The sequence below is a fragment of the Triturus cristatus genome, chromosome 5_2 (assembly GCF_964204655.1).
Source record: "Triturus cristatus chromosome 5_2, aTriCri1.1, whole genome shotgun sequence".
NCBI lineage: Eukaryota > Metazoa > Chordata > Amphibia > Caudata > Salamandridae > Triturus > Triturus cristatus.
The window spans coordinates 1,050,237,633-1,050,381,811 of NC_140588.1; positions in this window are offsets into that span (position 1 = coordinate 1,050,237,633).

The window sequence follows — 144,179 nt, forward strand, 5'->3', positions numbered from 1 at the left end:
GAACTTTATTTCTTGTAGAAAATAGTTGGGAAACTATTTATTCTGTTAAATTAATTGATAGTGCGGCATATGTCACCTCCACTTCTCAGGGCCATGAAGCCTTAAGGTGCATGCCTGCACTTTATAAATAGATGCTCACTTACTCCCCCACATCACCATCGTCAAACAGGACTGTCACCCGTGAGGGCATCCGGGCGCTGAGGGTCTTGCCGTGGAGGCTCAGTCGAACAACCAGGTCTTGAGTCCTTTCCTGAACTCCAGCAGAGTGGAACAAATGTGTCTTTGAAAATGCTCCTAGCTGCTACCATATTTCATTTTGAATACACTGTGATAATGACATACGAATCACTGTCACTAGAATTCCTAATTTGTCATACTTGGTCAACTCAAGCCCAGCATCCCCACAAAGAGCCTGTCTTTCCTGTGACTGAGCCTGTTTCCTCGATAAAGACAATTGTCGGCACGTTTCATTTTTCTTGTCATTTTCTGATTCCTATCACGCCTAATGAAGCTCATTTGCTTTTCTTAATTAAGCTTCATTTACTGCAATTTAACATGTCACTTACAATGTTCCATTTGTGATGCTCCCGAAGGCGAGAAAGAACATTCTTCCTCTTCTAATGGCATTTGACATTGTTGGATTGTGGTACATTACATGAATTGAAAGCCACCAACTGTGCTCTAAAAATAGGCAGTGAGGAAAACTTCTGAAAAGTCATATCTTTTAAATAATTCATATTCAGATCTCAAAAGGTGAAAACAAAGATAATGGTAATTCTTTTCCTTAGGGGTGTCCAGGCTGTAAAGTCTCTACAGTGATTCCGTCCCTGAAGAAGTCCCCATCTTAAGATACATTCAGGTGGATTGTGGTTTGAAACAGTGTTGTTACTCATTCATTTTTTCTTTCTTTATTCGGTTACAAATATAATCAGAAAAGAAAAGTTAAAAACCATAACCAAACCAATGCTATACAGTGATATTAGTTATGTTAAATTCAAAGAAAACCATAAAAACTTACAAGCATACATTCAGTCAAGTGTTCAAAAGAGAGCTTCAGTGGGCACAAAATGTGAAGCCCATCCTGCATTTTAACCTTTACAACAGAAGTTGCAGTCCAGTTTTCAGCATAAAATGGGTCCTCAAATGTTCCAGGCAGTGCAAAACCCATGGAACAAGTAAATGACGTCTACTTAAGGACCAGAGTGTTGTCATTCTTGTGTTCCTGCAGAGGAAAGCAGCAGGAAGGCACGAGGAGTTACGGGAAGGAACAGGCGAGGCAGCCAGTGATGCTGGGAGCTGACTGTGAAGGGACATGGAGCGGAGATTGGTAGGGTCTCCCCTACGTCAGGGAGACACCTGGATGTAGCGCTATGGGTCTACGATATGTAGGGCGCACCCCGGGACTAGCCACCATGGCTTTTTATAAGCAGTCATGCCTGGGAATAAGCATTGGCAAAGCCAATATGTTTGGTTTTAATTTTATAGCTCATGCAAACTTATGCAAGTACTTATGTACATGCCAACACTTCACATGCAAAAGTATATTAAAAGCAGAAGTGGTGAAGTGATCTTTGAATCTTCAATATAGTAGTGCTTTTGTTTCTATTTGAAATAGAAATCGGGTGGTAAGACAGACTTTGGGGCAGTCATGCACTTGTTTCTCTGGCATAGAAGCATAAACAGGATTATAATGAAGGCTTTCTTGCCACCCACTTGCAAAAAAAACCACACAAAATACCAGGTAAACAATAAGAATCCAATAGGACCTTAAATGATAAAAAATAAAGCACTTTGCCCCAGTAACACTGAACAAATAGCTAATAGGAGATAAAAGTAAAAAAATGGTGGCCATAGAGACGCTGGTATAAGCTATAAAAAAACAGATCCACATTGCCATTGTTAATCTCAGCCTGATTCAATATGATCACCCGAGCTTAAAACCAGAACAAACAAAAAAAAAAAGTTTCCACGATAGTCTAGCCTCCTATTATCATTTCTAGAACACGCCAAAGACCTTGTCGGCAGGACACGCTGTAAATATCTGTTCCGTCACGGGAGATGACTATTGATGGGAAGTCTTGAAGATATATTTTGGATTTGGATATTTTTGAATAAAACAGAACTGATAATAGGAGGCTAGACTATTGTAGAAACTTTTTTGGGATCTTATGAAAGTGAATGGTGTGTATATTACATTCTTCGTCTAAGCCCTGAGGAAGTCGTTTGGCAATCTACCATTGACGAAACACGTGTTGGCTGTTTGGTTGTAGGAACTGAAAACAAGGCTGTTGGGTTGTATATACTGAATAAGGATAGTATATATGACTGTACAAATTTTAAAAGAATGGGTTCTATGATCTGACGGAACTGTGAATTAACAAGTCTTGGAAAGAAATTACGGAACTTGGAAATAAAGACTTTGTTTATTATTCTTCTGAAACGTCATCACAATGTCAATTTGGAATTGGACTTGTATTGTATTGCAAAGATATATAATTTGATATTGCTCAGGGAATAATTTGTTTGGCTTCAACACTTGCTTTGCAAGTGTATATTTCAGTTTGGGGTGGTAGCTGTTTCCCTTTGATGCAACTAATGTGATTTCAGTCAGACACAGCAACCAGTAGACGGTGCGCAATAGAGACCTCACCACCTTTCTATTTCTGATTTACTTCTAAGACTTACTCTAATGACACAAGTGTTTCTAGTAGCAAACAATTTTATTGCTATAGATGCGGGAATCCTGATCATATAGCCTCTTTCCCACACTGTCCTGCCATTAGTAAAGAATGCAGTAAATGTAGACGTTTTGGACATTTCTCTAAAATGTGCAAAAATGCCATGAGGTGTGGTGCTCCGAATTCCAAGAAGTTTGTACCATCTTCTTCAAAATTCTCCAAAGGGAACATTTCTTGTGTATCTTGTCATTCTCATTCATGTGACCATTCTCAAGGTGATCCTCATTCTTGTGATCGTCTGGCATTGTTGTTTCTATCCAAGATTCCTTTGATGTGTCTGAAGCTGAAAAGATTTGTTCTCCTAAGTGCATTGTATGCATCTTGGGAAGAGAGTATTGTCTCAAATCTTTTGGAGAACTAATTGACCTTGATTTGTTATGTGAACCTGACATTTTGGCGCAGAATTTTGTGGATCCTACATTGACTTTATGGGTTTCAAAGAGGTATCCATTGAGTTCAAGGGTAATTCTGCTAACATTAAATTATATGTAGCTTTCAAGGGTAATAATGTCTTAGGCTGGCGTGACCAAGCCAAACTGGGGATTGTTTGAACCCCAGTAACAAAGAACCTGTTTCGGTTCTTGCTTTGTCTTCGGCTAGTACCGATTTTGTTAATTTGTTTCCCAATGTATTTTCTGATGATCTTGGCAAACTTATGGTTTTCAGCCATAGGATCAAAGTCAAACAAGGTTCTGTTCCTGTGAAACTAAAACTAAGAGGAGTTCCTATCAGTATTAGGACTGAGTAAAAAAACTTGTTGGATGAGATGCTTGAGAGTGGCGGTATTGAAGAAACTGAATCTTCTGAGTGGGTTTCTCCCATTGTTTTAGCCCAAAAACTGGATAAAAGTATTAGATTATGCGTTGATTTGAGGGCTTTGAATTCTAATCTGGTTGCTGATTGCCACCCTCTTCCTAATATAAATGAGATGGTATGCATGTTGGATGGTGAATGCATTTTTTCCACCCTTGATCTCCGGTCGGCCTATTACCAGATTGAGTTCACTGAGGACTCCAAACACTACAGTGCTTTTATCACACCCCATGGCCTTTTTCAATACAAGAGGATGCCATTTGGCCTTGCTTCGGCCGCATCTATGTTTCAGAGGGCTATGTACCACATTTTTAAAGATGTCAGCAAATTCGTTAAATGTTTCCAGGATGATATCCTAATTTTCTCCAAAAATTAGGAAGACCACTTTCATCATGTAAAGGAAGTTTGCCTTAGGTTAGGTAAGTGTGGTTTGACACTCAAAGCTGGTAAATGTAATTTGTTTTGTAAATCGGTGAAGTATCTAGGTCATACACTCTCTGGTGATGGGGTTGTGCCCAAGAAATCTTTGGCTGATGCCATCATCAATGCAGCTGCTCCTGACAATAAAGAGAAACGCCTTTCTTTTGCGGGCCTGTGGGAATACTATACTAAATTCATACAGAATTTTGCAACCAAAATGGAGCCTCTTAGGGAGTTAACCAGGAAATCTATGGAGTTTTTCTGGTCGGATAAACAAGAGACAGCTTTCAGACAAATTAAGAGTGAAATTTTAATGCTCCTACCCTGAAGTCTTTCTCCCTGAATAAGAGGTGTGTTATCACAGTGGATGCCGGTTTGTATGGGCTTGGAGGAGTGCTTAGCCAGTGTGCGGGGAAGGAAGAGTGGTGTGTGGCTTTTGCTTCTAGGAATCTTTCTGTGACTGAGAGGAGATATTCCGTGATTGAGCGAGAATTGTTGGCTTGCATCTGGGCCATTGAACATTTTCGTAACTATGTGTGGGGTAATAGATTTACGCTCAGAACTGATCATAAACCCCTAGTTGGTATATTATCTCCAGGGGGTGGATGGAACTCCACTGCACGAATAGCCCGTCTCACATCAAGACTACAGGAATATGATTTTGAGGTTGTGTATGTTCCTGGCAGGAGCAATGTCACGGCTGATTTCCTTTCTAGATTGCTGTGTTCGGATGAGTCCCGAGTTGAACAAGAAATGGACATTGTTACCACTGTCAAGGATTTTGTATCTCAGGAGTTTTTGTGTTTGTCTGAGACTGAGTGGATTACTGAGATTAATAATGATGTTGTGTCTCAACGGATCATTGAATATGTAAAAAATGGATGGCCCAAAGAAAGGTCTGCTTCTAATGAAATTGCTCCTTTTTGTCGTGTTTCTAGTGAGAATGAAGACCTTGGTGGTTTGCTTTTTAAAGCAGGAAAGATCATTCCTCCTGCGTCTATGCAGAACAAGATCTTATTACCTGCCCACCAAGGACATTTAGGTATGTCCTCTCTGAAACGGCTCATCTGAGCAAATTTTTATTGGCCTGGGCTCTACAAAATGGTAGATAGGGTGGTTAGAGAATGTCCTAAGTGTATCTGTAGTGATAAAATGCTTAAAGTATCATCTGCCCCCCTTAAACAAGTCTCTTGGCCTGAGTGCCCGTGGCAAAAAGTAGTTTTTGACATATCAGGTCCTTTCAAACAGTTACCTTCTAATGCCCGTTTTGCTCTGGTTATGGTGGACTACCTCTCTAAGTAGCCGAAAGTCAAGTTTGTAGCTAATGCCACTAGTCAAGTTATCATTACCTTTTTCAAATAAGTTTTTGCGCGTGAGGGGTCCCCCGAGTTTCTTGTAACGGACAATGGGGTGCAACTCACATCACAAGAGATGGAAAGTTTTCTCCATATGTGTAATACCAAACATATGACCACTTCCCTGCATGAGCCAAGCGAAAATGGCCAGGTGGAGCGGTTTAACCGTGTTCTAAAAGATGGTATTCAATCAGCTGGTAGGTCAGCTGATTGGAGGGATGTTGTAATGTTGTAAGGAAAAAATTGTGAATGTATTGCATCACTCCCCATTCGGTGACTGGGGTAAGTCCCTTCAGACTTTTGAAGGGCAGAGAACCTATTTCGGATATTTGTCCTTGGTGAATTAAAAAAGTTATTAAGGTGGATGATAGTATTGACATTAACCATGTTGCCAAACGTGTGGAGAGCAGGCAGGACAAGATGAAACCTTTGTTTGACTCCAAAATGAATGTTAAAATTCCTGATTTTGCTGTTGGAGACTGGGTTAGAATAAAAAAACCTGGGTTTTTGGCGAAAGGCTTTTCCAAGTTCAGTCATCCTATTAAAGTTGTTAAGGTTTGTAAGAATACTGTTATTACCCAGGATGGTAGAGTATGGAATGTAAAGAGGGTTGCGAAATGCAAGTCCTTAAGGTGCTCTGTCAATAATGACGATGCATCATCGTTATGTGATGTTCCTAATCCAGATAATAACTCATCATTCCACTCAATCTGTGGCATCTAGAGTCAAGAGCAATGACCGTCCTAGAGTTTTACCTGCCAGGTTTGTGACTTGAATGGTTATTTTGTCTTTCCTTCCCTCTTTTCTTCTTATGTTAAGGGTGATATGTGTTGCATTCCCCTGGTGGCACTTCTTCTCTTTTTCCCTGTTTCCTGCCCTCTCCTTGCCTGGAACATGGAACACTGCACCTGCGTTGTACAATTTACGTTCCATGTTCCAGAGCTCTTTGAGTTCAGTTACTGCTTAGCGTTGTTCTGTATAGTTATGCTGTGCCTCATCTTCCATAAAACTTGGTTTTTGTACTCACCGTCTGAAGGCTCATCTTTACAACTCCACTCTACATCACATATGCCACTCCATGGCATGCCACGCCACGCTAGGTTACTCCAACCCACTCCACCAAAGTCAATTGCTTTTACACTGGCAAGACCTATTGTCCCTGCCAATTCTGTTTTCTTTTTGTTTAACCACTTTACAGGAGTTTCGCGCTGTCTTCCTCATGTACATCTCTCCCATCTTCCTCTTTCTAGCCGTCCCACATTGGCCATATTTGCTTCCTCCCTGCCCACCTTCCCATACCATTCTTGCTTTTCCACCACTTTCGTGTCGATTTGCTATACCGTCCATTGTCGATTTGCTTCTCCAACCCCTTCCACCTGCCCACCATTGTCCTTGGGTTTGCCCATCTCCTCTCACGCACCCTCCATTGTCGGTGGGCTTCCTAAACCCCTCCTGCCCACCATTGTTCATGTGCTTCCTCAGACCCTCCTGCTCACCTGTTGTTGTTAGCTTGCAGCCCCACCCCCTGCCCTCCCTCCATTGTCAGATTGCTGCCTCATTGACTCTCGCACTCAGTTGTCCACCCACCCTCTGTTTGTTGTCTTACAGCCCCAGCCCCTCCTGCTTGTCATCCATTCATTGTCAGTGTGTTTCCCCATCTCCTCCTGTCCACCCCCATTGTCAGTATACTACACTTTCCCCTTCCACCTACCCTCCACTGTCAGGCTGTTGCCCCATCTTCGCTTAGCCCCCCCAATACAAGTTTGCTGTCCCAGCTCTTCCCACCCGCCATACATTGTTAGCTTGCTGCCCCATCCCCTCCTGCCTGTCCTCCATTGTCAGCTTAGTATCCCAGCCCCTCCTTTCTCCTCTCTATTGTCAATTTGCTTACCCTAGCCCTTTTTGCCCACCCTCCATGTTCAGGTTGCTGTCACCAGCCCCTCCTGCCCGTTCTCTGCTATCAGCTTTCTTCTGCAGCCCCTTCTGCCCATTCTCCATTGTCAGCTTGCTATCTCAGCCCCTCCCGATTGTATTCTGTTGTCAGCTTCGTCCCCAGCATCTATTTCCAGCTTGATTCCCCAGGCCCCCCACCAGCTCTCAGTTGTCCGTGTGCTCCCCGTGCCCCTCCCGCCTGCCCTTTGTTGTCCATTTGCTTCCCCAGCCCCCACCCATCCTCCATTCTCCGTTTGCTTCCTGTCTTACCTCCATTGTCTGTGTGTCCTCTCCCCCACCCGTATTCTCCTACCTTTCCTCTCTCCGTATTGCCTCGTACACCAACCAACTCCTGTGTTTGTGCTTTTTCATTTTCAAAAAGCGCATTAGCATTGGCCGTGTGATAGCACTTTAAAAAAATTATTTTTAGCCCTGCTGCACAGCATGGTAAAAACCAATTGCCAAAGCCAATAGTTTTCAAAGGAGATAGCTATTGGAATTGCCAATGCTTGTTTGGATATAGTGGCATACTTAGCACCTTCCAATGACCTTTCAAACACCATGTCCTCTGTTGAATCACCTGATGTTATTAGTGGTGCTGGGGTAACGATTGTCTTAAAACTTTCTGCCAAGGCGGCAGCAAGTTTTGTAAAAATGTGATGCAAGCAGGTAGCCATGTTTCTTTTGACTAAGCATAAAACCGGTAAAGTAGGCCGGGCAGAGTTCACAAAGTAACTCCACGAAGTGACAAAAAACCCTCCGCCAAGCTACGTGAGCAATGGAGTGTTCCCTTGCGCTGTTCTTGCCGGGTGTTTGACCCATGCTGTAAAATCAGCACGAGCGGCATCGCGTGCAGCTCATGAGGGTGCCGCTTCTTTCTGGCACGCGAGTAGAAGTTCTACTCAAGAGGCAGCTTCCTCAATGTGAACGGAAGGTTTCTCAACTCGAGCGGTAGCGACCATCCGCATCCGCCTGAGTTGAGAAATCTCGAAGGGTAGCAGTGTAGCACTGGATTCTCTCCCTTGCGCTCGCCAACTTACCGTTGGTGGGCACAAGTGGGGAAATAACTCCGCTACGTGAAGTTGAGTTAGTCAGAACTCAGCGAGCTCCGTGGAGTACAAAAAACTCTGCAATCTCTGCAAACGGAGCGGAGTTCACCACCCAGGCCTAGTGTAAAGTTTTTTTTTTTTAAATTGGATTTTGGGGAGCAAAACTGAAAAACCTTAATTTTTGTGGAAGTTTCTGACAAGCAACGTCCTCTCTACGCAACACGTCCTGGTGAAATGATAATTTCACAGGCCCCCTCACTACCAATTTTATTTTACTGAACACCCATCTAATAGCCCATGCACAACCCAAACTCTGAAAATAAGTGTTATGTAAATCACACAACAAACCATGTAAAATATGATACAGTCTCTTCAAAGTTGAAAAAAAGTATAATTCTCTAACATGTGGAAGTAGAGCACTGAGTTATAGTTGTACAAAACCATCATTTTTAATAAGTACAGCACTGTACTTATTAAAAATGATAGTTTTGTACATCTGGTATTCTGAGCTGAGATATTAAAAAATGCTTTCACGCGCAATGAACAAAAAAATGTTTGTTAAATAAAATATTTGCCTAAGATCACATAATTCAAGAAGGGAAACTGTGATTTATGCATGTAAGTCCCGCAACACATGCAGGGATATATATGATATGAAATATTCTCAAAACCAGGGTTAAATATCAATAGATAAACATACCCTTACCAAGTGCCTTAAGAGGTGAATAGTCCATCTGTGGGATCGGAGCAAACACGTCTATTTGCAAAATAAGAAAAAATCTCCATTTCTGATCCCGACACCGTGCAAGCTGCTCATGGAATTCAGCTTAACATGAAAGACACCAGCAGTGGAGGATAATTCGATAGTTTCCGACGTAGGGAGAAACTGTGTAATGTCTTTGGGGTGCTGCGGTAATAATGAGCAGGCCCTGTAGCGCTTGATTAGGTGTGTGAGGATGTAGTGCGCGCGCTGTCAAGTGGACATCACAGAAACCGCGCGAACTTCACCCTTACCTCCCACCGGCGCGCGGACAAAGCGCCTCTTGTATCCGCAGCGCTAGCGCTTTCCGTAGATACAATACCGCTGTAGAATGGAGGTGTCAGACAGTACAGTAGTGCTCAGGAATGCTGTTGGAGTAAAATAAAAATGTAAAACGCATAAATTTAGCACCGAAAAGGAAATAGAATCTAGGAAGAAAAGATGTATCTTTTATAGGCTGTCTCCACTCCAGGAAAAATACATTTATCACACAATGCAGCAGAGGCCCTCTAAGTGCAGCGTTTATTATAAATCTGTTTAAGAGAGGGAATTAAGCAACTGCAGCCCAAAAATTCCGTCAAATGTCATGGTGTACGGCGTACGGTTATCGAACATGCACGAACCAAGGGGCATATCATCAACGAGGCGCTAAAAAATTATCTCCGCTTTTGCGTCCGATTTCGGACGAAAAGCAGCGATTATTTTATCGCCTAATCAGCAAGGTCACGCTATCACGTGAATCCTTGCATTAGCGCCCGTTTCCGAATGAATGCCCAGCTTTGTATCTCTAATAAGATGCAAAGTGGGCGTTCCTGCCCTGACATAACTGGAGAAATGTCGCTAAGCGACATTTCTCCAATTATCAATGGGCACGCTAACCTGCAGAGCGACAATTACGCCTGCTTCAAGACTGACTTAGCCATGATATCCTATGTAAGGTGGATATCATGGCTAAGTATGCCTTGCCCTATCATCAAGCTATCGCCAAACTTTGTGAGATTATCGCTGGATTTTCTGCGATAATCTCACATTTGGCAGTTAGCACTTGGAATTTTATCGCTTTTGAGATAAGCGTTGCTAATAGCACGCTATCTCAGCGATAAAAATCCACGTTACCCTGCGATAATTATCCTAGCGCTAAGTGCGCTTAGCGATAATTATCGCCGGTCCTTGATGATATGCCCCCAAGGGGCATATTATCAAGAAACGGTGTTAAAATTATCGCCGCTTTAGCGGCAGAAAACTGCTGCTAAAGCGGCGATAATGGGCTTGATAATATGCCGCAGAGACTTCCAATAGAAGCCCAGGTTGACACCAGAACATGGGCTCCTATGGGAATTCTCAAGGGCATATTATCAAGCCCATTATCGCCGCTTTACCAGCAGTTTTCTGCTGCTGAAGCGGCGATAATTTTACCCTGTTTCTTGATAAAATGCCCCTAATTATGTCTGCTTTATCACCCTCCACTTCAGTTTATTTCGAGTTGCAAACAGGAGGGTACAACATTTGCATAATTTCCTTTCACATAATTATGCAGTATGCGCAAATATGGAAAAATTATGTAAAAGGACCCGAAATACAAATCTTACATTTAGTGCTATATTTTAGGACTTTTTGGATGTGAAGCCGTATTTCACACTACAAAAATAGAGCAATAAACAAAAGTGGGGTGAACATCAGCACCTCGCGTTCTGATTAATCACATTGTTCCCTGCTCTCATCCTAGGATTTTTATCCGAATGGACTCGAAATTGTGCAATGTGGCAAAATGGCTTAATTTTAGGAATCTCATGTAACAAGCAAAACACGAAATGCCAGAAATTAAGCAAGAATATTCCAGCGTAATGAAAATGTAACCAGGGCCTAAAAAAAGTTCAGAAACAATCACATATTCATCAAATACATCACACATTCATCAAACACATCATAACTGAAAACAATTCCAAAATAATAGGGGTGGGAGGAACTCAAGACGTTACACAAAAACTGCGAGATTCCATAGTGTTCCGCAAATGGGTGGAATTAATCACGCTGCGCTGCTTGCACTGATTGTTAGTGCCGGGAACTCGTTCCATGCTGAAAAATCAGAGCAAACGGTACAACACGTCGCGTCAAAAGGCGCTGCTTCTCAAGAGGATTTTGTTGCTGCTCGAGTAGATTTTCTACTCGAGACGCAGTTTTCTGACTGTGAATGAATGCAACTGCCCACGTTGGGGAAATCTCTCCAGGTGCCCTCGTAGCCCGGAAATCACGCTAGGGGATGTCCGATCTCACTTGTGAAAGCTCCGGCTGTGGCAGATAGTGGAACTTGTCAGGATCTCCACGCTACATGTGTAACGCATTGGCTTTACATGCGTAACAAGGAGTGGCCAAAATTCCGCCACCTCCACTAGCCGAGCGGTATTTATTGCCCACCCGACTAAATAATCAACATATGAAGTATTCTATCCACAGAATGAAGTGGAGCTATGTTTGTTCATAGTCTGGACGCATCAGTGATCTTACTACAATAAAGTATTACAAGGGAGATCATCAGGGACAAATAGATGTATTTATTGAGTATATTCCAGATAGTTGTGTACAAAGATTAAGGTGACCACCTCACTGCAGGGAATTATGAGCACTGTCTCCAGTTCTGAACTTTTCACCTAAGAATTCTTGATTTCAGGTATGTTACTCTAATTATTTGAATGGTCTGCCCGACATCTGAGGCATCGGTCTGACCACCGTATTACGATACAAGCGGTCTGACCGATGCCTGCAGGGGGAATCCGCTCTGACTCGGACAGGCTAAAGGAGCCCAACGGGGAGGCGGGCGGATTGTAATTACCAAAATGGAGGTGGTAGCTGCTCAGGCACCACCGTGGGATTTCGCTGCACCTTTCTGGCAGCATTTTCATGTCGGTTCTGCCATTGTAAAGATATAGCGGGACCACCGACTCCTTGTTAGGCAGTCCCGTTTCCGCTATCAACCATCCAGTTACAAAGTGGAAATTAAAATTAAATGAAAAATGTTATTAAAAAAAACGCATTTTAGTTCTTCCAAGGAAATACTGGCCCTCATGAAGAAACTGTGGATAGGCACAACCAAAGGGAAATTACATTCTGTGAACTATTGTAAAGCCACAAATTGGGATCTACTTGAACCTATCCGTGTATGAGAAAAACTTTAAACCCCTACTTTTGACCTGTGAGCTAACATTACACCAAGCTCTCAGAGCCCTCAAAGAAACAAATCTACACTCACAGGTTAATGACATCTAGAATTGGGTGCAGTTTCCTAAGTCTCTGGAATTCACTAAGATTGTCAGGAATATGTATGTGAACCTGTGAGAATGTAAGGTTGCTAGAAGTGTTCATGGGAAACATTAAAGAATTTGTGATAATGCTAATGTGAAGTAGTTTGCCATGTGGCGGATTTACACCTTCAAAAAATGTCTCTCATATGAGCAGAGTTCCACATCAAAACATTTGAATGTATTTTTCTCACCACAGTAAATATTATTTCTGGTGTCAGCCTCAGAGGGACGAGGAGGCAGTGGGACTTCAGAAGCCTGGTTTGGGGATGGGTGTATCTAGCATGAGTGGGGAATTTAGATTCTAAAATAAACCACCTGAACCATTTTTGTAACCCTTATTATACTGGAGATATCATTTGTTGAAATCATGGTCACTATCTAAACCTAACAACCAGTCACCAGTTGAGACTGGTGTCAGTAATGACTGCATTGCATGTCCCCTTTCTATTGGCCACTCTTGCCACTAAAAAATCTTGATCATGACCTTTAGATGTTCAATGCAAAGGTCCCTAAACAAAAAGGCACTTTTGGTCTTTGTAGTGCAAACACACTCACTACTTTCATAAATCTACTTTAAAAAATCCTAGGAACCATTTGGGTCCTTAATTGGTTCAGACTGTAGTCAACTAGTGTTGTATCCCTGACTGAACAACATTGACTAGACGAGTGATCACTGTTTTTAGGGGTCACATCTTTTATTCCATTTCACTATGCCAGGGCGGTGTCTAAGGATTAGACTTAGAGCCAGGGTCCCTGCATATGAATCCTTGGTGACCTTTAAAACCTTTTTGCAATCGTATGGCTCAGCCGAACCACTAGAAACCACATGGCCTCATCTACAAAAGATTTTAGATTTTGCAAACCCTCTGATTCAGGAAATTAGAGGGTTTGTGAATGCTAAAGCTCTTTATTAAATGTACTCACCCCATTTAACGATTCAGGAAATGTTTCCCGAATAGATAAATTACTTTATGAAATCTTTAGGAATCACTATTTGGAAGGGGCGTGTCGAGGGCGTCCCTTCCAAATACCAACTTCCATATAGTATGTGTTAATGTTTTGCAACTGAAATTCGGCCGCAAATCATTCATAATTTTTTAGTAGTAGGCAAATCATTCATATTTTTCAATAGTAGGCAGTGTTCTAAGAGACCAGTAAGAATTGCTTACTGCTTCCAAATAAAAATGTTTGTAAAACCTTTCATTTTTTTAAAAAATGCATTCCGTTTTCCTTTTAAGAAAATGAGATACATTTGAAAACAATTGCTTTATTAAAAAGCAAACACAGATCTGGTGGTCTGCTGACAAAAGCAGGCCACAAATGCTGTGATCATATCAAACCGTAGTGGGTCACAATTTGTTACCTACCTCATGCAATTAATGATCTGTAATTACCCATACAAATTTTCCTTCCAGTTTCCTTTCCCTCACTTTTCTTTCCAAGAATTACCCCCTGCTTGCCCTCTGAATGAGCTCTGGCATGTGTAAGTAACTTTTCCATTCATATTTCATTTTATTTGCATGCTTGTAATTTTAGTCTTGTGCTTATACCTCAAAATTCAAAACTGCAAATACCATAATGCGCAAGCCAGGACTTTAGGAAGTGCTTACTCACTGAATCTCTCTTGTCCCCTCTCCATTTCTTTGAATGCACCCTTTTCCTTTCAATAACCGTCTTTGATTCTCCTTTTCTCCTTTCCTTACCTTTTCTTTCATCTCCTCTCTCCTCCCCGAGATGTCAGTTAGGGCACAGCGTCCATGGGGTGGAGGACTTCTGTTGATAATGTAGGGTACATGTTCCCCAGACTGACTTTCAGCCTACAATGTCCAGGGGGCTGACTACTTCTACTGTTAGTGTAGGGTACATCATCCTCTGGCCGACCCTCAACCTTCAGTGCCCAGGACACTGATGACGTCTGCTAATAATGTAATATACATCATCCATCAACCGACCCTCAACTTACAGTGTTCAGGATGTTGACGTCTTCTGCTGAGTATGTAAGGTACATCTTCCCTTCCATTGCTTTGTCAAAACTTTGAAATTGAAAATGTTTCCAAAGAGGCCTCACCAGACACAGTACATGGATCTTCCACATCTTTTACAATACGTGGACAACACCCGTAGATGAGACTCATGTCTACCACTTTACCGCACCTTCTGGAAGGACTGGCCCTGGTCAGTCCTATCAAGACCAAGATTGTTCCAAAAAACATACTGAGGTTGTGATTAGGTTGTGCAGGCGCTTGTGGTAGAGGAGTTGGAGGACTGAGATTGGTATGCCTACATACAGCCTAATTCTGATCAGGTAGTAACAAAGATTACACTAAATAAAGTGGCAGAGGGATAGACACACTTGTGGTGTTCTATCTGCCATATTCAGTGTTGACAAGAAGGAGAATGTCACACCTGCGGAGACTCTTCTACGCGTTCACTTGTACAAAGAGTGACCAATAACACAAACAGACACGGAGGCTCGTTAGATGCTCAGTATGGAGGGATTGTTCAGCCATCATGCCTGGAAGGCGTCATTCCATGCAAGACTGCCATGCAAATGATGTTTGTATCCAGAGCTTGTTATGGAGACTACTATGACCCAATTATATTTTCAGCACAGCCAAATTCCCATGTGCGATTCCACCTTGCTGAAACACGAGTTAGCTGTTACCAGGTGTGGAAACAACAGATCTGATTTTCTGGCTGGAAAATTCAGCCTGTAAGATTGCCATGTGAGTGGCCGGACTTCATTCCCTGGACCCACCTGAACCCCCTCCAAGGCACAGTGGAGGATGAAGTACTGTGCTGCTGGCAAGCCATGCCCTCTCTTTTATTCTCCCACCTTACCCATCCCTTGACCCTAATGCTCTAACCAGCCCCCCACCTCACGTTTTCCACCTGCTGATAGCAGTAGGTGGGAAATGCGATTGGGTTTGCAAGTTATTTCCCATCTCTTGGGGTTTACCTACTCATAATCGCCTGGCACTGGCATGATTTTATTACATATTACCAGTGTTTAAGGGTACTGGGTTACCAGGGTTGGAATGGGAATGAAAAAGCAGTCTAGGGAAAAAAATTGAACCAGCCCCTCTCTCTTCCTCCTCTCCTGTCTCTCTTTTTCTCTCGCTCGTCTTGCTCTCTTTCCTCTCTCGTGCCTACTATAAGGACCAGGGGGAGCTGGAGACAAATCAGCAGTGGCCCTGTGACTTCTTAAACCTGACTCCAGTGGCTCCAACCCACCAGGGGAATGCCGGATGGGATCGATGGACTGTCTGGCCCGGGAGTTACTGTCTCACAAGTTATTAGAAACTCGGAATTGGAGCCTGTGTGGGCAATGAGAATGTGCCCCTCTATTAGTGGATACTCCAAGGGTAGCATTTATTGTCAGAATGCCTGGATCACTAATGGATATCGAAGAAGTGTTCATCAAAATGTTTGTCCACCACAGTCACTCCTTATATCGAGCAACCTCTTTGCATGACAATCCTCTGCGCTCTCCTGGACAACCCTAAATGTGAAAGATGTTCAGCTGGTGCTTCGGTGGTGGTGGTAGGTCCACACACAAGTTTGTGCATGTTTTCCCGCTTTTGTAGGTGAGATGCGTTCTTGTGTCAGAAGAACAGTGAGACGTAAAAGAAGATCTGGAATTAGGCTACAAATCCGAAGAGCGGACTGGACAGACGTTCAAGAAGGCGCAGCATCGAAAGCGTCAGCCTTACGGGCTGTCACACACAGCTACTTCAATGCTATTGATGCTCAGTTTCAGAGATCCTCAGTGTGTTCTATAGCAACAGCTGCTAGTCACCACCTTCTAGTCTGCTGGTGTAATTGCTTCGACTACTGGTTTCAGAACAGGATTCCTCTCTCCAGTGTGACGAACGAACATGCTGATATCAACATTAGCCGGGTCTGGTGGCTTAGTGGGCCAATGCATCACCTTTAGGGGCATGTGTTCAACCTCATGGTTACAGGTTCAAATCCCAGTGGGTCCACGCAACCTTTCATCCTTCTTAGGTTGATAAAATGAGTACTATTGAGTTGGGTAACAAATAACATCTGTTATTCCGCACCAAGAAACCCCGGGGTGAACGTGTGTTTTACAAATTCGCATGTTTTCAATTCACATTGACGCCAACCCATGGTTAAACCAACAGATAATCAGAATATTTAGCCATGGCAATAGTCTGTTGGGGGAGGGGGGTCTTACACAGCCTAGTACTTGCATCAGAAAAGTTCTTGGGATGAGGTAGTGGGCATGCAAGGAATACTATTGGAAGACTAAGATACGCCCTAGATTTACTAAATTCTCATGCAACGCAGTGCAGCAGCCAAAAACACTGTGCTGCGCCGTGCTGCGTGAGCAGGAGAGCACCTTATCTACAGAGGTATGGCTCTCTCCACCTCTCTCCCTAGCACCTGTGGAGAAATGTGCTACTGAGTGCCACACACGCACCTTTTCTCACCTTGTATGTGTAATGTACAGTACAGCACACGTGCAAAGTCATGCAAAGTCGAAAGAGAAAGTCGAAAGAGAAAGCATTTCTCTGTGATAGCACCCATTTGAAATGGGCATTATTTTTTGATGCAGAACCCAGCCAACTTTTTTTTTAGTAAATAGAGTTTTGCGACAAAAACTATGGGTGGTTGCATGGGAACGCCCATGTACCACACATGGAAAGCATCCTTGGTGCTAAGTAATGCAGAACAGCGCTAGGAACTGCTTTGTGTTACTTTCAACTGATTTTCCAGCGGAAAACAAGTTTTGCGTTGGAAAGAAAATTGGAAAACAAAGATTTTGCGTCGATTTGCAGCATTTTTGTGAATCACACACGGAGCAATATCTTAGAAAATATACCCCTACATGCTTAAGTCAATCTTGTCAGACTTTACATTGGCAGAGCAGTGGCTTTGTATAGTTATACGTCAGGTGGTTCACAGGTTCCACCCAAATTGTCTTTATGAAATCATTTTCCACTTTTTAAATTTGTTTCAAAAGCATTTTTCCCATCACATTGCGTTTTCCTCTGAGATGTATTTCCACTTCCATTTGCCCTCTTTCAATCTCCTGACCTAGTGTGTTTCAAAATTCTTTGAGGATATGCAGCAGAAGTTAGACACCCCATCTCGAGTGAAGTGTTTTATAATGGCTTCCAAACACAACGTGCCAATTGTTTTGCAAGAAGCATATCCCTTCTCCCGGAGGCCAGCCCTGGCCTTCGTCTCTGTGCTCTGCATTGGCTGTTCCTGCGGTTTTTGGTCCTAGTCACTCAGCAGCGAAACCTTTCAAAGGCTCCACTCAGAAGCCCGTAACCCGGGCACATTCCCGACGCATGCGCAAGAGCACACGAACTAATTGAGGTATGGGAAAAATATGGAACTTGTTTGTGAAAGTGTCTCTGGAATCCGTAATAACTATGAAAAGTGCAAAAAAAAGAGCAAATTAAAATAATTATGTGACGGCTCACTTGGACGTAACGCGCTCCTGGAGACTAACCGTGCTGGACTGTGGCCTTTAGTCAGCGGCTAATGTCTGATCAAAGACCTCCACCCCGGAGTCCACCCTCCACCCCCCTTCACGACAGGTTAGCAGATTTGCAGCAGAACCAACACAACTGAGATCCCTGCAGATTCCAAGATCCACGCGCGATAAGGGACACGCGATAGGCGGCCAAGGCAGCAAGCGTGACGGCATCTGTGGCTGTTTTAGTTTCAGCGCCCGCTGGTAACGCATTCCAGTAGTCACCATAGCAAACAAGGCTGTAGACTGTGCAGAGGTCATGTCTAGGAGGTAAACACAACATACTCGATTTGGGTTTGTACCTTATTCACTAGAAGACTGTGAAAGAGAAAGTGTGTGTACGTAGGAATTAGCATTTAAAAAACCTTGCAAATTCACTTAAAAAACCATAGGTTTCACACATGTTATAGTTAGCTGGACATTTCACTCGTGAAAAACCAATGAAATTCCCCCGTTATAGTTAGTGCAGGCAACTATAACTCACGCGACCGCAATCCTCTGCTGATGACGTCAGATATTACATCACTGATGACATATGTGTTTTTCTGAAAAAAAAATATTTGTAATATATGTATAGCTAAAAATTAATGGAAGACGACATGGGTAAATAAGTGTCTAAATACAGTATTAGCATCAGCAGAGGATTGCGGTCGCGTGAGTTATAGTTGCCTGCACTAACTATAACGGGGGAATTTCATTGGTTTTTCACGAGTGAAATGCCCAGCTAACTATAACATGTGTGAAACCTATGGTTTTTTAAGTGAATTTGCAAGGTTTTTTAAATGCTAATTCCTAACTATAATGTGTGTGAAACCTATGGTTTTTTCAGTGAATAGATATATATATAGATATATATAGATGCATATATAATTTATGCATCTCTATTACGTTCACATTTTAATTCTGGGCACGGCTAGTTCAATTTCTCCATGACTGCAGCCCAGTCATAGTGGTAACATCTCATTAATTGTTTGCACATTGCTTACGTTGTTCATTCTGCAAAATGTTGTCCACTGACCATGCTCTCACCTGCCCTTTGGAAAGGGAATGTTTCAGCTGAAGTTTTTTTTGATCTATGATGAAATAATTACAGATTTTCTTCAATACGAATTATGCCTGTAAAAAGCTCAAATAAGCACCAATCTAGATATATTCTGGTCCTATTAGAAGTGGGCGAGCCAACAAATTAACAGGGAGAGCCGAGCCAAGGGTCTGGCTCATATCTTACAGCCTGTGCAAAAGCTGAACCCTGAAAATATGTATTATGTAAATCATACAACAAACCATGTAAAATATGAAACAGCCTCTTCATAGTTGAAAAAAAGTGTATTTGTTCAACATGTGGAAACCCTGCACTGAGAAGTATTTATTACAAATTAGTTTTGTACAACTGGTATTCTGAACTGATAGATTCAAAAGTGCTTTCATACGTGATAATGATCAAAAATGTTTGATGAAATATAATATTTGCATAAGATTATACAATTTAAGAAATGAAACTGTGAATTATCCAGGATTTCTGTTTAACTCTGTTACAAATCCGCAAGTAAATGTGTATCCATTTGTGCTTCCTCATGTTAAAGTTTTGCTTTTAACACTTTGTACATTTTTCTGTAGATTTTAAACTATAGCATTGTTCGGATTTGCCCTTTCTGCAAGGTAAACCCTAAAGTTTTTCCTTTACCCTCCACTTTTTGCTAAATTCATTTTTTGTTGGCTTTTAGGTCTCTGTACGCTTTACAGCTGATAACCAGTGCTAAAGTGCTTGTGCTCTTTAGTCTAAACAATGGTGAACTGGCTTACACTCAATTGGCTTATTTAATTGACCTGTATGTACCAAGTTAAGTGGTACTACATGTGCCAAGGGCATGAAAATCAAATGCTACAAGTGGCCTGCAGCATTGATTGTGCCATCCACTTAAGTAGCCTTTTAAACACGTCTCAGGCCTACCATTACAGCCTATGTGTGCAGTTTTAAACTGCAATTTCGACCAGGCAAAGAAACCTTTTCCAGGTTCAAGTCTTGCTTTTTAATATAAATAAGTCACCTATAGGGTAGACCCTGAACAGTCCAGAGGACAGGGGGCAGTGTGTTTGAAAATTGGACATGTACTTAATAAGTGATAACTCTCAATTGGGAGCAGGTAGACAGGTCGACTTTGGCCTCTATAGAATTGTCTTTAAAAAGGCCTCTTTAATGGTCAAGTCGGATTTCTCCTTGCTAAGACATTGCATGACCAAATGCAGCTCCTTGGAACTGCTGCTACCTGATTCATCTCCTTGCCCGGACCTCGCATCGCCTCTACCTTTTCCAATCAGGATAAAGGTACTGTGTTCAGAGGACATAAATGGGTCCCTGTAGATGGCTCGTGCTCCATCATGGTTGGCCTGAACTTCTGATTTTGTCCCGTTCCACAGCCACCTGATAACCACAGTGGGAACGTTCTGCTTTTTGGTGCCATAATGAAATCTATCGAACTGCATACCTCCGGTTCTGTGAATTGAATTTTTGATATTTTGGTGTCAAATTATTTAATAATATTTTCTCTATTTTTCTAAATTGATGTGTGATTTTTCTTGTGTGCTGTTTTCACTATATCACTATTTGCAGTGCTGCTTAAATACTTTACAGATTGCCTCTGAGTTAAGCCTGTCTGCTCTTCGCCAAGCTTCCAGAGGGTTGACCACATGTTAATTTGGGGGTTGCTTGTGACATCACCCTGACAAGGATTGTGGTTGCTGCTTGAGAAGGGTTTTGCACCTCGTCAACCAGTAACCCAATTTTTTACAAGTGTGTAATCAACCCGAAAGTATTTGAGTAATTTACATGAGCACCCGTTGCTTTACACAAGGTCACATTCGTTGTTCATAAATATGGGGATATTAATTGATTTTCCCAGAATCATGTTATTGTTGAGCAGACGCCGAGACTCAAACCTGGTTTTTGAGTTCCATAGTTGGCAACTCTGGCCATAACACCACATCCCCAGAAGAGAGAGGTGGGCAGAAGCCGCAGGAAATCCCAGCTTGTTGTGGGCCCGAGATTCCAATAGGACCTCGATCTGAGCCAGAACCAGGCTTCAGGCTCAAGCCTGGCTCGAGGTTCCAGGGGATCACCCACCTCTAGGTTCTGAGTTGCTCTTTTTCAGGTTGCCCTTCCTTTTACATAATTGGTGTCCTCATTTGTTTCTTTTTTCTAACATTTTAATTTACCATTTTTTCATGCCTGTCTGCCACATTTGTACAGTATATTAAGAAAGAAATCTCCTCCATGCCTCATGAAGTATGCCCATGTAAGCGTCACAATGCACAAGCACGCACACATAACGACACTAGTCATGATGCACACATGCGTGCATATTGGCAGCCATTAGTAGGTAATACATTCCAGTGTTGCCTGCATTGCCTGCACGTGTCTTGATGCATGCATCGATTTCAGTGCCCACAAGCATTGGCAAAGGAAATAGCTCATTCCTTTAAAGCTGAGACCTATCATGCTTTGCCAATGTTTTATTTTCCTAGGCATATCCATAATTGTAAAGTCAGCTGTTGGTAAATAACTTTGGCTAGGCTTGTTCCTCTGACACCCTTGCTCATGGCGTGCTAAGTGTGTGCAGGATGCAAGAAGAACTGCGAGTCCGCCCCACATCCTAAACCACAGAACAGCAGGATCTCTGCAAGGGTAGTAGGAGATTGACTGCTTGGAAAAAACCCAAAAGCTTATTCTTGTATGGACAGCTAATGAGGCAAAACAAGCGATGCAGCCATATTGTCATGTTGTTCCTGCAGCGGCATCAGATATCTGGCTGGCATGAACTGGCAAACCACGCTGTTCTGCTGCCAAAACATATGATTGCTCCATGCAAACCTCTGATTGTTTTTCTCAGGAACAAATCACCACTGTTGAGGGGAGCCAACATTATGATGCAGTAAACTAGTATTCCACAGTGTGTGTTACTGCTTGCAAATGGAATAACAGGAAATCGTGGCGAATCACGCCAGCGCCGTCTCTTTTTATGCTCAATGTTAAATCAGGCACTAATGAAGGCTTCCCAGGTGAAAGATTAGGGCTGATTTATTAGAGGTTTCCATGGAGCTAGTTCAAAACAGTGTGATGTTAAGTGGTGCAAACTAGTTCCAGGTGTGATTTCCTGATGCAGAATGGCCCAGGTAGGACATCCTTCAGCAAAGTAACTTGAGTGTGGAGGCTTGGCACTCGCTACCAAGAGGCGTGGGAGGGAGGGCTCTGAGCTGAGGCCAGCTTATTTTTATAAAACAAGAACACAAAAAGAACTTGATAAACTTTGCATTGCACAACATTTGCAATTTAGAAAATCCACACAGTTGTGAGTCTCCCTACTTTACAATTTTACATTCTTCTACTTTAAATCCCTTCTAATTGATAGGATTTAAAGTTGGATTGTGAAAACTTGATTGAGTGTGCTCTATTATGTAACGTCTAAAATCCACATATTCCTTCACATAGAATCCCACACTGTGCACCGTAATATCGAAACCAGAATATTGATAGCACAGAATATCAAGGAAAGTATATCGAATCCAAAATATTGACAGGTAATTAAGTATGGTATTTCTATACCTTACTCCACATATATGACACCTATATAATATCTATATATACCTTTAATGTATGTAGATGTGGAGTTAGGAGCAGTAAATCTAAGCTTCCCTTTATAAACTTAACTTTAAATATTCTGCCCTCGATATTCTTGTACCCCGATATTCTGGAGGTCGGTATTTAGTAGTGCAACCAGTATTTGAGAAAGAATGCACCTATAGAGCACAGCTTTAATGTTTGGTCATAGCTGGGGGACATGACCCCCTAAAAATATACTTCTGGCTATGGGCCTGCTCGCAAGGGTATTTACTTTGCAGAACAAAAGGTATTTTGCACTAAAAGTTCGCATTTCTTTCAAAGCAAATAGGGGCATATTATCAAGACAGGCGATAAAATTATCGCCGCTTTAGCGGCAGAAAACTGCCGCTAAAACGGCGATAATGGGCTTGATAATATGCTCTATGGAATTCCAATTGAAGCCCATGTAAGATGTGAAGGACATCTAACATGGGCTTCAATTGGAATTTCATAGAGCATATTATCAAGCCCATTATCGCAGTTTTAGCGGCAGTTTTCTGCCGCTAAAGCGGCGATAATTTTAACGCCTGTCTTGATAATATGCCCCTAAGTTTTTTGTGTTAAGTTGCACTCTTTTGTGTCAAGGACTTTGGTACTGCCATCTCAGTGTCCTCTTGTGCACTATCAGGCAATAAAAATAAGGAAGACAGTCAGTCTTTGCAATGCTTGTCAATACAATACAAGTTATCACCATCTTAACTATATTATGTAAATTGATAACATTAATGAAAAAGTAACAGGTGTTCCTCCAGGGCTCATGGGGAAAATTTGGAGCCAGTATGAGTCTGGGTAAAAAATGTATTAAATCATTGAAAAACCAAGAAACATGGCGACTGCTACAATTAGCCACAAGCACAATTTAATATGACAAGAACAATAGAACAGAGGGAACGTGGCTGCTATTCCCTGGTTGCGGGGGCCTCCTCCGCAGCAAAAACATGTAGCACTGCAGGTAAGGATTCAATAAATATTTATAATCAAAATGTGAGCCTTTGTAGCACATTATCAGTGAAGAAGCAACAAGAATCTAAAATCAAAACAAATAAGAAAAAACATATAATGCTAGTACAGAACTATGGAAACAGTCAGAAAATACCAAAATAAACTTTAAAAAATACCACTAACACAAACATTTCTCTGTAAGAAATATCCCAGCTAAAGACTTTTAGACGTTGTACAAATTTTACATTACCAACCATCGCACAAACAAAATGGTGGGAAATGATATAGACGTGAAGGTGGCTGAAAACAGAAGAAAATGCCTGGCTACATGAACCTGGACTCCTGGAGCCACACCCAACCCTAGCCACCAACTGGACTATGCAGACAAAAAATAACCTAGAATTGGCATGAATTAAAGGCCATACACAAGCCTATAAAATAATAAAATATGTCTCTAGTGCAGGAGCAATGTGAATGAGAATGTGAAAAAACATTAGAAATACACACAATGCCGACAGCAGATTAGACCCAAAACAGTAAAATACTACAGTAAAATGAAAAATCTGGACACATTTATGAACTATACAAGGAAAAGGAGGAATAAATATAACGCAAGGCCTCCACCAGCCCAAAATGCTTTTACAGTGTTTTCTTACACCTCACAGAATGAAGGCCATCCAGAAACAACAAACAAAATGAGAAAATAGCAAAAATAGTGATGTCTGCCTACAACAAATGTTTTTCCAAGTATTCACTGAACTTACTAGCCTTTCCTTAAAAGGAAAGATTCCAAGGGTAGATGATGCAGCAGAGATTATAGACAAAGGAAGTGTGATGCTTTCCTTCCAATATCTAAATCCATAATGATTTAGGGCTGAGAAAAGCACAGGGAGGAGTCTTCAGGAGAGAATGAGGAAGATGATGCTGTTAGTACAGTAGCTTCGCTCTTGATGGCAGTTCCCTGTAAATAAAAAATCTAAAAATTAAAACGCATTTGATGCTAAAGAAATTATTTAGCTGGTCCACTTTGTTAAAACATCAACTTGAATGAATTTTTGAGTTAGTTTTACGGAGGACGGTTTTTAGAAAAACATCCTACCAGAAAACATCCAAGGCTACTTGTTTGTTTATGTTTTTTAATTACAAGTTCATACTTTTCTGACTTTATTAATGAAAACCAAAATGAGTGTATGTATCAAAAGGTGTTTGGATAAAATATAGTTTAAAAAAAATCAGGAGACAGAAATAGCGGCAATTAAATATTGGGACACCCAAATATCGTAATGCACAAATATTGTTGAAAACAGTATCATTTTTGGAGGCAATTTATATTGTAAATCATATGGATGTTTTTAATATTGTTTTTACTAAGATAGTGTTTAAAAATATAATTTAACATTTTAAATGTGTTTTAGTTTAAATTTTAATTGTATGTGTTATTATTGTTTATTTAAATGTTATTAATTGTTTTTAAAAAGGAAAATTGAAATTTTAAGTGATTTTGAATTTTTTCGTAATTTTTAAAAGTAATTTATAGTGTTGTAGCAGGTTGTTGGGTCTGTATCTGTAAACGGTGGGAAGTTAATTAGGTAATTATTTAAAATATTTTAATATGTGATCATTTTTCATTATATGTTAGTTGCGGGCTGTTAAGGTTGTAGGAGTATAGGATGAGATGTAAATTAACAAATAATGAATTAACAATAAATTATTAATTGTTAATTAATTAATTATTTCCTTGATTTTTTAATTATGTAAGAAAGGGTATGCCAATTTCTTTTACTTATATTTTAGTTGCAGGATGCCAGGTTTGTGGAGGTATTGTGAAGAAAGTTAATTAAGTAATAACTAATTAACTATTATTTATTCATTATTTATTTAATTGAATTGTAAATATGTAAATTATTAAATACTTACATAACTTCATTTTATTTTAGTTGCAGGATGCTAGGTCCATATGGTCTAGGGTTGGGAGCTACTTAAGTAATAATTAACAACAATTAACTATTAATTGTTAATTCATTTTCTAATTTGTTTTAAATATGTAAGTTATTGGAATCGTTTTATTTTGGTTAGATTTTAGGAGTCAGCTTCTAGATTCGTAGGTGTACAGGGTGGGAAGTTAATTTACTAATAATTAAATACCAATTGTTTATTAACAGATAATTATTAATTGTAATGAATATATTGATCTTTGTTTTTTAATACATATATATGTATTTTATGTAAAATAAAATAATGAACAGTTTAATATTTTTGTACATTCATGGGGTTACTCATATATGTAATGGGTTTCAAGTGATACATTTTCCCTACTCTTGCTTTGACTGCAGTAGAAATAGTAAAACTACAAAATATACAACACTCAACCCCTTACCAAGTATTCACATCCTACATTAATTCATAGAAAATGTCCCACAGAGGAGCAGTTAATTTCTTAATTTTTAATTATCAAAAGGTAAAAATATTATCTCACTTGTTTCTTTAAGTTTTCAAAATAAATGTGTTATACATCACATATAATGAATTCAACATATACAATATTCTTTGGAATTCATCTCATAGAAAGGAGCCCCAATCTAGTAAGGAGAAAACCACAAACTTTCGGTACATGTCCCCACAAAGAACATCAGCAGACAAAAAAGGAAAAAACGAAAAAACATATACTCAAAACTAACAATATTACACATAATTACACTACACTCCAATTAAGGACACAATAACAAATCAAAAAGACATATTTTAAATATACAATACGCATCCAACACTATTGCGCCGACGCGCGTTTCGGAACTACCATGTACCAGCCTTCATCAGGGCGCTGACTTCGTACAATGCTTTAAAATCAGAAAAATTATTATTTATGGTTATATGTTGGTAAATTTGAAGGCTCCGTATGATATATACACACACGACTCTGTAGGAACAAACAAAGCATAATTAATAATTATCTACATAATTCACTCTTGTCACCATTACTTTGAAATCACAAAGGAGCAAATTAAATTACACTGTGTGTCCCACAGGACCAACAGAGTGTCAAGATACAAAATGGCACCATCACCACATAGAGACACACTTCCAAAGAAGTGTTATAGTAATCCAATGTGAAAAGGAAGGTACCATGTGACCAAAAAGGAATGCATATAACCAAGAAAAGATTATCTGTGAGAAGACTTAAAGAATAAAGCCTTGCAATTTCTCCACATACTTTTTTAGAGAAGATATTCAATATCCCAAATGATGAAAAGGGTCCGTAGGGCTCTTCAGATGTCTAGCACATTTCAGAAGACCCTATCGCATAACATAAAACCTGTAAAAATAGTCAGAGGCTTAGAAACTTATAGTAACCTCCACAATAAGATTTATATCAAGATAAATATTAGAAAATGGCATGCCTACTTATTCAGATCACTCCAGGAAAATATCCTGCGTTCCCCGGACCCGTGATGTGTTCCTCAGATTTAAAAAAGTTATGTAAACTGGAATACAACGGAAATAGGACACAGATCACTATTAAATACCCTCCTATTTTATTTAAAAAAATATATACATAGGGAAAATGGAGTCCAAATATGTACATTCTTATAGGTTCTAGAAAGTGCCTTCAATGGATATCCAAAAGAGTGTTTTTAAAGGAGCAAGATCAGGATCTCAAATGATAGCTAAGGGTGAACAAACAAGGAAAGCACAAATAAGTCACTCGGCCCAGTAATTTACCCGATGTTCCAAAAAGGTCCAAGAGTTCTTAAACACATTAGGACTTACATAATAGGAATCGTCAGTAATCACATCCTACAGGATAATTAGTAATCTGGGGGTACAGCAGTAGACCCACTTCCTTGGGGTTCAAACGTGCTGGAAAAAAGTAAATACATAAATGACCCCAAGAAACCCGTATTCAGTTCTAAAATAAAGCATCACATCACCGCGTTTAAACAGTATTACGCATGTGAACCTGAACTCGATTGTTTAAGATGCCTACAATTAAAGGAGCCTCGCTTAGATAGTTAAAGTGCCTATGATAGACCGAGCCTTACATAGCAGCATCTACACGACATGCTAATTATGGGCCCGGACTAAGTTGCTGGAAAGCCCACAATTATAAAAATGGAACAACCTTGTAAATTATTAGTAAATTAACTTCCCACCCTGTACACCTACGAATCTAGAAGCTGAATCCTAAAATCTAACCAAAAAAAAACTATTCCAATAACTTACATATTTAAAACAAATTAGAAAATGAATTAACAATTAATAGTTAATTGTTGTTAATTATTACTTAAGTAGCTCCCAACCCTAGACCATATGGACCTAGCATCCTGCAACTAAAATAAAATGAAGTTAAGTAAGTATTTAATAATTTACATATTTACAATTCAATTAAATAAATAATGAATAAATAATAGTTAATTAGTTATTACTTAACTAACTTTCTTCACAATACCTCCACAAACCTGGCATCCTGCAACTAAAATATAAGTAAAAGAAATTGGCATCCCCTTTCTTACATAATTAAAAAATCAAGGAAATAATTAATTAATTAACAATTAATAATTTATTGTTAATTCATTATTTCTTAATTTACATCTCAACCTATACTCTTTATAACAAAGGTGTTACAACATCATGGCTCTTTACCAAGCGTCGCTCAATGTTCTTCTTATGCGAGCGATATCTCCATAGTTTCAAAAAGGTACTATATACGGAGGCCCACTATCTATAGAAGTAAAATAATAACCACTAAAATACATAGGTTCCCAACCCCTATCGAGGTCTCACTACATTTATGCAGGCAATCTTCTATAAAACCAAGTCTGGGTTACAGGACACTTACAGAAATGGGGAAGCACTCCCTCTAAGATTACGAGACCACCATCAAACTCGTACGCGGGTACACCGGGAAAGCGTAAGTAGTGGACTGAGTGTCCGTTATATATCCTATGGTGGCAAACTCCCAAAGAAACGTGCTCATATGATTCACCTGAGGGTGAGAGACATAGCCCGATAACACTCACGCCAGAAGTGTTTATCGCCATATTGGGCCTCGCCTCCTCATCGCAATAAACCGACGCCAACAGGCTGTGAACGCAAGCATAGATGCCCTACATGGAAGCCATAATGGAATAGGCAGGAAGAGCCCAGAGGACGTAATCACATGTCTTAGCGATCAAAGTGGGAGCCATATCAGAATGGATATAGAAAAATAGAAAAAATAACCCAAGAATATGATAGAGACCTAGTGGAAGTCATAGGTCTCTGCGGGTCGCTCGTCAAACAGAATAATCAATACTGTCATAATATAGTAACCCAAAAAAACGGGAAAGGACTGCCATAATAGAGTGATCTTAATGTAAGTTCCCTAATGTCTGCTCAGATAGCACAGATCCAGCTGGTGACTCAAGATGAAAAAATGGATCTCACTGAGCCAGACTATTATTAATACTGACATATAGCTAAAATCACCCACGTTAAGCCACATCTAGAAAAAATAAATCTACGTTCAACAAATTCAGAAAAATCGAGATAATGATAGCTTCAAAAAATAAAAATAGATAGAATAGGCAACAACTAGATTCAATGAAACTAAATTCCGCCGCTTCTTCATAACAACTCAAAAGCATAATTATGAAAGTAAAAAAACAGATTTAGGTAATTGCATTCTCCCATGGGAGAAATGTATTGAGTCCAGTCTCAGCCGTCTGTAGAGTATACATCCAAAACACCTCCCTTTTCCGTCTCAAGGCATCGATGTTACCACTTTTGGGGGCATGGATACGTTCCAGTATGAGCCATTGGAGATCATTAAGGGAGTGTTGATTCTCTAACCAATGTCTAACTAACTTTTTCGCAGTTCAACACTTTCCCTACTGTTATGATGTTTGGAGTGAGACTATTAAATTTCACCCCTCGGAAGTCCAACTCTTTCCCTTCTGTTGCATTGACTGGTGTGGGAATAGTTAATTTCACCCCTCCAAATTCCCACGCTTTCCCTACTGTTGCACTGACTGGAGTGGGAATGGAATATTTAATATACTTAGACTTCAATAGTTTTCATAATATTGATTAAATAGATTTTATAGCAATAAATGTTTTTATTATATATGTGTATATATATATGTATAATTATAAGATATATATATCCATATATTATATATATATCTATATCTATTATCTACTGGCGGTCGCCAGTAGATAGTTATAGTTAGGACCACGTTTCCATAGGAAATCCGCAACATTCTATTTGGAATAACTTTGGCGCCGGTCGACGAATCCTCGCGCAATTCTCAAAATAGGTGGGGCGCTACGCTACGCTCCTACCCTGAAAGTCTCGGGGGGATTCGTCAAGCGGGGGCTGAGATAAAAGGGGGGTCCCAAAACGCGTTTTTCCCATGCATTTTTCCATAGGACCTTTAGACACAGCTACAGCCCGAACGGCTGAACAGAGTTCCTTGAAATTTGGCAGAGAGGTAGTCTACAGGTCAAGGAAGTGCCTTTTGTAGGTTTGGTGTAAATCTGTTCAGTAGATTCTGAGAAAATAGCCTTTAAATCAATATATATATCTGAGCCAGCTTACGGTGCGCTTACCGTGCGCTTACCGTACGCATACGGTGACGTGCGCGAGCGCGATTCTGATTGGCCGTTAGATCTTAGTAAACATTCGAATCGGTCCAAACCAGGAAGCGGCGGCCGCCATTTTCTCTCTCGCACTCTGACAGGGGGTTGAAAAACAAAGGGCAAAAACATGTAAAGGGGCTGTTTAGACAGCTCCCAAGCACCTAGCCATGTTTAGGGAGTCCCCAACGATCCCCCAAGGCAAAAAAGGCAATTTTAATTTTTTTGAAAATTTCGGCGATTACGCTTAACGTACGCGTAACGTCAAAAAAATCCCCCAAAAAAAAAATTTATCCACACTCTCCCCACCCCATGTGCAAATGGTGCCCGAAGAGCCCCATTTGTGCATGGCTTATCTCTTAAAAGAAAAACTAATATATTACCTGTCACAACGATGCTCATCATATGTCCTCCATGTGCGCGAAGCGCATCGTGCGTTCATGGCCCATCTAGCGTAACGTGGGCACGCGGTGCGCAAAGCACACCGCGTGCTCACTGTGCGCGCACGGTGCGCGAAGCGCACCGTGCGCGCACGGAACGAACTGCGTTAAGTGGGCGCGCACGCCACGAATGGCGTAAAGTAACTTAGCATTTAAAAAACCGTACAAATTCACTGAAAAAACCATAGGTTTCACACACGTTATAGTTAGGAATTAGCATTTAAAAAACCTTGCAAATTCACTGAAAAAACCATAGGTTTCACACATGTTATAGTTAGCTGGACATTTTACTGATAAAAAACCAATGAGATTCCCCCGTTATAGTTACTGTAGGCAACTATAACTCACGCGACCGTAATCCTCTGCTGATGACATATGTGTCTTTATGAAAAAAAAATATTTGTAATATATGTATAGCTAAAATTTAATGGAAGAAGACATGGGCAAATAAGTGTCTAAATACAGTATTAGCATCAGCAGAGGATTACGGTCGCGTGAGTTATAGTTGCCTACAGTAACTATAACGGGGGAATTTCATTGGTTTTTTATCAGTAAAATGTCCAGCTAACTATAACATGTGTGAAATCTATGGTTTTTTCAGTGAATATATATATATATATTTATTTTTTTTAGCCACAAACGATTCAGATTACTGAAGTTCGTGGCTCATTGACAGGTGGCGAGTCATGCCGAGCAGGTCTCCTGGCAAAATATAATCCACACAGAAATCTTCTTCAAAGAAGGACTCGTTCTCAGAAGATAAACCAGAGTTTATTTCAGGAAGGTTACGCGTTTTGACAGAAAAAGCTGTCTTGATCACACAAAGTAACACAGAATTAGGAAGGCAATACATAGGTGCTGACAAAAAGAAAGGACTCTTGACTGACAAGTGGTGGTAGAAACCACAGCGGCCATTTCTAAGTGTACATAATAACACGGAAATATGTTCTGCTAAATGCGCAAATGAATGATCTTATGATTAAGAGTAAAGCAATACACTATTTCATAAATCAAAAAGATATGCCCATGTGCGCACATTCTGCAAATCCATTTCGGTGTGATACCTTCATCAGTGCTGAAATCAGTCCTTCATTTCGCACAACTATACGTCCTTTTCAACATTTATTCACCTCATTGGCGGGGCTCACACCAATCAGGAAACGGCAGTAGTCATTCCGCGTTGGCATTGTTGATGATTAAGACGGGCCTCATTGTCCCACAATGCAACATCATAGTGAAAATCTTTCGCCACGGCCACCACTTCAATTTCATTTCGCCGTTTCCTTTTGTAGCCACTCTTTTCTCCAGTTGTACAGTTGTGCATCTCTCCCTATATATATATATCCCACAACAAAGATACAGCTGGTCCTGGGCATGAAAGAGCCCCGCTGTGAAAGGCAGTCCTCGTGTGTGCCAACCAGCATGCACGCTCCAGGGACAGGTGCTGGAGCTTGGAGGTGGTTATGTGCCGTATGATGGGACTGAAACAACACAGCAACAAACCCTGTGCATAGTTTGCGTAGAAGCGCTACACGTAGCTACGCAAAGTTTTCAGACTCCCTGTCCCTTTTCCAGCATCACTGTTCATGCCCCAGCACCATCTCAAGGTCTCAACTCAAGAGAAGAACATTCATGTGCAGTATCATGAAGATAAGATGCGCTGTGCAATTCAACTCATTCACACTCAGATCAATCCTAATTAGAGATGTCATAAAAGAAGTGGACACTTCCATGGGCGCTTGGCGCTTGTGCAGTATGTGCATTAATTGCCATTTGATTGCCACCTTCATACTTGTACAGCACCACAGTAAGCCCCTTTGTTGTTACACTGGGATCAGTGTGCCCAACTAGACATCAAAGCAATAATGAATCCCAATTTTTTATTAGACCAATTATAAAAGGACAAAAAAAGCGCATTTGCACATGCCTTAATGCATGAGTGATAACGGATTGTATAAAAGCTGGTGGGATGCCATTAGGCCTACAGGTCTGCAATGCATCAGTGATGTTTGTTAATGATCCTGAGATCAGACAAGGCTTCAGTTACATTCCATCAAATTTGCGCTGGACGCAGGACGCAGTGCAGCACTCATTTTGTTAGACCTCTTGGCGGCATTTGACACAATCTCACATGAGATCCTGTTACAACACCTTGCCCATATAAGGGTAGATGGTAAGGCACTGGCTTGGTTGGGGTCTTTCCTTGACCACAGGAATCAAACTGTATGGCTCAAGCCATTTTTCTCAGACCCCAATAACATCAAGTATGAGTACCTCAGGGATCGGCCTTAAGCCCTACGCTGTTTAACATATATATGACCCCACTGGCCTAGCTTATTGAATCTTTCGACATTCAGGTTGTCTCAGATGCAGATGACACCCAATTAGTGCTGACATGCAATAATAACAATGATGAGGCCAAAACTAAGTTTGCCATCTGTGTTGCAGCAGTGATGGGTTGGCTCAATTCCCACTCCCTACAATGCAACCCAAACAAAACGGAGATTTTGCCATTCAGAATCGACCCCCTCCCCGGCTGGTTAGGGGTCTGTCCATTGAGCTGTCCGACACTCCCCCCCCTCGCTCCCTCATCCCCCCCACCCCTGGAGTGGCCAGAAACCTTGAGGTGCTAGTGGACACCCGTCTTTTCCTCATACCTCAGAACACGGCAGTGGTCAAAAATACATTTTGAATTCAAAGGATGTTGAAGAAATGTCTTAACTTTCTCCCTTGGGATGCTCAGAAGACGGTGGTACATGCACTAAACCTGTCCAGGCTGGATTATGCGAATAGCCTTTACATTGGAATTCCGGACTATCTGACCCATAGACACCAAAGAGTCCAGAACTTGGCTGTCCAGATGCGTTTTAACCTCCCAAAACATACCTCAAACACACAATATCAGGAACAACTGCACTGGCTGCCTGTAAAGGAAAGGGCCATTTTTAAAGCACTAATAATAGCTCATTCAGCCTTCTATAGAACCGGTCCCTCCTACCTCCAAAATAAACTGTTCAGGTGCTGCCCTCGAAGGAGTCTTCACTCACAATCAGCACACCTTCTATCCACCCCTTTCGCAAACAGGAACAGGTGGGGAGGTTCAGCCTGCTCGGTGCTCGCGACTTAACACTGGAACAATCTTCCTCTTCCACTCAGATGCATTTCGGATAAAAAAACTATTTTGTAAACAAATAAAAACCCACTTATTCAAGAACTAGATTGTCATAACTTCTGCTGGTCTGCTGCCTTAGCGCCGGGACACTCTCGGAGTAGGTGCGTGCTATAGAAACTCTCTCATTCATTCATTCATTACATTGTCACAACGTGCCTGGATGGTGCTTGATATGGACATGGCCCTGGAACATAGCGAAGAAAGAACTACAGGAAATAGCCGAATTCGAGGGACAAATCCTGGAACCCAATGCAGTATGTTTTACAAAAACAACCATGCAAACAATTGCAGGAGATAGTATCTGACTTATTAGTATGTAGCAAAACAGAAAGCTCACTAAAGTCCATAAGAAGATACAAACAATTGTACTTATATATGTTATTGTGGTTGATTTTTATACACACAAAACACACAACCATCAAAATTACCAGAGCTCCTGGAAGCCAATGTTACTGGGGCAGATACAAACACAGAGGGGCACTTACTTGCCTGAGTCTTCAACAAGTTCAAATGCTGAAAGTAACCCTCAGGAAGGAGCCAGTGGTGGTACCTCTCGCGGTCACCCCACAAATCCTTTTTTAGACAGTCACCAGGAAAGTCGGCAAGGCAGAGTGAAAGACCAATACATCAATCAAACATCAGTGGAATGACAGACACAGTGAACATTTTACTGGTGGTGTCCATCACAGTAGGCAACATAGTGGACATGACCATCCTCGCCCACAGCACGCTCTGTTCTCTAATAGGATCTCTGAAGAAGGGGCCTTTATGCTGTACTGACTGAAAGGACAAGCTTTTGAATCTACACCTTGAAGTGGAGCAATGTTTTTTTTTTTAAGTTAGAATGAGATGTTTTTTACTGACGGGTCTTACAGTGGTCCAACTAACATTACCGGCCTATGACCTCCATCCACCTTTAATTTTCAAGGTCAGTAATGCCATAGAAGAGTCCAGCATTTAAAACGTTAGGGCCTGTAGGGCAGCGCTGCAAGTGTTTTTGCTGTGCTGCCCCACGTCAAGTCGAAAGGGCAGGAATGCATCATATTTATGAGATACGGTGCATTCCTGCCTTTCAGCCATTGCCAGTGCACAATATGGTGCCTAGCACCACCGCAGACACTGTTGCACCACAGTGCAAGGGTCTCTGCATTGTTGGCAGGATTGTTTTTGTGCAGGAAGGACACCTTCCTGCACAAAAACAATCCATGGAGGTGTTTTTATCTTTCTATATGTGCTTCACAATGATGCAAACATAGAGGAAAAATCTAGAAGAAATAAACATATTTCTCCTTGTTACACTTTGGACACATTCCCGGGTGCACATATCCTTTTAAATCTGGGAATGCGTCAAAACCCGCTGGTGTTGCATGGGAACACCCACTGCAATGCCCATGGAATGCCTCCCTGCCGCAGTGTAAGGCAAAGCAGCGGCCATATGACCATACCTATGAGGCCACGCAAAGTGGCTTTACGTGGCCCCATAGATATGGGGCTGCACTCTGCTCCACGTGACACACCAGCGGCACGGGGCTTGTTAATAAGCCCCTAATGCTAAAAGAAGTCTCCAAATCCGAAAACCACAAGAGAGAACGTTCCATACAATATCAGTAAAAGTAAACTTATGACATTGAATAATGGAAGAGAAAACTCCAGCATTAACACCAAACACCAAGGATGAACTAACCCTGCTGCTGCCCTGCGTGTCCTCTTCTCTTATATGGCCTACATTCAGAGGATGTGTCCTATCATTGCTGTTTGACTTACACCAGGCAACTGTTTCTAACCAATTGCAAGTCTGTAATGGAAGATATTTATACCGCCAAAACCCGAAACTGCAGATATACTTTTATTTGCCCTCTATTTTCTGATTGTAGGAACTGGACACGTAGCAGACATCTTTATTACTTACCACCCAAAAAAAACCCATGCTGTGGCTGATTGGGGAAGGATTTCTCTACATGAAAATGTATGTCTGCAATGTAAACAAGGTAAGGGAAGTTTGCATTTTTAACTACAGAATTTCATGAGGGCCGAAAAAATAACATTTTAGAGTAAAACTTTTCCACATACATTTCAGATGTTTGTAGATTTAGGGAATTAGGGAATTTTGTAAAACCTTAAAAAGTATTGTGATGGTGTGTAGACTCTTCATGCCCCCGGGTGGTCTTACAACTTGCGATGCCTCTGTTTGACAGATAAGACATTCTTGCATACTTGGACAGAACAGTCTGTACCAGACATTATACTCCAGTAACATAATGGAGCTCTCAACATCTCAGGATTTTTTTTTCTGGAGCCCAAATTTAAAGACATTAAAACATATTTGCTTTTTTATCTGTGCCTTTCAAGGATATACATAGATTCCTGCATGATAGCTGGGAAGCAGAGGCTAATTTGGCTCTCACTAGAAATGTACGCAATTTTTATATTTTTCCATAGGTAACGAAACAGATAAAGAGAGATTTTCCTTGTTAGATCACTCAGCTGTGAGCTGGTATCTAAACTTGCAAATTCCTTCCTTTCCATGCAGCAATTTGTCAAACGTGTAAATGCCTCCAGGAATGGAGATGAATGCGCATCTCAGCCTGTGATACTGAAATATTTGAACATTCAAATATATAGGTTATCAAGTGATACAAATATAATTTCTCTACTGTACTTGCAAACGCCTCTGCATACCTCAGAGACTGAGACAGCAAGGTATGCGAGTAGTCTATTCTGCTTAAAAAAGTTTATTGTTAGAAATGTGTGGGAGTCGCTTTCAAAAAATGACTTAATATGACACATTGAATGAGAATGCTTTTCGGCAGAAAAATTGCGTAAGTATTGGAAAAGTTAACATTTTCAAATGAAGCAAAGTAGTCTAATGCCCTCTTTGTGAGTAAGGGGGTAAAGAGTGAGTTATTGACGTCACCCGTAAATACTGATAACCAGGGTGAGGTATTTGCCATATTAAACAAGAAACCTCCCATTTCCTGTTTTGGCGCTAGAAATGAGGCATACCATGTGCCGGCCTTATTGCAACAGTTTTGCACTTTTGCCAGGCAGTTACCCATAACAAATGTCATTTAGTTTTTCAGAAAAAGTTTTGTCACAGGAATTCAGCAGAGGTGTGATAGCCATCACACAACTTGAAGTCCCTACACAACTTCCTCCTTGTGTGGGCATCAGAGTTCATTCCTCTTGTCTGCTCATTACAAGTGATGCATGTTTGTTCAGGGGCACCAGAAGGCCAGAACCCCTGACCCCAGACAGCCCTCTGGCTCTTAAATCCGGCCATTGCGTGACAGTGATCTTGGAATGGGGAATAACCTGCTCGGAGCAGGTGACACATGGGGATTCGTCAATCTCAGCAGCCCTGCACCGAGCAGCTCTTAGTCGGGCTTAGCAGAGATTCACTTTCAGTGCTTAATGTGCAAGAAAATGTTGGAATGATATATGTACTGTATTCAATAAAGTCATTCTGCAGCGTGGATTCTGCTAGTTAGGGACTGCAAGTCTGAGAAAATACAGACTCTCCCTAAAGGTATCGGATGGGGAGCACACTTGACAAGTGGAATAGCCGCTTCATCCTTCGTGAATGATAATTCTCTTGCACGGTAGTTTCCAAAATCCCATTATCTCGCTCCCCAAAGAGGCATATATCATCTTGGTCCTAGGCAGAGAGTCCATAGATATCTTCCAAAAAACAGAAGGGAATCATTTCCACTTATGTTGTAACTTAAATCTCAGTGGTGGCTAGTAAACGTTGAGAGTTGGTGAGGCCCAGCGCCCTGCATTTCCTTGGATAAGCAAGCTCATCTACCAGGGACACTTTCGGAAATTGTTCCCCTCCTCCTCGAGAACATTTTGCAAGTGTGGGTCGAATGTTACATTCTGCCGGCCACGGGTTCTGCTGCAGTAACGCAGGGCCACTCGTTAACAAGTTGAGGTATTCCAAGAGTCACAGAAAACAATGAAAACATGACAGGGGAGCTGCCCCTTTTCTGTTCAAAGCTAAGGTTCTGGATACAGCTCAAATCATTTTAACATGCTCTTCAATCTCGCCTCATGCCTTTTTTTCAGATCTCCACAGCATCTTTCTCTGTGTCTAATTCCTGCTTCCTTTTATGTCTTCATCCTGCTCATCTGAGCAGATTTTCAGTCACATGTTATGACTAAGTGCCTGTGTTAGGCCCAGTTTTTCAAAGGTTTTCCTCCAAGCTTGTGTTAGTTTTTTAAGCCAGACCTGATGCAGAGGGATCTGACCTCCGGTAGGAGCTCACTCTAATTTTAAATTGTATCCCACTCCTCCCTGAGTGTTTTGACCACTCGAACAGGAGTGTTTTATTTCCTTGTAGCACTTTTGTGTGTGGGGGGGGGGGGGAGGGGGGCTGGCTCCCTTGTTAAGATCTTTTTTCTGTTTTCCTGTAGCACTTAATGCTATCTAATTTCCTTGTAGCAATTCGGTGCAGGGAGATGCCTGGCTCCCCTTTTTACTCTTATCTGTAAAATCTGCTGTGTGTCAGGAAATTTCACATTAGGATCATACCTGAAGAGCAATCGAGTGCTTGGCGCAGCATGTGCATTCACTGCCCGTCCTGCTGACAGCGGATTGGCTTGGGATTAGCCACACCCCTTGAAGGCAGACGGTTGCTCGATGACCGTGGCGCAGACGTGCGCAGGGAGAACGCCGTGCGCAGGGAGAACGCCGCTGGGGTGCCAAAGGCAAGCCTGTCTGCGCCTGTCCATGTCCCGCCAGTGCCATGGGCCAGGACCCTGTCAGTTCCGCATCCCACCAACACATTTGTTATTTCTCCAATCAGCTTAGATGCTTAGCAGCTAAGACCGCTGAAGAGTGTCTGCATCTGCTAAAAAGTAGATTCTGCCCTGCTTAAATGCCCTTATTGCAGATTACATTTAGAGCAAAGGAAGATTCCCTTGACCTCTGACCATAAAATGAAGTTTCTTTTGATTAACTGCCGGTCGCTGGTCAAACAAAATAACTAATTTTTTTAGGTCCTTACGGAGAAGCAGCCTGTCGCTTTATTTTTGACAGAAACGTGGCTTAAGAAGTCTTCAGCACCGGATATTTTAGATGCTGGTCCGCAAGGCTATGGCATAGTAAAACCTGACAGTCCATTAACAAGCATTTACAATGCAATGGTCTCGGCATTGTTAAAGTTAGAGCTATTGGCATTGCTCACGACATTCTTTTTGTTTTTGTTTTTTACAATGTCAATAGCTTAATCTCTCTCAAATGCGAGACCTATTGAATTTGCACCCACACACAGAGCCACACACACACTTTCTGTGGTGCCGCTGCTTGCTTCCGGAACTCCCTCTGCGAGGAACTACAACAGCCCCAACTCTGCTGGTGTTCAGGAAAACAGAAAAACACGACTTTTCAGTAACACATCCACGTACCCTCTGACTCGAAGGCCACTCCCCGGAGGTGCAGTGTTATAAACGTATCTATCGCTTCTGTGTACTGCAGTACTGTTACCAGGTGTCTGTGTGACCTGTGCAGCGCATTGATGCCTCGGGCAACAGGGCGCTATATATACAATTAATAGTTCTAGAAATAGATTAGGAAGGGGGCAGGTGTTTCAGGCAGGAAGTAGGACGTTGATAAGGCTATACAGAATAAAAGACTGCCAGTAGATACTTAAGACAGCCTGTGCAGAGATTGCTTCCAGTTCCGGGTCAAGAAAGCTCTTCCTCGAGGCACTGATTGTCTCGGGATCTGATCTAGACAGGGTTATCGAGCTAGAAACAACCTTCAAATGTGCAGCTCGAGCCTACCCCGTCCTGTGAACTCCTGCGACTGTCAACACAATATAAAATAGAGTCAATTGTTGTTGAATGGCAACAGTGCAAGGCAATAAAACGGAGCCGGCTATTGGGAAGTTCTGATGAACAATGAGAGCCGTGCTTCCCTGGCCGGGATGCGAGAGGGAGGGGCCTCAGCCCCCACCGCTGCACTGGGAGCAGAGCATCTGGCTGTCTAGCAACACTGACATTCAGAAGTCAGTCAGTCCTGAATATAAAGAGCCGTAATGCCTCCGTTTCTGAGGAATACCCGCCATTATTTGGAGTAGGATAAGAATAACACCATCTCCATGAGAAATGCATCCTGGGAAGAACCCTTCTGGGGTCAGTGGGACGTGATTGTGTCCCTGTTTGCACTAGTGACACTCAAGAGCTGAATGGAAACTGTGTTTGCTCCGGTGTAGCGCCGGCACTTGCTTGGAAGCTGTCCGCTTAAATATAAAAAATGTACAAGGGAATCAAAATGAGCTTAAAGCATTCGCACAATCCTATTTTTGCACGCACAGGGCTAAATCGAGCACAAAGCATACTGCGCAAATATATGCCCTAATATGTTTGCACACGGAATCTGCACCGTGGTGAGGGTGATCCAATTTCTTAAATTCAGGTAATGGTCTATTTTCCATTTACCGCCTGCACCGGGCCAATCAGTGCACACCTTTCAAACCTCTCACACATTGAGCAATGAACAGGCTGGCTATGTTCTAATTGAGAACTGTACACTTGCACATTGTGTGATCCTGGAATCATTTCTCAGTGTCTGAGTTACCTTATCCGTCACAAAGGTATAGCTTAGAAACGGGCGAACCCCACGCTTTAGGACAATGTAAACATCGGGCCTTATAAGCGCCCACTATTCAGCTGTCTTTTCTGCGTCACCTCTCGGAGCTGAAGTGACAGATGAACTACTTGCATCCTGCCCGTGCCTGCGCCCTGCGGGTCCGTGGTTTCAGCCACAGGGTCCGGGGGTCAAGAATAGCAGTCCGGAGTCCGCGCGGCACATTTAAAGCAGCCACAGATGACTTCAAGCGGGACAGATGGGTTTCTGGAGATAATAATAATATTATTAATATTCATTAATAAGGTTGGTGGTGACAAACAATCTGTTTCCACAGCTCTTACTACGACTCGAGTGGAGCTTCGAAGTGCTGTGAGCAGCAGGTGCTCTTGAGGCTGTATTCCCCGGCTCCACACATTTGAGCTCCCCACCTTCTCTGACTTTTGGCTGTCTCGCGGACGGCGTGCGCTCCCTGTTATTCTGCGCCATTTTACCCTCAGGGAGGGGTCGTCTGCGCCGAAGTGCGCAGCTCCGAACCGCGGCAATGACCGGGAAACAGGGTCCGCTCTCCGGCCCCGGAGGTGACACTCCTGTTCCTACAGCGAGTGACGCAAAACTGGAGTGAGCGAGGCTGGGGGAACCAAGGGGGGCGCAGGCCGTGAGAGGGAGTAGAGAAACGCCGTCTGCGCGGCATGTGTAAGGAAGGAAGGGACGCAGGCATTACTGGAAGGGCAGAGAAGCGAAGCAACAGTATTCATAACACGACACCGATAACAAACTCAAAAATAATAATAATAATAAGAAGATTTTTCACAAACAGTCATTAGCACATGTACGTAGCAAATAATAATATACGTAAGCAGCCTGACGGTACATTACACGTCCACACAGGCGGACTCTGCCTTGGTACCCGGTTGCCGCGGGCATCGCAGCGACTCAGCTAATCCCAGGTGTTCTTGGCGTCAGCCTCACGCAGGGGGGCACGAACCAGCGGGGTGGGCACCACGCGAGTCTACAGCGTGTCTTGCTCATGCTGCCTGCACAAGGGGCCAGTAGGCTCTCTGATTGGTTGACAAGGTCCACCAATCACAGTGCTTATTTGGTAGTTGCCAACCAATCAGAGAGCCGACTGGCGCGTGTAGCCAGCGTGAGCAAGACATGCCGTAGACTCGCTGTCTGATGGGCGTGTTTTAAAAAAGAGAAATAATTGAAAAAACACGCCCCCGAATCCGAAAAGGACGGGGCTTGTTTGGAGAGACAAACCTCTTCTCCAATGGCTGACCAGTATTCAAGAGGCCAGCCAATGGAGAAGAGAGAAGAGAGGCGGGTTCAAGCCCCTCTTCTCCAAGTCATTAAATTCCGCGAGCGAGACTGCGCAAGCGCAGCCTTCGCCAGCCGAGACCTAAAAAGGAGAGGAGGGCGAGCAATAATTTATAAACTGACACTAAAATGCGCCATTAAGGCAGCTAACCTCGCCAACTGTGAGGCTATCTCACTCTAGCACTCATCTAGCTCTCTCTCACTATCTCTCTATCATCTATCTCTCTCACTCTAGCAGAAGACTGTGCCCTAACAGGTTTTTTAATTTACGGCCCTCCGGGGCCAACTGCACAGTTTATCTCCAGCCTTGCTGAGAATACTGTTCATCCAGATCTGTGTCACAACAACTTGATAGTACTAGGTGATCCCAATATGCACTTCGATAACTGCCTCAACTCGCAGGCACAATTCTTATGTCGGGAGCTCAAAACACTTAGTTCAAAACATGAGTGATCCTCCCATCAATCAGGCCACACTTTAGACCCGATATTTGCTAACTTTTCCACCATTAAGGTCGACACGCCGTTAATAGTTCCCTGGTCAGATCACTACCTGGTAGCTTTCACTATGCCCTTACGCGAGCTTACGCCCACCACCAAGTCTAATCATGTGATGACCACAAGAAAGTGGGCAAAGATCAATTCTGAGATATTTTCTAAAACTCACTTGGGAACTGATCTTAAGCTTGGGGAGGATGTTAACACCGCTAATATGGAGCTAGCAACATGGATATCAGGAGCCCTCGATAAGATAGCCCAGATGACTATTAAGAACAAGTCCAGGTCCCGGAACTCTGCCCCTTGGTTTACTGATGTTTTAATTGCAGCCAAAAATACTGTTTATGTTTAGAGCGCACCTGGAGGAAGAACTACTGTCGAAGCAGCAGAGTTAGGTATAAAAACAAACATAAACAGTACCAGGGGCTCATTAGAAAAACATACTGAGACTTTTACACCATTAAAATAGATAATGCTAATAATTCTCCCAAAGAACTATTCTCTATCCTCAATTCTCTGTCTTCCCAGAAAGCTGTAACAAGATCGCCTCCTTCTTCGCTTGTAAAGTAGCTATGATATATGACACCTTCCCGATAGAAGCTCACAATTCTTTAAATCTAGATATTTCTTTTGATGATTATCCTAAGGAGAACAGTCTTCATGAATTTAGGACCCGCACTCTGGAAGACCTAAAGAGCTTGGCTGCAAGCATGAAATTAGGATCCCCTCTAGACCCGGCTCCACCTAAAGTGTTGGTGCAGGGGATGGAGGTTATTCTCCCCTATGCACAACAGCTGATCTCTCTGTCCTTTCGTTCAGGCAAAATCCTGTGAAAATGGAAGCACGCAATATTACTCCCCCTGCAGAAAAATTCTTCTGCTGATCCCATGCAATTAGAGAATCTACGTCCCATCTCACTTCTGCCATTATTTGCTGAAATTACAGAGAAAACTGGATAATCAACTCACAAACTATATTAATTTGAATAATCTACTCAACCTTACTCAATTGGGTTTCAGGGCCTCCCACTCAACGGAGTCAGTCCTGCTCCTCACCACCGAAACGTTGAGACGCTGTGCTGATGAAGGACAAACAGCCGCTCTGGTGCTACTTGACCTAAGCGTGACTTTCGACACCATATCGTACAACCTACTCCTTCAGAGGTTAAGAAGGTGCGGCATCAGGTACACAGCATTACGATGGATGGTCTCCTTCCTTCCAACTCGGAGCTTTCAAGTCGCCCAGCATCCGCATATGTCAGACAGCATCCCTCTTACGCAAGGGGTTCCACAGGACTCAATATTGAGCCCAACCCTATTAAACGTATATATTGGTCCCTTAGCCGAAATCGTGGAAAAGCATAATGTAATAATTGTGTCATATGCGGATAGTACGCAGCTCATAGTAACTCTGTCACAGGACGTGGAGGCGGCTGCGGCACAATTCTCTTTATGCCTAGAAGAGCTAGCCTCCGGGATGACCAGTAACTGCCTAAAACTTAATGGTAATAAAACGGAGGTAAGGATATTTGGGAAAACACCTTCTATCTGGTCATCGGCCTGGTGGCCTGAGGCCCTGGGCCAAACCCCTGTCCTGAAAGCTAAAACCAAAAACTTGGGTGTGTGGTTTGATCCCAAACTATCATTTGAGAGTCAAATAAGGAGTGTAGTAGGCAAGTGTTTTGGTACCCTTAAAGTCCTAAGGAAGCCCCTGGACCTACTACCTATAACGGCCAGGAAAACAGTTGTGCTCGCCCTAGCTACGTCACAAATAGACTACTGCAACACCCTCTACCTGGGAGCCACCAAAGGGAGTCTGACTAATCTCCAACGCATTCAAAATGCTGCTGCCTCCTTAGTCCTAATTCTTCTGAGAGGGACATCTTCCTCTAAAGCTCTGACTACTCTACACTGACTGCCAGTGGAGAAGAGGATTATCTATAAAGCCATGTGTTACTGCCATAGGGTCATGATGGACAAAGGCCCTAGCTGCTTATGTTCCATGATAACACACCTACACACCTTCACATAATCTAAGATCCTTAGGGGCTCACCTTGTAAGGGTGCCTAGAGTGCAGAGGGCCTGGATGGGAGCCCGGTCCTTTAGCTATTTAGTAGCCAAAACGTGGAACGCCTTGCCACCTTTTTTGAGAGCAGAAACTTTGGAAATGACTTTCCGCAAGGGACTTCACACCTGACTTTTCTGTATTCAGACAGAGACTGCTTAGTCTGGCTTCTCTCTACCGTCTTGCTCACTTATGGCTTCAGGTTGTCTCCCTCTTTCCTCTCCCATTTCTCCCTACTTCTATGGGGTTAGAATCCTAGCACGGGGACACACCGGGAGGTGTAACTATGCGCTTTATAAATGGTAAAAATATAAATATAAGATCCTTTTGGATATTTACAAAGCAACGCAAATAATTGTTTGAGTTGCTTTGTAAAAAGTCACACAGTGCATAGCACTGCCCTGCGTTACTTTTCATCAGGGAGGCATTCCGTGAGTGGTGTACTTGTAAAGACAGATTTGCACCAAAATACTGCGCCTCTCTGAAACTGGTGTTAACGTGGAGAAATATCTTCATTTCGCCTCGTTATTTCTTCTTTTCATTTGTGCTGCATTCTGCATACAAAGAGGAATAGTCTCAAGGGAAAGTTTTTGTGCAGGAGGGTAGGCCTTCCTCCACAAAAGCTATTCTGACCACAACACACACACCATGCCACTATGGTGCCAGCGCATGCAGATGTGACTTCTTTCTGCTCTCGTCAGGGGATGCAACAGAGCACAGCAACTTTGCTTGCTGCGCTGTGATGCATCCATTGTTAGTTAATCTGGCCCTTAATGTTGGGTGGAGAGGGTATTTTGTTGCTAATACTATGGACTACCCTGTTTGCAAAACTCTTGACCCACCCACCACATTTAGAAACGGACGGACCTTAGGCTTTTAGTCGACAGAAAGCCTCCTAGGAAGCCTGAGAGAGAAGATACCATATGATAAATGGTATTGTAACCGCTTCCCGTTCATTTTTTTCATTTTTTGGAACCAAATTCTTGTTTTGGGACTTTGTTTCTGAAAAACCCCAAAAAGTTTATGAGCTTGGTAAATGGTCCTCAAATTTGGCAGCCACCAAAATGTTGTACCTTGAAGGCAACTGCTGCGATGGCTGCTTGGTTCAAGGTGCTGAGTGACTGCTGTGCCGTGAGTCATCCCTAAATCTGGCAGAGGGTAGTCCATCAGGGTAACAAAGTTATTGTGCTCCACCACCCTGAAAGATGGAGTGCAATCCACCAACACCTAAATCAGGCCATAAAATCTACTTTCAAGAGGAATGATGGGACAATGGAAAGTTCCAATGACCTTACACTCTCAATGATATCCATCGGGTTAGACAAGTGCAACAAGCATTGCCACTGGGATTACTTCTCGGATTACAGCAACGTTACAAATTCTGGAAGCGTACATATGTCTGATGTTGCACTAGACTAACAGCACAGATCCCAGACAACAGCAGAGATGTTAAAAACATCTATCCCAGCACAGAAGATGACATGTTTCACATAAGTTGTACAATAGCAACTACAGCAGCAGGTGCCCTCTGACACCAAAGAAACATGGTTAGCGATAACAGTCCCCAATTAGGCATGAATCATCAATCTGAATTGGGCTGTGGAAATGCAATCAATTCCATAAATAATCAGCTTGCAATCTCTTTAAAGTATATACACATTTTCACCTCATATACTATTTTTTGTGTGCATAATTAAACATTCTTTACTGTAAATCCTGCTTGGCATTTTCTATAAATGACTATGTTTTGCTCCTGAACATAAGTATATTATCAAGCACTGACTTCTACTACTGCCCATGCATTCGTATGTTCTGCCTCACATTTCCATGTATCATCATTGCATGCTAGGAATATCCAGCTCTGGACATGAGTGGCCACCATAGGTGTTACTATAAGCAAGACATGCCCACAACTTGCAGTTCCACCATTGATTCATGGGCAACTTCCATAATGGTGTACGGGTTATCAGCATATTCAATACACTATGCCATAGCACCACCATTCCAGGGGTAGCCACCATAAGAGCTACAATAATACCAAGGTTGTGTTGGCAAAATATGCCAATGATGCCACCTATAGGCTAGAGCTGCCATCATGCAAGTAGGGGGCCCCTTAAGGACCACAGTATGCCAAAGGTCCAAACAATTTTCCAGGGCCTCTCAATTCTCAGCCAATGCGAGGAAACGGTGATCTTAATGCTAGGCTCAGCCACTCTTAGAGCTCAGGGTGAGCAGTTTTCTTAACATGTGTTTTGGAAAAACATGGGAGACTGAGCCCCGTCCATACCTTCCAAAACATGATGTAGGTCGATCCATTTGTACAGTCATGCGGACAATAAGCTCACTCAATTCAAGTCCTGGATGGAGACCTATACAATCTAACTAGACTTAGTATAGTTAGTGAAAGCAGGGTGACAACAGTCATCCATCAGTTATGCTCCTGCCAGCCTCCACAGACTGATTTACACCTGGATCATGTGGATACCCTATGCTGCCGGTGTGATCTTGCAGGAATGCAGGTGAGTTTTACGTGGTAGGCCATTCACAAAGTCTGTGGGTTAAATCAATGGGAAATGCTTCCTTCTCCGCCTTTGGGAATTTCAATGGGAACTTTGCTGCTAAGTCTTGTCTTCCAGAAACCTGCTCAGATCATCACTAAAACCCTCTCATGGCTAGATAGGGGGCTGCTGTCTGAACCCCCATGATGGAGGAGGAGGCAATCAGTGATGACCCTGCGTGCTGAGCCACTTAATTGCTTACTCCCAAAATCATGGGCGACCTGTCAGCAGTCCAGGCTATTTTGCGTGAGAGTTAGAAGGAAATCTCCCCTAGGCATACTCCCAGCAGCTGCTCAGTGTGGGTTTCATGCCCACATGTTCCACTTTTGAGTGATCTAAGGATACAATCTGAATACTAAATTGGGTGCTCCACTGGCGTGCACGCCGATGGGCCCAGTGAAAATGCCTCCTTTGAGCCTTCCTTCACCTCCAATTGTCTCCTATAACTCTTTTCAGCTGGCTCATTCTTTAAAAGCACTGTTACCAAGCCAGACTGTAGGCCCCCCCATGCATTCACATGGTCAATTGCACCTTTACCCTGATCCAACTCATAATGTTCCCTCCACCTAGTCATGTCCTCCATGAGCTTTTCTCCCTGAGCCTGACATTCTGCTAGCAATCAATGGAGGTTCTGCACTATGTGCCCTGTATTTCCACCCCACACCCAAATCTAGTTGTAATCCCTCAGCCGCATGCTCTTAATTTTGCATCTTCTTGCCTCTTGCTAGACTTCTGTCTGCATCATGATGAGGAAGAGTGTGGAAATGTTGAGTTTTGCATCCTTCTCTGTCTTCAAATTCACCTCTCTCCTCTATTAGCTTGATCCACCGTCTCACAAACCCTTTCTCATTGAGATATGCTGCCTCTATTCTAATTCTCTTCTCTCTCTCAGCCCTGCAGATACAGCTAGGGTGTTTTGTCAACTTTGGGCCCGATTAGGATGTGGGCTGGAACGGCTAAGACCGTCAGTTGGAGCCCTCATGCCCGCATCGTAATTAGCTGGTTGGATTCCCTTCCAACCGACCCATTTTGATGGGGTTGGTTGGAAGGGAATCCAAATCGGATTTCCGAATGGCTTCCAACGGGCTCGGAGAACCCGTCCGCTATTCGGAAAGCCAAAAGCAATCCCTCGGCAGGATCTTTCTGGCCGAGAGATTACGATGGCAGCTTCCCACTGCCCTTCTGTGCCATCCTTTTCGACACAGAAAGACATTGGGAATCTGTCTTTGGGGACCCCAGCAGGTCCCCCATGGGTGAAAGGCCACCGAGTGGCAGCCTGAGGGGCTCCTATGTTGCCCCCCTGTTGATCCTTGCACCTAGTGGCAGGTACCTTGAGGTTTATGTCACCGGGTGCAGTGGTGAACTGCTCCTCAGCTCCTTACAATGAGAGCATGTATTCCGTTCAGAATGCATACTCCCATTGTAAAGAATAAACATACGACCGAACAGGTTTCGGTAGCATCCTACTTCCTGGGCTGGAACCGACGACAGGAGATCGTTCGGTTCCAGTTCCAAACCGATGTCGGCCGGACTCCAGTCCGTCTGACATCGGAATCAGGCCCTTTTTACGGGAGCGCCCATGCTCCTTCAACCTTCTATTCATGCATATCTGGGCATCTGCTTCTCCTTTGGTTAAACTCTTATTGTCACCGTCAGGCACCCTGATGTCCTTCAAGGTGGAGGCGGCAGCAGCTACACCAATGAGGGCCTGGGACTGGAGTTCCCCGCTCATAGGGATGGCAGTATTTAGATCCCTTTAAAGAGGCTTTTCACAGCCCTAAGGGCACCTCTTCTCATGCAGATGGTATGTAAGATAACCAGAGTAGAGCTTGCTCCTGGGTGACTTGTGGTGTGGCTCCATAAGCTGACACCGAGCATGAGAGTGGTGGTGCAGATAATTTCATGTCTCGTGCATCCTTGCGCATGCTGGGTCTTCCCATCAGTATTCAGTGAGGTCAATTGGTACTGCGATTAATGGGAACTCCAAGCCGGAAAAGACATCCCACTACCCTTGTAACAAACATGGTGCCTAAGTCTACATAAGCAGTGAGGCCCAGCTCATGACCTCACTCAAGCCACCATCCTGTCATAAAGGAAAATCTATAGGAACACTGCATGGTAGGTAGAAATGTCTACAGCTGGTTGTTACAGCTGCCCTGTCTTGCCGTTTTTGGGTTAGGTTCACCAACATTGCCCTGTGGCTTGATTTATGGTTGTATTCCAAAGGCACCAAATTTACTGAGACACTTAAATCCCTCTCTTTCTACCTTCATGTTTTTCTTGCATCTCTCCTTTTCTTTCTTTTTCCCTTTATCTCTTCCTTCTTTTATCTTCCCTTCCTTCATTCGTGCCTTCATCCCTTCCTTTCTTCCCTTTCTCCTGCTACCCTCTCTTCCTCCAACTCTTGCCCCTTTCATTCTTCCTTTGATCCTTCCATCCTTTTCACTCTATCCCTCTATTCTTCTACCCTTTGACCTTCTCTTCCTATATCACTCTCCCTCTATTTCCTCCCTACCAGCGTCCATCACTCCATTCCTCTTTCAGTCATGATTTCATACCTCCATTCATTTGTCTCTCCTTCCTTCCTTGCTTCCTCTATCCCACCATATATACCTTTCCCTTCCACTTGTCGCCTCGATATCTCTCTCCTTCCATCTCTGCTCCCCTTTCTTCCTCCATCTGGATGCCTCCCTCTCGCTTGTTTCTTCTTTTCCATCCTTTTATCCCCCTCCTCCCTAAAGAGGAGTCAACTAGATCATGAATTAATCACCTAGTGATTACGTAGTCTGTTGAATGGGGGTGGGCAGAGCTAGCGGAGTATCACTCTGCGGAATTCCGCAGATTTACCTGAAAACATACGGGAGGGAATCGGCACATTACGCTGCTCGCTGATTTTTGTGCTGATTTTCTACTCAAGCAGCAACTTTCTGATCCCGAGAGGTCACGACCGTCCATCGTGGAAAAATCTCACCAGGTGCCTTCCTAGTGCCCTAAAGTCACGCTAAGGGACGCCAATTCTCACTCACATTCGCCAGCTTACTGTTGGCAAGCCACGTTTGAGTAAAAACTCCGCCACACTGCAGTTGGCGGAATTTGGCCGGAACTCCATGTTACTAGTGTAACGTGGAGTGGCCAAAACTCCTCCAACTCTGGCGGCAGAGTGACATTTATTGCCAACCCCTACAGTTGACTCTATTGCTGTCATTGGTAAGTAGATATCTCATGGTGATGTTTCTCATCTGCAACACTGCTTCAAAAATAAACATTGGGATTCTGAAGACACTCCTTGGTCTAGTGATGACTCTATCACATTTATGACTCCATAACCATCTTCCGCTGAGTGCATACATCTGCCATATTGTCTCTGAAGGGAGACAGAACTCGAAGGATGAGTATGTCAACTTTTTTCAATGGAGTTTACTGTTTACAAACTATTGTTGTCTGGTCCTGTTTCTACTCTCTCTGTTGGGTGGACATTAGATGTCCCAAACCAAGTTTAGTTTACACAGAGTATCCAGAAGAGTCTGAGCAACCAGCCTTGTCCTGCTGGGAGCAGCAAGTTTGCTGAACTGTCCGCCTCTGCCTACAACCCTCATCTGGGATGCCTCCCTTCATAACTGAAAGGGGACAAATCTCTTGTGTTTAACCACTTTCGGGACAGACTTTTCAAAAACCACCATCAGGATTCCCCCCGGTGATGCTCGGGGCAGATTACTTACCTTACACAGATGTTACTATGATAGACATGCCTATTGGGCAAAGAGGGGTAAAAGCTGCTTAAACTTTGATACCCAAGCCACTGCGCTTTCTGTCCCTGGGTACCTAGTCATGATGGCAGCTGCGTGAGCAAAGGAAAGCATTGCTCACTAGGCCTTATTTACTTTTTTAAGGTGCACAGATGTGCAGGGCTCTAACCTAGGGCTAACCTCCTCCCCAGAACCTCCTCATACCTCACTGGGCGTGCGAAAGACTTGCAGATGCCACCTGTGCACCACACTCACAGAATTAGAAAATTAAAATGTTGATATAATTGTAGGTGATATGCAGCTGCTGATGCTCTAGTTTGAAAATTAAAGGTTTGATGCACTGGATCAGGCTGTCTGAGTCTTGATAAAACATAGGGGTATATTCACAAGAATGGTTGATAACTACCGCAAGAGTAACGTAACGCAACTTTCAATATCACAGCCCATCGCGGGAAAATAACCCCGTGACAACATGGGATTCACAAGGCGGTAGCCTGCGATAGTCTGCCGAAACCGCGGACAATGTCTGCGATAAAACCACCTCGATGGAGATAAAAACACAAACCACAACACCAAAAAACCTGCGATGGGCCAAAGCGCAATGAGAAAATCAGTGATAAGCAGCGCCAGGTCTGCAACACACACCTGGCAGGTGGGAAAAATCTCCATAGAAGCAAAAAAAAACACACCCAAACTGACCTACATCCAAGCACCATGGGGGTAGCTGGAGCAGACGCAGAGGACGAACGCAACCCCACAAGCACCCCGGACGACCAGCCTGGGAGCTCGGGGACAGGGAAGGACAAGGACAAGAAGACGAAGTTCAGTCCGCAGGCGAACAGGATCATAGTCAAGAACTCTTCGTCACCTCCAACGTGTCACTGGGCACCAAAACTGCAATATGGCGGGACATCGTCGACAAGGTGAATGCCGTCGGAGAGCACAAGTGGACAATGGACGAGGTCAAGAGGCGATGGAATGACATCAAGTGGTAGACCAAGGAGAAACTCTCCGCCAACCAGAAGGCAGCAATGCAGACTGGGGCTGGGGGCCTGGCGCCACAGCTGGAGCTGGATGACATGGAGGAGCTGGTGTCGACAGTCATCAGTGTGGAGACTGTGGCCGGAGTGGGTGGACCGGACACTGCTTGACAGGACACAACACAACCGCAACAGGGTGATTGACCACCAGGTACTGGGGGGATGGGTGGTGATGGGCACAATGGCACACATGCACAATCAAGCAGAGCACAGTGCACACCCACAATGACTCTGGGTCATCGCCCAGATCTACAGACTGTTACAATGTACAATGCCATGCTGTCTGAATGTCAACCTGTACCATACATCTACACACATGTGAATACATTGTAATACACCATCTCCCCTTCACATCGCAGGGGCACCGTCAACGCTTCCTGCAGAGCAGTCCAAGCCACTCTTCACGGATGACGAGGAGGACAACGCCAGCATCGACACCCAAACCATTCAAGACATCATTGATCTCATCCGCCACTCACCTCCAGGCTCAGGGCAACTCAGCTACATCGAAGAAACCCCACCCATCACCCAAACCACCCAGCAGGAGGCACCCACAGCCCCGGCACCCTCCCAAGACCTCCAGGAACAACACATGGCCTTCCAACGCCATGTGCTGGAGTTCCAGAAAGAGACAGCTGAGCAGGTGCAGGTGGGCTTCGGCATCATGGCTGCAAAACTGGACGTCATCCTTGGGTGTCTATGTCCGCCCCATGGTCTCCAACGAGCCCTGACTGACATCGCTGGAGTCATGATGCGGAGAGAAGAACAGCTGTCCGCTCAGAGTGGCTCCAGCGATGCCAGCCGTGAGCTGGCACACATACGGAGGCTCATGGAGGACATTGTGCGGATGGAGACGGAAAGGATGGCAGCCACCACTGCACATCACCGAAATGTAGCTGGGATCTATCATGCCCTACCGACCTCCACCATGGCATTGCCGCCACAAAGTATGGCGCTGATGAATGCTGCTGCCCCCACACCATCCACATCCCCGCCCCCTGGTGTGTCAGTGCCACCCAGTGAGGCAGCCGGATCCACTCAGGCCCCTGATGTGTCAGTGGCACACAGTACGGCAGCAGGTTCTGCAACACCCACAGGTGGGGCAGGGCACAAACCCGGGAACGAGGACGTGGAGAGGACTGTGGTCAGAAGGACCAGGCACTAGCATTCATTACCGCCACTTGGCCTGTTTCTGCTTGGTCCCGCACATGGCCTCATGACCTTCCACTGACCCACGATACACTCTGATGCACTCACCTTGGACAGCGGCATGGACTGCCAATTCCGGATTGATGAGCAATGACATGGCGACCAGGCTGCGGACTGTGCCCTTCCCTCCAGCAGGACTTGTCATCCCCGGATGGACTCTGGCTGGCCCCCCACGGGCCGATATTGTGTAGTGTGCTGGGCATTGTCCTGAACCGCTCCAGCTGCATAACTGCACTGGATGTGCATTAAACATCCATTGACGCACTACTGTGTCATGTCTTTCATCAGTCATGTATGCATGTGTGGATGAATGTAGGGGCATTGATTTCCCTTGCGTCAATGATGCTCATCCTGTGGGATACCAGTCAGAGGGTGCTACATTGCATTTTGTGTACCGGGTCCCGTGGACACTACAACAGGGACACACGCATCACTCACTTCCTTGTCCGGACAAGGACTGAATCACGCCAAGAGCCCACGTGTCATTGTGGCAAGCCCTGCGCTGGTCCAGCGTACGGCAGGCCAGACCACTCCGCTTACACTCAGAGGGGGGGCCATCATTGATCCCCGCTGCAGGCGAACTCGCTGGTGGTGTGCAGGTCACTGGTCTAGTTGTCAGCATGTCACAGCCACTCCCTGAGGGCAGGTTTGCACACAGACCACACCTATCCGGCACAGGCGTCACAGGCCATGTGACTCCGCCAACATAAGGGGCCGACGACATCACATTCTCCTCTGCCCGTGGTGGCTGGATGACGGACGCCACAGTTCCCAATCATGAAGGGCACAAGAGTTTTGTTGCACACAGGGTTAGTGGCAACCCAGGCCTGCGTACGGCATGGGCCGATCACCAAGTGGCGCTGACTGGGGTTGCACAGGGTTAGTCGCACCCAGCGCATTGCGGCAGGCACAGGCACCTCGCCACAGGACGGTGAGTCAGTGGCAGCTTAAGCTGCTGAGCAGGTGGGCACCCTGCGATTATGACCCGTCCCGGCAGTCTGGGCAACTCAGGTTTCGTGTGCTCTGCTGGACTGCAGTGTAGGCCAGAGCCAGCGGGCAGCGCTGGCCTACCGCCACGTGGCCTCGCTTACGGGTCACAGACTTAGTGGCACCCATTGGGCTGATCGGGTGTGCAAAAGACACATTAATGTACGTAATGCTGAACAAATCAAAACTGAGTGGGTGTGCAGCCTGCAATGTTGCCGGGTGCACTGGTATGTCCTCTGCCATGGAGTTTTCAAGACCCAGTACCAAACGTGAGACCTGTTGGCCTGCGGAGCGTAGCTGCATGGTGTGGAGGGTGCCATGTCCACCGGCCCCGGGCTTGTGGCTTGCAGTGGCACGTGGTGGGACATCCAGTCTACACGCCGGTGGCGGAAGGTGAACAGTGAGGCCTGGGTGTGCATGGGCGGGCATGCTCTGTGGGCGGTGGGTGCCTTTGTGATGCCTCTGCCTGGGTGTGCTTGGGTGCGTAGGCGATGTTATCTTTTGCAAGTGTGTGTGCTGTGCCAGTCATGTATCTGGACTCGGTTTCAGATGACGGATCTGAATCAGATGTGTGTCCTGGTGTACTGCTATAAATACCGGCACATGGTTGGAGACACACCGGTGAGCAGTGTGGCCTGGGTGCGCAGGGGCATCTCTCTCTCTTTCTCTCTCTCCCTCTCTTCTTCTCTCTCTCTCTTCATCTCTCTCTCTCTCTCTCTTCTACTCTCTCTGTCTCTCTCCCTCTCTTCTTCTCTCTCTCTCTCTCCCTATCTTCTTCTCTCTCTCTCTCCCTCTCTTCTTCTCTCTCTCTCTCTCTCTCTCTCTCCCTCTCTTCTTCTTCTCTCTCTCTCTCTCTCTCTTCCTCTCTCTCTCACTCTCCCTCTCTTCTTCTCTCTCTCTCTCTCCCTCTCTTCTTCTCTCTCTCTCTCTCTCTCTCTCTCTCTCTACCTCTCTACTTCTCTCTCTCTCTCTCCCTCTCCCTCTCTTTTTCTCTCTCTCTCCCTCTCTTCTTCTCTCTCTCTCCTTCTCGCTCTCTCTGTCCTTTGATGTGCGCAGGACACACCTTCTCATCATGTTTTTTGTGTTGCAGGCTGTGACATACAGACTGTCCCGCGGGGAGCCGCCATGTGTCTTCATTTAATTTCGGTGTTCATTTCAATAAAGTTTTATTTATTGCTTCGAAAGTGAATGTGTGATGCTCATTTCTGTGACTACACATGCATTTCAACTGTTGTGATTGTGCAACATCAAGCAGATTCTGTGTAGCTGATGTGGCATGTATTTGTTGGGGGGTGCCAGGGAGGGGTTGTCCGGGGGGTGGTGTCGGTGGGTGTTGTGGCCCTCTTGGGTGTCCGGGCCACATGATGTGTGGCTACACGGCATCCGTTGCCCTTCCGATGTGGCCCTTGGCTGGTCTCCCTTTTGTGTTGCTGGCTGCCATCCGACTTAACACCAGGTCAGAGCAGGTGTAGATTTCCTGGTGCTAACGCGCCTTATCGTCGGTTTTGTGTTCTTATCGTCGATCGGGCTGGTCGTTGAGAATGTTGAGGTGTGGTGTTGTTGTGGCTTTTGGCACGGGAACGCCTACTCTGCATATCATTAGCGATGGTTGCAGGGATCCTCTGTGGCGATGTTTTTTGCAGCTGCTATCGCAGTTAAACTGGTGCTGTGGGCTGTTAGCACCAGCTTGTGAATGGGGAGGTAAATTTATCATGACTTTGGCTGTGATAAAGTGCCGTTAATTCGGCAATAGCTCCTTGTGAATATGGCCCCTAGTTTGTCTTCATAACACCTATCGCTAGGACTAATTCAACCTTCGCAAGACAAGAATTCGAAAGTCAAAACCAATAAGGTTGATTCTAAATTAGGACCATTACAGAAAGCTAAAATGTTGTAGTCAAATCATGAATTAGCTCAGGTCAAAAATAGTCAAACGAATAATTTGAGAGAGGACTAACATAAGGTACTCACTGCAACAAGCCAGAGCCAGAACCAAATATAAAGTCAATAAACAGACTAGCATAGAGTCTACTCAGATTAAAAGGGCAAAGAAAGTTTAAGCATAAATCAAATGACAGACTGGTGTAGAGTCTGCTGTCTGAGCAAGTGTAAAAATCTCTGACACATTGTCATAATAATCAATCAATCAATCAGTGATTTATAGAGTGTGCTACATAATAATCGATCAATCAATCAGTGATTTATAGAGTGTGCTACTCACCCGTGAGGGTCTCAAGGCGCTGGGGGGGGGGAATAGCTCCGGGTCAGACGAAGAGCCAGGTTTGGAGGTCCTTCCTGAACTTGTGGAGGGTTGGGGAGCGTCTGATGTTGACCGGGAGCTCATTTCAGGTTTTGGCTGTGATGTAGGAGAAAGCACTCCCGCCGGCTCTGCTTCTGCGGATGCGGGGGACCTCTGCCAGGGCGAGGTCGGCGGAGTGGAGTTTTCTTTTGGGTATGTGGAAACATACTCGGTCGTTGAGGTATTTGGGTCAGATGCTGTTGAGGGATTTGTAGGCGTGGGTGAGGAGTTTGAAGGTGAACCCTCTTCTCGACGGGGAGCCAGTGGAGGCTTCGAAGGCATTGGGTCATATGTTCGTGGCACGGTGTCCCAAGGACGAGCCTGGCTGCAGCGTTCTGGATGGTTTGGAACTTGTGTAGAAGAGTTTTGTCGATTCCAGCTTAGAGGGCGTTGCCGTAGTCCAGTCTGCTGATAATGAGTGCATGGGTGACGGTCTTTCTGCAGTCAGGGGGGATCCATTTGAAGGTCTTGCGGAGGATGCGAAGGGAGTTGAAACTGGTGGAGGCGATGGCGTTGATCTGGCGGTTCATGGAGAGGGAGGAGTCGAGGATGATGCAGAGGTTCTGAGCATGGTCAGTCGGGGTGGGCAGGCTCCCGAGGGCGGAGGGCCACCAGGTGTTGTCCCAGGCGGAGGTGCAGGGTCCGAGGATGAGGACCTCATTCTTCTCTGAGTTGAGCTTCAAACAGCTGTCCTTAATCCAGGCTGCTACGTTTCTCATTCCTTCTTGGAAGCTGAGACTGAGACTGAGACTGGTGATTTCTGGGTTCTTGGTGAGGGAGAAGATGAGTTGGGTGTCGTCGGCGTAGGATACGATGCTAAGCCTGTGTTTTCTGATGATGGCGGCAATGGGGGCCATGTAGATGTAGATGTTGAAGAGCGTCGGGCTTAGTGAAGATCCTTGGGGTACTCCGCAGATGATGTCAGTGGAGTCAGAGAGGAAGGGGGGGAGTCTGATCCTCTGGGTTCTGCCGGAGAGGAAGGATTGGATCCAGTCGAGGGCGGATCCCTGTATTCCTACGTTGTGGAGTCTGGCGGCTAGCGTGAGATGTGAGACGTGTCAAAGGCTGCGGAGAGGTCTAGGAGGATGAGGGCCACGGTGTGTCCCTGTTCTAGCAACATGCAGATGTCATTGGTGGCTGCGAGGAGGGCAGTCTCGGTGCTGTGGTTGCTGCGGAAGCCAGACTGGGAAGCGTCTAGGATACAGTTTTCTTCGATGAAGGCGGTCAGCTGGGCGTTCACGAGTCTTTAGGTGACTTTGGCTGCGAATGGGAGGAGAGAGTTGGGCCGGTAGTTCTTCAGGCCGGCCATTGGTTTCTTGAGGAGAGGTTTCACCTCTGCGCATCCAGTCATCTGGGCAGATGCTGGATATGAGGGAGGAGTTGATTGTTCGTCCTAGTTCGGGTGCGATGACAGCGGCAGCCCTGTGGAAGATGTGAGGGGGGCAGGGGTCGGTTGGGGCTCATGAGTGTGTCTTCTTCATGGTTGAGGAGATGAGCTCGACAGAAGCGGGGGCCCAGGAGGTGATGGTTGTGATGGTCGGCTTCTCGGTGGTGGTGGGAGGCGTGGTGCTGTTTTCTGCTGGCTCGCAGCAGTTTGAGGCAGAATAGTCACACTGTCAACATGGTATGAAATGAAACAATGTAACATTTTAAAGCCCACATTGCCCCAGCAAGGTATCTTGGTGCTGACTGAAAGATATTTATTGTTACACACTGGTACTCATTTTATCGACATCACGATTTGAACCTGTGACCATGAGATCAAACACAGGTCCTTAAAGTGAACACATTAGTCCATTAAGCCATCAGCCCCAGCTAATAATGCATAATAGGGTTGGATTAATAAAGATACATTTTATTTTAGAAACACCGACTTTGATGCTTATTAATAAACAAAAACTAAATTAAAAATACGAGGAAATTACTATGCATTTCTTAACAATTGAATGCCATGGCTAGTTAAAGCAATGAATGCCAGCAAAAGACCTTGAAATTGTTACAGAAACAAGAACATCACAGGCACAGCTCCTTGTGGGAAAGGCACATTACATTTGTATTTTATCAGCAAACAGACACTGTGTTGAGAGCTTTTATTACTATTTCTATAATGGAAAAGCAAAACGCAACATGCACTGGAAAGGCTATTTCATAAAAGTGCACATTTCTTCTTTATAGATGTCAATGCAAGGTGGCTTCGGCCTAGTCTTTCAGGCTTGTTATGCTAACTTAAAAACATTGAATTTTAACTATTAAGAACTTTGACCTTTAGCATTTATGTGATCAGTAGCAGTTTAGTACCGATTTGCACCAGTTTGGGGCTTCTTGTCTAAATACATTTCGTCTGATTGTATTCTATATTTTGAACTATTGTGAATGCAGGTGTACCCATTTTAAATATTTGACACAGATAAATTAATATTTAAATAAATTAGTAAATAAAACATGAATAAAAATATAAATAAATAAATACAACAATATGTATTAAAAACATGTCTCCGCACTATTCCATTGCCATTCCAGTAAGCCCAAAAGTGGTATTCTGTGCCAGTGGTTGAAGAGGGCCTGACTTCATTTTCATAGAAGAACTCTCTTGCAAATTCCACCTGTTTTCTACACCCCCGTGGTAAACCTTAGGCAGGGAGAGCTTACTATAGGGCATTACTACACTGTGACTGGGCGGTAACCACAGCTACCGCCTGGTGGAAATCTTCACTGGTTTACTTAATGATGGTCACCGAAGACATCTTTAGAGCCAAAATAATCACTTTGAAAACCCAGAATATATTCTTAAACCTCCTTGGAGAACATTACTTTTAAACCTCAGGAAAAAGAAATGATTTTCTCTAAATCATGGGGTAGTTACCCTGACGTTGAATCATTAATAATCTGATTTTTCTTTAGTGAGTATTGGTGACGTTGCTTACCATCCCACCTCTACTGCTCATCTTCCCTTTCCCGTTCATTTCTTGAATGATCATTTCTACAACCATATCTCACTCTGTAAAACCCAATAAAAATACAACAAAATGGTGCATTGACGAATTTAGGGGCATATTAACAATGCGGCGATAACAAATTCGGCCGAAAAGCGACGATAATTTTATCGCCTTATCAGCAAAGACACGCTATCGCGTGTTTTGCTGATTTTGCTCCCGTTTCCAGCACGCCTAACTTTGCATCGCTAATGAGATGCAAAGTAGGCGTGTCTGTGGAAACAACATGGGTAAATATCACGAAGGCAGCTTTGCGATATTTACAATGCGGGGAAGCGATTATTTAAATTGCGCTAAGTATGCCTTAACGCAGGAATTTAACATCTGTTAAATTCCTGACTAAGGCATACTTAACATGGGGGGTGGATTGGGGGCTAAGACCACAGGCCCCTATTATCAAGGGTATCACCATTTTCCATGGAACATCGCTGGAAAACCAGCGATGTTCCATGGAAAACATCGCTATTGCTAGGATAATTATCGCCATTGCGCTGAGCGTTGTTAATACAGTGCTAGCATGGCTATAATTATCTGCGATAGCCGGCGTAAACATTTTAACGCTAAGAGCGGACAGCGATAATTATCGCTGGCCGTTGATGATATGCCCCATTATTTGGGTTGAATATTCCACTGCCAAAGAAGAAGCTCGTCTCCCGGCACAACAGGCTCCTGAGCACACAAAGCCATCTTTGAGAGGTGTGAGCACTTTCTTATATTGATCAGAGTGAAAGAGCGGTGCGTGAACTCTAGCGTCAAAACTGGGATTAGAACCCAGACCGCTAGGCGCTAGAACAGAAATGTTGCTATATATGGTGCTCATATAACGGGTCCAGAGGAATGATAAAAGGTCTTAAAATATAAAACGAACGAGCATCAACCCTGGAAAACAAAAGATGCATTTGACAAATTGTCTCTCTGCACCAGGAGGAGATTCCGAAAGATATGTCGGGGCATCAACATTTGGAGCAAATGACATGAGAGTGACGTCGTCTAAGGCTAATTCTCCACTGTGCTCTGAGGGCAGTTGAACTTCCGCCCTGTGTGCAAGAAAGGCCAGTTATCCACTGTGTTCTGCCCTGAATTAAAACCACTTTCTCCTCGGCAAACAAACAACCCCTCTCCTGCTGAGCGCCCCCTGCATGTGGTACCCATTACTGGAATGGGTTAGGGTCCTAGGGGGCAGTGGGCGACTCAGAAACACAGAAAGACACACATCCCCTGGCATCTGGAACCGCCGCCTCATTCGCTGAACAAACAAACGACTCTGGCAGAACCGGTGCCAGGGCGGTTTTACGAAAATTAAACACAAATTAAACATTATTTCTAGCCAGAGGACTAGTTTGGAAAGTAGGCCACAGCACCGAAGGGCTTTGGGAAATGTTGCTTTTTATATATACATATTAACAGCGCATGAATAATTCAACGGGCCATCCATCTGGCAGACGCCGGCGCATAATGCAATCCGGGGGGGTCGGGCCAGGCTGGAGAACTGAGAGGCGCAGAAAGGTGGCTGGTAATGGGCTGTATTTCAGCCGCCCCTCCTTCCCGCCAGACACCTAAATGTCACCACTCGGCCCATTTCTCGCTCAGTTTTACTGCCACCAGATAACATTGCAATAAAAGCTGGGATCTAATTGCAGGGGCGGCGCGCTGTTGCGCCACGCGCCGCTGGATCCGCGCTGCATGCTGAGCTGCATGCTGAGCATGGCAGCGTCAGGCGCTAGGACCTGCGCTGGTGGCGGAATGGCTCGTCAAAGGCTGGGCTTTGACCCGCATCCGACTTATTTAAGACTACCTGGGATGGCATTTAGACTGATGGGCAAAGGTAGGCATGGGGCATTCAAGATCATATGTAACACCTAGGCAGTGGCAGCTACTCCGCTATGGCGGAGGAGCGTCGCCCCACTTATTTCAGTTATTATCATTTTATATTTGTGCTGCTTTGTAGGCGGGTGAGTGGGCTGCTCTGCTCAGGGCAGGTGGAGGAGTGGTTAAGTGCGCAATGGCTGTTTGGTCGTCCCTCTTGGGCTGCCCAAACCAGTCATGCGCACTTTCCCCTTTCTCTATGCAGGCTGGAGAACATGACCACCCCAACAGCCCCTGGCTGAGCACCCTGTCATGGTCCTCAGACCAATCACAAAGCTGCATTGCAGCATTGTGATTGGCTTAGGGGAGGGAGCCTGGCTGCCTGCTTCCTGTTCCTGAAGTCCGTGGAAGGAGAGCAGGAGCAGAGATGCGTATTACTGCTGCAAGGTACGTTTTTTTTTTGCTCACTCCCTCAATCGCCTCAAGATAGCCCAGCCAGAGATCACCCTATTTGTACCATCTTTCCACGGTGGGAAGAGGTGACCTATGACGAAGCATGTCACATTACGTGAGTGAGACCCGGATGTATGACGTTACAACGCATGCTGTTACAACGCATGCTGTTACAACGAAAGTTTTACAACGCGAGTGCATTGACAACGCAGGACATTATAACGCAAGTCTTTACAACGACTTGCACTAGATGGCGTGCTAACATTAAAAAAGTGTAATTTACTATTCCAACTCCAGTCCACGTAACAGTAGGGAAGGTGTTGGGATAGTAAACTACACTATTTTTAATGTTAGCACGCCATCTAGTGCAAGTCGATGTAAAGACTTGCGTTGTAATGTCCTGCGTTGTCAATGCACTCGCGTTGTAACAGTTTCGTTGTAATGGTAGTGCGTTGTAAAAGTTGCGTTGTAAAAGTTGTTCCCCGTGAGACCCTCGTCCAAATCTTGGCATTTCCAGATTTAGTAGGAGACGCACCAGCATTCAAGAACACCCTGGGACACCGCTTATCTCAGCAGTTGAAACATCCGTGGACCCTTTGGTCACGTCAGGACACTGAAGCCCCAGATGACCACAAGAATCAAGAGAATGCTGCCCTTCAGGAGGTGAAGGATGCCACTTGACACTGTGTGGCTAAATGACTGATTTAGGAGCCTGGATCTAATCCTGGCTCTGAAATGGAACCAAATAATTGTCTGATTTTTGACAATTCTCATAATGTACCTTTATTACGAAAAAAAAAATACTTGAATGTTGTGTTCTCTGGCGCTGTCCAGCATACATGATTCTGTTATGCTTCCTCATCATTTCCTGGTTTCTGTGATCTCACTTTATGTGCCGGGCACCTCGTGTTCGAGGGGTTGCGGATCCAATACACATATGGTCTATAGAGCGCTCGATGGCTGTTTGCCAATAGACCAGCACCATATCAAACACCAAAGGTAATGTCTTGAAGAGCTGAGCACTGGTGACTCAGTATGAACGCCGAACAATTAGGGGTCCCGGTTTTATGGTAATTGTTTTTTTAACATTTCCATCTGTATTTGTCTAGATACATTTTTTGTCCATCTTATTTGTATTTATCCATATTTATTTTGTGAGCATAAATGTAGTCGTAAAATGGTATATTTCCACATTTATTTAACTGAAAAGCCTGCAAGGCAAATTAAGCTACCAAATATAACAAAACACTACACCCACAGATAAATATTAAAATATGTGCTAACATATGCCTGCATTTAAGGAAGTCTCATCCTGTTTTTTTAACTCCTCATGCTGGTATCTGCTCAGCTGTTGGCCTGGAATTCATAAGACAGCATGGAGAGTTACTCACAAGCATCACTTTTGCTGTATCTTTCCCCTTTTAAAAATAAATACAGACAGAAGACACATTGTTTCCTGTCTGTATTTATCTGTGAAAACCAGTGAAAACAGAAACTGGGAGTCTGACATGTAATACATGGATTCCAGGGTGATATTTACCACTCACAAGCTAAGGATGTGTGGTGTTCTCACTCTGAAGATGCCATTTTCCAAAGTTCACAAGCTATCCGTTCCCCTTCTGTCAATCTTAAGCTCCTTCTAAAACATTTGCTGTTCCCTCCATCTGCCCTCAAGTCCTCTGTGTGTGACAGACACAGAAATATGGCCAACGACCTGTGAAAACATGCACACAATGACACAAATGTATCGTGGTCAGAACAAGACAACAGTTGTTCAAGAACACTACGGAAACCTCTGTAGGGGACCCTCTGTACTACGTGAGTGAAGGAGTGCATGGAGTGGCCAAGTCAATGACAGTGTTGCCAGTAGCAGTGAAACTTAGCTGCATGTACCCATTGAGCCCTGCAGGTGGCAGTGCTGAGCATGGCCTTGAGGGAGGGATGGCCAAGTGATGTTCTCTTCCAGTGGAAGGGAGGCCAGACTGATGTAAGTGTGACCCTAACTGCACAGTTTTGCACTGCGGGTGAGCCTCTATAATAGGGAACCCGCAGGCAGAACAGCAAGGATGAGTTCAGGGTGAGACAAACTTGGAGGTCCTGTGATGTTCTGGTCCTATCACCACAGCCTTGTGTCTTGAGCTTGTAGCGATGAGTGAGTGTGCATCACTCAATCAATCAAACATTTATAAAGCACTACAAATCACCCGGGAGGGTCTCAAGGTGCAGTAGAGGTTGTTTGCTGCACGGTGCTTCGTTCATTCAAACGTCCAGGTCTTGAGTTTTCTCCTGATCTGACAGAGTGTGCGATCCTACTGTGATTTAGACCAAGTCCCCAAATGAAGGATTCCTTCTGCTATGGTTTACCAGCGGGCCGGCAGAATACATCCAACTAATAAAGGGGAAACAGTGCCCCGGTGGTAGTATCTGTGATCATTAGGAAGGAGGGAGAAGGAAATCAAACTCAGTTCCTGAGGTGCATCATCAGGTGTGCTACCACCCCTACAGCCAGAATCATCAGCCGCCTCTTGTTAGCTCATCATGGTTCGTCCCTAGATCCTGTAGGGACTGGGAACCTGTGGACCTCAACCCACTTATGGGGAGCTGGGAGGTGTCAGATGTTCCCTATCCAGAGAAAAGTAGTGAGGACATGACATCTCTCAACTGTGCTGATATTTGCACCATGAACTTGCAGATATTTGTGTATTTGTTCTGGTTCATTCTACATATCATTCAAGCAGTCCCTTGTATTTCAACAGGAAGTAAGTGATCAATTAATTTACATCACCATACATCACCATGCCACTCTACATTGCAACAAATGGCAGTTTAACAAACACCTATTCTTATCCTATCTTTTTTTTTTTTAATGTCTACTTATTTTAATTCCAGATATCTATTTCACATTTTTTTATGTTGAAAGAATGTTTATTCAGTAACTTTCCTCATCCCCCCCGGCCACCTAAACAAGGAGAGAGATGCGAGTCACACCGTGTGTAAATAGAGATAAATCCATACGTGACATTGGATCAGTTAGGCAGCATAATTGGTACTCTTTTTTTTTTTTAAAACACACCACCTATCCTTATCTTTCTAATCTTCTCATCTAGAAGCAGATCAAAACAAAGTCTCTTGAAAAATTCAAAATCCTCTTTGTTGGGTGCATTATCACACATGTTCATTGTTTGGTCACTGATCCAGCTGTTCACTAGCCCATATCGCCTTTCGGTATTTGCTATATGACTCTCACCTACAATTGGGAAACTGCTATGCATTATAATAACATCTTTCTACAGAAATGGCGAAAACACTGTAGAGAACAACCAGGTGTATTCACCACTTTAACAAAAACATAGCACTCTGTTCTTGAATAGGGTTCCTGCAATAGAACCCGACCTGCAGGCTTTTCTTGAAGAGATTTAAAAATATGACCTCTAAACCTAGTGTTCCCTCGGGCTTTTATAGCAGTACTTTTACTTGTAAATAAATCCAATGTTTGTAAGGCGTGAACAAATCACCCCTAAGGATCCCAAGGCGCTGGGGGCTGTCAGGTAGATTAATTGAGTTATCGCCCAGAGTCACATGATGCTGAGCTGAGCTGCCGCCTGCACCGGGATCGAACCGTGAGCCCCGTGCTCCAGAGTCAGCTGCTCTGGCCACTGTGCCACACCTCTCCCATGGACACTTAGTGTTTATAACTAATCACACCTTGGCATCATCGTCCCAGCAGTGATGTCTTCCAGTATATTGCCTTGAGAATATATTCCACCCATACAGGTATTCATTCCATTCACACTCAGAAACCTCCCACCTCGCCTGGCAGCTCCGGATGGATGGATTCCATGAGGGGCAGGGTCAGGACTGGTTTGCATAAGGCCCGGCTCTGTCTAGAGAAGCCCACGGGTGGAAAGCAGTGGATTGGAATGTTAGCCACGGTGACTGCCAGTGGCGTAGACTACTTGCAACCCTTCCTCCCATTGCCTTTGGTGTACTTCAGTTCCTTTCCCCAGCCCAATGCATCCTGCCAGCCCTCCCTCCTAATCCCTGCGGAGCTGCAGGTCCAGGAGACTGGACTCCTCCGTGAGCTGCTGACGCGCAGCCATCGTGGAAGAAGCTAGGGGTGGTTCATCCTCTGCTCTATTATCTAGCACTCTGCTCTGCGTTCCATGCCCACTCTCTCCGGTCCCATTCTCAATGCTGGCCTGAGCTCTGCCATCTTGTGGTCTCACAGGCTGTGTAAGCCCCACTACCGGAGTCCTATGCTGTACTTTCGAGTCCTCTACACTGCTCCCTCCTTGGCTCTACCCCACTAGTTCAGTCACATACTGTCACATACTGTGATCTGTCACTTGCTGTGCTCTCCCATCCTGTGTTTGTTCCATCATGTGCTCTCTCATCCAGTGCTCTGTCATTTGCGCTCTTGTGCTGATGTCCTTTCCACCCCGTGCTTGCCTCCACCCTGTGATCTCCCATTCTGTGCTCTTCTATCCTGTGTGTTCGCCATCATGTGCTCTCCCATCCTGTGTTTAATCCAGTCTGTGCTCTCCCATCCTGTGTTTAATCCAGACTTTGCTTTTACATCCTGTCTAATCCATCCTGTGCTCTCCAACCCTGTGTTTGCTTCATTCTGTGTTTGCTCCATCCTGTACTCTCCCATCCTGTGTTTGCTTCATCCTGTGTTTGCTCCATCCTGTGCTCTCCCGCCATGTGCTCTCTCATCCTGTGTTCTGTCATTTGCTCTCCCATGCTGATCTCCTTTCCATCCATATTTTGTCTCCACCCTGCAATCTCCGATCCAGTGTTCTCCCATACTGTGTTTCGCCTAGTGAGGGTGTCTAATTCCATGCAGTCCACATCATGTCCTCTCTTCCTAGTCCTGTGCTGTCCTGCCTGGTGCTGCCCCCTTACAGGTACTCTAATCCAGTTGTATTCCATCCCATGTTCTCCCCATTCTGTACTCTCCTATAAACCTTTAATACTCATCAGGTCTGTTCTATTCCATCCACCACTCTTACACACTCTGCTTTCCAACATCATAGTCTTCCACCCTATTTCTCTCTCATACTGTGCTTTTCCATCTCGTTTTCTCTCCTGTCCTTCCCTCCTCTGTGCAGTGTGTTCCCTAATCATGTGCCCTCCCATCCTCTGTTTCATCATGTCCTTTCATACATACTCCCCTTCTGATTCAGTGCCCTCACAGCCTGTGATTCATCATGCGCTTTCTGCCATCCACCCCCAATGATCATGTGTCCGTCCATCCTGTGCTTCATAATCTGCTCTCATCCATCCTCTCCTTCTGGTCCTGTGTCCTCCCATCCCCTGCTTCATCATATGCTTTCAGCCATCCTTTCCTTCTGATCCTTTGTCCTCTCATCCAGTGCTTCATCGCATACTTTAGCAATCATATCCTTCTGATCCTGTGTCCAAATAAATAAGGTTGGATTGTGTTTTTAACCAGAACCTTTTGATGCTCAATGGAATCTCAAGTCCTGATGATGACTGTGTAATTTTACAGTGGTCGAAACGCCGTCAACGCTTATGTGGCCATAAAACTAACGAAGGACACATTAATTTTATTTATGTTGTTCCCTTTTTGTAACGTGTATTTTTTCGTTTGCCACCTGTCTGGTTTGTAATAGTTATTGTTTGTACACCAGCACACTGTATTGAGCGCTATTTTCTTAATTGTTTTATAATATGTAATACATTTGTCATAATTTTTCAGAAAGTATCTTTTGCATATGGGTATTGTTTTTCCTCACTTCTTCTATATTGTTGCCTATTTGTCCTGTTTGTGATTTGGATTTATGTGTAAACATTGTACTTTTAAGCAAATTGCTTCTTGAACCATTGACTATACACTGACTGCTCCTGCTTCAGGTGTTTTGGGCTGCCCCTCTGGTTGGTAATGATCATCATTTGCTTTCAGTCATCATCTCCCACTGATGCTGTGTTCCATCCTTTGCTTCATCATGTGCCCACATCCATCTGCTTCTTTTGATGTTGTGTCCTCCCATCCTGTGCTTCATCATGTGCTGTCATCCTTCCGTCACTTCTGATCCTGTGTCCTCCTATCTTGTGCTTAATGTGCTTTCATCCTTCCTCCCATGCTGTGTTCATCACATGCTCTCATCCTTATTTTCCTACCCAGACTGTGTCCTCCCCTCCTGTGCTGCATCATGTGCTCTCATCTTTCCTCTCCTTCTGATCCTGTGTACTGCCATCCTATGCTTCATCATGTGCTTTCATCCTTCCTCTCCTTCCGATCCTGTGTCCTCCCATCCTGGAATGCCTCACGTGCTCTCAGACATCCACTCCCAATGATCCTGTGTCCTCCCATTCTGTGCTTCATCCTTTGCTCTCAGACATCCTCTCACACTGATCCTGTGTCATCCCATCCTGTGCTTCAGCGTGTGTCTATGTCCCTCCTCTACTTTTGGTCCTTGTCCTCCCATTCCTGCTTCATCATGTGGTCTCTGCCATCGTCTCCTTCTGATCCTGTGTCCTCTGATCCTGTGCTTCATTATGTGCTCTCAGCCATCCCTGCTCACTGATCCTGTGTCCTCTGGTCCTGTGCTTTATAATTTCCTCCCCCACTGATCCTGTGTCCTCCCATCCTGTGCTTCATTATGTGCTCTCAGCCATCCCTGCTCACTGATCATGTGTCCTCCCATCCCGTGCTTCATAATTTGCTCTCAAACATCATCTCCCAATGATCCTGTGTCCTCCCATCCTGTGTTTCATCATTTGCTCTCAGGTATCATCTCCTAATGATCCGGTGTCCTTCCATCCTGTGCTTCATCATGTGTCCACATCCATCCTCTAATTTTTATCCTGTGACCTCCCATCCTGTGCTTCATCGTGTGCCCACGTCCACCCTCTCATTCTGAACCTGTGTCCTCACGTCCTGTGCTTCATCATGTGCCCACACCCATCCTCTCCTTCTGATCCTGTGTCCTCCCGTCCTGTGCTTCATCATGTGCTCTCATCCATCCTCTCCTTCTGATCCTCTGTCATCTCATCCTGTGATTCATTATGTGGCAAAGCTATCCCCTCCTTCTGATCCTGTGTCCTCCTATCCTGTGTGTCATCATGTGCCAAGACCCATCTTCTCCTTCTGATTCGGTGTCCTCTCCTCCTGTGATTTATCATGTACTCTCATCCATCCTCTCCTTCTGGACCTGTGTCCTCCCATCCCCTGCTTCATCACGTCCTCTCATCCATCCTCTCCTTCTGGTCCTGTGTCATCCCACCCCCTGCTTCATCATGTGCTCTCATCCATCCTCTCCTTCTCGTCCTGTGTCCTCCCACCCCCTGCTTCATCATGTGCTCTCATCCATCCTCTCCTTCTGGACCTGTGTCCTCCCATCCCCTGCTTCATGTGCTCTCATCCGTCCTCTCCTTCTGGTCCTGTGTCCTCCCATCCCCTGCTTCCTCACGTTCTCTCATCCATCCTCTTCTGGTCCTGTGTCATCCCACCCCCTGCTTCATCATGTGCTTTCAGCCATCCCCGCTCACTGATCATGTTTCCTCCCATTTTGTGCTTCATAATTTGCTCTCAGACATCATCTCCTAATGATCCTTTGTCCTTCCATCCTGTGCTTCACCATGTGTCCACATCCATCCTCTAATTTCGATCCTGTGTCCTTTGATCCTGTGCTTTATCATGTGCGCTCAGCCATCCACCCCCAATGATCCTGTGTCCTCCCATCCTGTGCTTCATCATGTGCTCTCATCCATCCTCTCCTTCTAATCCTCTCTTACCATCCTGTGATTCATTGTGTAGCACAGCTATCCCCTCCTTCTGATCCTGTGTCCTCCTATCCTGTGTCTCATCATGTGCCCAGACCTATCCTCTCCTTCTGACTCTGTGTCCTCCCATCCTGTGCTTCATCCCGTGCTCTCAGCTGTCCCCTCCCTCTGAACCTGTGACCTTCCATCCTGTGCTTCATCATGTTCTCTCAGCTATCCCCTCCTTCTGACCCTGTGTCCTCTCATCCTGTGCTTCATCATGTTCTCTCAGCTATCCCCTCCTTCTGATCCTGTGTCCTCTCATCCTGTGATCCATCATGTGCCCACATCTATCCTCTCCTTCTAATCCTCTTCCCTCCCATCCTTCATTGACTTATCATGTTCTGACTGTGCCCTAATCACGCAAACACAATCGTGCACAACATACTGTTTGCACGTGTTAGCACACTACAGCCAGACCAGTTATCTTTGCCAACCCTTGTTCACACATGGCAGTACAAAGCCACACGTGGGTAAGGGTGCTGCAGCCTTGTGCTGTCAATGGAGACTGTACCAATGCTGATGGTCTGGTCAATTGTCCCGAGCACCATCTGAATTCCAATTAATCGGAAATACATTTACACCAAGGGCCTGGTTCACAAAGGTAAAGTTAGACTTTTGGTCAAAGTTTAGACCAAAAGTCTAACTTTAATACTTTTCCATATTCACAAAGGTATGTTGCGAATAGTATCTTTACGTCCACACTCTGGGTTAAATCTCTGGACTCGGGCAGAGATCCGCCCAGAGGGTGGAGATTCCACCCTGAGTGCAGAGATTCCTTCCCGAGTGCAGAAACTCCATTCCCAGTGTGGTCCTAAAGGTATTACTCCTAACTTGCCTTTGTGAATAAGGAAAGTCTTAAACGTGGACTTTTGATCTAAGTTTAACTTTGTGAATCGGGCCCTCAAATGGTAATTTTAGCCTTTGGTCTATCTTTTCTTTGCTATTTATCTTTAATATGTTTATTTTTTTTAAATCAGAAAACTTTCTTTTGAAATTGTGTTACCGAAATTGAATATTGTGCTTGCATGAGGAATTAGGACGCAGCCTGTTAAACTTGTCATTCCATATGAATGCTGCGTTGACACCTGCATCCGTTTCAGCTCTCAAAGAAACGGAGCGGGAGATGGGCCAATTTAATTCGAGAAGGCTCCAGGGAGAGATGCTCGCATCTGTATTACCTAAATATTTATTAATGCCCTAGAGGAAGAATTTCACGCCTTTTCTGACAATTTTTTACAGCGCAAAATATTGTTCAGGAAGGATTCTGAAAATTAGCTAGGAATAGAACTGCACAATATCAAAAGAACTGTTTAACTTTTAATAACAATATAAAATGTCACTCAAATTAATATAATGTTTTAAAATGCAACGGTAGGACAAGTCATACCAAGACACAGCTCTGCAATCTGTCAGAAAGGGACACTAAGACATTTAAGGGGCATTAAGACCTTGAAAGGACATTAATACGTTTGCTTTCTGCACTCTAGCCATCCCCATAGAGTATTCTCTTTCTAAATGAGAAGTGTGGCATCAATGATTTGGGGTCTAGAAAGGAAGTTTCATCTGATGATACATTTCCCCACTTGGTGTTTAACTTGGCAAATACTTTTGCTATGTATTTGTCATTTTAAAAATTGCATTCAAGTGTTTAGTCCTTTTGCATGGATTCTTGTCTTCTAATTTTTGGTCACTCTTCACTAGGGGTAGACACCCATATCTCCACTCCCCCCACCAATTTTCTCCACATGCTCCATCTTTTTCAGCCAGATGTCAATCTCCCTATAGGGTTTCTGCTACGTCCCCCGTGTCATGTGTGGTGATGAGGGATGCTCCTCTTTGTGTTTCTATTTTTAGTTGCTCGCTCGCCTCTGTGTGTTGTTGTCACCTGCTCTTTGCTTCACGCAAGGGGCCAGATTTACAAACCACTTGCACTGGGTTTGTGGCACAAAATGATACAAACCTGATTTCACTTCCCAATGTTTCCAGTTGTATTCTCTCCTTCACCAGCTCTTTACTATCTCATCTCCATTTCCACCACCTGGACCCCTTCACCCCATTAATCATCTTTATTACTTTACCTTGCCCTAACTATGGCACCAAGACTACATCCTAGATCCCATAGAAATGTAAAAATATTTCGAATGCCAGTAACCCTGTTTTTGCACATCGTTTTTATAAGGACTATTTCCAGTGCTTAATTTGAGCCAGTGGTTTCCAGTGCTCAGCACCAGCACTTAATTTTCAACACCTACACTTAAGGCAGTCTGCCACATGGTGGCACTGTTTGTCTTGTTTAGGGATGATCACAGTCACACATGATTATTGATTCAATATACATTGAAAATGACAAGTACCTGCTGCCCAAGCCATTCTTAGCTTTGGGAGCCTTGAATGGTCTCAACTGTCACACTTGTAGTAGTAGTTGTGCCGGTCCTGACATTGGCAGTTCTGTTAGGGGCAATGGCTGGTGCAAGCTGCAGTGGCCTCCTGACAAGGGCCTTGGCATCCTTGCTGCTGCAATGTAATGAAAACATAGAAAGTGTTTTGTTAAATTATTGCTAAATTGAGCCCTTCAAATTCTGTAAGTGACCTAACTCCAGAAAATGATGCCAAATACTCCACTTATCAATGTTTACCATACTAGACCAATTTAGTGACCTTCTCTCTGTCACAAAGAGTACATACTGATGGTCTTGAAACTGTTCTAGTCGCTCCTCTCCTGAAGTAGCTCTCAACTTTAAGGCGATCTTACACATTTCCATTGTGTCTCAGGACTATCCTTTCTTTCTAAGACCATTGGAGGTTGTGTAGCCTCACAACCCAGACACAATATACCTGAAACGAAGTGGTAGGTGAACCTCAATCAGGCCTCAGATGGCTGTAGCTGTGTAAGTTCCATTCTCCAGAGAGACGATAATGCACTTCACGTTCCTTACACTCACAATTTATGTTCTTGTGTTGTTTAGACTTATTCTATTGCCCACAGCACAGGGGGTCATGCTGTCTTTACTAACATCTTCAAAGAGAGAGCATAATCAATCAATCAATCAATCAGTACTTGTATAGCGCGGCTTATCACCCATGAGGGTATCCAGGTGCTGGGTTGCTGGGCTTAGTCAAAGAGCCGGGTCTTGAGTCTCTTCTAACAAAATTAAAGTGGCTTGTGTGGTATTTCATGATCAATTTCAGCAAATCAAAATTGGCAAATAAGTACCCCAATGTTCTTCTTCGGGTCCTACCCTTTTAGCTTTGCACCCTTTTTATTCATACCTAAGCACTGATGGATTGTACACCACCGATAAGCAAATGATTAACAGCTCTTACGTGTCCTCACCTGATCACTCAAGAGCGGATGACAGTGCACAGCTTGAAACTGAAACAAATTGAAAACTATTTTTCCTTGTTTTGCCTGTGCATTGTACCCAAGCCTGCTGAACTCCTGCAATACTCCCAATTACAATGGGACTATCGTTGGTCGCACAAAACGCCTGAGACACTGATTATGAGTGGCCTCTTAATTCCAGTTGGGCTGTTAAGTGTAGTTATCAGCCCCATCGGAATTATGAGATCAGTGGTGTTTCCACTGATCTGTTTATTTTCACACAGAGATTTCAGCTGCTGAAGGCAGCCAACAGCTCTGTGTAAACTGGGATCTTGCACTAGGAGTTTTTCCTCATTTCTCAGGAGGCCCTCAGGGTCCCACTTGGAATGGCCCTGGTATTGGTAAATCAGAGGAAGGGAAGAATCTGCATCATTTTCTGGGACATTCCTAATATGGGCATAAGGGTTCCATTTAAAAATGAGGTCTGCAGAAGCTGTGGACCCCACTGCCCTGGCGCAGCATTGGGCTTCAGATTTACTGAATGACGCCTTCAGAGGCTTCGCTTATCCTTCCATGAGCGGGTGCCACGATTGATGCGTCTTCTCAGGAAATTATTGCCACATAATTCTATTCTCCAAAAACAAACTCCCAAAGCAGGAGTTTTTTCTGGCAGTACAAACTAGCAGGGGTACGACAATCAACGTGTTTTCAGGTAGTCCACCTGAGAACAAGATGACAAGAGCAGCACTCAGCCCCTTGTTTTTTCAAGAATAAATGATCGCAACCCTCTTGAATGATTTGCCCAAAAAATCATGTTGCACCGGTGAGGGCAGTTTTGCATGCAGCTGGTCGCTGTGTTACTGTCATCCAAGCATGCCTGCAGGAAGCTGGGCTGGGTCACTCCTCTTCTGCCTGACCCTAGCTTAAGGTACTGAACCCCCCCAGCCCTGCGCTGCCTGCTGTCCCTGTACTGCCTGCTGTCGCTGCACTGCGTGATATCTCTGCACTGACTGCTGTCCCAGAATTGCCTGCTGTCCCTGGCCATGCACTGCCCACTGCGCCTGTGCTGCCTGCTCTAGGACCACCACCAGTACCATAAGTAGAGACTGCAGCACGATCACGCGCGGACCCATGCAGCGGGTGCACCGCCAATGCACTGCCGTTGGAACAACATCCTGCGCCAGGACCCCTGTCCCTCCTGCCACCCAACGGTCCATTGCCTAAGAACTCCTGGACCCTGGATTTCAAAACAGTTGTATCTCCCCCTAACGAACTACCAAAGGATCATTCATCTGCTGACACTGCCACGTCTCCTATGAAAAAACCTATGAAAGATCCTGTACCACTCTGGCCCAAAGACCAAGACCACCCACTACCGCTCCACTGTATCATGCTTAACACCTGCTCACTCGGCAAACACGGCACGAGAATCTGGGACACCATCACCACCCTCACCATGGATGTGGAGTTCAGCACCGAAACATGGCTCAATGCCTCCTCAAAACCCGTCATCACCACCGACACCCCCGAAGGCTACATGATGATACACCATGTTCTTACTAACAAACAAGGTGGAGGCATCACCATCATCATCAAGGAAACAGTCAGATGCACTGACGATCCCACACCTCTCATGGAACACCTCAACTTCTTACTACAAACTGATGCTAACACCACAATAAGAGATACAGAACCCCCGGTCCCCCAGCAACCTTCTGTGATGCCATCCCCAACCTCATCGTCCACCTATCAATCGACTCGCACCACTATTTCCTACTTGGCGACTTCAACTTCCTCAACGAAGCCAACTCCATTGCCCCCCTTGAGAACCAGAACAACATCTGCCATACCCAACTAGTCACCGAACCCAAGCACAAAGGTGGACACACACTCAACCCCAGCTTCCCCTTCAGCAAGAGAATCAAATACAGCCACACCACAGAACTCACCTGGACTGATCCCACCATAGTACACTTCACCATCACCAACACCCAGCACACCTTTTACCAGGCAGCAGATCTCCTCCCACCACAGCTGGAGCAAGGTCAACAAAACTCAGTGGTCATAGACCCTCACCACCTCCCAACCCGAGGCCTCAACAGACATCGACCAGGATGTCCAGAACTTCGCAGCCTGGATCACCAACTGGGTCGACAGAGTCCCCCCGTTGAAACTCAAAAACCAACAAGCGCCCCAAACATGCCGGCTGGTATATCCCAAAACTCAGGATAACGCAGAGATTAAAACATGCAACTAGATGTAATCAGATAGGGAAGAAGAACTTTAAGATTCTTGCACATTGCCAGAGCTGACTGGCAGACAGCCTAAATTAATTGGTCCATGGTATGTTCTTTTTCAAAAAACAGATTCTCTAGGAGAAGTCTTTTCTTGTCTTGAGCCTTCTTTCTGTCCTCTTTCCTCTCCTATCTCTTCTTATGGCTTTTTCATCTGTATTTTATTGATCTAGTCCTCATTTTGCACAAGCAGCACTTACCCTCTTGTTGGGCATATTTGTAGTAATATTACTAGGGGTGGGCGGAATTTGCGAAATTCACTTTCGCAAATTATCGCGAAAATGTTAAAAATCTCCGCAAACACGTGGAAATATCGCGAAGATGCAGAAGTTTTTTTCCCGCCCGTTCGTGGTATTTTCTGCGTGGTAGCGGCTCGCCAACTTACCCATGCGGTTGCTCGCGTGCGCAGCCATCTTGTTTTCACTTGTCTCACGGTGCATGATCGCGAGAAGAAAGACATGATCGCGCGATGAATGACGTTACTGCGGGCGCGAACTGTCGCGAGACAGCACAAATGGCTACCAACAATCCAACATCTCGTGGAGAACGCGACCGGATCGGGAAAACTTGTCGGCGAACGCGGGGATTCAGGTAAGGCGATTGCGCGCATGCGAGAATGTATTATTTTACAGCGCGAGCAAGCAAAACATTTCCGGTAAAATGCGGATTGCGGAATTTTTGACATTTTCGCGCTCTCCGCGCAACGCGAAAATGTCAAATTATCGCAATTTCCGCAAGCGGAACGGAATTTTAGCCCAGGCCTAAATTTTACCCAAGGGTATCCTGAACCTGAGCGAGCTTGTGTCTAGCCACACTTAGGGCCTAGTGTCACTACTTGAAAAGTCAAGTTTTCAGCTTCTTCCAGAATTCAAGACATGAGAAGGAGGCTCTTAAGTATAGCAGCTGGTCATTCCTCAATTTAGAAGTGATATAGGAGAAGGCTCCGCTATCAGATCTGGTTTTCTAAATGAGTATGATTAGTGCAAGTAGGAGTCCTGACAAGCGGATGTGCCTGGAAGGTTTGTGAAAGCAGATGCGATTGTTGAGGGATGCTGGACAACTGTTATGTAGTGCCTTGAAAGTGTGGGCGAGGAGTTTGAATTGTGCTCATTTGTGAATGGGGAGCCATTGAAGCTCCTTTAAGTGTTGGGTAATGTGAGTGCAACATGGGAGGTTGAGAGTAATTCTGGCGGCTGAGTTATGAATGATCTACAGGCATCTGGTGAGTTTTTTGTAGATCCCAGAATAGAGGGTGTTCCCGTAGTTCAGCTTGCTTGTGGTGAGAGCGTGTGTGACATCTTTCTGGGTGCTGATTGGGAACCGTTTGAATATCTTCCTCAGCATCTTCAGAGTATGGAAGCATGAGACGGTACCAACATTGTCTTGGGTTGTAAGATCGAGTTTGCTGCCGATGATGATCCTGAGGTTCTTGCTAGGGGTATATGGCTGTCTTAGCTCTGTTGGCCACCAGGTAGAATCCACAGTGATGTGCCCTTCTCAAAGGTTACTATTTCACTCTTGTCAATGCTCAGCTGTAGACAGCTGGTGTTCATCCAGTGGCACATTTCAATCACCCAGGCATTGAACTAGATCCGGGTTCTGGGCGTTTTGTCCGGGAGCGAGAGAATGAGTTGTGTGTCTCCAGCTTAAGAGAGTATTTTGATGTGAGAGTGGATGATGCTGGGTAGAAGGATCATGTATGGGTTGAAGAGGGTTGGGCTCAGGGAGGATCCTTGTAGATTTCCGTAAATGAGCTCGCAGGTATCCGAGATATGCGGTGCCAGGCTGATTGACTGGGTCCTTCCAGCTAGAAGGAGCAGATCCATTGGAGTGCATGCCCTGTGTAGCTCTCATATGCAGCTATACAGGAGTTTGGCTCTGGTTCACCCCTCAGCCGGCACCTACCCAGCCGGACATTGGACATCGTTTTCCTAGCCTCTCCACTGTGCTTTCCTACCTGCATTCCCTATCCCCGTTAACCATTCTCCCTCTACCTCTTCCCTCCCCATAAGATGTGTGTACGCGCTAATAATCTCACATTATTGTGTAATCTCATGTTTCTTCTTTTCTCCTACATCAATATTTGTCTATGTAATTATGGAACCTGTAACTCATTGATCCTCATCTAAAGCGCTCTCATACCTCTGGGTCTAGACAGCGCTATATAAAACTTTGCAAATAAATAGAATAAATAAATGTCTTTGGATTCTAATGTCGTGTAGGCGTTGGATGTGGATGGAACGGGAGACTGTGTCAAATGTTGCTGGAAGGTCCAGGAGGATGAGAGCTGCTGTGTCTCCTCTGACCAGAGTCATGCAGGTGCCTGATCCAGCTCCCCCTCGCTGCCTCGTCAGCAGATCGCCTGCAACCCACCGCACTCTGCTGCCTTCTGCCACCTTGCGGTCAGCTTGCTTTTTCCTCCTGTTTCCTGCTTAGTTGCCTGTTCTCTCTTGCTGTACTGCCATAACTATTGTCCTGAATGTCTTGCCTGTGTTTTTATTTGCCTTACTGCTGTATTGTGATTATTGTTGTCTGTCCATCATGTCTGTTTTTTCTGCCTGCTTGGGTGTTTTTCCGTGCCTCATTGCTGTGTTCTGCACCTCATTGCTGTCCTGACTTTTCTCACACTGGTGTCTCATTACTGTGCTCCCCTGTTGTAACTGTGTTTACTTTATTGATAATAAAAGTACCCTTTTCCCTGTTCTTGTCTCCTTTTCTCCTCTAGCTCATTCCAGCACATTTTGGCCGCTGCTTGCTCCAACTAATACCAACCAGTGCCCCTACCTCCTCGCAGGACCTACTTAGAGGAGGAAAGGCAAGCTTGACTGCGCCTGGACCACGCCCAGCGCCATGGACCCTGGCTCTCCTACTATCCACAGATACATTGCACCCGAGCTCTGAACCCTGGACCCCAGACTCTGCAACAACAACTGCTGTCTCTCCTCCCCACAATCAGCAGCAGAACTGTTTTCATGCTGGCTCAGCCTCTTCTTATGTTACGCCAGCACACACGGTGACCACTACCACGCCAACTACCTCTGCTTCAGAACAACTTCACTTATTCCTGCTCAACGATCACTATGCAAGCATGACACTGAGATTTGGGACGCCATCACCTCCCCGACCCTCAAAGTCATTTTCCTCACCAAAACCTGGCTCACTGTCGCATCCGCGTCCAAGATTGCCTTAGCAATGCCCGATGGTTACAAGATTACATATCAAGACCGCATCTACAAACACGGAGGTGAAATGGCCATCACCCACACAGAAACCATCCACAGCTCCACCACCACTGACGACATCACCCCTATCATGGAACCCCTCAATTTCCAATTTAAACTGATGACAGAATCACCATCAGAGAAAACCCTTGTCTACAGACCTCCAGGCCCATACCCCAGCTTCTGTGATGTCATTCCTGAACTCATCGCCTGCTTAGCATTAACTCCAGGTGACCTCACCTCGATGACTACAATAACACCAACATAACATATATATTTGTAAAGTGCACGTTCACCTTAAGGGTATCTTGGTGCTGAATAACAGATGTTTATTGTTACCCAACTCAATGGTACTCATTTTTATCAACTTCAGAAGGATGAAAGGCTGAGTGGACTCACTGGGGTTTGAACCTGTGATCTTGAGGGAGAACACAAGCCCCTACAGTGGGCGCATTAGTCCACTAAGCCACCAGAACCCGATGACCTGCACCAACCTCATGGAAAGCATAAACAGCATCCGCCTCACCTAACTAGACACCAACCCCACACACATTGCAGGCCATCTTCATGGCCAGCGAAAGGGTCAAGTACAGCCACGTCACAGGCTCACATGGACAGACCACACCATACTCCACTTCTCCATCACACGATCTCCCAGCACCAGCACCAAGTAGTCCAGCACCTCACACCACAGAAATAACATGTCAGTGGACTGGCATACTCAACACCTCCCACACTGACACTGCAAACAACCTGGAACAAGCCGTCAATAACTTCTTTGCCTGGATCACCGACTGCACCAATGGAGTCACCTCCATTAAGCCCACCAAACGCAAGAGATCTTCGAATCAAGCAAGTTGGTATTCCACCTAACTCAGAATCACTAAACACAGCTTCAAACGACTTGAAAGGAAATGGTGCGCCAGCAAGGACACCACAGACCAAGCCACATTCTAAACTATTACCACCAGCTCCTGAAAGAGATGCAAAAGAGTGCTCTCGATGACCTCATTGAAGCCAGCTTTAACTGCAGCAAAGAACTCTTCATCATCATCAGAGAGTTCTCCAACCCCTCAGCCACTGAAAACATCAGCACTCTGTTAGAAATGGGGGTCTCCAGTTGGCAGAAGTAGGTACCTTTGTCCAATAGAGATCCTTGCTTCTAGTCAGGGTAAGTGGGATACACTCCTAATATAACCCCTTCTCACCCCCTTGGTAGCTTGGCACAAGCAGACAGGCTTATCTCACAGGCAGTGTGTAAAGCATTTGTGAACACATAGAGTAATACAGTGAAAACACTACAAATGGACACCACAGCAGTTTAGAAAAGTAAGTAATCTTTATCTAAACCAAAACAAGACCAAACAACAAACATCCACATTACAGTATTAGTATTAAAAATAAGGCTTTCAAATGGCAGAAATAGTTCAGTTCAAGCAAAATTGCAGATGCAACACTTTTCTCACAAAGTACCTGGGATACGTCACGCAAACAAACAAAACGGGCCACAGGACAGGTGATGCATCGGTTCCTTACACTCAGGAAAGGTGATGCTTGGTTCCTTGCTTCGGGGGAGGTGATGCGTCGGTTCCTTACTGCAGCACAGGTGAGGTGATGCGTTGGTTCCTTACCGAAGAGGCGGCGATGCGTCGTTTTTTTTTACTGTGTGGGGCGGTGATGCATCAGTTTCTTACTGTGTCCCCCAATGATGCGACAGACTTATCGCCTCAATGTGATGCGATGATCCAGTGACGATGCGTGAACTCGGGCAGCCGCACAGCAGGCCTTGCGTCGAACTCGGTGCGATGATCTCAGACTTCGGAGATCGGTGCACTCGATACGGCGTGCAGCGATTTCTCGAGCCGCAACGGGCACTGCGACGGTTTCTTCAGCAATGAGTCGGAAACAGGTGCGGATGCGTCTCGCTCCTTCGCCGTTGCGTTGGTTTTCCAGCTCCCAGCGGAAAACAGTCTCTAGAAGTCCAGAACAGCAGCAGGCACCTCTTTGCAGGTGAGAATTCCTAGCAAGGAAATTCAGGGGAGCTGGTGGTGAAGTGTTTGTGTCCCTAAGACTTAAGAACAGGGGGCAAGCTCAGTTTCAAGCCGTTGGAGATCTTCTTTCAAGCAGGTGACAAAGCAATCAGCAAAGTCCTTTTCTCCTTTCCTTTGCAGCAAGCAGCCACTGCAGGCCAACCCCAGACAGCAAACAGCACAGGGGCAGTATTCCTCCTCAGCTTTTCCGGCTCTTGTCCTTGGCAAAGGTTCCTCTTGATTCCCAGAAGGGATCTAAAAGTCTGGGGTCTGGGCCCCTCTTAGTATACACCAAAATCCTTTGTTCTCTGAAGGCAGAGAGTGTCTGTACCCAGCCAAAACCAGTTTTGTCCTACTGGTGCAGCTTCCTGGCAGGAGGTGGAGACAGCATTGATGAAGGCAGACCAGGCCCATTCAGGTGGAAGGAAAGCTCATCCCCTACACTAAATGCAGCCCAGGTCTATTCAGCCCCGCCCTGACTCATCAGACTTCTGGAGTCACTGCCGCTCTCCAGCCCCTGTCTTCCAAAAGCCAGACATGCAATACACAAACATAGCAGAGGCACACTGGACTGTTAGGCAAGAAAACACCTACTTTCTAAAAGTGGTATTTTCAAACACAGAATGTAAAAATCACCCTCACGAAAAGATGTATTTTAACATTCTGAGTTCAGGCATACTAAACTTAATTCTTCTCCTTGTTCCCAGGGCTAGTTATGTTTATCAGATGTTATAAACAAGCACCCCATTCTGTCCTATGGGAACAGGTAACCTTGCAATTGTGAAAAACAAAATTGGCAGCATTTCACTTTCGGACATGTCACACACATCAGTGCATCTCCTACCTTTCATAGACAATGCACCCTGCCCACAAGGGGTACCTTGGGCCTACGTTAGGGGTGACTAATATGCAGAAAAGGGAAGGTTTAGGGACTGGAAAGTGGGTGCACTTGCCAAGTCGACACAGCAATCCAGACTGCACACAGGCTCTGCAATGGCAGGCCAGCGTTACATTTTAGAGGCTGCTTCTGTGGGTGGCACAATCAGTGCTGCAGCCCACTAGCAGCATTTGGTTGACAGGCCCCGGGCACACACACTGCATTAAACTAGGGTCTGACGAGTAAATCAAATATGCCAATCATGGAATCATCAATTCAGAACAACAATTTACAAAGGGAGCACTTGCACTTTGGCACTGAACAGCAGTGGCAAGGTTCCTAAATCATCTAGATCAGCAAAACAGAGTCCAACACACAGCAAAAACACAGGAGGCAACAGCAAAAAAAATGGAAGGGAGACCCACGCCAATGTTGCCAGGTCTAACACACTCCTTTCCAGGATCTCCGTGACTCCCTAGTGGACTTCTTCCACAACAAGATCTTCACCATCTACAAAACCCTCGAACCCCAGCCCATCTCAGCCGACTGCCTCAGCCTCTTTGCACGAACCGAGGCAAACCACGACCACCTGCTCATCACCTGGTACCAACTCAGTGCACAAAACACCACAGACATCATGAACCCTGTCCACTCAGGAGCACCCACAGACCCCTGTCTCCACCACCTCTTCAACCTCAGAAGCAAGACCATCAGTCACGAGCTGACCACCATTCTCAACACTTCGATTACCATGGCCACGTTCCCTGAAGAATGGAAACACACTGAAGTCAAACCCCTCCTTAAGAAACCTTCCGCTGACCCCAACAATCTCAAGAACTACCGTCCCATCTCCCTATTCCTCGTTGCCAGGCAAGGTCCAAAAAAAGCCATCAACCGCCACCTCACAGACCACCTTGAGAGCAACAATCTCCTGGACTCTTCCCAATCTGGATTCTGCACCAACCACAGCACCAAAACCATCCTGATTGCAGCCACCAACGGCATCAGAATCCTCGTTGACGGTAGTGAAACAGCAACCCTGATCCTCCTTGATCTCTCAGTCGCTTTTGACCACACCCCTATCAACAGGCTTTGCTACTTGGGAATCCAAGGTGACACCCTTATATGGATCACATCCTTCCACGCCGGAAGAGGAACCCAGAGAATGTGCCTACCACCTCTCATCTCACAAACTAAGATTATCATTATGCAGAGTCCCTCAAGACTTGTCCTTTAGCCCTACACTGTTCAACACCTACATTACCCCCTGGTCAACATCATCAGGAGCCATGGACTAAACACCATATCCTACGCTGACGACACACTGCTCATCTTCTCGCTATCAGGAAACCCATCCACCACCATGGCCAACTTCTGCAGGTGCATGAAAAGCACGACTAGATGAAAGACAACCACCTCAAACTCAATACAGACAAAACTGAAGTGTGATCTTCAGGAACAACGCCTCCCAGGAGAACAACATCTGGTGGCCCTCCCAACTAGGACTCTCAACCACTCCAAAAGATAATGCCCACGACCTTGGCATCATCCTGAACAGCAAGCTAACCATGAAAAACCAGATCAACATTGTCTCCTCCACCTGCTACCTCACTCTCCTCATGCTCCTCAAGATCTTCAAATGTCTGCACGTCAACAACAGAAGAACCATCAATCAAGCCCTAGTGACCAGCGGCTGGACTTCGGCAATGCCCTTTGCACAGGAAGCACCTCGTACCTCCTGAAGAGACTGCAGATCATACAGAACTCAGCAGCTAGACTCATCCTCAACATACCCAAAAAGACCCACATCACCCATCATCTCAAGAAGCTCCACTGGCTCCCCATCCTGAAGAGATGCCAATTTAAGATGTTGATACACACCTACAAAGCCCAGCATACATCAGTCACCGTCTGAACTTCCACCAGCCTTCCACACAACTGCACTCTGCCTTCCTCTCCCTCGCCCACACACCCGCATCTGTAGTAGCAACAGTGCAGGACGCTCCTTCTCCTACTTCACCACAAAGTCCTGGAATGACCTGCACCTTCACATTTGGACCTCATCCTCCCTGCTGGAATTCAGAAGGGGAGTCAAGACCTCGCTGTTCAACTGAATACCCTCCTCCCCTCCACAGCACTGGGGTTCTCAGTGACTGGATACCCTTTCAGGTGTTTAGTCGTGCTCTACAAGTCCTGATTGATTGATTGATGATGTGGATGTCATCCATGGCAGCACTGAGAACAGTTTCCATGCTGTGGTTGTGTCTGAGTAGGTTGAAGGAGTTAGTGGTTTTTGAGGTATTTGGTGAGGTGTTTGTTGATAATTTTCTCTAAAACCTAGGCTGAGAAAGGTAACATGTAGATTAGTCTGTAGGGGGCAAGTGTTGAAGGGTCTGCAGAGTGTTTCTTCAGCATTGGGAGGACACTTGCGTATTTCCAAGCATCGGGGAAGGTCGCAGAAGAGATGGAGGCATACAAAATGGGTATGAGCATGGCTTTGATGTATTGCAGTCCTCTGGAGTAGGCATGGGTCGGTAATGAATCCGATGGGGACCCTGAGTGAATGGACTTCATGGTGGTGGAGGTTTCTTTGAGGGTGATGACAGGCCATGTGGTTAGAACTAGTTCTTTCAATAAGATCGGAAGGTGTTTGGCGAGGTCTGTCTTGTCTCGTTGGAGATTGAAGTTTCTGTAAATGTAGGTGATTTTCTTGCTGAAAAATTGAGAGGGATTGTTGCAGAGGTCCTGCGAGGGCGTGATTGTGTTGGGGACGGCCTATGATGAGGTGAAATCTTTCAGAATGGCATAGACTTTGTTTCTTCCGTTAGAGCTGGCATCAATGCGGTCCGGTAGAGCAGTATGTTTGGTGGTACGGATCATTTGGTGGTAATGTCTTTGGGCGGATTTGAACATGTTCCTGTCCGCATTGTTCCAGTTGTTTGCAGTGGCATTTCATCAGTCTGAGTTCCTCCGTGTACCAACTCTCTTGGGGTCTGGATCTTGTTGTATTGCTAAGTTTGCGGGGGACAAGGGAGTCATCACAGGAGGTAATCTAATTGTTGGAATTCTTGATGGCTTTGAGGAGGCTGTTACTGTGTTTCTTTCAGTGGGTGTTGATAGTGATGTTCCAGTCCTTGTCAGTGATGCTGTTCCAGTGTCTGTGGGCTGGTCTGGTAGTGGTGCCTGTGCATTGTATCAGGATGGAGATGTTGAACTTGACAAGGGAGTGTTCTGTCCAGGAGCGACTTGGATGTTGTTGAAGTTGGTGAATGTTCATGGGGTGTCCAGTGACATGCGTAGTTCCCTCACTGCGTAAGGGTCAGGCTTCCAAAGTCTTCAATCAGTGCTCTTGAGTTAGGGTCAGTGTGGTTTTCCAGGTGGAAGTTCAGGCCTCCAAGTAGAATGTAAGTGCTAGCATTGATGGTGAGTGGTGCGATTAGGTCAGTGATGGTGTCTGTGAGATTGGTGCACAGTCCCAGTGGTCTGTAGATGAGAGTGCCACTTTGGTTGAAGTTGGCTGTGAGGTGGAGCTTTAAAGACACATGCTCCATGTTGGAGGACGACTTGTCTATGGAAATGGTGCAGCGGATGGTGTTCTTATGGATGATGACGATTTCGCCTACAGTCTTGTGAAGTTTGTCTTTTCTGGCGGTCTTGTAGCTGGGGGGATGGCTGTTAAGGTGTCAGGTGCAGATGCAGGACGTCAGTTTTTGTGCAGATGGATGATGGGAAATCCAGTGATGTCACTTCCTGGGCAGATGGATGATAGAAATGAGTCATCTTGCTTGGCTTCTTCTATTAACAACAGTTTTGGCGGGAAGCCACAATGTCAAATCCTGTGCATCTGGATGATGGCAAATACAGTGATGTCACTTCCTGTGCAGATGGATAATGGAAAGTCTCTTGATTACAGTTATTTTTTACCTCCAGTCATTTGTACTTCTCTTTTATTCTTCACTCATGTTCATACTTCTTTACCCCTGGCAGAATGCTGAAGCACTTTGTAGATGGGTAGCATGCTGTTCCCGGGGAGTGCCCTGAATGGAATAGTGTGTCTGGACCTTATATGTGGATAATGTTGAAGATATGTGTAAGGACCATAGCTCTGCTCTTATCCTGCATTTGTAACTTCTCATATGCACGACCTCGAATGCAAATTAAGGGTGGGATAGCACGTTGTGAGGGATATGCAGTATGCATGCAGGCATTCATGCAGGTAAGCGGTCATGCAGGCAATTGCTCACACAGGTGGTCATGCAAGCTTGTAACTACCATCTGAGCATTGTAGTACTCATGAGCACTAAATAGAATCAAGGAATCAAGGAATTATTACATGGAAATATGACATGTTGACAAACCAGTAACATTAAGAAACAGAGTCCTGACAGGAAGGATTAGTCACCAAAAAATAATATAGGGTCTAACGGTTTCCTGATTAAATATCGATGTAACAAATATAGATATACACAAATATCGATGCAAAAATATAAAATAAAAAAATATCGACTTCCTATACTTAAACAGGTAAGTACAATAATATTGAATAAAAAATATCGAAGTAAAAAATATAGATGTAAAAATATTGACTTAAAAATATATATAACTTAAATAAAATATATTAAATAATATTAATATTTTTAACAAAATACATTACATTTAATATATATTTTAACTAAATATAACAAACTTAATTAAAAAATATAAACACACAAACATAAAAATTTATACATATACATATATTTACTGAAATATATTTTATTAACTATTATCTTTATTTAATTTATAAACTTTTTTGAATTATATAAAAATAAAATATATACATATATCAGTAATTTAAAATAGAATAAAACATTCTATAATTAATTAAACCATTAAACTATTAAAAGAAAAAGAAAACATACATTTTGCAACACAATAAATACAACAGCAGGGAAAGTGCTGGATAGCGTCGGGGTAAAAATTACTATTCCCTCTCCAGTGAGTGTAACAGCAGAGAAAGTGCTGGAAAGCGTAGGGGTAAAAATTACTATTTCCACTCCAGTGAGTGCAACAGCAGGGAAAGTGTTGGATAGCGGAGGGGTAAAAATTACTGTTCCCACTCCAGTGAGTGCAACAGCAGGGAAAGTGCTGGATAGCGGAGGGGTATAAATTACTATTCCCACTCCAGTGAGTGCAACAGTAGTGAAAGTGTTGTATACCACACCAATAAAAAAGGAAAAAAAACAAATTTTTATTAAAGGTTATTACCATAATTACTATAATTAATATTGAATTTAAATATATCATTAAAGATAATAAACATTAATTAATTACACATTCTTTAACACTATAATATCCAAAACACACACCTAAAATTAATTACACAATTACAATTAATAATTACTAATTAATCAATTTAAATTAATTAACAATTAATTAATAATTCATCAACAAAAAATAAATCACTTCCCACCCTTCCCACCATTTACACCTATAATCACCACAAGACACACCTACAATTAATTAAACAATTACCATAATTAATTAATAATTAATTGATTTAAATTAAGTCATAACTAATTATCAAACATTTATTAATAAATTCATGTACACATTTAACTCTATAAAATCACAATCATACAAATATAAATAAATATAAATTATTTTATAACTGTCATATAATTAAATTACTTCCCACCCTATTCCCCTATAAACCCACAACCCGCTACGGAACTAAAAACGCAAATTCAATTACATTTTTTTTATTAACTACTATAAATAATATTTATATAATTAAATTACTTCCCAACCTATTCCCCTATCAACCCACAACCCGCTACAGAACTAAAAACGCAAAATTAAATTAAAAAAAATATATTAACTACTAAAATCTTAACACATATAATAAAAATACAAACAATTCTCATACAAAAAACAAACAGCACACACATATAAAATATATACTAAAATACATAACATTAATAAAAAATCGATATTTTTAACAAACGATATTTAACACTTCGATATTTTTTCAATCGAGATTAATTACCTAAAATCGATATTCTTGCTCATGATATTTTTTCTGTCGATATTTCTGACCCACAATATTTTTACCTCGATATATGTGCAAATCGATATTTGTGCAAATCGATATTTGTACATCGATATTTTGGCTCTGCACCGGGTCTAACATAGTGAGATGAGACAATTGCAGAGGACATGTAGGCTAACCCAAGGTTAATTCCATAGGTCCACTTTTGATGTTTAGATGCCTCTGTAAGACTGCTGCCATTACTGCTTAAATATAAATAGGTATCTGGGTGCCCATTGCTTGGTTCAGATATGAGATCTCAAATAGTGAGATGAGAATTGTTGAATCATTCCCCTCCCTGCACTACCTCTTTCCTGAGGATTTTTCGAAAATGATGGTTGCCCTCGTCCACTACCAGTGCCATGCGTCATCATGGAACACCTCCTCACTACTACTGTCTTTTGGGTACATAGCAAGCTCTCTTGGGAGCTCTGATTGTGGTGGAGGTTTGAGCAAAAAGACCTGATTACTTACTCTTAATCTCCATTGCTCTCTATCCAACTCGTACTCATTCCAGTCATTTTTCCATGAGTAATGAGTACAGGAAATGCTAAATATAACCCCACATACACCCTCAGCTTGGTGTCACAAATAAATTTGCATTTCCCAGCACTTCTTGTAATCCAAAGCTTTGTAAAGGCCTGGTCCATTGAGTAATGACTGGGAAGAGGATGAGTTGGACTAAGAGTAACGATTACTGGGTAGGAATCAGGTCATTACCTGTAAGTCACTCGTCCTCCACCAATTATAAGCAATATAGCCTAACTCCGAGTGGATCCTTGGTTGCTCAGTAGTGAGAAATGAACCACAAAACCCATAACCAGAGTAGGCAACATTCCCACCATTTCTGATTGCAATATAGCACTCCAAAGTTCTTCTGCATCTCTTGTACATTTTGAAATCCATAGTGCTTAATGAAGGTGTGGTATGAGGTCCCAGTACCAACCTTACAAATCTCTTAAACCCCTTGAACCTCTGCCTAAGAAGCTGCCACAGATATAGGCAAAAACCTTGAACATCTTCTTGCACTGTCTCTTCTTGACTAAAATAAGCCAATCTGGTAGTTTCCATTAACAACCGACTCAGAGTTCCTTCAGAAGCCTTTTCACCCTGTCCAGAAAGGCCAAAAGTAAAAAGAAGAGAATCTGTCATCATGAACTTGCCAGAACCGTGTAGATAAATAGCAGTAGCAGTCTTAACATCCAAGAAACATAACTATTTCTCATCTTCTGAAGAAGGAGATGGATAAAAAGGTTGGAAGCATAATTTCTTGATGGTAGTGAAATTTAGAAAGAATTTTAGGATGGGAAGAAATCAGGCCTTGAAATTACAGCTTCATCTGAGAACCTCAAAAGTGATTGTCAAACAAGAGCAGAGAGTTCACCCAGCCTTCCTGCAGAATTGATTGCTACCAGGAACAATATTTGAGATCTGACGTCTCCTACAGTTCAATCGGAGGGTTTTGTAAAGGTGCACCAGAGTGACAAATAGGACATACCATAGAAAAACTTTTAAACATTGTTGAAAAAAATAAAGGCTCAGCGTCATGTATTGAAGAGTCTCCTGCAAGAAAGGCCTTATTAGCAAGACACTGTAATTTCATTGAAGATAACGGCAAATTCTTGGTAAATCCATCTGCTAAGAATTGAAGAATAGCAGAGACAGGACAAGAAATTGAAGACAGTTGGTGCTAAGAATGCTAAGAGTTAAAACAACCCCAATGCCTTGAATAAGGCTTCAGAGTAGATGGGTTTCTCGAAGATTGAATCAATTCCACCAGATTAGGGGGTAACTCTTTTTTTAAAAGGGTCAACTTCTCACCCTCTAGACTGATAGGTTGCGTCTCAGAGGAAGGAGAGAGCTAAAGATTTTTAACAGAACAGGAAGGGGAGGAAAAATCCAAAGGACGTTGCATAGCCATCTGCTTGAGGAGTGGAAACCATGTCCTTCTGGGCCAGTTTAGCATCACCAGCATCTCATGTGCTTTCTCATGCTTGATCTACAGTAAAAGCCTCTGAATTAGTGGAAACAATGGTGCGGGCTACTTACAACGTGACACATCTGGGAGATGCGTCACGTTGTAAAGCCCTGCGCCAGAAGTAGGCGTTCCTGCGTGGTGGGGGGGGGGGGCGTTCCAGCGCAGGAACGCCTCCTAAAAGTGGCTGAGTGAAATCTACAAGATTTCACTCAGTCACTTTTAGGCCCATGCTGCGTCAAAACCCTGCGCCTGCCTGAAGCAGGCGTAAGGATTGACGCAGCATTAACAAGATAGGGCCCCCAAGAGCATTGCTGGAGCTGCGTTGCGCTTGCGACGCAACTCCAGCAATGCGCCACTTTTACGGCACAGATGCGTCACGCATCTGTGCCGTTTTTGCCCCATGGTGCGCCGCATTGTAAATACGGCGCATCCATGGTGGCGGAGCCGTGACGCACAATAACTGGCGCATCCCTGCTGATATGCAGGGATGCACCAGTTATTGTAAATTTGCCCCTCAGTCTTTACCAACACATTGGATAAAAGGAGATGCTGCTTGAAGTGCAGTAGTGCTTTGAACACTGCTGTCACTCTCTCCATTTCAATGTCCGCAAAGATTCTGACAAAGTGCATCTTCCTTGAATCAGTAGGTCCTAGAGTTGCACCCCATCCAAGGAATTGACATCTGTCGTCACTATCAATGGTGGGTTTAACTGCATGGGAATCCCCTTGGAAAGATTGGCTGACACCAGCAACCATTGAAGTGCCATCTTGAGATACAGGAATCATGTGCTCCAGGTCCTGAGATGAGTGTGCCCAGTGCTTGTGCAGACACCATAGCAATGGCTTGAGATGCTGTCATGCCCACTGGGCTATGAACATACAAGCTATCATATGACCTTCTACTTCCATCAGTGGAAGGTTTTTCCTTCCTTCTTTTGCAGTAAGGGCTTCAATAGTGTCAATATTCAATCCACTCTTTTTACCTGGATCTGTTTAATAGAAAACTATGTTGGCTTAACATAGTTAGAGGGGTTCTGGATCCTGTGGCAGCTGCTGATGCAACGGTGTTTGCAGCACCCAGTTTTCCGTGCATGGGAATACTTATTCCCCTTGCAAGTGAAGGCGCCAATTTAGAGGAGCTACCACTTTTGTGAAGACTCTTGGAGATGATCTTAACCCAAGAGAAGGACAGAGAGGGGTGGAATTTAAATTCATGCTGGTAGAATTATAGGGATTTCATGCATTTTGCACTACGCTAAATTCCCAAAATGACGCCATTACACCACTTCATGTACTTACGGACCATTTGCAATAAAAATTTACAGTGAAGTGCGCCATTTGCATGCAAACAACAGAACGTAAGGGGCTGTTGCTCGTGCTGCTTTGCCAAAATGCTTCCTCGCATCAAAAATAAAGCACAAAATGCCAGATTTTGTGTAATTATGCATAATCTGCTGTTATTATACCAAACGTACGAGTAATTACATGAAAGCAAACTATGCAACGTTTGCACACCCCTAAAAAGGTCTCTAAACTTTGTGTAAACATACCTAAATGATGTTGTATTATGCTGATATACACGTATGAAGAGAAATACTAATATCCATATATATAACAACAAATATATTCACTGTTTATCAAATATGAATGTTGTTTCCCATGGTGTTGTATTAGCTGAAAACTTTCCAGGCTCTTATCAGGTCCAGAAGCCACAATGCCCCATGTTTCACATTGCACATCTTCGATAACAATAACCTTGTTTTCAAACTTGGCAAGAGAAGCAAGAATTTGTGAAAAGAATGGAGCCAGTATTTGTGGCCTTCAAAGACATCCTGTGCTTCCTTGAGAAAGATGCTGACACCTGCACACTAGATAAGTGTATGCTGAGAACAATACATTTCTGCCACGTGGTCATACATTAACTTGAGCGGACATACATTGTATGTATACTGGAGTGATTCTACTTGTGTTTTGGCTCATAGCTCACACTGACCGTTTTCTTTCAGGAGCCCTGGCAAATTGAAATGGAAATTGTCTTTTGATCTTTTTGCTTTGTTTCCTGCTCTTTTGCATTAAACACTTGTTGGACTTTAGGATTCCTGACTTCTTGTGGTTTATTTTTAGCAACTGCCAGTGTTGATTCTTCACACTGACCCTCAAATATCTCTGATGAGATTTCTCCAACTTAACATGCAAATGTGCATCCATCAAACCCAGGGCTGCAAGGCAGTAATCCTTCTGTATGAACAAATTATCCACTGCAACATCTCCATCTTGAATGGAATTTTCTTCTCAAATTTGTTCAGGTTTTTCAAGTTTAAGACCAACCGAAAAACACAGGACCTTATTTATGACGCCCTCCAGCAATGCGCCACTTTTGCGCCTACAGGTACATCAGGATTACTGACGCAGCTACGACCTCACTGCATCAAATCCTTACGCCTGCTTGAAGCTTGCCCCATGTGAAATGACACATTGCTGGAGTTGCGTCTGTTTCCAGACAATTTCCAGCAATGCACCATTTTTGCACCTACAGGCACATCAGGATTACCAACACATCTGTAAATCTTTGTGACATGGAGCGCCGTACAGTAAATACGACACATCCATGGTGTTGCAAGGATGCATTTATGAAAAGTGTTGAATCGCCGTTTTCCCGCCGCGATGCGACACTTTTCATAAATGAGGCCCACAGTATACACCCTTCCCTTTTCTTTATCCAAAATTGCTAAAATCCTATGGGTGACATCCACCTGCGTGCCTGTCTGAACCTTGAGAATGTTTTCTTCTGCCATTGATTATCTATCAATCAGACTTGCGAACATAGAGACTACATATATTGTATCATGCAGGTTTTCTTCCATGGACTCCAAGGGATAACTCTTGTACATAAGCTGTGGAAAGTTAATCTGGTCTGGATACTTTCATTCATTAAAAACATCTTCTTTTAGATGTTGCTGGATTGGCAGGAGTACACACTGAGGTCTTTTAAATTGACCCAATATGGTGCCTTTGGTAGCACCATCAACCTCCTCCACAGGGAAACACATATTTTCCCTGACATGGTTCAGTAAATCAAGCAATACATTCTTAGAGATACATTTCCCTTTAGTTCTGGCATTGAAGACAAGGTTTCAACTGAGTAGTCTGATGCTGACAGCTCAGAGTATATAGATTCCTTCGTTGAAATATTTCTGCTGACATTCTTTTTTTAATAGATAATAAAGATTCCAAAGATCCTCTCTTCCTCCTTGTTTCCTCCCGTGCTCTTCCTAGATGGCGATGAAAGAGGAGCCGACTCACTTGAAGAGGATGGTGATGGATACCAATATCTCATTTTCTCAAACTGTTTCCTAATGATTCAAATTTAGACAATCAAAATAACACATAGGGCCCGATTCACTGAACTAACTTAAGACAAAATCATAAACTTACTACTATTTTGGTATTCACAGAAGGCACTTACTCATTTTGGTATTCACAGAAGGCACTTACTCATTTCAGTATTCACAGAAGTTAGGAGTCCTAAATTTAGGACTCCTAAATGCCTTCTGTGAATACCGAAAGTCTTAAAATTAGGATTTTTCTCAATTTACTAGTAGTAAAGTTAGGACTCCTAACTTTAGGACTCCTAAATGCCTTCTGTGAATACTGAAAGCCTTAAAATTAGGATTTTTCTCAGTTTAGGAGTCCTAAAGTTAGGACTACTACTACTAAACTGAGAAAAACCCAATTTTAAGGCTTTCGGTATTCACAGAAGGCATTTAGGAGTCCTAAAGTTAGGAGTCCTAACTTTACTACTACTAAATTGTGAAAAATCCTAATTTTAAGACTTTCGGTATTCACAGAAGGCATTTAGGAGTCCTAAAGTTAGGAGTCCTAACTTTACTACTACTGAATTGAGAAATATCCTAATTTTAAGACTTTCGGTATTCACAGAAGGCATTTAGGAGTCCTAAAGTTAGGAGTCCTAACTTTACTACTACTAAATTGTGAAAAATCCTAATTTTAAGACTTTCAGTATTCACAGAAGGCATTTAGGAGTCCTAAAGTTAGGAGTCCTAACTTTACTACTACTAAATTGTGAAAAATCCTAATTTTAAGACTTTCGGTATTCACAGAAGGCATTTAGGAGTCCTAAAGTTAGGAGTCCTAACTTTACTACTACTGAATTGAGAAAAATCCTAATTTTAAGACTTTCGGTATTCACAGAAGGCATTTAGGAGTCCTAAAGTTAGGAGTCCTAACTTCTGTGAATACCGAAATGAGTAAGTGCCTTCTGTGAATACCAAAATGAGTAAGTGCCTTCTGTGAATACCAAAAGGGTAGTAAGTTTAGGATTTTGTCTTAAGTTAGTTCTGTGAATCGGGCCCTTGGAATTTAAACAAAATCTAATTCCATCAGGGTTCTTATCTCCTTATATGGGGTGCTTCATGATCTTCGCATTCAAATAGGCACCCAAAATGAAACTTAACACGCACACAGGCAAATTCCAGTCCGCGCATGAGTAATGGAGAGGATGCTCTGATGTAGGGCCGCTACTAACGTGCATGTGCTACCAACAAATGCAACACGCGAGAGCTGATATTAATCCAACCGCTGAAAATTGAACCAAAAATAATGAAGAAGGGTGACATATTGAGAATCTACCTGAGCCTTGTCACGCCTGCCCCATGGTAAGATGGCGATAACACATCTGCAGCGTAATCACACCGATTTGGATTCAAGGGTCCATTCCACCACTCCACATAGCCTACAGCATCCACATTGGACCAGATCTTCCTATTCACAGCAGGAGCAAAACATTTGCACATCGTTGGTGGTATAGCCCAGCTACTACCTCTGTATCCCTGTCCTGCATCTCTCATCCCAACAGGAAACGAAACAGGAAGTGCTTGGGACTGTTAACCTCCATATGGTAACCAGCTAAGGGTGAGTGTGGTCATATTTAGCTTTTCCAGTTTTGTTTCCTGTCTTTAGGAATGGTTACCCCTTTTCCTACCATAACTTCTCAAATGTGGGCACTTTTAGGTTAAAAAAAATGGACTTGGATGAGGAAAAATTTCATTTTCTGTGGAAAAATTATATGTGGGTTATTGGCCGAGTGCCACTGAAGAACTGGTTTGAGCTGCTATTCTAAGCAAAAGTCTTGAAACAGTTCTATTGGCTGTGTAAATGTTAGCAATGAACTTCTCTGTGTGTTACATGTTTTGTCACACCAGTGCCTGTGAACTCATTATGCGCCCCCTTTCCTTCGCTTGTTTGCTGCAGCTTCTTGGTCTACCTGCTGCCTTGATGGGGAGCCTTCTTGTGTTACTATGCACTCCCAATAAATGCAGTCAGTTGAGACATTGCTATTCACAAACACCCCCCTTTCCTCACTTTGTGTTGGTAAACCTCTGGGGTCATTGGTACTATAGTGTGGACCAGGAGATGGGGTGGAAGGGGATTATGGGGTGTACCCTGAGTCTATCCTGAGAAATTAGGAGTTGTAGAGGGAATCATTAAATCCACCCAATTTCCCTGGAAATTCTCCTTTTTTCAAGGTTTTTCACCCAGAGATGTCGCTGACTTAAAGCAAAAGTCCCTGGGTAAAGACTCTGGTTCTGTAGTATATCACAGGTCTCATAATTCAGATTGGGGCCAGTAACTACTGTTAACGGCTCCACAGTGAGGCTTTTTGTGTCGTCAGTAGGCCCTCTGGAGCGCCTGGTGCAGGGCGCTGAAGCTGTATTTCGCAGTACAGTGTAACTCCCTTGACACTTGATGACAGATCTGGAGAGGTTTAAGTGAGCTCTGATTGCCTGGGGCTCTTATCTTCTCCAGCGTGTTTGAGCACCCTATGGGTTGCCCTACGGCGGGAGACATAGAGATGTAAATGGATCCTCTGGAAACTATCAATGAATGCAGGTTGAGACTATATCCTGTAGTCCCCATTGTGAGACTCTTGACCCATTTCGATATACAGACCAGGTCAAGAATTGTGCATCAGAAGCTGCACTTTTAGAAGCTTCGCATCCTGGCCCATTGATGGAACGGCCCTGTGAGTATAGGTGTAGTTAGGGACAGGACCCACCCTCTTCAGGCCCCCCTTTGCAAAGGTGTAGGAACCTGAACAGAATCACAGACTTGTGTGGGGGTGCGGGGAAGATTTGCTCAATATCTGTGAGAGCCAAACCCCAAAAATCATCTGAATCCCAATATTTTGATCACCCCAATTGTTACCAAATTAATTTGGCTCAAAATCTCCAATAAATCTAGCAGTTAGAGACTACACTCCTCGTGGAAAAATACACATTTCAGCAGAGCAAAGGAGAATAAATTAGGAAACACTAATAACTGAGTTTTAGAACACAAATAGGGCAAAATTAGTTTTGTTACAGAATTTTTTAGTAAATGCGGTACAGAGAAAGAAAATGCATATGAAGGCCCAAATAGAGAAATACAGAATCATAAAACGTAGCCCTCGCTAAACAAGTTTAGGCAAAACCCTTAGTGTCAAACTCATAAAGAGTACTAACATCCCAATAGTAAAATCTAAGAAAAATAGGCAAAGTCTTAGGAGAGAAATAAAAATCACCCCCGCAGCAAAATGAACAAAATGATCTTCGCGTAAAAATGGAACGAGTCCTGCAATGCCAAAGCCCAAGAGTTTTTATAACATATCATAACACATTTTTTTAATAGATTCTGCAATTTCGGCATGGTATGATCGTAGTTAGGGCCTCACCGGCAAATCAGAAACAGCAATGTAATAGATTAAGAGCCTTATTTATGAAAATAGTGGCACAGGGCAGTGCAGCAAGTCGCCTATTTATCTAATACTGCTAATTCCTGTCCTTTTCCCTGCACTGGTGTCGTATTGGCAGCCTGGCGCCAATGTAGGAATCCTTGCACAATGCCTCCGTTGCATGCAGGGTTGTTTTTGTGCAGGAAGGGGCACCTTCCTCCACAAAAACAACCTTGAGAGGCATATTCCTCTTTCTATGTGTGCAGCACATGTAAAAAGAGGAAAAAAAAAGAATAAATAAAGATTTTTCCTCATTGCATCTTGCCTGGGGAGGCGTATATTTTGGCGCATTCCCAGGTTCCCAAGTCTTGTAATCCTGGGAATGCAAAAAAAACATGGGAAATGCATTGGAACATCCACCACAACGCCCGTGGAACGCCTCCCTTGCTCAGAGTAAGGCAACGCAGCGATTTGCGCTGCACTGCCTTACTCCAGGTTTTTTAAGCCACTCAAAGCGGCTTTCTGTGGCCTCATTAATCTGACTTAGAGGCTTGCGTCACTCATGTACCACTTTGCGTGGTGTAAACGTGACGCAAGCCTCCCATAAATATACCCCCCAAAATTTTTAGTACTAACCCATTTTTTAAGGCAAGAGAAATCTTCCACCTACTCTCTCAGCAACTGAACTCCGAAGATGATCAGCCCAAAATGAAAGATTTCTTAAACAATGGCTCATAAAATTAACACTCCCTCAGCTGAACTTCCGGCGGAAGTCCTTGAATATGATACTTTGGGGACAGGATGGAAGCTTCATTCACAATACACATTTCCTAACAAAATAGTTCATTTTTTAATCTTGGATGTCATTCACTTGGTGCCCCACAGAAACGAGCAGAGAGATGGTTTGCAGCAAGACACTGATTGGGAGGGGCAATGTGTAAGAGTAGGATAAACAAACGCCCAAAACTGCATTCAGATTAGAATAAATGGCGCCTCATATGGAATATCGCTAAAGCCTTCAAATTTCAGAAATAATTTTCACCCGACATTACACATTCACACATTTAAAAAAAAAAGCCACTACAGCACTCTTCACCCTGTGTATCGCCTGTGCCAGCTAGCGGATGTGCAGGAGACAGCCCTGAGTATGGCACACAGCCTCATCCGCTGGAGGAGCACCTGGGTCGCCCATCCACATGCTCAAACTGGACCCATGCACCGGGTTCATAATCAGGCTCCAGGAATATCTGAGGAGTGAGAGCCATGTTTAGGCAATATTTCCGCCATGTTTCAGCCCTCTGCAGGACCGTACCCCTTTCTCACCTCTTGTCATTCACGAGCTCTACTTGTGCACGAATTTAGCAGACTTTTCAGAAGAGTCTCAGGGGACGAATACCTGGACGCTTTAGAGATTTCCCTGTGCCAGCTCCATAATGAAAACCGGAAAGCAATGGAGGGTAGAATTAGTATTTTAATGCAGCATAATAACACCTTTAGAAATGCGCAGACCCATTACCTTTTCCAAAGCATTTTGCAAACCTTTTTGCTTTGTTTTGTGTACTCGTTTGCTCCTGGACCCACGCTGTGTGCATCTCTTTAGGTAAAATATCCCCCCTTTCGCTGAAGGACACACCAGCCTCATGTATCAGCTTCTAGTTGAAAGAATGGCTTGTTATCGTTGGTCGTGAAGGAACTGCACAATGAAACACGAGTATCTGCATTGCATACAATGAATACGACGTACTTAGGTATTTATATGGTTTTTTAAAGTCCCTAAGGGGATTCTAATCCCTGTACAGGGGTATAAATAAAATAGGAATTGGCGTAGCCAATCGGTCTCAGCAATGGGAGCGCCTAATTACAGAGACGTTGAAAGTGGCGTTGGGCGGGGAATCAACCAATGAGCGTGCAGACTGCAGACAAAGGCCAGAAAATATGCATCAGTAATTTAAAGACGTTTGCATGCTGCAAGGGATGAGTGCTGCTTTTGTTTTTTAGGTCTCGCCGGACCCAGCGCATGCGCTGGTCTGTCGAGACTTTTTGAGAGGGCTCCAAAAAGTGCAACCAGGCCAGCCTAGAGCTACAGTGCATGTGCGCGGGCACGCGCGCCGCTCTTACCGTGATTACTTTCACTTTCGCGGCCGCACGGCCGCTTTGATGTTTGATCGCGATCACTTTCGAAGCCGCACGGCCGCTTGGCATAGCCAATAGGTCTTGCTTTTGGGACCTTATAAGTATTTAGTTATGCAACTGTTGCATGGCTAAACACTTATAAGGTCCTAAAGGCGAGACCTATTGGCTATGCCAATGCTTGTTGTACATGAGAAGCGTAAGTAGAGAGAGAATCAACTTCAAGGGAAGATAAGTCATGTTAGCACAGAGAAATTACAAACACAGGAAGAGTGGAGTACAAAGGGCAAGAAAGCACATTAGCACAGGACAGATACGCCATGGTTACAGAAAATGCAAGCCTGTCCCTCTGGAAAAAAACACAATGAGGAGGAAGAAGGATCAACCACTGTGGAGAGAGCTCAGTTACAGCATAAGAGAGCACTACTAAATGCAGCGCAGCTGGGAGTAAAGCCGTGTGCATATGTATTTGAATGAAGAATCTTACGCATGCCCGCATGCACACGGGGAAGGCCCACATATGCCAGAGGAAGAGCGTGCAACCAAGAGGGATAGAATGCAGGCGCCCATCCGTGCAACCGGGAGCACACATCCTAATGCAAAGAGTAACGCACACCACATACATCAGGGAGCGCGTACCTTCCCCGAAACAAACAGGGACAGGCAGAGAGTGCGCTCCACATACAATAGGGAGCGTCCTTAACTATAATGGGTGAGCGCTACTCTCTACAAGGGAGAGATGGGTGTACAAGAGACATCGTCAGAGGCTCAGGCTGCAGCGCGGTGCAGGGGGCCCCGGGTACAGGTCCCCGGGGGAAGGAGCGAACAATGGTCATGCAGAGCTAGAGACAACTGCCAGAGCAGCACCTGCCAGGTATAGTAATCCTGGACCCACCAGTTGATGCTGGCCAAGGCCTCTCAGGGCGCGACAGTCAAGCTGGAGCAGTACTCCTCCGGCCCACTGGTCTTTTCCGCTGCCATTTTATTTTCCTCATCAGAGAGAGTGACAGAGGCGGCGAAAGCAGTGCAAAGCAACACCCCACAGGACTTCATTCGAGTGCAACCGTGCGGGGCATCGGTGGGGATGGTAGTGTCTAGCAGACTCCAGGGAAAGGAGCAGTTGCATCAGACTCAACTCAAAGCTGCTTCCTGGGATCCTGGCGCCCGCCGTGAACATGATGAGTGGACGTGGAGAGAAACCGGGGAGAAGCTGATACAGCACTCTGTATTTTATTTGAGTTGTTTTTTGGTGCGATGAAACAATAAACTTACGCTGCCAGCACAGATACACTTGCACAGTGAAACCACACCGCTGCCGTGACCCGTTGCCCCTGCCCTTCCCCATGCGCAGCCAATGATGACGGAGAAAATGAAAAATGGGACGGTATAAGGAAAGAAAAATGGCGCTCGAAGCGAGTGAAAACACCAGCCCTCCTGAGGAAGGCTTGTAAACCAAGAAAAAAGAAGCTCCTAAAATGGTCATAAAATGAGGACTAGTGGAGAGATAGTGTACTTGATCTCTGCTCACGGGGAGGGGCAAACACAGGAAGAGGCACGACAAATGTATGCCATGGACAAATGAGGAGAAAGAATAGGAGAGCAGCGATGGAGCCAGCAGAAGTCTATGGGAGGGTTAAAGTCCACAAAGTACATACAGCATGTCTCATTGAGACAGCACAGGCACTGTCTACTACAGAGACCTAAACATATAGGGTGGACAAATTCAATCAGCTGCCTAATGAGTCTTTTCTCTGTAGTGTATGGTGCCAAAATATCATAACAAAGTGTAGTTTATATTGACAGAAATATTAGGCCCTATTTTTGTAAACGATATTTACGGCCTACTGTTCCTTTCAGACTACATTGTTGGCAATAATATTCTGACATGAAACCCCATTTAGTGAGCATGACATTCAATATAACTGTTTGCAAATAGTTTGAGTTGCTGGGAGAGGGGTTTTAGTAACTTCTTCCCGACCCTAGGATGGAAGTAGTTCCCATCCTTGTAGGTGCATCTGTTTTGAAGATTGAACGCTTTTGACATTGGCCCTGTGGCACACTAGCAGAGACTGTTGTGATGGTGGCCCTTTAAGAGGTGGCCTTAGTGGTCCATATGAGGACTTCATGGCCTGTTGCATCTCTACCAGAGGACCATCCTGCCTTGATACCTCTGACTTCATAACAGACAGCAGGGATATGGATGCTGTTCCTTCCATGGATATGGGTTCCATTCCTCCTAGACGAGGCAAGGCAGAGTAAAGCTGAAGGGCCTACCTTCAGTACAGGACAATGTTCTAAACACTCTTATGATGCTCTCATACCAATCTGTGGAGACAAAGTGCACTGGGGGGGTATAGCTCTGAGAAGGCACCTAACCTCTTGGGTGACTTGATCCTAGGCCTCACCTGCAGCTGTACCTGGGTAGAGAAGGATGCCTGGCTGCATGCTCTTGAATCATCTGTGGACTCAGGTGGTCAGGTAACCAGAGTGACTTCTTCTAATACATGGGAACATCACCACAGTCAAGAGGGAGACGTCACTGAAATCTTCCAAAAGGGAGGACGGAGATATGTTCGGTGTTCAGGCACTCATAATATATAGAGAAGCCAGTCTTTAGTCTTTCTCTGGCACTGGCTGTTTATCCCAGGGAAATGAAGTATTTTATACGACCCAACAAAGGCCCAGATTTACTAAATAATCATACAGTGCAGCAGCCGCAAATGCTGCGCTGAGCTGCATGAGAATGAGAGAGCAGGAGAGCGCCATATTTACAGAAACATGGCACTCTCCTCCCTGGCGCAGAAATGTGCTGCCATGTGCCACCATAGTGCAAATGTGTCTGCGTTATCCTAGCATAGGTTTTATACTGGGAGGTTAGCCTTCAAGTGCAAAATACTATGCTTAGGCTAACTTTAAAACTTTTCCCACCTTTCATGTGTGCTGTACAGTGGAGCACATATGCAAAGTTGGAAAAGAAAGGAGAAATAAAAGCATTTTTCAGTGATAGCACCTGATTGAAGTGGGTGCTATTTTTTGATGCAAAACCCTGTCAATTTTTTTCTAGTAAGTAGGGTTTTACGTCAGACACCTTGGGTGCCCATCCACCACCTATGGAAGGCCCCCTTGACACTAAGTAATGCAAAGCAGCGCTCTGTACTGCTTTGTGCTGCTATCAAGTGATTTTCCAGCGCAAAACATGTTTAGTGGTAGAAAGTAAATTAGTAAAAAAAGATTTTGCGTCGATTTGCGTCACTTTTGTGATGCAAACACAGCAGTAAATCTTAGTAAATATACCCCAAAGTTTCTTAGCATTTTTCTTTTGGTGCACCTGGGCAGGGTGGCAGGAAGAGATAGATAAACCTCGTCACATGCAGCAGAGAATATCCAAAGGTATTTTTAGGGGATTCCTTTAACCATGCACATGTACAGCCTGTGTTTTGGTATCCAAATGACTACCTATTCCCATCCTCACTGTTTATGCTGCACCACCCCAGCAGAAGGCTGCTGCTGTTACCCTCTGGACAGGTGGGACTGTTCTATTCTGCCTTACACATCAGCTTGCACCTTCCGGACCCCTTCTGAGACGCGCCTTAAACCATTCCTCATTCCTTCTTTGAAGCTTGCCTGCCCTGCCCTCTGCAGCATCCCGCGGCCTCCATCTCATTCTGGCTGGTCCTTCTGTGGCTGCAGACCTGGCTCCTCTTCTCAACCCTGCCAGCTTCCAAGGCTCCCAAGCTGTTTCATCTCATGCATCACAGACATTAAACTTGAGGGGACCATTCATCTCAAAGTGTGGCGGCCACGTCCAACCTGTAGTATATTGTCCTCGTGTGCTGAATGTGTCCCAGACTGTGGATTCCTCTGTCAGCCTATGGGGCTTACCATCACCTGACACATGACCTCACAGACCTTTGCAGAGAGGACAGGAGTTGGTGCACTGAGCAGCATCATAGCAGAGGTCAGCAGAGGGCGTTAAACTGTCCTCACCAGCTCTGGGATGACTCGTTTGCTAACGCTTGTGATCCTTAAAACACACACATGCAACTTGAGACGGTGTTGAATCTTGAATCTCTGCTTAGTCATTTCATCTCGTGGCAAATGAATTTGCAGCAGCAGGACCCAGTCAAAATCATAAATAAATGATGCTTCTTGGCCGTCGTTCTTCTTTGACAAATAAGTCCACACTAAAAAAATGAAACCTAGAATTATATTTTACCACCAGTGTGAGAATAACATAAACACTTTTGTCTTCTTGTTACTGTCATAAAATGAAATGAATTCAGTCAAACACACACAATATATCTGTCAAAACAAGACTATTATTCCACAAGAGAATTGCAAACTAGTGACTGATACATCCTCCTGGCTTCCTATGTGCACAGACTCATGAGCATTGTGCCTGCTGCTCCATGAAGGCTCTTACATAGTACAGACTGCAACATGAATTGCACGCGACACAGAGATTTGTGCAAGATAACGCAATCTGGTTAAGTGGCGACGCCACGATCCAGACGTAGATCTCATGCTGTTGAAGTTACCACCTTACACTCTGCCCACATCTCCATGTTCCACCGGTGATCAAGATCGCTTATGCGATCGAAACGCGTCCGGGGCGGACACTTGTCTGCACTTACTTCGGTGATGTTAATAAACTGCCATTAAGAAGTAACCACCATTTCTTGGATTGATTTATTATTTTTGAAGACTTTTGTGGTCCGTACCTGTTTTGGAAACCAGCAACTCAGACATAAATGCTATATAAATATATATATATATGGGGAAACCACAGTCCTGCCACGATCGTAGTTTTGAGATCAAAAAAACAGGTACGGACCTCCAACGTGGTGAAAAATCATTCTCTTTTATTGTGCAGATTTTAAAAGTGCCAGTGCAAAGTAATTCGACAGCAAGTGCCCAGCCTGACGCGTTTCGACTGCCAAACGGCAGTCTTGATCACATGACGCGCTAGACCAATGACAATGTATATATAGTTAAAACTATAAAGTCACATGATATAAGCATTCCAATCAGTTATAGACACAAGCATGGACAGTGAAAACAGACCATTACTTTCGTAAAGCATACTAGCTTAACCATAATGCATCATGTTTGAGACATATAAATATAGTCAAAAATAATGGCATAGTGCTCCAAATTTCAAGACATCAACCTTCCCACATTATGTTATTTTGATTCATAAATTCTAACACGGCAAAGATCATTTAAAACAAGAAAGTTTCTTATTTAAAAAAGCATGTGCTAATTCGAACCACCAATGCCCGGAAGAATACTAGTATTTTCTTTTTAAGTTAAATTGAATTCACTGTCAAATGCTCATACAAATCAGTCTTTTTAATCACTAAAATGGAATGTAAAAATGTGCAAAAAATATGCAAAAAAGTGCTAGTGTGCAAGTGCAAAAATATATATAAATAGATAAAGCAGCATATATGCAGACATCACTTGAGTCTAATTCTCATTTTCATCATCTTAATTTCCTTCTTTTTTTTCTCTCTTTTTCTCTCCTTTCTTTTTATCTCTCTCATTTCTGATTTTCCCTCTCCTGCTGTATTTTCAACACAGTTTTGAGATCTCATTTTCCAAATTAATCAGTTTCCTTCAACCTATTAAGAACATACAGGAGCAACACACAAAATGAACATTTGAATAAATTTGTTCTTAAAAGTATAAATACAAAGAAAAACACGTTCATAATAAACCAACGGTCTAAAAGAACAAACGTTTGAACTGTCAGATGTTAAAAAACAGTTAACCACAACAAATTTTATAATTATGATAAAATTCACAGAGCTTTAAAATCAGCAATATACCTCTCTTAAAACCAGTTAAAATCTAAAATAACATAGACTAAAAAACTGGAACATATAAAGAGAATATACATCGATTAAAGGAGTCGTCCCACAGTGTATATTTTATCTGACATAAATAATTATAAAAAGTTATGCAAATCATCACTATTATTCAATCCATTGGGCATTTTAGTGTCGAGTAACATAATGAATTCTGATTCAACCTGTCTTAACCTCTTTTCTCGATTACCTCCTATCATATTTTTGGGTACTGCGCTAATAACATAATAACTAAGATCATTCAAATTGTTATTATGCACAAGTTTAAAATGCCGCGCCACAGGATAATTGGGATCAGAATTCACAATCGCTCTCAGATGTTGTAATATTCTGTTAAACACCTGTAATTTGGTGCTGTACACATAAAGTAAGTGACAAGTACATTCTAGGACGTAAATAGCGAAGTCTGTTCTACAAGTGTAGTGACCTTGCATTTTAACTGGTTCTGAGCTAAAAGCTGTGACATATTGTGAAACGTTTTTTCCAAATTTACAAGCTCGACATGAACTACACCTGGAGAAACCTGATCTTGCCGAAAGCCAACTATTAGAAGTTATAATTTCAGGGCTATTTCTTACCGAAGCATCCCTCATTGAGGGTGCCCTTCTAAAAGTAAGGCTGGACAGTTTAGGCATAATTCGAGACAAAGTTAAATCCGATAGAATAATTGGCCAATTCTTATATAAAATCTTACGGACTTGTCTCTCCTGCCGACAAAAACTCGTAATTAATCTTATATTGTCAACAGCCTGAACAGCCAGACTGTCCGAGCTTTCATACAACTGCCTGGATGAGTTTGACGTATCAGGTAAAACATTCACATCATTAACTTAATTAGCTTTGTCACGAGCTATTGTCAAATCTGAAGCTTTATACCATCTATTCAAGAACCTTCCAAATGCCTCTGCTTGACATTGTTTAAGGTCCCCTTCATGACTACAAATGCGCTTAATTCGCAAGAATTCTCCATAGGGAATACTTCGTATAAGATGTTGAGGGTGTGAACTAGTTGCATGTAGTACTGAGTTTCCAGCTGTTGTTTTTCTATGCAATTTGGTATGAATCATATTGTCTTTGACAAAAATTTCAACATCCAGAAACTGTATCCTACTGTCACTAATATCCAATGTAAAAGTGAGATTTCGAGCATTAGAGTTTAGATCATTCACAAATTTTTGGGCTGTTTCAATAGAACCTTTCCAGATAATACACACATCATCTATGAACCTCCACCAGTGAAGCACATGTTGGTCATAAATATCTTGATGAGTAGTTCTAAGGACATGTTCCTCCCACCAGCCCACGTGTAAACACGCGTAACTAGGGGAGAAACATGCCCCCATCGCCGCTCTGCGTAATTGCTGAAACACTTCCTTATTAAATAAGAAAAAATTGTGAGTCAAACAAATCTCTATCATTTTGACCAACATTTTGTTATGTTCATACATAACAATATTTCTTTTATCCAAATAATAGCGAATAGCATTAAACCCGTCACTATGATGGATACTGGTGTACAAAGAACCAATGTCCATTGCTATTAAAAGACAATCCTCCTCCCATTTTACATTTCTTAGTTTAGTTAGAAAATGTCCAGTGTCCCTGATGAAAGATGGCAATTCCTCCACAAATTCATGTAGATAATGGTCCACATATTTTGACATTGCCTCTAAAAGGCTTTTACGTGCGGAAATAATTGGTCTACCAGGGACTGGTACCACCTTCTTATGCACTTTTGGAATAAAGTATAAAAAAGGAGTCATTGGATGATCATTTTTTAAAAAGTTATATTCATTTTTGGATAATCAGCCAACACGCTTCCACTGAGCCAGCTCACCAAAGACAAGTTCCTTATTTTTTCTTAGTTCCTGAAAATTGGCTCTCCTGTAACAATTAATATCATTAAGATGTGACCAGGCTTCCTCCATATACATGGTTCTAGGCCATAAAACAATATTCCCTCCCTTGTCAGCTTTTTTAATAATAATCTCCGTGTGTTCTTGTAGTTTGCGGATTAATTTAGTGGATTGCATTTCAGAAAATTTGCGCTGTCTCTTTTGTTGCATGACAGTGCTATTGAGTTGCTTCAATTCATTAACTATGCAGTCACTAAAAACATCAATCGCATCCCTCGGCATCATTGGGATGAAAGTAGAAGGGGGTCTAAATGGACTAGTACTTGGTGTGTTACCTGCTGCGTGTAAGTTCACCTGTGTTAGTTCATCTGGAATATCACCTGAATCAGCCAAAGATTGCATCGCCAACAAAGTGCCAACATCCGCTGCTTGCAGATTAGAACCAGATCCTGATATGGATCTACTTTGAGATGCAATATCCGCTGCATTCTTAAGTTGGAAATGCTTTCTTAATTTCAGCTTACAAATACATTTAAACACATCCACTCTTGTTTGTGTATATTCAAAACAATTAGTGGGACAATATGACAGTCCTAGGGCCAATAATTGCTTCTCTGCCAAAGTAAGCGTAATCTCAGACAAATTAATTACAGTATTATCAATCTCATCATTGGGTACCTGTCTTATTTCTTGTTGTTGAACTTTTTCTTGTTCTTTCCTTTGTAATTTGATTTTCCGCCTCTGTTTCCTCCGTTGGTTCCTTCTTGTTCTGGTTTCTGCGCTTGATTGCACGGTCTCAGAGTTTGCCGGCGGTCCTCCACTAAAAAAGAAAGCTCTTCACCAGGAGCGAAATTAATCGGAACTTGAGGTGCTTTACGACCACTACTATCGTCAGATTCCAGACTACTATCAACGCTACTGGTTTCCACTGAAGAACTGTTGCCATCTACTTGAGCGCCCACAGTCACATTAACATTTGTGTTATCTTCGTTTGTGAGCGCGCGACGTTTAATGTTGTCATACTTTTTGGAGAAAGTGAACACACGTCCCGTTTCATAGTCGCGTTTGTCCCTTGCAAACTTGAAAATGTTCCTCTCCTTAATAACTTCCTCGTGTTTTTTCAACCTGGTTAGAATCTCCTCTCGTCCTTTGGCAATCTGATCTTTATGTTCATCAGCTTCTAATAGCGTATTGGTATCTTCAATTTCTTTAAGCACCTCAACCCTGTCAATCACGGCATATTTAATCAATAACGAAACCATATTCATAGAGGCTTCTAGATTATTAGTCGCCCACTCCTTCAGCATTAAAGGGTTTGGTCTTTCAAAAGAAGGCGCAATCATTACCCGTAGGCCACGTGGGACTCTTCCCACTTCCTTGTATTTTTGTAGGGATTTCATTTCCCACCACTTGGTCATCTCCGTTCGGTGCAGTTTCTCCAGTTTCTTTAAAAGAATTTTCACATCATTATTGGTATTGATTCTGTTAGTCTGTTCGGTATGAATTGTCTCTACTTCCGAAATATTAGAAAACAAGGCGTCCGCCGCTGCTTCTCGGTCTTTCAGCGCGTCCGCTGTTGACAACATAGCATTTGATAAATCTGCATTCACTTGCAAAATTAACACCGAACGTCGTTCTTCTGCTCGGTGTATTACGATAACACCATTATCCTTGCTACCCGCAATGTACACTCAATCGTTCCACACTGATGCTCACCTACAGGGACAACAACCTCGGTTCCATCAACGTCTTCCGACTCCTCTGGAACTTTACGCTGTGTTCTTTCAGTGCAACAGTAACGACTAACGGCTTCAGTATGCGGGGGGCTGGCTTACGAAAATACCCCTTCCGGGTTGAAGTACATCCACTTCCGTGGTATCAACTGTATGCTGGCCAGCCACATCAAGCAGGGAGGGTCCGTAGAAACGAAGACAGCCGTTCCTCGTTCAAATCACAGGGAAACCACAGTCCTGCCACGATCGTAGTTTTGAGATCAAAAAAACAGGTACGGACCTCCAACGTGGTGAAATATCATTCTCTTTTATTGTGCAGATTTTAAAAGTGCCAGTGCAAAGTAATTTGACAGCAAGTGCCCAGCCTGACGCGTTTCGACTGCCAAACGGCAGTCTTGATCATATGACGCGCTGGATCAATGACAATGTATATATAGTTAAAACTATAAAGTCACATGATATAAGCATTACAATCAGTTATAGACACAAGCATGGACAGTGAAAACAGACCATTACATTCGTAAAGCATACTAGCTTAACCATAATGCATCATGTAAATGCATCAGTAAATACTGGGAGGTTAGCCTTCCAGTACTAAATACTATGCTTAGGCTAACTTTAAAACTTTTCCCACCTTTCATGTGTGCTGTACAGTGGAGCACACATGCAAAGTTGGAAAATAAAGGAGAAATAAAAGCATTTTTCTGTGATAGCACCTGATTGAAGTGGGTGCAATTTTTTGCTACAAAACCCTGTCAACTTTTTTCGAGTAAGTAGCGTTTTACGTCAGAAACCTTGGGTGCCCATCCACCACCTATGGAAGGCCCCCTTGACGCTAAGTAATGCAAAGCAGCGCTCTGTACTGCTTTGTGCTGCTATCAAGTGATTTTCCAGCGCAAAACATGTTTAGTGGTAGAAAGTAAATTAGTAAAAAAAGATTTTGCGTCGATTTGCGTCACTTTTGTGATGCAAACACAGCAGTAAATCTTAGTAAATATACCCCAAAGTTTCTTAGCATTTTTCTTTTGGTGCACCTGGGCAGGGTGGCAGGAAGAGATAGATAGACCTCGTCACATGCAGCAGAGAATATCCAAAGGTATTTTTAGGGGATTCCTTTAACCATGCACATGTACAGCCTGTGTTTTGGTATCCTAATGACTACCTATTCCCATCCTCACTGTTTATGCTGCACCACCCCAGCAGAAGGCTGCTGCTGTTACCCTCTGGACAGGTGGGACTGTTCTATTCTGCCTTACACATCAGCTTGCACCTTCCGGACCCCTTCTCAGACCTCCTTAAACCATTCCTCATTCCTTCTTTGAAGCTTGCCTGCCCTGCCCTCTGCAGCATCCCGCGGCCTCCATCTCATTCTGGCTGGTCCTTCTGTGGCTGCAGACCTGGCTCCTCTTCTCAACCCTGCCAGCTTCCAAGGCTCCCAAGCTGTTTCATCTCATGCATCACAGACATTAAACTTGAGGGGACCATTCATCTCAAAGTGTGGCGGCCACGTCCAACCTGTAGTATATTGTCCTCGTGTGCTGAATGTGTCCCAGACTGTGGATTCCTCTGTCAGCCTATGGGGCTTACCATCACCTGACACATGACCTCACAGACCTTTGCAGAGAGGACAGGAGTTGGTGCACTGAGCAGCATCATAGCAGAGGTCAGCAGAGGGCGTTAAACTGTCCTCACCAGCTCTGGGATGACTCGTTTGCTAACGCTTGTGATCCTTAAAACACACACATGCAACTTGAGAGGGTGTTGAATCTTGAATCTCTGCTTAGTCATTTCATCTCGAGGCAAATGAATTTGCAGCAGCAGGACCCAGTCAAAATCATAAATAAAAGATGCTTCTTGGCCGTCGTTCTTCTTTGACAAATAAGTCCACACTAAAAAAATGAAACCTAGAATTATATTTTACCACCAGTGTGAGAATAACATAAACACTTTTGTCTTCTTGTTACTGTCATAAAATGAAATGAATTCAGTCAAACACACTCAATATATCTGTCAAAACAAGACTATTAATCCACAAGAGAATTGCAAACTAGTGACTGATACATCCTCCTGGCTTCCTATGTGCACAGACTCATGAGCAGTGTGCCTGCTGCTCCATGAAGGTTCTATCGTAGTACAGACTGCAAAATGAATTGCACGCGGCACAGAGATTTGTGCAAGATAACGCAATCTGGTTAAGTGGCGACGCCACGATCCAGACATAGATCTCATGCTGTTGAAGTTATCACCTTACACTCTGCCCACATCTCCATGTTCCACCGGTGATCAAGAATGCTTATGTGATCGAAACACGTCCGGGGCGGACACTTGTCTGCACTTACTTCGGTGATGTTAATAAACTGCCATTAAGAAGTAACCACCATTTCTTGGATTGATTTATTATTTTTGAAGACTTTTGTGGTCCGTACCTGTTTTGGAAACCAGCAACTCAGACATAAATGCTATATAAATATATATATATATGGGGAAACCACAGTCCTGCCACGATCGTAGTTTTGAGATCAAAAAAACAGGTACGGACCTCCAACGTGGTGAAAAATCATTCTCTTTTATTGTGCAGATTTTAAAAGTGCCAGTGCAAAGTAATTCGACAGCAAGTGCCCAGCCTGACGCGTTTCGACTGCCAAACGGCAGTCTTGATCACATGACGCGCTAGACCAATGACAATGTATATATAGTTAAAACTATAAAGTCACATGATATAAGCATTCCAATCAGTTATAGACACAAGCATGGACAGTGAAAACAGACCATTACTTTCGTAAAGCATACTAGCTTAACCATAATGCATCATGTTTGAGACATATAAATATAGTCAAAAATAATGGCATAGTGCTCCAAATTTCAAGACATCAACCTTCCCACATTATGTTATTTTGATTCATAAATTCTAACACGGCAAAGATCATTTAAAACAAGAAAGTTTCTTATTTAAAAAAGCATGTGCTAATTCGAACCACCAATGCCCGGAAGAATACTAGTATTTTCTTTTTAAGTTAAATTGAATTCACTGTCAAATGCTCATACAAATCAGTCTTTTTAATCACTAAAATGGAATGTAAAAATGTGCAAAAAATATGCAAAAAAGTGCTAGTGTGCAAGTGCAAAAATATATATAAATAGATAAAGCAGCATATATGCAGACATCACTTGAGTCTAATTCTCATTTTCATCATCTTAATTTCCTTCTTTTTTTTCTCTCTTTTTCTCTCCTTTCTTTTTATCTCTCTCATTTCTGATTTTCCCTCTCCTGCTGTATTTTCAACACAGTTTTGAGATCTCATTTTCCAAATTAATCAGTTTCCTTCAACCTATTAAGAACATACAGGAGCAACACACAAAATGAACATTTGAATAAATTTGTTCTTAAAAGTATAAATACAAAGAAAAACACGTTCATAATAAACCAACGGTCTAAAAGAACAAACGTTTGAACTGTCAGATGTTAAAAAACAGTTAACCACAACAAATTTTATAATTATGATAAAATTCACAGAGCTTTAAAATCAGCAATATACCTCTCTTAAAACCAGTTAAAATCTAAAATAACATAGACTAAAAAACTGGAACATATAAAGAGAATATACATCGATTAAAGGAGTCGTCCCACAGTGTATATTTTATCTGACATAAATAATTATAAAAAGTTATGCAAATCATCACTATTATTCAATCCATTGGGCATTTTAGTGTCGAGTAACATAATGAATTCTGATTCAACCTGTCTTAACCTCTTTTCTCGATTACCTCCTATCATATTTTTGGGTACTGCGCTAATAACATAATAACTAAGATCATTCAAATTGTTATTATGCACGAGTTTAAAATGCCGCGCCACAGGATAATTGGGATCAGAATTCACAATCGCTCTCAGATGTTGTAATATTCTGTTAAACACCTGTAATTTGGTGCTGTACACATAAAGTAAGTGACAAGTACATTCTAGGACGTAAATAGCGAAGTCTGTTCTACAAGTGTAGTGACCTTGCATTTTAACTGGTTCTGAGCTAAAAGCTGTGACATATTGTGAAACGTTTTTTCCAAATTTACAAGCTCGACATGAACTACACCTGGAGAAACCTGATCTTGCCGAAAGCCAACTATTAGAAGTTATAATTTCAGGGCTATTTCTTACCGAAGCATCCCTCATTGAGGGTGCCCTTCTAAAAGTAAGGCTGGACAGTTTAGGCATAATTCGAGACAAAGTTAAATCCGATAGAATAATTGGCCAATTCTTATATAAAATCTTACGGACTTGTCTCTCCTGCCGACAAAAACTCGTAATTAATCTTATATTGTCAACAGCCTGAACAGCCAGACTGTCCGAGCTTTCATACAACTGCCTGGATGAGTTTGACGTATCAGGTAAAACATTCACATCATTAACTTAATTAGCTTTGTCACGAGCTATTGTCAAATCTGAAGCTTTATACCATCTATTCAAGAACCTTCCAAATGCCTCTGCTTGACATTGTTTAAGGTCCCCTTCATGACTACAAATGCGCTTAATTCGCAAGAATTCTCCATAGGGAATACTTCGTATAAGATGTTGAGGGTGTGAACTAGTTGCATGTAGTACTGAGTTTCCAGCTGTTGTTTTTCTATGCAATTTGGTATGAATCATATTGTCTTTGACAAAAATTTCAACATCCAGAAACTGTATCCTACTGTCACTAATATCCGATGTAAAAGTGAGATTTCGAGCATTAGAGTTTAGATCATTCACAAATTTTTGGGCTGTTTCAATAGAACCTTTCCAGATAATACACACATCATCTATGAACCTCCACCAGTGAAGCACATGTTGGTCATAAATATCTTGATGAGTAGTTCTAAGGACATGTTCCTCCCACCAGCCCACGTGTAAACACGCGTAACTAGGGGAGAAACATGCCCCCATCGCCGCTCTGCGTAATTGCTGAAACACTTCCTTATTAAATAAGAAAAAATTGTGAGTCAAACAAATCTCTATCATTTTGACCAACATTTTGTTATGTTCATACATAACAATATTTCTTTTATCCAAATAATAGCGAATAGCATTAAACCCGTCACTATGATGGATACTGGTGTACAAAGAACCAATGTCCATTGCTATTAAAAGACAATCCTCCTCCCATTTTACATTTCTTAGTTTAGTTAGAAAATGTCCAGTGTCCCTGATGAAAGATGGCAATTCCTCCACAAATTCATGTAGATAATGGTCCACATATTTTGACATTGCCTCTAAAAGGCTTTTACGTGCGGAAATAATTGGTCTACCAGGGACTGGTACCACCTTCTTATGCACTTTTGGAATAAAGTATAAAAAAGGAGTCATTGGATGATCATTTTTTAAAAAGTTATATTCATTTTTGGATAATCAGCCAACACGCTTCCACTGAGCCAGCTCACCAAAGACAAGTTCCTTATTTTTTCTTAGTTCCTGAAAATTGGCTCTCCTGTAACAATTAATATCATTAAGATGTGACCAGGCTTCCTCCATATACATGGTTCTAGGCCATAAAACAATATTCCCTCCCTTGTCAGCTTTTTTAATAATAATCTCCGTGTGTTCTTGTAGTTTGCGGATTAATTTAGTGGATTGCATTTCAGAAAATTTGCGCTGTCTCTTTTGTTGCATGACAGTGCTATTGAGTTGCTTCAATTCATTAACTATGCAGTCACTAAAAACATCAATCGCATCCCTCGGCATCATTGGGATGAAAGTAGAAGGGGGTCTAAATGGACTAGTACTTGGTGTGTTACCTGCTGCGTGTAAGTTCACCTGTGTTAGTTCATCTGGAATATCACCTGAATCAGCCAAAGATTGCATCGCCAACAAAGTGCCAACATCCGCTGCTTGCAGATTAGAACCAGATCCTGATATGGATCTACTTTGAGATGCAATATCCGCTGCATTCTTAAGTTGGAAATGCTTTCTTAATTTCAGCTTACAAATACATTTAAACACATCCACTCTTGTTTGTGTATATTTAAAACAATTAGTGGGACAATATGACAGTCCTAGGGCCAATAATTGCTTCTCTGCCAAAGTAAGCGTAATCTCAGACAAATTAATTACAGTATTATCAATCTCATCATTGGGTACCTGTCTTATTTCTTGTTGTTGAACTTTTTCTTGTTCTTTCCTTTGTAATTTGATTTTCCGCCTCTGTTTCCTCCGTTGGTTCCTTCTTGTTCTGGTTTCTGCGCTTGATTGCACGGTCTCAGAGTTTGCCGGCGGTCCTCCACTAAAAAAGAAAGCTCTTCACCAGGAGCGAAATTAATCGGAACTTGAGGTGCTTTACGACCACTACTATCGTCAGATTCCAGACTACTATCAACGCTACTGGTTTCCACTGAAGAACTGTTGCCATCTACTTGAGCGCCCACAGTCACATTAACATTTGTGTTATCTTCGTTTGTGAGCGCGCGACGTTTAATGTTGTCATACTTTTTGGAGAAAGTGAACACACGTCCCGTTTCATAGTCGCGTTTGTCCCTTGCAAACTTGAAAATGTTCCTCTCCTTAATAACTTCCTCGTGTTTTTTCAACCTGGTTAGAATCTCCTCTCGTCCTTTGGCAATCTGATCTTTATGTTCATCAGCTTCTAATAGCGTATTGGTATCTTCAATTTCTTTAAGCACCTCAACCCTGTCAATCACGGCATATTTAATCAATAACGAAACCATATTCATAGAGGCTTCTAGATTATTAGTCGCCCACTCCTTCAGCATTAAAGGGTTTGGTCTTTCAAAAGAAGGCGCAATCATTACCCGTAGGCCACGTGGGACTCTTCCCACTTCCTTGTATTTTTGTAGGGATTTCATTTCCCACCACTTGGTCATCTCCGTTCGGTGCAGTTTCTCCAGTTTCTTTAAAAGAATTTTCACATCATTATTGGTATTGATTCTGTTAGTCTGTTCGGTATGAATTGTCTCTACTTCCGAAATATTAGAAAACAAGGCGTCCGCCGCTGCTTCTCGGTCTTTCAGCGCGTCCGCTGTTGACAACATAGCATTTGATAAATCTGCATTCACTTGCAAAATTAACACCGAACGTCGTTCTTCTGCTCGGTGTATTACGATAACACCATTATCCTTGCTACCCGCAATGTACACTCAATCGTTCCACACTGATGCTCACCTACAGGGACAACAACCTCGGTTCCATCAACGTCTTCCGACTCCTCTGGAACTTTACGCTGTGTTCTTTCAGTGCAACAGTAACGACTAACGGCTTCAGTATGCGGGGGGCTGGCTTACGAAAATACCCCTTCCGGGTTGAAGTACATCCACTTCCGTGGTATCAACTGTATGCTGGCCAGCCACATCAAGCAGGGAGGGTCCGTAGAAACGAAGACAGCCGTTCCTCGTTCAAATCACAGGGAAACCACAGTCCTGCCACGATCGTAGTTTTGAGATCAAAAAAACAGGTACGGACCTCCAACGTGGTGAAATATCATTCTCTTTTATTGTGCAGATTTTAAAAGTGCCAGTGCAAAGTAATTTGACAGCAAGTGCCCAGCCTGACGCGTTTCGACTGCCAAACGGCAGTCTTGATCATATGACGCGCTGGATCAATGACAATGTATATATAGTTAAAACTATAAAGTCACATGATATAAGCATTACAATCAGTTATAGACACAAGCATGGACAGTGAAAACAGACCATTACATTCGTAAAGCATACTAGCTTAACCATAATGCATCATGTAAATGCATCAGTAAATACTGGGAGGTTAGCCTTCCAGTACTAAATACTATGCTTAGGCTAACTTTAAAACTTTTCCCACCTTTCATGTGTGCTGTACAGTGGAGCACACATGCAAAGTTGGAAAATAAAGGAGAAATAAAAGCATTTTTCTGTGATAGCACCTGATTGAAGTGGGTGCAATTTTTTGCTACAAAACCCTGTCAACTTTTTTCGAGTAAGTAGCGTTTTACGTCAGAAACCTTGGGTGCCCATCCACCACCTATGGAAGGCCCCCTTGACGCTAAGTAATGCAAAGCAGCGCTCTGTACTGCTTTGTGCTGCTATCAAGTGATTTTCCAGCGCAAAACATGTTTAGTGGTAGAAAGTAAATTAGTAAAAAAAGATTTTGCGTCGATTTGCGTCACTTTTGTGATGCAAACACAGCAGTAAATCTTAGTAAATATACCCCAAAGTTTCTTAGCATTTTTCTTTTGGTGCACCTGGGCAGGGTGGCAGGAAGAGATAGATAAACCTCGTCACATGCAGCAGAGAATATCCAAAGGTATTTTTAGGGGATTCCTTTAACCATGCACATGTACAGCCTGTGTTTTGGTATCCAAATGACTACCTATTCCCATCCTCACTGTTTATGCTGCACCACCCCAGCAGAAGGCTGCTGCTGTTACCCTCTGGACAGGTGGGACTGTTCTATTCTGCCTTACACATCAGCTTGCACCTTCCGGACCCCTTCTGAGACGCGCCTTAAACCATTCCTCATTCCTTCTTTGAAGCTTGCCTGCCCTGCCCTCTGCAGCATCCCGCGGCCTCCATCTCATTCTGGCTGGTCCTTCTGTGGCTGCAGACCTGGCTCCTCTTCTCAACCCTGCCAGCTTCCAAGGCTCCCAAGCTGTTTCATCTCATGCATCACAGACATTAAACTTGAGGGGACCATTCATCTCAAAGTGTGGCGGCCACGTCCAACCTGTAGTATATTGTCCTCGTGTGCTGAAAGAGTCCCAGACTGTGGATTCCTCTGTCAGGCTGTGGGGCTTACCATCACCTGACACATGACCTCACAGACCTTTGCAGAGAGGACAGGAGTTGGTGCACTGAGCAGCATCATAGCAGAGGTCAGCAGAGGGCGTTAAACTGTCCTCACCAGCTCTGGGATGACTCGTTTGCTAACGCTTGTGATCCTTAAAACACACACATGCAACTTGAGAGGGTGTTGAATCTTGAATCTCTGCTTAGTCATTTCATCTCGAGGCAAATGAATTTGCAGCAGCAGGACCCAGTCAAAATCATAAATAAAAGATGCTTCTTGGCCGTCGTTCTTCTTTGACAAATAAGTCCACACTAAAAAAATGAAACCTAGAATTACATTTTACCACCAGTGTGAGAATAACATAAACACTTTTGTCTTCTTGTTACTGTCATAAAATGAAATGAATTCAGTCAAACACACACAATATATCTGTCAAAACAAGACTATTAATCCACAAGAGAATTGCAAACTAGTGACTGATACATCCTCCTGGCTTCCTATGTGCACAGACTCATGAGCATTGTGCCTGCTGCTCCATGAAGGCTCTTACATAGTACAGACTGCAACATGAATTGCACGCGACACAGAGATTTGTGCAAGATAACGCAATCTGGTTAAGTGGCGACGCCACGATCCAGACGTAGATCTCATGCTGTTGAAGTTACCACCTTACACTCTGCCACATCTCCATGTTCCACCGGTGATCAAGATCGCTTATGCGATCGAAACGCGTCCGGGGCGGACACTTGTCTGCACTTACTTCGGTGATGTTAATAAACTGCCATTAAGAAGTAACCACCATTTCTTGGATTGATTTATTATTTTTGAAGACTTTTGTGGTCCGTACCTGTTTTGGAAACCATCAACTCAGGCATAAATGCTATATATATATATATATATATATATATATATATATATATATATATATATATATATATATATATATATATATATATATATATATATGGGGAAACCACAGTCCTGCCACGATCGTAGTTTTGAGATCAAAAAAACAGGTACGGACCTCCAACGTGGTGAAAAATCATTCTCTTTTATTGTGCAGATTTTAAAAGTGCCAGTGCAAAGTAATTCGACAGCAAGTGCCCAGCCTGACGCGTTTCGACTGCCAAACGGCAGTCTTGATCACATGACGCGCTAGACCAATGACAATGTATATATAGTTAAAACTATAAAGTCACATGATATAAGCATTCCAATCAGTTATAGACACAAGCATGGACAGTGAAAACAGACTATTACATTCGTAAAGCATACTAGCTTAACCATAATGCATCATGTTTGAGACATATAAATATAGTCAAAAATAATGGCATAGTGCTCCAAATTTCATGACATCAACCTTCCCACATTATGTTATTTTGATTCATAAATTCTAACACGGCAAAGATCATTTAAAACAAGAAAGTTTCTTATTTAAAAAAGCTTGTGCTAATTCGAACCACCAATGCCCGGAAGAATACTAGTATTTTCTTTTTAAGTTAAATTGAATTCACTGTCAAATGCTCATACAAATCAGTCTTTTTAATCACTAAAATGGAATGTAAAAATGTGCAAAAAATATGCAAAAAAGTGCTAGTGTGCAAGTGCAAAAATATATATACATAGATAAAGCAGCATATATGCAGACATCACTTGAGTCTAATTCTTATTTTCATCATCTTAATTTCCTTCTTTTTTTCTCTCTTTTTCTCTCCTTTCTTTTTATCTCTCTCATTTCTGATTTTCCCTCTCCTGCGGTATTTTCAACACAGTTTTGAGATCTCATATTCCAAATTAATCAGTTTCCTTCAACCTATTAAGAACATACAGGAGCAACACACAAAATGAATATTTGAATAAATTTGTTCTTAAAAGTATAAATACAAAGAAAAACACGTTCATAATAAACCAACAGTCTAAAAGAACAAACGTTTGAACTGTCAGATGTTAAAAAACATTTAACCACAACAAATTTTATAATTATGATAAAATTCACAGAGCTTTAAAATCAGCAATATATCTCTCTTAAAACCAGTTAAAATCTAAAATAACATAGACTAAAAAACTGGAACATATAAAGAGAATATACATCGATTAAAGGAGTCTTCCCACAGTGTATTTTTTATCTGACATAAATAATTATAAAAAGTTATGCAAATCATCACTATTATTCAATCCATTGGGCATTTTAGTGTCGAGTAACATAATGAATTCTGATTCAACCTGTCTTAACCTCTTTTCTCGATTACCTCCTCTCATATTTTTGGGTACTGCGCTAATAACATAATAACTAAGATCATTCAAATTGTTATTATGCACGAGTTTAAAATGCCGCGCCACAGGATAATTGGGATCAGAATTCACAATCGCTCTCAGATGTTGTAATATTCTGTTAAACACCTGTAATTTGGTGCTGTACACATAAAGTAAGTGACAAGTACATTCTAGGACGTAAATAGCGAAGTCTGTTCTACAAGTGTAGTGACCTTGCATTTTAACTGGTTCTGAGCTAAAAGCTGTGACATATTGTGAAACGTTTTTTCCAAATTTACAAGCTCGACATGAACTACACCTGGAGAAACCTGATCTTGCCGAAAGCCAACTATTAGAAGTTATAATTTCAGGGCTATTTCTTACCGAAGCATCCCTCATTGAGGGTGCCCTTCTAAAAGTAAGGCTGGGCAGTTTAGGCATAATTCGAGACAAAGTTAAATCCGATAGAATAATTGGCCAATTCTTATATAAAATCTTACGGACTTGTCTCTCCTGCCGACAAAAACTCGTAATTAATCTTATATTGTCAACAGCCTGAACAGCCAGACTGTCCGAGCTTTCATACAACTGCCTGGATGAGTTTGACGTATCAGGTAAAACATTCACATCATTAACTTCATTAGCTTTGTCACGAGCTATTGTCAAATCTGAAGCTTTATACCATCTATTCAAGAACCTTCCAAATGCCTCTGCTTGACATTGTTTAAGGTCCCCTTCATGACTACAAATGCGCTTAATTCGCAAGAATTCCCCATAGGGAATACTTCGTATAAGATGTTGAGGGTGTGAACTAGTTGCATGTAGTACTGAGTTTCCAGCTGTTGTTTTTCTATGCAATTTGGTATGAATCATATTGTCTTTGACAAAAATTTCAACATCCAGAAACTGTATCCTACTGTCACTAATATCCGATGTAAAAGTGAGATTTCGAGCATTAGAGTTTAGATCATTCACAAATTTTTGGGCTGTTTCAATAGAACCTTTCCAGATAATACACACATCATCTATGAACTTCCACCAGTGAAGCACATGTTGGTCATAAATATCTTGATGAGTAGTTCTAAGGACATGTTCCTCCCACCAGCCCACGTGTAAACACGCGTAACTAGGGGAGAAACATGCCCCCATCGCCACTCCGCGTAATTGCTGAAGCACTTCCTTATTAAATAAGAAAAAATTGTGAGTCAAACAAATCTCTATCATTTTGACCAACATTTTGTTATGTTCATACATAACAATATTTCTTTTATCCAAATATAGCGAATAGCATTAATCCCGTCACTATGATGGATACTGGTGTACAAAGAACCAATGTCCATTGCTATTAAAAGACAATCCTCCTCCCATTTTACATTTCTTAGTTTAGTTAGAAAATGTCCAGTGTCCCTGATGAAAGATGGCAATTCCTCCACAAATTCATGTAGATAATGGTCCACATATTTTGACATTACTTCTAAAAGGCTTTTACGTGCGGAAATAATTGGTCTACCAGGGACTGGTACCACCTTCTTATGCACTTTTGGAATAAAGTATAAAAAAGAAGTCATTGGATGATCATTTTTTAAAAAGTTATATTCATTTTTGGATAATCAGCCAACACGCTTCCACTGAGCCAGCTCACCAAAGACAAGTTCCTTATTTTTTCTTAGTTCCTGAAAATTGGCTCTCCTGTAACAATTAACATCATTAAGATGTGACCAGGCTTCCTCCATATACATGGTTCTAGGCCATAAAACAATATTCCCTCCCTTGTCAGCTTTTTTAATAATAATCTCCGTGTGTTCTTGTAGTTTGCGGATTCATTTAGTGTATTGCATTTCAGAAAATTTGCGCTGTCTCTTTTGTTGCATGACAGTGCTATTGAGTTGCTTCAATTCATTAACTATGCCGTCACTAAAAACATCAATCGCATCCCTCGGCATCATTGGGATGAAAGTAGAAGGGGGTCTAAATGGACTAGTACTTGGTGTGTTACCTGCTGCGTGTAAATTCACCTGTGTTAGTTCATCTGGAATATCACCTGAATCAGCCAGATTGCATCGCCAACAAAGTGCCAACATCCGCTGCTTGCAGATTAGAACCAGATCCTGATATGGATCTACTTTGAGATGCAATATCCGCTGCATTCTTAAGTTGGAAATGCTTTCTTAATTTCAGCTTACGAATAAATTTAAACACATCCACTCTTGTTTGTGTATATTTAAAACAATTAGTGGGACAATATGACAGTCCTAGGGCCAATAATTGCTTCTCTGCCAAAGTAAGCGTAATCTCAGACAAATTAATTACAGTATTATCAATCTCATCATTGGGTACCTGTCTTATTTCTTGTTGTTGAACTTATTCTTGTTCTTTCCTTTGTAATTTGATTTTCCGCCTCTGTTTCCTCCGTTGGTTCCTTCTTGTTCTGGTTTCTGCGCTTGATTGCACGGTCTCAGAGTTTGCCGGCGGTCCTCCACTAAAAAAGAAAGCTCTTCACCAGGAGCGAAATTAATCGGAACTTGAGGTGCTTTATGACCACTACTATCGTCAGATTCCAGACTACTATCAACGCTACTGGTTTCCACTGAAGAACTGTTGCCATCTACTTGAGCGCCCACAGTCACATTAACATTTGTGTTATCTTCGTTTGTGAGCGCGCGACGTTTAATGTTGTCATACTTTTTGGAGAAAGTTAACACACGTCCCGTTTCATAGTCGCGTTTGTCCCTTGCAAACTTGAAAATGTTCCTCTCCTTAATAACTTCCTCGTGTTTTTTCAACCTGGTTAGAATCTCCTCTCGTCCTTTGGCAATCTGATCTTTATGTTCATCAGCTTCTAATAGCGTATTGGTATCTTCAATTTCTTTAAGCACCTCAACCCTGTCAATCACGGCATATTTAATCAATAACGAAACCATATTCATAGAGGCTTCTAGATTATTAGTCGCCCACTCCTTCAGCATTAAAGGGTTTGGTCTTTCAAAAGAAGGCGCAATCATTACCCGTAGGCCACGTGGGACTCTTCCCACTTCCTTGTATTTTTGTAGGGATTTCATTTCCCACCACTTGGTCATCTCCGTTCGGTGCAGTTTCTCCAGTTTGTTTAAAAGAATTTTCACATCATTATTGGTATTGATTCTGTTAGTCTGTTCGGTATGAATTGTCTCTACTTCCGAAATATTAGAAAACAAGGCGTCCGCCGCTGCTTCTCGGTCTATCAGCGCGTCCGCTGTTGACAACATAGCATTTGATAAATCTGCATTCACTTGCAAAATTAACACCGAACGTCGTTCTTCTGCTCGGTGTATTACGATAACACCACTATCCTTGCTACCCGCAATGTACACTCAATCGTTCCACACTGATGCTCACCTACAGGGACAACAACCTCGGTTCCATCAACGTCTTCCGACTCCTCTGGAACTTTACGCTGTGTTCTTTCAGTGCAACAGTAACGACTAACGGCTTCAGTATGAGGTGGGCTGGCTTACGAAAATACCCCTTCCGGGTTGAAGTACATCCACTTCCGTGGTATCAACTGTATGCTGGCCAGCCACATCAAGCAGGGAGGGTCCGTAGAAACGAAGACAGCCGTTCCTCGTTCAAATCACAGGGAAACCACAGTCCTGCCACGATCGTAGTTTTGAGATCAAAAAAACAGGTACGGACCTCCAACGTGGTGAAAAATCATTCTCTTTTATTGTGCAGATTTTAAAAGTGCCAGTGCAAAGTAATTCGACAGCAAGTGCCCAGCCTGACGCATTTCGACTGCCAAACGGCAGTCTTGATCACATGACGCGCTGGATCAATGACAATGTATATATAGTTAAAACTATAAAGTCACATGATATAAGCATTAAATCAGTTATAGACACAAGCATGGACAGTGAAAACAGACCATTACATTCGTAAAGCATACTAGCTTAACCATAATGCATCATGTTTGAGACATATAAATACTGGGAGGTTAGCCTTCCAGTACTAAATACTATGCTTAGGCTAACTTTAAAACTTTTCCCACCTTTCATGTGTGCTGTACAGTGGAGCCCACATGCAAAGTTGGAAAAGAAAGGAGAAATAAAAGCATTTTTCTGTGATAGCACCTGATTGAAGTGGGTGCAATTTTTTGATGCAAAACCCTGTCAACTTTTTTCGAGTAAGTAGCGTTTTACGTCAGAAACCTTGGGTGCCCATCCACCATCTATGGAAGGCCCCCTTGACGCTAAGTAATGCAAAGCAGCGCTCTGTACTGCTTTGTGCTGCTATCAAGTGATTTTCCAGCGCAAAACATGTTTAGTGGTAGAAAGTAAATTAGGAAAAAAAGATTTTGTGTCGATTTGCGTCACTTTTGTGATGCAAACACAGCAGTAAATCTTAGTGAATATACCCCAAAGTTTCTTAGCATTTTTCCTCTGGTGCACCTGGGCAGGGTGGCAGGAAGAGATAGATAAACCTCGTCACATGCAGCAGAGAATATCCAAAGGTATTTTTAGGGGATTCCTTTAACCATGCACATGTACAGCCTGTGTTTTGGTATCCAAATGACTACCTATTCCCATCCTCACTGTTTATGCTGCACCACCCCAGCAGAAGGCTGCTGCTGTTACCCTCTGGACAGGTAGGACTGTTCTATTCTGCCTTACACATCAGCTTGCACCTTCCGGACCCCTTCTCAGACCTCCTTAAACCATTCCTCATTCCTTCTTTGAAGCTTGCCTGCCCTGCCCTCTGCAGCATCCCGCGGCCTCCATCTCATTCTGGCTGGTCCTTCTGTGGCTGCAGACCTGGCTCCTCTTCTCAACCCTGCCAGCTTCCAAGGCTCCCAAGCTGTTTCATCTCATGCATCACAGACATTAAACTTGAGGGGACCATTCATCTCAAAGTGTGGCGGCCACGTCCAACCTGTAGTATATTGTCCTCGTGTGCTGAATGTGTCCCAGACTGTGGATTCCTCTGTCAGGCTGTGGGGCTTACCATCACCTGACACATGACCTTACAGACCTTTGCAGAGAGGACAGGAGTTGGTGCACTGAGCGGCATCATAGCAGAGGTCAGCAGAGGGCGTTAAACTGTCCTCACCAGCTCTGGGATGACTCGTTTGCTAACGCTTGTGATCCTTAAAACACACACATGCAACTTGAGACGGTGTTGAATCTTGAATCTCTGCTTAGTCATTTCATCTCGTGGCAAATGAATTTGCAGCAGCAGGACCCAGTCAAAATCATAAATAAAAGATGCTTCTTGGCCGTCGTTCTTCTTTGACAAATAAGTCTACACTAAAAAAATGAAACCTAGAATTATATTTTACCACCAGTGTGAGAATAACATAAACACTTTTGTCTTCTTGTTACTGTCATAAAATGAAATGAATTCAGTCAAACACACACAATATATCTGTCAAAACAAGACTATTATTCCACAAGAGAATTGCAAACTAGTGACTGATACATCCTCCTGGCTTCCTATGTGCACAGACTCATGAGCAGTGGGTCTGCTGCTCCATGAAGGTTCTTACATAGTACAGACTGCAAAATGAATTGCACGCGACACAGAGATTTGTGCAAGATAACGCAATCTGGTTAAGTGGCGACGCCACGATCCAGACGTAGATCTCACGCTGTTGAAGTTACCACCTTACACACTGCCCACATCTCCATGTTCCACCGCTCTCCTCACAGTCATCTTCCTGGTGAAAACAAAAGAATAAAGAATAGTCATTTATATATATGTGTGTATGTGTGTGTGTATATATATATATATCACTGCTCCGTAGGTCTTGCCTGCTGCCGCACTCATGAGCGGGTGCCCGATCCAGCGGTGGCAAACCGCTATATATCAGGCTCCTTACTTCTCAGTAAATTAGGACCAGCACTCGCGTTAGGTATAAACCTTTAGGATTTATTTACGAGACTCGATAGTAACAACAAACGCGTTTCGGCGTCAGCCTTCGTCAGTGTCGACGAGCGCTGTTGTCATGGCAACTTAAATTCAAAATAAATGCATGAAATTAACAAAGGACTTCTGCTCGATATCGAGCGCCATCTTGGAATATGCTATTCATCACATATCCTGCTTTGTAATGTGATACTCTGGTCAAATTATAAATTAATTGAAGCGTAGTTAATTCAAAGCCACAAATTATTAAACAGATTAAGCGCGTGATTTCAATTAAGTTGATTAGAACATAGTTTCGCCCTATATGGGCTCGCGCTATTGATTAATACACCAATTTATAAGCATATGCATTTCAATTACGATAAATCCAACACATAATTCATGAGAGGAAACTATCTCAAACTATAGGTAATAGCGCAATAAAGTAGTATGATTCAATCACATTCTATAAATGACAGATTAACACCCTGAATGGGCTTGCGTTAAAAGTTCGAGCTTCCTCTTGGAACATGTTTATATACATATGATCATCGTGATCAATATATCACATAGCATATATTGCCGCTTATGGTTCTTTATCTTCTGGTGCCAAACATGTCGCCCTGTATGGGCATTCTATAGTGGTCTTATCAGCATCATTCCTCATACAGTATGACCAGCTCTATTGTAATTTAGTCATCGCATGCAAAGTTATACAGGGTGTGGGCAACCAATGTCTATTCACATCACAAATGAACAGCAAGTTCCTCCCCGCGATGACTAAATTACAATAGAGCGGGTCATATAAGCGGCAATATATGCTATGTGATATATTGATCACGATGATCATATGTATATAAACATGTTCCAAGAGGAAGCTCGAACTTCTAACGCAAGCCCATTCAGGGTGTTAATCTGTCATTTATAGAATGTGATTGAATCATACTACTTTATTGCGCTATTACCTATAGTTTGAGATAGTTTCCTCTCATGAATTATGTGTTGGATTTATCTTAATTGAAATGCATATGCTTATAAATTGGTGTTTTAATCAATAGCGCGAGCCCATATAGGGCGAAACTATGTTCTAATCAACTTAATTGAAATCACGCGCTTAATCTGTTTAATAATTTGTGGCTTTGAATTAACTACGCTTCAATTAATTTATAATTTGAACAGAGTATTACATTACAAAGCAGGATATGTGATGAATAACATATTCCAAGATGGCGCTCGATATCGAGCAGAAGTCCTTTGTTAATTTCATGCATTTATTTTGAATTTAAGTTGCCATGACAACAGCGCTCGTCGACACTGACGAAGGCTGACGCCGAAACGCGTTTGTTGTTACTATCGAGTCTCGTAAATAAATCCTAAAGGTTTATACCTAACGCGAGTGCTGGTCCTAATTTACTGAGAAGTAAGGAGCCTGATATATATATATATATATATATTCACTGAAAAAAACATAGGTTTCACACACGTTATAGTTAGGAATTAGCATTTAAAAAACCTTGCAAATTCACTTTAAAAACCATAGGTTTCACACATGTTATAGTTAGGTGGAGATTTTACTCGTAAAAAACCAATGAAATTCCCCCGTTATAGTTAGTTCAGATAACTATAACTTGCGCGCCCGCAATCCACTGCTCATGACGTCACATATTACATCACTCATGACATGCTCAGTGGCATCACTCATGACATCACTGATGACATCATCCTTGTGATAGAGTGGCGGTCGCGCGAGTTATAGTTATCTGAACTAACTATAACAGGGGAATTTCATTGGTTTTTTACGAGTGAAATATCCACCTAACTATAACATGTGTGAAACCTATGGTTTTTTAAGTGAATTTGCAAGGTTTTTTAAATGCTAATTCCTAACTATAACGTGTGTGAAACCTATGGTTTTTTCAGTGAATTTCAAAGGTTTTTTAAATGCTAATTTATTTATGTATTAATAATTTTTTTATATATTTATTTTACAATAAACTACGTATTACATTTTTTTTTTGGTTTTTCACCGTGCGCGCACGGTGCGTGCACCCCCGCGATTTAAAAAAAAAAACATGAAAAAAAAATGTTCTGCCTTCGGGGTCCTTCAGGGACCCCCTGACAAAGGCTAGGGGGTCAGGAACTCTCTACCCTGCCCCCTTTTCACGTTCGCCACCTTCCTTTTTCACTCTCTCACTGAAAACAAACAAAATGGCGGCTGACACTTCCTGATTTCGACCGCGATTCGAACATTGACTAACATGTAACCACCAATCGAATTACGCTCGCGCACGTTAGGGTGCTCGCGCGGTGCGCGCACGGTGTGCGCACGGTGCGCGCTTATAGATATTTATATGCTTTTAAATGCTATTTTCTCAGGAACTACTGAACCGATTGACACCAGACCTGCAAAAGGCACTTCCCTGACCTGAGGACTACCTCTCTGCCAAATTTCAAGTAATTCTGTTCGGCCGTTCGGGCTGTACCTTCGACTAAAGGTCCTATGGAAAAATGCATGGGGAAAACGTGTTTTGGGACCCCCCTTTTTTCTCGGCCCCCGCTTGACGAATCACCCCGAGACTTTCAGGGTAGGAGCTGAACGGAGCGCCCCATTAGTTTTGAAAATTTCGCGAGGATTCGTCAACCGGCGCCAAAGTTATTCAAAATAGAATTTTTAGATTTCCTATGGAAACCCGGTCCTAACTATAACTATCTACTGGCGACCGCCAGTAGATAATATATATATATATATATAATATATATATATATATATATATATATATATATATATATATATATATATATATATATATATATATGTTCCACAGGTGAATGGGATCACCCGTTGCCTCCAGAACGAAGGGCGCGTCGGCGAACGACCTCCCAAACACGGTCACAATATTCAGCCAAACTTCTCCAAGAAAAGCAGTCGACGCCGTGTCTGTGCAAAAAATGAGTTTAATGTCAGCTGAAAATGCTAGACGCGTTTCGCCTGACCTGCAGGCTTGTTCACTAGCAAGTTGATAAAGTTTTTCGTGACTATTTAACACTGTGCATGTGATCAAGTCACATGGTGAAACTACAACAATAGAGCTGGACAACAGACTCGTAGTTGATAAAGTGCATCATTACAAAAGGAAAATTCCAAATTGTAAATACCCACAATACATTAAAGCTGTTACAAAAATAAAAACAACATCAATGTCCTTTACATGTTTTTAAATTCAACATGTGTGCTAGCATACCCAGTATGTTGTTCACAGGTAGTGGCTGAGCTTAACACTTTAGTGGTGCCGTTAACAATCGAATGATCAAGTGATCAGATATAAAATATCTATAAACCTAAAGTACGGTAGTGTACATTTTAACACACAAGCACAAAAGTGCCGCCCAAGTGGGCAAAAGCACAAAAGAGTTGATGCACATCGGTCTGTATATAGTACTCATCGTCCAAAATAAGTGACTGAATCAAAACAAAATTAAAAAAAAAATTAAAATTGAAAAACATAAGGGGCGGGAGGAGCCTACAGATGTGTATGTAAGTCTTCTTCCATGTTGAGGCCATTCGGGGTTTTGGTGTTTAATCTAATAATATAATAAGACTCTAATTTGCGTAATTTCTTCTCACGATTCCCACCCCGACTGCTCATTGGGAATGGGGATGGCATCTATGACAAAATAGGTCAAGCCCTCAGTATGTCTATTGTGATACTTGTCAAAGTGGCGGGCCACGGGGTAGGATTTGTCCCCATTTCTAATGGCCCGTAAATGCTGAAGCACTCTTTTGTGGACAGGCAAGATGGTGGAACCTATGTACTTTAAGCCACATGGGCACTGAAGCACATAAATTGCATACTCCGTCTTGCACGAATATTGGCCCTTGATTAGTTGTGTCGTTTTATGGGAAAAACCTGCTGGATAGCAGGTAGTGTTTTTCCCAAATGCACATGCCTTACATTTGAGGCATTTAATGAACCCATCCCTTCTGCTTAACCAAAGGCCAGACGGTTTCTTTTGAGTGTTACTTGGGAGCATATTTTTGACAAGAGCTTGCTGTAGAGATCTTGCTTTTCTGAAAGTGAATTGGGGCCTCCTTTGCACAAGTTTACCCAGCACCGGATCACTGCGGATAATGTGCCAGTGTCTGTTAAAAATGGTCCTTAATTCATCCTGTTGTTTATTGTAGGTGGTGATAAATCTACACTGATTCAAATCAAGATGTGGGATATTGGTATGCTTCTTAACTTTGTTAAAAAGTAAGTGTTCTCTATTAGTCTTTTTCACTTTTAGGACAGCTTGGTTCAAGCATCCTTCAGAGTATCCCCTAGCTCGAAAGCGGGATTTAAGACATAGAAGCTCCTTATCCAACTCTTGCTTACTGCTGCAGTTTCGCATAGCTCTGAGACATTCCCCATAGGGAATGCTCTTCACTAATTTAGCCGGATGGAAACTTGTGGCGTGTAATAATGTGTTCCCATCCGTAGGCTTCCGATACAGTTTAGTTTGTAGTTTCCCTTCACTTACAAAGACCGTTAAGTCCAGAAAATTAATTTCAGAAGCACTGATGGTACTAGTAAGTTTCAGATTCAAATTGGTCGTTTGCAATTCTTTGACAAAATCCTGTGCACTTTTCATTGTACCTTTCCAAATAACAAAAAGATCATCGATGTATCGACTCCAATGCATTACATTATTTTGCCACTCTGCATGCCACTGCGTCTGGACCACCTGCTCCTCCCACCAGCCCATATGCAAATTAGCATAGCTGGGGGCGAAGCAGGTGCAAACAGCAGTACCTAACAGAGGCCTACAAACAACTGAATAATAGGGCAAATTATGTTAAGGTTATTGATAAAGTTTTGCATGAGTGTTATTCTTCTTTTAATAATTTGTTGATTGATTGGACTCGTCAGGGTATATTGAGCAAAAATGAAATGTCTTTTCTTAAAATAGATTGTCCTACCACCCCGGTATTTTACCTTATACCCAAGGTCCATAAAGACTTATCGAATCCTCCTGGCCGGCCCATTATTTCGGCCATAGGCAGTGCCTTCGAACATACTTCAAAATTTGTTGACTCTTTTCTGTGTCCTCTTGTAAAGGCTCTCCCATCGTTTATCTTGGACACGAGTGATTTCTTGCGCAAGATATATGATGTTCCTTGGGAGTCTGATTACCTGTTGATAACCATTGATGCAACGACGTTGTATACCAGCATACGCCATAAGGATGGCATCAATGCATGTAAATATTTTTTGGGTACCCGACAGGCAAAATATTGGCACCATACACAAATGCTTCTCAAAATGATCACCATCTGTCTTGAGAATAACTACTTTTTGTTTAATGGGGAGCTGTACCACCAGATATGCGGGACAGCGATGGGCACCTGCTTCGCCTCCAGCTATGCTAATTTGCATATGGGCTGGTGGGAGGAGCAGGTGGTCCAGACGCAGTGGCATGCAGAGTGGCAAAATAATGTAATGCATTGGAGTCGATACATCGATGATCTTTTTGTTATTTGGAAAGGTACAATGAAAAGTGCACAGGATTTTGTCAAATAATTGCAAACGAACAATTTGAATCTGAAACTTACTAGTACCATCAGTGCTTCTGAAATTAATTTTCTGGACTTAACGGTCTTTGTAAGTGAAGGGAAACTACAAACTAAACTGTATCGGAAGCCTACGGATGGGAACACATTATTACACGCCACAAGTTTCCATCCGGCTAAATTAGTGAAGAGCATTCCCTATGGGGAATGTCTCAGAGCTATGCGAAACTGCAGCAGTGAGCAAGAGTTGGATAAGGAGCTTCTATGTCTTAAATCCCGCTTTCGAGCTAGGGGATACTCTGAAGGATGCTTGAACCAAGCTGTCCTAAAAGTGAAAAAGACTAATAGAGAACACTTACTTTTTAACAAAGTCAAGAAGCATACCAATATCCCACAACTTGATTTGAATCAGTGTAGATTTATCACCACCTACAATAAACAACAGGATGAATTAAGGACCATTTTTAACAGACACTGGCACATTATCCGCAGTGATCCGGTGCTGGGTAAACTTGTGCAAAGGAGGCCCCAATTCACTTTCAGAAAAGCAAGATCTCTACAGCAAGCTCTTGTCAAAAATATGCTCCCAAGTAACACTCAAAAGAAACCGTCTGGCCTTTGGTTAAGCAGAAGGGATGGGTTCATTAAATGCCTCAAATGTAAGGCATGTGCATTTGGGAAAAACACTACCTGCTATCCAGCAGGTTTTTCCCATAAAACGACACAACTAATCAAGGGCCAATATTCGTGCAAGACGGAGTATGCAATTTATGTGCTTCAGTGCCCATGTGGCTTAAAGTACATAGGTTCCACCATCTTGCCTGTCCACAAAAGAGTGCTTCAGCATTTACGGGCCATTAGAAATGGGGACAAATCCTACCCCGTGGCCCGCCACTTTGACAAGTATCACAATAGACATACTGAGGGCTTGACCTATTTTGTCATAGATGCCATCCCAATGAGCAGTCGGGGTGGGAATCGTGAGAAGAAATTACGCAAATTAGAGTCTTGTTATATTATTAGATTAAACACCAAAACCCCGAATGGCCTCAACATGGAAGAAGACTTACATACACATCTGTAGGCTCCTCCCGCCCCTTATGTTTTTCAATTTTAATTTTTTTTTAAATTTTGTTTTGATTCAGTCACTTATTTTGGACGATGAGTACTATATACAGACCGATGTGCATCAACTCTTTTGTGCTTTTGCCCACTTGGGCGGCACTTTTGTGCTTGTGTGTTAAAATGTACACTACCGTACTTTAGGTTTATAGATATTTTATATCTGATCACTTGATCATTCGATTGTTAACGGCACCACTAAAGTGTTAAGCTCAGCCACTACCTGTGAACAACATACTGGGTATGCTAGCACACATGTTGAATTTAAAAACATGTAAAGGACATTGATGTTGTTTTTATTTTTGTAACAGCTTTAATGTACTGTGGGTATTTACAATTTGGAATTTTCCTTTTGTAATGATGCACTTTATCAACTACGAGTCTGTTGTCCAGCTCTATTGTTGTAGTTTCACCATGTGACTTGATCACATGCACAGTGTTAAATAGTCACGAAAAACTTTATCAACTTGCTAGTGAACAAGCCTGCAGGTCAGGCGAAACGCGTCTAGCATTTTCAGCTGACATTAAACTCATTTTTTGCACAGACACGGCGTCGACTGCTTTTCTTGGAGAAGTTTGGCTGAATATTTATATATATATATATATATTTATTTAAATTGACACAGGAAAAATAGAATTATAGCTATTTCTCAGATCCCCATTTCCCTTACAGGGAATAATCCATACGGACCACTTTCATTCATGTTCTGAGAAGAATACACATAGAGATGTGGAAGTCCATATAAAGTCTTTATTTTCAAAAGCTTCTTTGCTTTAGATATTGTTCTAAGTTCTCCATTAAATGCATTAGTTCATTCAAAGTTCTCCATTAAATGCATAAGTTCCACAGCCAACCAACACGTTTCTCGAGTTTCTCGTTTCTTCAGGACTGTTTTATGAAAACAGAAATGATATTCTCTTAATATCAACATACTAAAAAACAATGTGAACAAAATTGTAACTAAAGATATAATACAATTTTCTTCAACTAGCTCAGACCATGAAAATACAATATTATACATATATGCACCATCTCTCCACAATATAAAAGGTATATCTAGAAAGGGGAAAAACTTGAGAAAAAAACACTGAAAAAATCAAAAACATTACAAAAAAGGTTTTAGGAAAAGATTCTTATTGGAGCGTGTACAAAATACATAACATTACATTTCTATAAACCTCAGCCAGTATAGATACCACACATTTGTATGTTTTCGCAATGCTTCAAAATGTAAAAGCCACATCCATAATTATACACTTTATAATTATTAGAGGATCTATTAGGATTGCAATTGGTTACACCGCCGTAATCCAATGAAAGGAGTATAATAACAAGTTACTAGAGAAGCCATACATAGAAAATGCCATTCAATGTCCTGGATAGTTGTAAACAACTCTAGTAGGCGCCTAACTCCTGACTGGTTTTCTCATGTGTATTTGTTACATTTCTAGTAGAGCTATAGGCCCCATCAAAGTGTGCATATAATATTGTACATCCAATCCGAGTCCATGATTTTGGGCCCTATATCCTTTGCTAGACTGTTTGAAGAGGGTATTTACGATCAAACAGGTCCACCTGCAGCTGGACACAACTTTTCTCGAGACCCTTCTGATGTGCACAAGCACCTGTGCCCTTCAGGAGTGCTTATGCTTCTGTGAAGGTCAGACTGGTTGTGTGAACAGCAGATGTTTTAATGCACGAGCCCAGATTTTGTAATGGAATTGTAAACACGATAGTACAGAAGAGGGAAACAGCTGGAGCCTTAGCTCAGTTGAGGACATGTTTGTAAACAACATTTGATTTTCCATTTTTTTTTAACTAAGCATACATAATTTGACATTGCTTTACAGATGGACCTGTGATGTTGACATTGTCTCTCCTCCTAACCGCTGTATTTGTTATTTTATCTTCTTTGTGCATGTAAATGATAAACGAAGGCGGGGTGAAAGGGAAGGAAATGCATAAATGCAATTATAGTTGATGTTTCAGTATAGCAGAGTGGGGGAGAGGAACCTTGCCAGGCCCTTCCATCAGGAAAAGTGTTATTTCAGGACTAACCTAGTTGAAAGTTGGCCCACCGTTCTGTGGGGATACCAGAAGGCAGTGGCTGTACGACGGGATAGGAGAACCTCTGAAGGTGGGTACCAAAGTTATTTTATCAGCGCAGGGATGAAAAGCCTACCAAGAAAAGCCACCAATCTGGAGCTGATGCATCTATACTTACTGGTCATTCTTCTTGACCATTTTATCTGGTGCTCGATGGTCATCTGTCCCTCACCGAAGCATCATCCACCATCCACCATCCACCATCATCTAGTAAATAACCAGGAGGAGGTTCTTCAAAATCTGCTGAGGGTGCTTCTGTTTCTTTAGACAGAGGAGACGGGTAGGGAAGCACCATCACTTTCTAACCTTCATTTGTTTTTTAAAAGTTACCTTTGTTGTAACCCACGTGCTTTTCTGCTGTCATCCCTAAAAAGGGAGAGGATGTGGCCTAATGGGCAGAGCTGCTGACTTTGATGCTGGGGAACCAGGTTTGAGCCTCGGCGTCGGGTCACCCTCCTGTGATTCTGGGCAAATCACTTAATCTCCCCATGCCTACCAAAAATGAATGTGTCCTCGTGTAATGTAGCTGGTGCTCATGTAAAGCGCTCCAATTCCTTTGGGTCGAGTTTGTGCTATATAAAATGCAAAAAAAAACAACTCATGGTGCATTGTGACTTGATCGAGGATTCTACTTATGTTCTTCCCATTCTTTTTGGGACTCTTTCGCCAATCCCTTTTGTGATCAATTAGCCGTCAAGGGCCCCTATGATCAACATCATGTCAGGCAGTCTTTCCCATTAGCCCGTAGTGTATGGCATTCTGGGAAATCCCAGCATGCAAAGTGCTGGTGACTAAAAAACCAGGGCTGAAGGAAGGTGTCTGACATAATAAGGGGGGCACTCAAGGGAGTAACACAGGCCCCCGTTATCCCCTGCAGTGTGGTGGTGGCAACCTTTCAGGGGCCCACAAATAATTCAGAGGGACCTTATTCAGCTCACAGCCAATGAATATTTGTAAGATATGGGAGACTAAGGGGACCCTCTTCACATTCTGGAGGAGCGCCCCATAATTTTGAATGCGTTACGCCACTGGGGGGGCTTGACAGATATGCGAGCCAAGAGCTATTGAATACATCTGCATGTGACTAAATAAGCCGCTCCTCTGAAGGTCACAGAGTCTCCAGTTAGGGATATTTATTACTTTTATGTGTGCGCATGGTCGTGGAGGACCCCCGTTGTGCAGTGTCTCCTATGGAAGTCCGAGATCTGGCACTTCCTTGACCATGGCCGTGCTGCACTGGGGTAATGTCTGCAGGTGGATCAGCATCTGAGACGGAGGGGAAGGAGTCTCGTCACTGGTCGTAGTCGAGCTCCCACCTGCAGGCCTTCCTGACAGGCTGTGGGCCAGAGTTTCACCCACTGCGCTCTCTTGAAATAGAGGGTGGTTTACCACTGTTTACAGTCAGGATCCATGTGGGCCTGACCATGGCCATCAGGGAAGCTCGCCTCACACACAACATATATAGCCCTGGAAGCGGCTGACCTGAGCCCCCACACACACAGTAGGTCAACATGCGTAGTAGGCATACAAGCTCCCCTCGCGCAGAATAGATAAGGGTCCCGAGGTTTGTAGGCTGCACTTACACAAAACAGGCCTGCCTACCAACTGGCCCATATCACATGGCACCTTCAACTCTGGCCTTTGAGCCACCAGTGCTTTCATTCTGGGGTACTGCAGGTATGGGCCCACATAGCTGGTGGCTCAAACCCCAGACCTGGCTCAAGGTATCACACATGACACTTAATACATGAACAGTTCTTTTCGAGAAGCAGCTATTCAAACCTTCCTGAAACCAAGACCATGCTGTTTACGGCTCCGCAGAAATCAAAGGATGTCATGGTGAGGTGAGAGGATGTAGGGGTGAGGTTAGCACCCTCAAGTGTCCGTGGGGTTCAGTGCTCCAATACTGGGTGCTTTACTGGGTACATTTTGGTACCCAGTCCACAGGTATAGGGCAGGGTTCTCCTGTGTCCTATGACCAATTGCAATATTCATTGAAACATGAGACTGCTGATCAGCTGGTGCAGACTAAAGACACTGAAGTGCAATTTTCCAACTACTGTTTCCAGAGTGCATGTCCTTGAACCTTGGGTTATGCTTGGCAGTTGGTGGACAATCAGGATGGTATGGGGCTGTGCCCTTATTGTTTGAGTTAGATTCCAATACATTGAGTCCTCATTGGCAGTTGGTACTTGGGTGAATGCTTATGGGCATGGCAGTAGATCCAGTGCAGTGGGCTGTGTCGTGGGCGTTACTACAGACACTGTGAATTAGAGACCATGGATTAGGGGGCTTCGATCAGTTCCAGGGTTAGCTCGCCGCAGGCCTGCATGGAGTCTCTCCAAATGTTGCTGGCAGGCCCTGGGTGAAATACTGTGGGTTTGGACGCTCCTCTTCCTTTGGATCTTGCCTGCAGGTTCACGGTCACTGATGGGACCTTGGGATAGAACATCTTACGGTGCAATAGCCAGATCTTGAGTGAGGGGCCCAAGGTATTTCGCCTGCATGGGTGATTGGGTATTTGAGCAGTCTGTAGACGGGCAGGCTACTGTACAGTTGTACAGTTCCCGTGGTTTACAAGTGGTGATATGTGTAATGTCTTGTAAATAAAAGAGCACTGGAGCTCCTTTGGTTCCCACTGCACACCGTAGGCCTGTGATGTAAGCATTAGAGAGATGAGCTGAAGGCAAGCTTAGAATATTGACTCCTGACTTACTCACTGCAGAATAAAGACATGTAAAATTACTCTCCATGTGTGGTTTGGTGACAGGTGAGTACCTGGGCTGGTAGGGCGCTGCAGTATGCATTAGTGGTCACTGAATGGCAATATTTCCCAGAGCCAGCTCTGTCCCCTCCTGCACTGGGTGTGGGATTAGTACTTTTCAGCATGCTAGTCAAAGTCTTCTTCAATGTCATTAAGCAAGGGGGGGGGGGGACGAGAGCCTTGTACAAGGGTTTGCAGTGAACCCATTATACCTGCTGCCCGAAGGCCTTCTGCATGGTGCCAGGACATCTGGTGATCCACGACGCATGCATTCTGAAGGATTGCTTGCACAGGTGGCCTGTGGACAGCTTCTCTTGAATGGTCCGTCAAGGTGGTCGGAGGATACGGCTGCATCCTTACACAAAGGGCACAGTGATCCTCACTGCAGTGCAATGGAACATGCTGATAGCGAGCTGAGTATGAAAGACTTTAGGCAAATAATTCAACATCTTGGATGAAATGTGTTTTGAAAGTGGTCTTTCCAGTAGTATTTGAATCCAATCATCTTTCGACCAATGTGATGTGTGCCTTCAACTTTAAGATGCTCCGTTTTGCTGTGTTTGCTTTTGAAAAAATCTGTAACTCCCCAAAGCCCTTGAGATCTCTTGAATGTCTATGCACTTTGAACCAGTCTGGTGCGTGACATATACTTAAACTGTATATTATCTGCTAGAAAACAGTCTTTGGGCAGAGCCAAGACCCTCCTATGAAATTGCCTTTGGAACAGCGCGTTGGGGCTGGTTGCTTTTGCTTCCTCTGAATAACAAAGACTTGCAATGAGTGCGTTTCTGAAGAAAGCGCCATTTATTGTGTTTTCAATCTCACTTTGTTCCAATGGTTGTTTTCCCCAATTACTTTGTTTTTTGCAACATCTATTTAATTCACAGTCAAGATCCATAACATGTGACAAATGATTGTAGGTACCCACCTCTTAAGGGTATGAATGCCGAAGGGCAAGTATTATCAGCAGAACCAAATTAAAATGGTAGTTAAGATAGAATGGTATCAGAGACAGGGCTCCTCCGACTTCTAGGATCTTAATGTGGAGACATCCAAACAAGGGAGGGTCCCTCTGACTGAGATATGTTGAAAGTCACATTCCAACAAACTTGAAAGCTCCTATGAGCAGGAGAACCTCACAGCCACAAACACCAATATTTTGATCGTTCCAGTGACGTAGACCATCGAACTCATGGGGTCTGAGGCAACCATACTTTATTGTGACATGCACAGTAATAGGAACTGCTGATGTAACCCACACTCATAGCCCAACAAAGGGGTGTCAAAGTGGCCCACCGTTCTGTGGGGATACCAGAAGGCAGAGGGAGTGGCTGTACGACGGGATAAGAGAACCTCTGAAGGTGGGTACCAACGTTATTTTAAATGTAAATGTAAATGTGTGTGTACTTGTATAGCGCACTGTCACCCTCAACGGGGTTCTCCTGGCGCTTTTACTCATACAGCTGAGGAACCCTTCCGGGCCTTTCCCTGTGAAATGTCCCCTCCTGGGCACCCCCATGGTGAAGCTAGGCATTCCAGCACTGCTGGGGCCGTTGTGGAGATTAAGCAAGCTATTGCCCAGAGTTGAAGCGTGGGACCCATGGTTAGAATAGGCACCGAGGCGAGAATTATCAGGTCCGAGGATATTGAATCCAAGACCCGCCGAGGCGGGGGATTGAACTCTGGTCCCAGGCCAGAACTCTGCTTCAGGGTCTGCCGCTCTAACCATTGAGCCACACTTCTCCACGCGCAGGGATGAAAAAGCCACTAATCTGGAGCGGATGCATCTATACTTACTGGTCATTCTTCTTGACCATTTTATCTGGTGCTCGATAGTCATCTGTCCGTCACCGAGGTATCATCCACCATCACCTAGTACATAACCAGGAGGTGGTCCTAGGTTCTTCACAATCTCCTCATGCGGAGGGATCTTCTGTTTCTTCAGACCGAGTAGATAGGAAGGAAAGAAACTCTTCCAGCAGGAATTTACCATATAGCCACTTCCAAATGACCTCAGTATAAGAAGCGCATGCAAGTGGACTTTCAGAGGCTGCCAGTAGCATTGATTCTGCAACGATTGTTACAGGAATCGTAAAGAAAACGTAAATCTGAAAGTAACTTATCTATGTCTATACATGGCTTCTTCTCTTGATCAGCTCTTCCCACTTCCTTTTTTCAAGATTTTCCAATAAAATACTGGTGCACAAACTCATACTAAAGCCTGCATCATGGATCGAATAAAGTCTCATTTTGAACAATGTATCATTAACTAATATTGTGAATTCAGAAATCGTAAATCGCTTCTTTACAGTCACACCTGGAACAAAACTGAAATGTTGTCATTTTATGGTGATGATTAGTAAAATGCATGTTATATAAATTATGTTTCTCAACATACTGACAAAATGACACTAAAACAAGAAATTGGCGTCAGCAAGAAAGTTTAGTAAATGTCATAAAGAAATGTGAATAAAATCGAAATTTCACAGATGTTATTGTAATAAACCCCTTCGTTCATTAGCATTGTTTTTCAAGCCAAGAATGATATATTTAAGTGTTTGGTTAATTGGAAACAACTCTGATAACTTTCCAGAACTTCATCTCTGCTTGCTCCCGACTGGAAGGCGAAGGTCTCATGCAACCCACATCCTCTAGGGGTGTGCAACATCTGTGGTGGATTTGCTTTCATATAATTATGCGAAATGTTGAAAACATTACACAAAATTATGCACAATTATGTGAACGGCAAATCTTGCATTTCGCGCTATATTTTGGTGCAGAGTGCATCCTCGGCCATTTCTGCTGGCAGGATGCCGTTCGCGCTAAAAATAATAGCACGAAAAACACAAATATCACAAACAGCAGCTGTTCACATTCGGATTGTTTGCATTGTTCCTGTGCTCCCAAGCTATAATTTTGCAGAGTACAGAGGCGTAATTACATGATGTGGTGTAATGGTGTATTTTGGGGATTTCAATTAACAAGTGTATTATGCAAATTATGCAGCATTATTTAAATTTTGCCATGACCTAATTATGCGGGGTACCAAGCCCATTATTGAAGACACACAGAGGCCAAAACCTTACAGAAGAACTGACCTCAGGGATTAAGTACATGCAATCGCTTCCCAAACTTGTTTTCCCTAATACTAAGTACATTTACTTACATATTTTCAGCACTTTGCAGTGCCATTCCCTCAATAGGTCAGCTCCAGCCCCAAGCCCCAGTCGCACAAAACACTGTTTGATGAATGCACAGCAAGCATAGATCATAGAACCATACCTTTCAACGCCCTGAGGAAGTCCCTAGGCCTGACGGCCGCACAAGAGGGCGAAACATGTGTTGGCTGTTCTACCTAAACCTCCTATGTTTCTATGATCTATGCTTGCTGTACATGACTCTATATGCATACAAGAGTCAAGTACCAAATAGATCTTCTAATGAAGCAATACATTGGAATTGTTCCAGATAAAAGAGTGATGACTTCTACTTGTTCTGGCACTTCATCAAACAGTGTTTTGTGCGACTGGGGCTTGGGGCTGGAGCTGGGCTCAGATAAGAGGTCAGAAGGCCATTTAAGAAGGGGGGGGCCTGCCCACACTAGCACACACTACAAGTACTCAAAGCTGGGCTCAGATAAGAGGTCAGAAGGCCTTTTAAGAAGGGGGTGGGATCCTGCCCACACTAGGACACTACATGCACTAAAAGCCGGTCTCAAGGAGGGAAGAGGTCAGAAGGTTATTTAAGTAGGGGAGTTCTAGCCTACGATAGCACACACTACACCCTCGAAAGAAGGTCTCAGGGAGGGAAGAGGTCAGAAGGTAATTTAAGAAGGGGAGTTCCTGCCTTCACTAGCACACACAACACCCTCGAAACAGGGCTCAGGGAAGAGGTCAGACGGCCATTTAAGAATGGGAGTTCATGCCCACACCAGCACACACTACATGCACTCAAAGCCGGTCTCAGGGAGGGAAAAGGTCAGAAGGTTATTGAAGTAGGGGAGTTCCAGCCTATGCTAACACACACTACACGGCCTCAAAGCAGGACTCAGGGAAGAAAGAGGTCAGAAAGCCATTTAAGAAGGGGGGGCCCGATTCACAAAAGTAATCTGAGACAAAATCCTAACTTTAAGACTGTGATTATTAACAAAAGGCATTTAGGAGTAGTAAAGAGTTAGGATTCCTAACTTTACTGCCCCTAAATGCCCTTTGTGTATACCGAAAGTTGTAAAGTTAGGATTTTGTCTCAGTTAAACTTACGTTTTGGTCTTAGGTTTAACTTAAGACTGAAATGTAAGTTTAACTGAGACACCCCGCTGATGAGCCCATAACTAGGGAGAAACCGGTTCTGGGTTGCTTTTGTGTTCCAGTTCAGGTGGACCTGGCTTGGCCGTTCGAGCTGGACTGTTCCCATGAGGAGCAGGGTCAAGACTGATTCGCATATGGCTGGGTCCAAGATGAGGCAGAATGATAAGCAAAAGAATGATGGGTTGGGATGCTACCCCGAGTGATTGCCAGTGGTTAGACAAATTGCAAGCAATCCTCCCGTCGCCTTTTGTGTGTTTTTAGTGGCCACACAGTAACCAGCCCATAGTAAGTGAAGCACTAGCCAGTTATACAGGGCTGTGCATCTGAGAAGCTAGACACATTTATCACGAGGAAGCCGGGGCTGTCATGGACAAGTATGGAGTATCTATGGAGGTCAGTTAGGTACACCATTACCAAGAGGTCCAACCATCACCACAACTTTTTAAATGATGTTTGTCATCATGGCTCCATTAAAGTTGGGGAAGCTCCAGCCCCAAGCCCCAGTCGCACAAAACACTGTTTGATGAAGTGCCAGAACAAGTAGAAGTCATCACTCTTTTATCTGGAACAATTCCATTTATTGCTTCATTAGAAGATCTATTTGGTACTTGGTATGCATGTAGAGTCATGTACAGCAAGCATAGATCATAAAACCATAGGAGAAATGCGGTTTAGATAGAACAGCCAACACGTGTTTCGCCCCCTTTTGCGGCCGTCATGAAATCATTTTGGCCATTAAATCCAGCTTTGTCCCTGATTGGCTGCTGTCAAATACTTCACATCCATTCTGATTGGACCTGGACTTCTATACAGTTTCCCCCTAAAACAGAATATCCTAACTGAACCCTATAATTCCTGAGGAAAGCGCAACGACCGATCTAGTCTCACAATGCTGAAACATGTAGACCACTTTATGGGATGTAAAGGGTTAATGATATGTCCCTAAAAACTACCAATTGTGTTTTAAGCTTACCCCATTCCTGTTTTTTTTTTAAATGGTATTCCTTTGGGATAGTAGGTAATTTTAACCCTCTCTTGCAGATCCCACCACTTTTCTGTATCCAGTCAATCTTCCTCCTGGGGGAGGCAAGACCCGACGATGAAACGATCCGCTACGAGTACATCGGTGATATCATATACACCACTGAAAGTAATGGGTGAGGGTCTCCCAATTTTTTTAAAGAGACTCTGATTTCAAGACTTGTGAGGCTTCACTCCCTTTGGTGTTTTGCCACCTGACTTTACACCTGAGTACTTGCAATCCAGAGAGACTATGGACTTTTTGTAGAAATATACAGTGAAGGAAAAGAAAAAAAAAGGAGGTGACTTGATTCTCAGTCAAAGCCTACACCACCACACCACACCGGCCCAAGTTACGGCAACAAAACCATTTGTCATTCTGTCCTTAGATAAACATGGAGTTTTGCTATTTCAGCAAGCTGTGCTCCTGGTTATGCCAAGCAGTGATGTTTTAGTGGTAAAATCCCTGGACGTGTTTGCAGTGGTGCTTCAGTGGACACGTAGAGCCAGCGCCTATTCTTCTAGGAGTGTTTTTGTGGTGGTTGTCGCGTCTATCATTGGCAGTGGTGATTCTCTGACTGTACTCGTCACTCTTCATGGTAGTGGTGTTTCTTTGGTTGTACTTGTGCCTTTTAGTCGTAGTAGTAATCCTCTGACTGTTCTCGTGCATATTTTTGGTAGTGGTGTCTTGCTGATTGTACTCCTCCTGCCTATATTTGGATAGCAGTGTTTCTGTGGCTGTACTCGTGCCTATTCTTGCTAGCAATGTTTCTGTGGTTGTACTCCTCCCTATTCTTGCTAGCAGTGTTTCTGTGGCTGTACTCGTGCCTATTCTTGCTAGCAGTGTTTCTGTGGCTGGACTCGTGCCTATCCTTGCTTGCAGTGTTTCTGTGGCTGTACTCCTCCCTATTCTTGCTAGCAGTGTTTCTGTGGCTGTACTCGTGCCTATTCTTGCTAGCAGTGTTTCTGTGGCTGGACTCGTGCCTATCCTTGCTAGCAGTGTTTCTGTGGCGGGACTCGTGCCTATTCTTGCTAGCAGTGTTTCTGTGGCTGTACTCGTGCCTATTCTTGCTAGCAGTGTTTCTGTGGCTGTACTCCTCCCTATTCTTGCTAGCAGTGTTTCTGTGGCTGGACTCGTGCCTATCCTTGCCAGCAGTGTTTCTGTGGCTGTACTCCTCCCTATTCTTGCTAGCAGTGTTTATGTGGCTGTACTCGCGCCTATTCTTGATAGGCAGTGTTTCTGTGGCTGTCCTCGTGCCTATTCTTGCTAGTAGTGTTTCTGTGGCTGTACTCCTCCCTATTCTTGCTAGCAGTGTTTCTGTGGCTGTACTCGTGCATATTCTTGCTAGTAGTGTTTCTGTGGCTGGACTCGTGCCTATTCTTGCTAGCAGTGTTTCTGTGGCTGTACTCCTCCCTATTCTTGCTAGCAGTGTTTCTTTGGCTGTACTCCTGCCTATTCTTGATAGGCAGTGTTTCTGTGGCTGTACTCGTGCCTATTCTTGCTAGTAGTGTTTCTGTGGCTGTACTCCTCCCTATTCTTGCTAGCAGTGTTTCTGTGGCTGTACTCGTGCCTATTCTTGCTAGTAGTGTTTCTGTGGCTGTACTCCTCCCTATTCTTGCTAGCAGTGTTTCTGTGGCTGTACTCGTGCCTATTCTTGCTAGTAGTGTTTCTTTAGCTGTACTCGTGCCTATTCTTGCTAGTAGTGTTTCTTTAGCTGTACTCGTGCCTATTCTTGCTAGTAGTGTTTCTGTGGCTGTACTCCTCCCTATTCTTGCTAGCAGTGTTTCTGTGGCTGTACTCCTGCCTATTCTTGATAGGCAGTGTTTCTGTGGCTGTACTCGTGCCTATTCTTGCTAGTAGTGTTTCTGTGGCTGTACTCCTCCCTATTCTTGCTAGCAGTGTTTCTGTGGCTGTACTCGTGCCTATTCTTGCTAGTAGTGTTTCTGTGGCTGTACTCCTCCCTATTCTTGCTAGCAGTGTTTCTGTGGCTGTACTCGTGCCTATTCTTGCTAGTAGTGTTTCTTTAGCTGTACTCGTGCCTATTCTTGCTAGTAGTGTTTCTTTAGCTGTACTCGTGCCTATTCTTGCTAGTAGTGTTTCTGTGGCTGTACTCGTGCCTATTCTTGCTAGCAGTGTTTCTGTGGCTGTACTCGTACCTATTCTTGATAGGCAGTGTTTCTGTGGCTGTACTCCTGCCTATTCTTGATAGGCAGTGTTCTGTAGCTGTACTCCTCCCTATTCTTGCTAGCAGTGTTTCTGTGGCTGTACTCCTGCCTATTCTTGGTAGCAGTGTTTCTGTGGCTGTACTCGTGCCTATTCTTGCTAGTAGTGTTTCTGTGGCTGTACTCCTGCCTATTCTTGATAGGCAGTGTTCTGTAGCTGTACTCCTCCCTATTCTTGCTAACAGTGTTTCTGTGGCTGTACTCGTGCCTATTCTTGCTAGTAGTGTTTCTGTGGCTGTACTCGTGCCTATTCTTGCTAGTAGTGTTTCTTTAGCTGTACTCGTGCCTATTCTTGCTAGCAGTGTTTCTGTGGCTGGACTCGTGCCTATTCTTGCTAGTAGTGTTTCTGTAGCTGTACTCCTCCCTATTCTTGCTAGCAGTGTTTCTGTGGCTGTACTCCTCCCTATTCTTGCTAGCAGTGTTTCTGTGGCTGTACTCCTGCCTATTCTTGGTAGCAGTGTTTCTGTGGCTGTACTCCTGCCTATTCTTGGTAGCAGTGTTTCTGTGGCTGTACTCCTGCCTATTCTTGGTAGCAGTGTTTCTGTGGCTGTACTCCTCCCTATTCTTGCTAGTAGTGTTTCTTTGGCTGTAGTCGTGCCTATTCTTGCTAGCAGTGTTCTGTAGCTGTACTACTGCCTATTCTTGAAATGAAATGAAATACCAGAGTTTGGAAAGCGCACAGCTACCTCCAGAGAGGTGTCCCTGCGCTGGGGGCCGTCGGGAAGATTAAGCGAGCTATTGCCCAGAGTCATATGGTGCTGGGCTAACCTGCCACCGGCGCTGGGGATCGAACTGTGAACCCCGTGGTCCAGACTCAGGAACCCTGGCGGCTGAGCCACACCTCTTCCAGTGATATTAGTGGTTCTGTGGCTGTACTGCTGCCTCTTCTTGTTAGCAGTGTTTCTTTGGCTGTACTCCTGTCTATTCTTGTTCGTCAGTGTTTCTGTTGCTGTACTCCTGTCTATTCTTGGTAGCAGTGTTTCTGTTGCTGTACTCGTGTCTATTCTTGCTAGTAGTGTTTCTGTGGCTGTTCTCCTGTCTATT